This window comes from Quercus robur, chromosome 8, assembly GCF_932294415.1.
Source record: "Quercus robur chromosome 8, dhQueRobu3.1, whole genome shotgun sequence".
In the NCBI taxonomy this organism is placed as follows: Eukaryota; Viridiplantae; Streptophyta; class Magnoliopsida; order Fagales; family Fagaceae; genus Quercus; species Quercus robur.
The window spans coordinates 58,196,397-58,340,575 of record NC_065541.1 but is presented as its reverse complement, the minus strand read 5'-3'; the positions used below and the strand labels follow the sequence as shown (position 1 = coordinate 58,340,575).

The window sequence follows — 144,179 nt, the reverse complement described above, 5'->3', positions numbered from 1 at the left end:
AATTGTTACTGTTTTTTGTTTTTTTACATGTACTATGTTGTTGTTGTTGTTGTTGTTTTTTTTTTTTTTTTTTTTTTTTTTTTTTTTTTACGTAATAATATAATTTAAATAAAAAAAGGATTAGATGAAGAGTTTAAATTGTAATCAAATTAAAATATTTTATCAACTTATAAATTATTATAATAAAAGGATTAGATGAAGAGTTTGGAATGTAATCAAATTAAGATTTTTATTAATTTAGAAATTATAGGAGAAGAGGATAAGTACAAAAAAAATTATATTTATTTTCTTAAAATTCTAAAAAAATTTCTGCAAAAAGGATTAGATAAAGAGTTTGGATTGTAATTGTAAAGACACAATTTTGTATCCTAAGCGAAAAGGATGGATGAACTTAGGCCCAAAGAGCCCAATACAATGAATTTGTAGAGAGTGGGTTGGAAAACTAGGCTTTAATGAGTCAGACAGCAATTAAAGTGGATCCAGATGACAAGAAAATGAAGATATATTGGTTTAAACTAAAGGAAGTCGTCCTCGACACAATTCGAGGAGTTCAGTTTTCATATATTTCTTCTCAAGTCTGATTACAAGTTCAATTCTTGATTACTACAATGTTTCATTCTTAATTTCTCGATCCTTTTCTTCAGAATCTTCCTTCTGTTTTATACTATCTTCCTTCATTCATCTCTACCCTTCACGTGTAGGGCAGATTACCGGTGTGGATCCTTATCCCATCAGCACCTTCCTAAAGTCTCTGGTAGTAGCTGTAAGGTTGAAAATTATTGTCCAGGTATCACCTCCACATTAATGCGGCCAGTTGGTTAGGTGCAGAGCATTCAATGCGGTGGTAGTACCTTTCTCTTTAGATATTTTAGGACTCCCTTTATCCTGTGCTTCTGTGATGCTTATCTATATCAGTAGAATCTCCTAGAACGCTACCCTAGATGGTAGGCCACCCCTTTAGACCTCAGCTCCAATCACCGAGGAGTAATTTATCCTCGGACCACCCTCATGAACTCGTATGATCAAAACTAACCTATTCACTTACTAACACGAATTTCTCTGATAATGTTCACCCTCCTCGAACTATTTCATGTCCTTGGATTGGGCCTCCGGCCCAATATATTTTACTAGATCTAACATCCCTACAATAACCCCTCAAAATTCCCTTCTTTTGCTCCTCGAGCAAAAAGAAGGATTTCGATATCGCCACAACCACTCTACTTTTACCATACATCACCTCTGTCTACGTAGATGGCTTTTTAGTTGCCTAATGCACGCTCCTGATGCTTTGGCATTTGAGACGTGCCTTCATTAAATTTTTGTGGCTTCATGTTCCCTACGTTCAACGGTGCGATGCAGATCCAACGGCTGGAGATTTCATTGGAACTCAAACGGGAATTTTCTCGCTTGCAATTCTGTTTTTGATATAAATATTGCCTGAATCAATCATCCAACTCACTTTAGCATTCATACACTTAACCTTTGCAATTATAATCGATCCTTTGCACTCATAAACACCAAGAGATAGTCTAAGGAGAGTTTCTTTCTTCACGTAAGTCATTTCAACCTTTTCTGTTTACTTTTCCTTCTATTTTTCTTCTCACACAGTTCTTTCCTTCTCAGCCCTATCAATTTCCCCTTCTCTCCTTCCCATTTTTACCTATCTCCAATTAAATGGGTAGATTTGCCTACTTGGTAGACTCCGCGGAAAGTATTGAGAACTTTAAAGCTCAATACAAAATCCCGCCTGGAGTCTATTAGGTATTGTAAGGAAGGGAAATGACACGAGAAAAGGCAAGAGGGAGAAGTGATCATCCCAGTGATTGCCTTTATAGAGGGTGGGATGAGAATTCCCATGGGAACTGTCACTAGGGACTATCTTAAGGCCCATAAGTTAGCTCCCACCCAGTGTGCCCCCATCTAGTGTGCCCCAAACATGTTTAGGATTTTAGGGAGTATGGACGCCCTTAATGAAAAAATGGGCTTTGGGCTTATCCACCATGACATTAATTGGATTTACAACCTCCACCACATAAAGGGGCAGGAGTATTACTTAAAATCTAGGCACCCCGAGGTTAGGCTCATCCAATACCTCCCTGATTTCAACAAAGGCCTGAACAAGGACTTTTTGATCGTTTCAGGGGAGTGGCATGATGGCTTCCTCTGCCCGACGAGAAAGAGGACACCAGGTGGGGCTTTAGGTCTAGGTTAATTATTTCAAAGTCACCCTCTTCCCCTCTTCTTTTTTTTGTGTTTATATATGAGTTTTCCTTTGATTCGCATTGTTTTTTTTTCACGATGTTTCTTGTTTTTCCTACTGGTTTTGCAGACAAGAACGTTGTTGTTCCTTTGTTTAGTCTTGTCAACCAACCGAGCCTAGATAAGATATTGAAGGCCGAGGTGTTTGTTCACAGTGACGGTCAGCTAAGAGCCGCACACCTGATCCTCAACTATACCCCCATTTCTAAAAGCTTCCAAGCGTCGAAGTGCGTTATAAAAGCCAAGGACCCATGCCTACACCGGATAAGCATTACCGTTCAGGGTTTTCTCATCACCGATGCTATCCCAAAAGGCACGCTCACCACCAATCCTATACCAGAAGGCATACCAAAGGTAGCCCTGCCACCGCAGTACACAACCGAAGAAGTCATTTTTTCTCATCCTGCCATCACAAAGGAAGAAGAAGAAAAAGAAGAAGAGGTAGTTGAAGTGTCTGACTCTGAGATGAGTTCGAAGTCTTTAATTAGCTTTGTCCCCAGAAACCTCAACTGGTGACCTCGGCCATCCTTTCCCAACCCAATCTAGTCACCACTAAGGAGTTACTTTCATACCAGAAGATATGGGGATCCAACACAAGCCGAGGTTCACCCTGCAAGAACTACTGGAATCCCAACCAGGGGTAAACACGTCTGGGAAGGCAGCCCAGACTAGGCTTCCCACCCCTCCACCTGCCCAACCCCTTCAACTTGAACTTGCTGACCTCAAAAGGAAAATGGAGCAGAAGGGTAAGGAAGTGGTGGAAGGAGGAAAAACCCACCCCCCACCCCCCACCCCCCACCCCCCCACAAGATGGTGAGGCCCAAAAAGGGGCCAAACAAGCTAGGGTGGGGCAAATAGGAACTGACAAGAGGAGTGATTCCCAAGTCGGACCTCTGTCCTGGACCCTCACCCCGATGTTGGATGGAGCTCCTCTGCTCGCCAATGCCTCCATCATGGACTTCCAACAAGGGAAGGCCGGTCATATAGCCGATATGGCTGACACAATATAGCAAGCATTGCTACTTCCTGAAGATATGGCCGACCTAAGTTTCCTAAGGAGGTAGAAGGTCTTCCTTAGTCTGAAGAGGGACCTTGCGATGGTAAGTCTTTCATTTTTTTTTTTTTAAATGGTATGACCTCCCTCCTTTTTTTTTCCCTTTGTTGCTACTCTCTTTTACTTTATCCATGTTTCTTTCCTCGGTAGGTCGTTCAAGTCACATTCCGAGCAAAGGAGATAACAAACTTCTACCATCGGCAGATGAAAGAAGAAGATGGAAGGCGCAATGTGGCTGTGAAGGCCTTCAATCTGGCCGAGAAAGGAAGAAACGAGATGAAGAATAAACTGTTTGAGGTAGAGAGGGAAAAAAAGAGTTCAAAGGCCACCTTAAACAGCGCTGAGAGGCAGGCCAAAGGTTAGCGGGTGCTCCTTCGTCAGGCCAAGGATCAGCTGGCTGCCTCCAAAGGACAAATCACCACCCTAAAGAAGAAGTTGGAGGAAGCTGACAAGGCAAGGGACCAAGCCGACCAAGACAGCTATGATGTGGAGGTGGCAAAGATTGAGGAAGCCCTCAGGGCTGAGGTCACGGGGGTATGTAGAAACTATTGCCTCCAGGTGTAGAATGAGGCCCTGAACTAGGCTGGGGTTAAGGCCTTTTCTGCACTCAAGAGGGCAAAGAGTGTATACTACCCTCCTGCAATTCACGCACTAGGCTCAACCAGTTCCAAGGTTGACACCTCCTCCAAGGTGACAGAACTTGGGAAAGGCAGCCCAGTCGAGGCCCCTCCTTCTTCTAATAGACCTTCTGAGGAGGCCTAGCAGCAAAGGGTTGCCGAAAAAGAAGCTAATGCCAACAAGGGAGTGGCCCTTACTGCCACCAAGCCCCCAACTACTCCTCAAGATCCACCCAAAGAGAAAGAGGTGCCCTCCACAATGGAGATAGTTCTTGCAACTCTCCCATTGCCTGCTAAGGGTGACCCCAAAAGCAAAGACTCAGGATCTTCAGAGGCTGCACTCTCCCAATCTACCAAGGGTCTACCAAAAAAGAAAATTGTAATAAAAAAATAGTTTAGAGTAGTAGTTTTCAAATTTTTTTTTTTTAAATGTTGTTCTTATTTCCAGAACTTGTAATTCAGTTTGATCTTTTGTAAGCAATTTGCCTTTTTCAAAGGCTAAGATCAATGATAATTATGAGTTTTTCCTTCATATTTGTGATATTGATGTTGATCCTAACATAGTTTTTATTTTATTCAACACTTAACTGACATAGAAATTAGAAATAAGATATAGCTCTATTTAGTTATCTGCATAAGTAACAACACAGTTATTGCATCTCACATGAATAGTAACAGACCAAGTTAAACTAACTAATTCCATAATCCCAGTAAAGTGTAACCTTAATCTCAAAAACATACATAATTGCAAAGCATCTATTCATATCAAGCCCCACTTAGTTTTCCATTTATCAGTAAGTCCAAGGAACTGGGGATGATAATCAATTTTCAAACAGGATCATGGACATACTTTCAAATGCTTTAAGTGATGCTCATGAGTATTCATTTGATCATGTTATTATAACAAAGAGTTTTGCCGCTTAGCATGGCCTATTCTACTTGATACTTAGATAAATAAAAGAAAGTATGAATTTGCCCAGTGTATGTGGTCCGAGAAACCAAGCATAACTAGAGTTCTATTTAAACTTAGAGAAATAGCTTAAGGCATCAATTTGCCTAAGGTATGTGGTCCGGGGAGCCTGGCAGGACCAAGGTTCTGTTTGATACTTAGGAAAACAGTAGGAAGTATTAATTTACCCAAAGAATGTGGTCCGAGGAGCCAGGCATAGCTAAGGTTTTGTTTAACACTTAAATAGATGTCAGGAAATATTAATTTACCCAAAGCATGTAGTTCGAGGAGCCAGGCATAGCTAAGGTTCTATTTAATATTTCGAAAAATAGCTTAAAGCATCAATTTACCTAAGGTATGTGGTTTGGGGAGCCAGGTATGACCAAGGTTCTATTTGATACTTAGGAAAACAATAGGAAGTATTAATTTACTCAAAGCATGTGATCCGAAAAGTCAGACATAACTAAGGTTCTGTTTAACACTTAGAAAAATAGCTCAAAGTATCAATTTACCCAAGGTATGTGGTCCGAGAAGTCAAGCATGACTAAAATTCTGTTTGATACTTAGGAAAATAATAGGACGCATGACGCATAATGTAATAACCCAAAAATACGGTAAATAAAAGCTTTCATTAATAATAATACCTTCTCAGGTTGTTTATATTCCAGGGGCATAGTACAACATTTTCATCCAGATTTTCAAGATAATATGCACCTATTTTAGCGACTGATGTGATGCGTTATGGCCCTTCCCAGTTAAGCCCTAACTTTCCCTAGACTAGGTTTTTAGCAGTACCCAAAACCTTTCTTAGTACTAGGTCTCCAGGTGTTAGTGGCCTTAACCTTACATTTGAGTCGTACCCCTGCTTGAGTTTGTATTGATAGTACGCCAGTTGAACCATAGCGTTTTCTCTTCGCTCTTAAATTAAATCTAAACTCATCTCCAATAGCCCATCATTGCTGCTCAGAGTAAAAAAGCTTGTTCTCAGCGTTGGAAATCCCATCTCCAGAGGAATCACAGCCTCGGCCCCATAAGTCATTGAAAATGACGTTTCCTCAGTGGGCCTACGAGGTGTAGTCCAATATGTCCAAAGGACATGTGGCAACTCTTCCACCTATCTTCCCTTTGCGTCATCCAGCCTCTTTTTAAGCCCACTCACTATGACCTTATTGGTAGCTTCAGCCTGTCTATTTCCCTGTGGATATGCTAGAGTGGAATATCTATTTGTTATGCCCAGGTCACAACAATACCTCATAAAGGCCTTACTCTCAAACTGAAACCATTGTCCAAGATGAATGTACGAGGGATTCCAAACTGAATGACAATGTTTTTCTAGATAAATCTCTTGGCATCCATATCCCTGATGTTTGCTAGTGGTTTAGCTTCAACCCATTTGGTGAAATAATTTGTGCCGACCAACAACCATCTCCTATTCCCTGTTGCCTTAGGGAAGGGCCCTACAATATCCGAGCCCCATTGAGCAAAAGGCCAAGGGATGGACAGAGGATTAAAGACAACTCCTGGTTGGTGAATGTTTGGGGCAAATCTTAGGTATTGGTCGCATTTCTTCACATACTCTTGTGCCTCCCTCTGCATATTTGGTCACCAATATCCCTAAGTGAGGGCCCTGTGAGACAAAGATCTGCTTCCTGTGTGACTTTCACAAATCCCTTCATGTAATTCTTCTAGGAGTAGTTCAACTGCTTCAGGGTGCATGCATAGCAAATATGGTCCAGAAAAGAAGCGCTTGTATAACTTTTGGTCCTCGTACAACTAAAACCGAGAAGCCTTTCTCCGTACCTTGTCAGCCTCGGACTTACCCTCGGGCAAAATGTCTTCCTTAAGGTATAACACAATGGAGTCCATCCAAATAGGACCCATCTTAATTTGATGAATATGAACTATGTTTCTCCCTACTTTAGTAGGTTTACACAAGTCTTTCACAATGATCACCTGAGGCAAACTTTGCTCCGAAGAGGTTGCGAGCGTGGCAAGTGAGTCAACATGTGTATTTCTACTTCTAGGGATTTGCGATGAATTAAAAGATTCAAATCCTGACTTTAAGTGTCTAACCTAGTTCAAATATTCCTACATTCTAAGATCTTTGGCTTCCAACTCCCCCCCCCCCCCCACCCACCTGGCTGACAATCAATCTTGAATCTGAAAACATCTTCACTGCCTTTCCTCCCATTCTCTAAACCATAGTCATCCCTACCAATAGAGTTTCATACTCGGCCTCATTATTGGTGGCTGAGAAGTCCAACCTTAAGGATTTTTCAATAATGATCTTCTCAGGGGAAATTATAACTAGCCCCACTCCAGATCCCCTTTAATTCGCCGCACCATCAACGTGTACTCTCCAAGGTAAAGGCTCTTGTAGGGAGACCATGCCAACTGAATTTTCATCCATGTTTTGTTTCTCAACTTTCTCTTCAAATGGGGTTTCAACAAACTCGACCATTAGATCAGCGAGGACCTGACCCTTAACAGAGGTGCAAGGCAGGTACTTGATATTAAAAGCCCCTAGAATCGTACCTCGCTTGGCAATTCTCCTTGTGTAATCAGCATTTCGAAGTAAAGATTTAAGTGGAAGTTAGGTTACGACAATAACTGTGTGTGATTGGAAGTAGTGGGGGAGCTTGCGCATAGCATGCACTACTGCCAAAATGGCCTTCTCCAGTGGTAGGTAATGGACCTCGACTTCATGTAATGACTTGCTCACATAATAAACTGGCCTTTGTATACCACTATCAACCTGAACGAGCACCAGGCTCACCGCATGGGAAGCCACAGCAATGTAAGCAAACAAAACCTCATCCATCTCAGGTCTGGACATAATAGGTGGCCAAGATAGGTATTCCTTCAACTGTTGGAAGGCGAGGACACACTCCTCGGTCCATTCAAATCCCTTCCACTTGTTCAACAACTAGAAGAAAAGCCTACACCTATCTGCTGACCGAGAAATAAATCGGTTTAAAGCAACAATCATCCCTGTCAGCTTCTGGACCTCTTTGGGGTTCTGAGGTGGCTGTAAACTATTAATTGCTTTAATTTGGTTAGGGTTGACTTCAATTCCATGGTGAGTGACCTTGTATCCCAAGAACTTTCCTGAACCAACATCGAAGGAACACTTAAAAGCATTAAGGCGCAACTTGTGCCTCCTCAAGATCTCAAAGATATTCCTAAGATCATTAACATGCTCGGATTCCAACTTACTCTTAACCATCATGTCATCAATATAAATCTAAATTTTTTTTCCTAGCTGCGGTTCAAACATTCTCGTCATCATCCTCTGATAAGTAAACCATGCATTCTTTAGACCAAAGAGCATTACCAGTAAGGGTGACAAAATCCGTCTTCTCTTGATCATCCAAAGCTAAAGGTATCTGATGGTACCCTTAAAAGGCATCCAGGAAGCTCATCCGGGGATGGCCCACAGTGGCATCCATCAACTGGTCTATTCGAGGCATGGGAAAAGGGTCATTGGGGCAAGCTTTATTAAGATCTGTGAAGTCCACACATACCTACCACTTCCTATTCTTTTTCTTCATTACCACTATATTGGCCAACCACTTAGAGTAGAAAACTTCCTTAATGGCCCCAACTTGCTTAAACTTGTTCACCTCCACCTTGACAGCATCAAAATGCTCTTTAGATGAGTGCTGAGGTGGTTGCTTCTTAGAGAGGACAGATGGGTTGACATTCAAATGATGGAAAATGAAGTCGAGATCCACCCCAGGAGCTTCATAAGCATTCCATGTGAGCACATCTATATTCCTCCTTAGAAATGCTAAAAGTTCTCCCTTCTCCCGAGAAGGCAGCTGAGCTCCGACTTGAAAAAACTTCTCCGGATCACCATCTATAACAATTTCCTCCAATCTTTCACACTTTGCCTCTTCTGACACCACTTCCGTAGATAGGACCGGAATCTTTGATTGCTATAAGCCCCCCTCAGCAGAGGCCGAGGACTTAGCTCCAGACTGATGCATAATTGCAGCCACCAGGCACTGCCTAGCCATGGATTGACTCCTAACAAGTTCTTCAATTTGGTCTCCCAATGGATATTTCACCTTTAAATGCAGGGTTGAAAAAACTTCCTCTAAGGCATAAAGCCAGGATCTGGCCACAATGGCTGTGTAGGGAGGATAAGCATCCACCATAATGAAGTCCACCTTGACTACCTTTGAAACTGCTTGCACGGGTAGCCTAACCTGACCCATTGGGATGACAACTTTCCCATCAAAGCTTACCAAAGGTGATTCATAAGCTGTCAAATTCTTAGACTTCAAGTTTAGCCCTTGTACAAGTCAGGGTACATAATCTCTGCACCACTGCCCTGGTCTACCAACACCCTTTTCACATCATACCTTCCTATCCTAAGGGTGACCACTAAAGCATCATCGTGTGGCTTTATGGTTCCAATCTTGTCTTCATCTGAAAAACTCAGCACCGATCAAATCTCCACTCTAGTCCTCTTCGGCTCAGAATTAAAGTCCTCGGCGGGTAGCCAAGCTACAGACATCACCCTGAAAGGATAAGAACCAGTTCTCCTAGGTGCAGCAAAGATGACATTAATTGTGCCCAAAAAGGGCCTTGAAGAAGCATTCCCCTGAGTCCCTGACCTTACTTGGTCTCTTTGCCCATTGGGCCGGTACAAAAACTGTTGTAACCTTCCATTTTTGACCAGTTGCTCTAGATGATTCCACAGAGTTCTACAGTCCTTAGTGGTATGCCATCGTTCCTAATGGTGCTGGCAATGAAGACTTTGGTTGCGCCTCATAAGGTCTCCTCCCATCTTGTTTGGCCATTTGAAGTATGGCTCATTCTTGATCGTCTCTAGGACTTGATATACTGGCTCTCGAAACGCTGTGTTTACCACCTGAGGAGCCGTAGACTCAGATTGCCCAACAAAATCCTTTCGGGACCTATTATTATTATATCTGTCAGGCCTAAAATCCCTCTTGTCTTGAGGGATAACCTTCGCCTTTCCTTTGCTTTGCTGTTGGTCCTCCTCGACCCTCTTATATTCATCGATACGGTCCATAAGCCGACGTATACTCCTCACGAGCTTCTTGGTCAAAGACTTCTTTAAATCATGCTCGGCAGGTAGGCCAACCTTGAAAGTCCTTATGGCCACGTCATCGAAATCCCCATCGATCTCATTATACATCTTCTAGTATCTGTCTGAGTACGTTCTCAAGGTCTCCCTCTCTTTCATGGACATGGACAGCAAGGAATCTAAGGGCCAAGGAACCCTACTGCACGTAATAAAACGAGATCTGAATGCTTGTGTAAGCTCCTTAAAGGAATCAATAGAACCTACCCTTAGGCCATCGAACCACCTCATTGCCACAGGCCCCAAACTAGATGGGAATACCTTACACATCAAGGCCTTGTTCCTAGAGTGAACAACCATTCTCTGGTTGAAGTGGCTCACATGCTCCATAGGGTCTGTTTGACCATTGTACATGGTGAAAGCTAGCTGAGTGAACTGTCGAGAAAGCCTCCCTCCCTCAATTCTGCGTGTGAAGGGTGACTTGGAAATTTGGTTTAATGCCCCACTTATAGCGTCATTTCACAGGCCTTTGCAAGAAGAGTTCCTTTTCCTACATTCAAGATGGCTATCCTCATCATACGAGAAAGATTTACTAGGGGGAGTTCTTGATCTGCGTCTATAGCTACCATCTCTATCATCGCCATAAGAGGAATCAAAATTGGAAGGAGTCCTTCCCCGTCAATCACGGCGTAGTCTTCTTCGCAAATGATTGATCTCCCGCTGTATGGCCTTGGTATCTTTCTCTTGAGAAACATAACTCCCCCCTTAAGATTGACTCTTACTAGTATGGGTGGTGTGCATGCTCCCTTCACGTTCCCTTCTTTGTTCAAGGTAGAGGAAATGATCTTGACGTTGGGACCCCATAGATTCCACCTGGTTCGGCCTTGAACCTACCATAGTTGAACGTTAAACTCATTGAAACACCAAAATTCCCCACAAATGGCGCCAATCGTAAGGACAAAATTTTGTATCCTAAGCCCAAAGGATGGATAAACTTAGGCCCAAAAAGCCCAATACAATGAATTTGTAGAGAATGGGTTGGAAAACTAGGCTTTAATGAGTCAAACAGCAATTAAAGTGGATCCAGATGACAAGAAAATGAAGATAGACTGGTTTAAACTAAAGGAAATCGTCCTCGGCACAATCCGAGGAGGTTAGTTCTTATATATTTCTTCTCAAAGTCTAATTACAAGTTCAATTCTTGATTACTACAGTGTTTCATTCTTAATTTCTCAATCCTTTTCTTCAAGATCTTCCTTTTGTTTTATACTATCTTCATTCATCTCTACCCTCCACGTGTAGGGTAGATTGCCAGTGTGGATCCTTATCCCATCAGCACCTTTCTGAAATCTCTGGTAGTAGCTGTAAGGCTGAAAATTACTGTTCAAGTATCACCTCCACATTAATGCAGTCAGTTGGTTAGGTGCAGAGCATTCAATGTGGTGGTAGCAGCTTTCTCTTTAGATATTTTAGGATTTCCCTTTATCCTGTGCTTCTGTGATGCTTATCTATATTAATAGAATCTCTTAGAACGCTGCCCTAGATGGTAGGCCACCCCTTTAGACCTCGGCTCCAATCACCGATGAGTAATTCATCCTCGGACCAACCTCATGAACTCGTATAATCAAAACTATCCTATTCACTTACTAACGCGAACTCCTCTAATAATGTTCACCCTCCTTGGACTACTTCATGTCCTCGAATTGGGCCTCCAATCCAATATATTCTATTGGGCCTAACATTCTTACAGTAATCAAATTAAGATTTTTATCAATTTAGAAATTATAGGAGAAGAAGATAAGTACCAAAAAAAAAATTATAAAAAAAAATTTGCAATTTGGTGAAGCCACTTAGCACAACTACAGCTTCTAAACCCAACTTTTATTATATAGTATATGATATGATATGATATTAATTATTGGTTTAGTTTCATTGAAATTGTACAATATAGTAACTTTATTACTAGTAGGATAAGGATTTTTACACGTAGCCTTAATCTTTCTATATATATGAAACCAAAAACCCTTTAATTTAACCCCATATCTCTTTCTTCTTCATTCTTTTACTTCTTGCTTCTCGTCCTTCTTCTTTATCTTTGTTATTCTCTTTTTCTTGTTGTTCGCTATGGGTGAGGGATGGATCGATCCCAATGATGGTGATCCAAAAAAGATTTACCCTGGAGAAATCATTGTCTATGTGTTCGTAACTTGCATTGTCGTTGCCATGGGGGGGTTTGATTTTTGGTTACGATATTGGTATCTCGGTAAGCAAGCATTCAAGAACCACAATATAATACTATCTGTTTCTTCTTTTTTTTCCATAATTAATTCTTCTTTCACTTACGTTCTATGCATGTAAGTAGATGTGTTTAATTTGATTCTAACATATGATTTTGTATATGTATATATAGGTGGTTTGACATCCATGGCTCCCTTCTTGCAAAAGTTTTTCCCATCGGTTTATCATAAGGAGGCCTTGGATAAATCGACCAATCAGTACTGTAAATTTGACAGTGTGACACTGACCATGTTTACATCTTCTCTATACTTGGCTGCACTTGTGGCATTGTTTGGTGCATCATGGGTGACCAAGAAGTTGGGTAGGAAAATATCCATGCTCGTCGGTGGTTTGGTTTTCTTGGCTGGAGCTATCATCAATGCTGCTGCTCAAAATATTGCCATGCTTATCATTGGTCGAATTTTATTGGGTATTGGTGTAGGCTTTGCTAATAAGGTAAATATAAAATCCCTTAATTATTTGCTTTTCTTGATTTTTTTTTTTTTTTTTTTTCGTTCTCTTTTGCCTTTACTTCTAGTCTTTTGAATGCAATTTTCAATTTTTATCCTTCCAAGATCTTATTACGTAACTGGAACTAGCATTGGGTAATTTGTTTTTATTATTAAAAACTAATATAGTAGGCTTCAGTAATATATTGAAGCCACTAGCTTCGAAACATAATCCTAAGCCTAATTCATGGGTTGCCTTAGGGTTACATGAGTTTATCCTCTTTTTTATTGTTTTATGTTTTATTGAAACATGAGTTCATCCTAAATTTATAAGATAAGTACATAATAATAATAATAATTCATAATGATCTTTCTTGTAATAATAATAAAACAATGAAAGGTTTTTTTTTTTTTGTTCCCATATCATTTATTTCTTGTTATTGGTGTCTAATATCAGTTTTTTTCAATATATTTATATTTTAATTTTTTAATCATTTGGTTTTTATTATCAAAAAGTAATATAAATAAATTTTTGTTTAGTATAATATAATGAAGCCACTAGCTTCGAAAAATAATCCCAACCCTAATTCATATTGGGTTGTCTTAGGGTTACATGAGTTTATCCTAAATTTATAAGGGAACATAATTCTTAAAATCCTCAATTTATGACTTAAAAAAATTCTTTTCACATGAAACTTTATTACTAATCTATATATAAAATAATAGGTGAAGCAGAAAGAGTGTGAAATTGAATTCCAAATTAGAACTCTAATTCTGTGTCATGTGTCTAGAATCTGAAATTGAAGTTGAATTTTGCATCATGTGGCTAAATGTATGTGAGCTCATTCTCATTAAAACCACTTCTATGTATCGGGTCAAGTGAGTTACTGTGCTAATTAAGTTTTTTCTTGATTTTGTAGTCAAATGTGAAAACCAAAGAGATTAATATCGGTGATAAGAACTTGGTTTGGATACATTGCATAATTTCCAAAAAGATAGCAAAGCCAGAGTTTGCATCTTTGTTATAAATTGCTTACAAAGTTTGCATCTTTACATTTGCACTAAGTTTCGGATTAAAGTGCTTCCTTCTTGGTTCTGACATTGAGTTTTGTTTACTATTCACTTACAAAGTTTGCATCTTTACATTTGTTATAAATTGCTAATATGTGATTAGATGCACATTATGCCTAAAATTCACTATCCTTATATTTGGCTTTTTGTTCAGGTTGGGCACCTATAACAATGAAGAAAGCACTGCTGTGGACCGATGGATGATACTTTTTGTAGGCTGCAAAGGAACTTAGTGATCAATGGAATCTCACGCGAATTGGAGAGGACCTCGCTGTAAATGTCTAAATGGCAGATGTGAGTCACTATGTTTTTAAAATGTTCAGTGAAGGTAAAGATTATGAACAATGTAAATTTTCCGGAGAGAGATTTATTATTCTATATTTACGCAAGTTTGGTCGCCTTCTTGGAGTGGATCACTCCACCCTGTCTTTCTACTGGAATTTTTTATTCAGATTGTTACAATTTAATTCGAAATTTTATTTGAATTTTCCTATTATTGTTACTATCATATATTATCATTCCAATTTTACTATACACGTGTACAATCTAATTATTTTTAATTTTGCTATCATGTGCAGAAGCCAATGAGATGAAATTAATAACACATTAAACACTCATGCTTTGGGAATCGGTAGTACCAATCTAAATCCATTGGACCTACTTCGTGATAATACAACTATGAAGGATGTATAAAAACACGCACAAACCCATCTCTCTATAAAAAGAGATTGGAGAGAATTTCTTTTATCAGCCATGGAACTTCAGAGGTTTTTTCTTCACACAAATGCCCATCATGTTACAAAATGACCCATCGTAAAACTACAAAATGAGTACAACTCTGAGGGTTTTTTTTTTTTTTTTTTTAATTTTAAATTTTTTAAGCTGCGAAAATTTCAATCACCAATAGAGATTAAAGATTCAAAAGCGTGAATGGATTTTTTGGATAAACATTGTCACCAAGATTCATCTTTCTGTGTAAAATATATATACTGCTAAGTTTTGTTAATAAAATTTTCTGGTTAATAATATGAATTTAGACTTAATTGAGCCTTTTAAACATGAATAAACTTATGATTAATAATATATCCATTCCCATGCGGTAGCACGGGGCTACATACTAGTTCTATATAGTAACTGATAGAATTACTCACAAGCTTATTTTATTTCTTTACTTATATATAGGATATAATTTGTACATATATGTCACTAAATAATTTTGATTTATTCAATTGCGTGCGGTCTGTACCACTATATCTCTCAGAGATAGCTTCATACAAGCTTCGAGGTTCTCTCAATGTTATCTTCCAACTATGTATTACTATAGGCATTTTGATAGCCAATGTTGTTAACTACCTCACACCCAAGATCAAAGGTGGCTATGGATGGCGTGTTAGTCTTGGTGGTGCAGCTGTTCCTGCCCTTTTCATTGTGATCTCATCATTTTTCCTCTCTAACACTCCAAACTCAATGTTTGAGAAGAATGAACCCAAAAAGGCCCGAGTGAAGCCTCCAAAGCTGTGAAACACCCTTGGAGAAACATCCGGAATAGAAAGTATAGGCCTCAATTGATCATGTCCATGGCTATTCCATTTTTCCAAAAATTTACAGGCATCAATGTTATCATGTTTTATGCTCCTCAACTTTTCAAAACAATTGGGTTTGGGGATAATGCTTCACTCTTATCCGCACTCATCACTGGTGGAATCAATTGTTTTGCTACATTGGTCTCCATCTATGGTACTGATAGATGGGGTAGAAGATTTCTTTTCCTAGAGGGTGGAATTCAAATGCTCATATTTCAGGTAACACATATAAAGTCAAACTTCTTTTCTTTTTATGTGTTTTCATTTATTTATATTCCTATGTCAAAAGTTTCATGCATAAATTTTTATATAATATAAATTACATTGCTCATGTTGTAGGTTTTGGTGACAATCTTCATTGGATGGAAATTTGGAGTAACAGGTCAAGTTGTGGACTTGCCCAAGTGCTTCGCTGGCCTTGTTGTGTTCTTCATCTGTGCCTATGTAGCTGCTTTAGCGTGGTCATGGGGGCAATTGGGATGGTTAGTGCCAAGTGAGATTTTCCCACTAGAGATTCGATCGGCTGCACAGAGTATCACTGTCTCTGTGAACGCGCTCTTCACATTCATTGTGGCCCAACTATTCCTTACCATGCTCCGTCACTTGAAGTTTGGCTTGTTCATCTTCTTTGCCTTTTTCGTGGTACTCATGACCCTCTTTGTCTATTTCTTCTTGCCCCGAGACCAAGAACATTCCCATTGAAGAAATGACACTTGTGTGGAAGAAGCATTGGTTTTGGAGGAGATTCATGCCTGAAGATCGTCCCCAAGTCGAAACCTTGTGCTAGCATATATTCTTTATTGGTCTATTAATTACTTTGGTTTTTAATTTTGCTTTAGTATCACGCTGGAACCCTTCACTGTATTATAAATTGCTAGGGAAGTTCATCCTATATATTGGTTTTTTTTTTTTTTTTTTGGGTATATATATAAATATTTGTTTTAATTTTACTCTGGCTTTGTTTTTCCTTTTCATTATCTAGACTTAGATATTGTGCATGTGGTATTGTTAATGACTTATTCTAGTCTTCTATTGTATTAATAAGAGGTCCATAATTCTTCTTCCGTATGACATGAAGGAAAAGTTATGTCTTCTACTGCATTACAAAATTGAACTTCATAATGGTAAAGCATCCAAATCCACTCCCCATAAGATTCTTTCAAGAATTTTAGAAGATCATAGTTTTCTCCTAAGATCAAAATCTTCCCCGTTGAATCTGCCTTTTTGGTCTTGCCAGTAGGCTGATTTTACCATAAAGTTCCACTTCCATTGACAACCCAAATAAGCGTATTATCTTGGCATTGTGAGGCTGCAATTTGAACTTTAAGAATGATTGTCTGAGATTCTTCGTCAAACAACTTTTCCAATTTCTCCTTGTTCGGTTCACTTTTGTTGCTTCATCAGATTAGCTATTATAGTTGGCTGTGCTAGCTCCTTGCTTGTTCAGTTGTAAGGAAAAAAGAGTTTTTTTTTTTTTTTCCTAAGTGATAAAACTTAAAAGGGCTAACATATTAGGCTAAACAGAAATAGAAATAAGTCTATTACAAATGTTTGCTGCCTTATATACATGCAAGTTCTCTACCACTTCCGGTGGGTGATCAAAAATTACAAAAGCAAAATAAGCGTATTATCTTGGCATTGTGAGGCTGCAATTTGAACTTTAAGAATGATTGTCTGAGATTCTTCGTCAAACAACTTTTCCAATTTCTCCTTGTTCGGTTCACTTTTGTTGCTTCATCAGATTAGCTATTATAGTTGGCTGTGCTAGCTCCTTGCTTGTTCAGTTGTAAGGAAAAAAGAGTTTTTTTTTTTTTTTTTTCCTAAGTGATAAAACTTAAAAGGGCTAACATATTAGGCTAAACAGAAATAGAAATAAGTCTATTACAAATGTTTGCTGCCTTATATACATGCAAGTTCTCTACCACTTCCGGTGGGTGATCAAAAATTACAAAAGCAAAATTTAGATTAGTGCCTAGTTTTGCTAGTGCATCAACACAAAATTGGCTTATTTGAAAAAGTGAAAAAAAAAAAAAAAAAGTTTTTAATCATCATGGGTCTCTTATACATGATAATTTAATTATTTAAAATCGTGATCCACATTTAGGTTTCTAGAAAGACAACTATGTGATAACTCAAGCTTAAAGTAGAAAAGTACATAAAACATTTGTATTGTAGTTTAGGTTTTTTCTTCTTTTCATCCACCTTGACTTATATTAAGTTCTGTGGGGCCCAATAGTTTAGGGGCCCGGCTCGCTCGCTTATGGGGAGTCCACAGGCCCTAAACTAAAGGAGGTCAGGGCCCAAGTCCAAAAATAGGAAGCCCAAAGTGACCCGAAGATACAGCCGAGGACAGCTTAGTCCTCGGCAGACCCAAAGTCTCCCGGATTAGAGTGGAATACAAGCTAACTTGGGAGATCAGAAAATATCTTGGGGCAGTTGTCCTTAATACCCTTCACTGATATGACACTGCACCCAACAGAGCCGGATTTTTAGGCTTTATTGATCATCTCCAACAATTTCGGGATTAGATTGATGGGACAGATATCTGCCCTGGAAAGATCGACCCTACACGTGGATGAGGGACAACAAACGTAGGCTAGTATAAAAGGAAAGGTAAACTAATAAGGAAGAGAGGCCCATCTGACTTCCTGAGAAAAAACTTCAGGAGGGAGAATGCCCGGAGAATATATGCGCATTTCCCCGAAAAACCCACCGTCGGGTAACCGGAGAAAACATTAGTGCTCCTCGGACATGATCCGAGGAGCCAAATCTCTCAAGTTACAAAGGTGTAAGGCCTGAATATCCAAACTAAAGTCTTTTCTTGTTTTGGTTCATCTAAAGCCCGGCCTGAACTAACGCCCCGTGACCCAACCCTAGCCTTTCAAGCCCACTCTCTACAAATTTTATTGTGAGGGATCCATCACGCGCGAGCCCAACGCCATCGTTGTTGGGCCGCTAGAGATTCGTGTCCCTACAAGTTCCAAACGTATCAAATTAGAGATTTTGAGAGAAATAATTTTTCGTTGGGCATAGTAAACTGGTCATTACTATGATTGCCAAATATTTTCTAACAAACATGGCAAGGCAAATCAATACAATCAACAAAGTTATAAGTTGTCTTAATAATAATAAATAAATAAATATGAATATATGAAATTTTATTCTATTCCTTAAATTATTATTATTATTAATTTATTAAAATAATAATACTATATTTTTTTAGTATCATGAAGTTACCGCAAGTGACATGATGGAGATAGTAATATCCAATTCTGTAATCAACTCATTTTGTTTATGGAGTCAAATTGGCTGAATTTCCAGTTGGCTCAAATGATTTTCAGAAAACACTACAAAAAAGAGTAACACGTAGTAGTAGCATTTAAATCAAATTAACCTTTGCGGATGAAATTTAAAAAAAATAAGGCTTTTTTGAGGTTTAATGTGGGCCAAATTATAGAAGCTTTTAAAAATTGGGCCAAACTCAGTATGTCCAATATTGGGTTTGAATTAATAGATCCACCACGTACTAGTAGCATTTAAATCAAATTAACTTTTGCTGATAAAAATCAAGAATACATCTTTTTCTGAAGTTTATGTGGCCCAAAATTATAGAAGGTTTTAAACATTGGGCCAAGGGCAGTGTGTACAATATTAGGTTTGAACTAATAGATCTGTTCTTGACCAAATAAGATATAGATCCATGGCTAGCTTGTTCCCAAAGGGCCCAAGGGATCAGTTCACACAGCCCTTCTAGTGTCACCTCAAATCTGCATGAGTTGGGTTCAAAGTTACCTGTGGTGTAAATCTACATGCCTACAAAATTTCAAAATGATTTGAGACTTAATATGTTTTTTTAGTAAAGCATCTAATTGACATGAGACTTAGTATTATTATTATTATTTTTTTTTTTTTTGGGTGAGAAAGTGGTATGTGTTAAAAACATAAAAAACATGCACTTAAATTTTGAAGGTTTTGAAATATTTTAATTTAATAAAAATTTATTAGATGATATAATATTACTTAAGTTCTATCAAGTATAATTTGAAGTCAACCCTCTCTCTATATATGTGTGCGTGTGTGTGTGTATTCAGCTACTCGATGTTGGCACCAGATTTAAAAAACTAGTTGATATGTAAAATCTTAAAAATGTATTTCATGAGACGGTCTCATAAGTCCTCCCTCCCAGATCCACATATGTTGTGAGAAAGATGTCTCATAAGATGAATTTTCCCTTCTTATATGGGTATGAATTAACTCTACCTAGTTTTCCCTTCCAAAGCTCTCCCCTCCCAAAAGTTGAATTTTCAAGCCTTCTCCATATTTAAATGAGTGAGAGAGATATCATTATATTACATAAAGAACCAATAATCTTAGGTTGTAAGCTTGCACTTCAATAATAGTACAATTTAGTTGGTTCCAATTAATTCAATCGGTACAATCTCTTTTTATCAAATAATGAATTTGAGATCGAATCTAGCAACATAAAAAAGAAACTAATTAACGTTTTGATATGATGGTAAAAAGTAATCAGAATGAAATGAACTGTCATAAGATCAAATCCTACTAATACATCATGTACTTCATTGGACCTCCCCTTAATTAGTCCCATTACCCATCTTCATCACCATTTATAATGATAATGCTATTTTATTATTATAATCATTCTTGTTGGGTTAAAAAAATATACATTTGCAACATTTGACATACTCTATAATGGTAGTGAATATCAAACATCTCCTCTGGTTCTTGTCCCAATAATTGTTGTTGTATTTCTGTGATGATAATATGAAGAAACTACGTCATTGAAAATGCATAGCACCTACCTTTCAGGGTTCACAAACCTTATAGGGAAACTCTGTTGGCGAGTACTATCTTATACATATCTACCAGCCTCCCGATTAGGTATATACCATCCAATCATATTATTAATATATGTTAGGTTTGAAACATTTGTTCATAACATATAAAGCCATTTTTTATATTTTATACGCAAAAAGTGTGACACTTTTCTTTTTCAAGTAGTTGTACCTTGTACCATCGCTTAAGCAATACTTTATACTACCTCGTGTTTTTGAAACTCGATCATATATAGTATTGCCAAATAATTAAGTATTTCTAAAGGATGAAATTTAGTATTTCTTTATAAAGTTTTGATCAAGTCGTAATTACTGCAACTATACTCTATCTTCAAAATCAATGGATTTTCTTCGGTTGTACGTCTTAAGTATATCTCTTATTTATATGTATTTTAACCTTTTCAAATGTTGCAAAATGCTACTCTATTTTTGAAGCTTCATTTTTACTTTCTGACTTAAAAAAATAAATAAGCTTTCAACCAAAAAAAACTTATCCGACGCATATTTAATTGGACGGATAATTGCTAATGGTCTCTAGGGCAAATGATATTTCTTAAATTTTCCACCTAATTTAAATCTTCTTTCAGAACATGATATATAAATAAATAAAGACTTTTTTAAAAAAAAAAAAAAGAGAAAATAGGGAAAAAGGACTCATAGTTCTTTCATAATCAAGGAAACTCAAAGTTGGGTTTGAAAAAAGGAAAAAAGGAATCTCAAAGTTTCATTTTCTCTCCCGAAAGCAAAAAGAGCTAGTTCTGTGATTCTGTCTCTGTCTTTCATTTACAAATTTACCTAGCTCGTTTTTGTCCAAACTTCCCTTTGTACCAAGCAAACCCAAAGGTTTGCAACACCAACACGTAATAGTTTATTAGGAAAAGCTCACATGATTTTCGTTTTCTTTAGTTGTCATCTTCAATAAACATCCAAATAAACTAGTAACCACCCAATGATTATGTATAATATTAGCTTATTAGGTCCATATATATATATATATATATATATATGTATAAAGTGAACTGATTTGAAATCCCAATTAATAAGAAATTTAATGCTTACTAAATTTGGATGTCATCTTCAATAAACATTCAAATAAACAAGAAACCACCCGATGAGTATGTATAATATCAGCTTATTCGGTCCACATATGTATAAAGTGAACTGATTTGAAATCCCAGTTAATGATAAATTTAATACTTAGGGGTATACCTAAAAGAAAAGGCTTAATAGCACGAGTCCTAATCATGATCATCACCATCATCTTGGCCCCAAATACAAATTATTTTTTAAGTAAATTAAATCATGTTGATTAGACCCTCCAAAAATCCGAATTCATAAAGATTAAAGACAATGACGTGTGTGAATAGAGAATAAAAGACTCTAAAGGATAGGTCTTTTGTAATGATAAGAAGCATCCCACCCAAAAACAAATAAAAAGTATGATAAGAAACGCAAGTAGATTCCTTCATAAAGCTCATCCATTGTACACTAAACAAAAATTGCATTATTCATGAGAGAAGGGAAAGAGAGAGAAAAGGAAAGGAGGGGTTTTGGTACACTAAATTACAAAGACAAAGAGCAATATGTTTGATGGGAAACCATATATGTATAACATTATTTTAGAAAAAGATACATAACATCATGTAGGATAGGTGACCAAACGATTCAGCTTATTAAAAGAAAAGAATTCTAAAGTATGTAAAATAAGAGGACAAAAAGGAGCATACCTCCATTATGATCTTTAATGAGGACTTAGAACCAGAAAAAAAAATGTTTTGCTTTGTTTTTTTTAAAGACTGATGGTCCGACTCATCAACTAAAACAGATGGTTCATAACTTCATATTGCTTCCCTTGGAGCAAGGAAAAAAAAATACATTTTAGTTATCTCATTCGTTTTGAATATTTTTAACAAGTACGTTTTGTTATTATCTCTAACACCGTTGAGAAGGCCTAACCACTATCTCACTTGTTGAGGGTGCACCGTATCATAGATAGATAGGGTAAAATTGTATATTTGACTTTGATTATGTACCAATAAAAAATAACCTCCACAATTTATTTTTTTAGAGAGTTATCATCAGACCAAAACATTAATAAGATTTTGGTGTAAGAATGGATTGAATCCAAATCTCTTATACAACTATCAGAAACTTTACCAGTTGAGCTAATTGAAACCCACCTTCACAAGATATGATTCAACATATACCATCAAATCTCTATAAATAAATAAATAAAAACCTTGTTTGATTTTAAATTCTTAACCTAAAGCCACGTATCCATAGATTCTTTTAATTATTTTTATTTTTATTAGTGTGTATGTCATTTTATATATCTAACAAATTCTTTATAAACTCTCAATTCAAGACTTGTCTCAAGACACAAAAGTACTTCATTCCTTACCAATCAGAATCTACCTGCTAAATATTTTAAAACAACTATGAGAATAGATTCCGAAAAGAAAAATAAGAGAGAATAAAAGCTTGTTCTGATATAGACTTAAAGTTGTAGTATCTTCTTTTTATATACGGTAAAACTGTAAAAGCCCCTAGCTAGTAGCCATTTAGTCTTTGATATTGATTAAGGCATGCAAGAATTTTCAGACCAAAATTAGACATTATGAACATCTTTATGACCCTTTAATTTGTTATTAAAAAGGGTTATGGAAAAGGGATTAAAGTGAAAGAAACTTTTTCTTGACATAGGACTGAAAGGATTGCAACAATAGGGCATGATTACCGAAAATGCAAAACGATGTGACACTAAGGTAATTGCCACAGAAAATTGTTCATTGATTCATGTGAAACTTTGGTAGGGTTATGACTTATGATTCAATTTGAAAAATAAAAAGCCCATTTACACGGAGATAAATTTGTGTAATTGAGCTTTGTGCCTTTAATTTGTGTACATCTCGATAATCATGAGGAACTGGATGTTTTTCCTTGGACATAAATTCCTGAGCATCACCATGATTGGGATAATTCTTATGGGCGTTATGGAGAACACATTTATTTGCTCATGCTATGTTACTTGCTTTCTTTGGGGGCCATAGAGCTATATGATCAGTGAAGGCACTCCACGAGAACAAACGTGAATGGGAAACCTGTTTTAAGAGCTTAAAAAAAAAATCCATGTTTGGAGTTTAGATCCCTACTTAATTACTCAGTGGAATTGTTATACCTAATCTAAAACAATAAATATGTATAAAATAGTAAAAGAGTAAACAAAGTTTTGGTAACGAAATGAAAACCCAATAATATTGAAGCATTTTAATATTATCTTTTATTGAAAAGATATGAAAGTTCCTTTCAAAAAAAGAAATGAAAGTTTAATATGGTATTTGAGGAGTTAGTATGTTATCAAATTTAAAATCTCGCATCAATAAGGAGAGAGAGAGTCCTTATTAATTTATATATGTATGATGACTTATTGGGCTTAAATGTAATGTATGAGAAAATGGATCAGGAGTGCACATAGGAAGGAAGTGATCAATATTTCTTTAATAATATATATATATATATATATAGTGGCGGCTCTAGGATTTTTTTCTAAGGGATTCAATAAGAAGATAAATCTTAGATAGAAAATGAATCTTGTAGTCTACAATGTTTCTTTATTACAAATTTGTTCATAATTCTAGCAAGAAAATAAAATATAAACTATTAGTTCATTTGGCATATAGTTTCATAATACAATGAACATAGTAATTATTATTGCTAAGATGAAATCTTGAAAATCATCCATAGTTTTCAAATACAATAAAATTATTAATTATTATTGCTAAGTGAACTTTAATTATCATTGCTCAGAATACTTCTATCTATTAGTTTGTTTTAACTCTTTACAATTCTTGTATTTAACAATTCAACTCAACTTTGACAACTATTGTTCTTTGTAACTGTATTAAGTGTGTTTTAGTCATAAACCAACTTATTACTTCATCTTTTTTCCTACTATTTGCGGGTCTTGTATGATTTCCTAGTTATTTTATACTTTAAGCAAAAAGTTAAATAAACTATTCCCAAATAGATGTTAAGAAAATTTTTGTTGTGTTAACATTTGCTTATTTTCATTCAATCACTCTTGGCCTGTCCCACACCCCTAATCCCTACTCAACAAATAACAAATTAAAAGCACTTTAGATTCAGTTACTAATTTTTATTTTCAAGGTTTTAGATTAAATTAGCTTGTTGTTGGACCCCTTTTTTTTTTTTTTTTTTTTGTTTAAAAATGCCAAAATATTGGTAAAAGGATTATATTTAAGGTTATTTTAGTTGTGATTAAAATAAATTAGGGCTAAAGTGTTCAAAATTTTATTTTAGAGGGTCAAAATAAAATAAATATATTATATATTATATATTATATATATTCTTTCTTGCCAAGTCAGGGGGTTCATTTGAACCCCCTGGACCATGGCTAGCGTCGCCCATGTCTATGTATATATATATATATATATATATATATTACACTATTTAAATAATATAGTAAATTATAATATATAAATATAAAAATTTATGTTTAGACTCTAGAAATTTCATTTCAATCTCCCTAAAAAATTGAGTTTAGCTTAAAAGGGTCTGAAAATATAAATAATCAATCGGTTTACACTTATGACGTCTCCTAAAACAAAAAGCAAAAATATTTTTTAGTTAATAAATACTTAAACTCAAGTAGAGCTACGATATGAAAGGTATAACCTACCTTAAAAATTGTTTCAACTAGTCTGTGGACCATCAGTTCCTCGAGATCTAAAATAGTACCGGTAATATTGGCTAGGGTAAGGGCTCTTAAGTCTCACCTTATTCCTCTAGAACTTTTTTTTTTTTTTTTTAAGGAGTTTCTCAAAAAAAAAAATTTTTAAGGATATTTTTTGATTAATGATTTTATTTTATTCACTACAAAATACTTAATGTAGGGCTCTTGGGCCCAAGAGTTCATTATCTACCTGTATATTGGGCCTGTGGCCCAAGCCGAGGACAAGGATCTGCCCGAGGAGGAGAAGTCTTCATCAAAAGAGACTGTGTTGATGAATAAAAATGTTAGTTTTGGTCATAATTGCTCAAGAGAGTGGGCCAAGGATGAATGCGTCCTCTACTAGACAAAGTCGAGGTCCTAAGAGATAGTTTGTCAACAAGGGTAACGATCTCGGAAATTCAGTTGGAGTGAATAAGCATTGCAGAGACATCAGATAGGGAGGAGTCCTAAAATATCTTAAAAGAAAGCTGTTGTCTCCGCATTAAATGCACTACAGCTAACTCTCTAACCGCGTTAATGTAAAGGTGATACCTGAACAGTGGATTTCAGCCTTACAGCTACTACATAAGGACTCATGGGGAGTGTTGATGAGACAAGTATCCACATCGACCGTCTGGCATGCACGTAGAAGGTGGAGATGAAAAGGAAAGACAATATAAAAGAAGAAAGAGTGAGTGAGAGAGGGGATCGGAAAAAAGAGGGAAAATTACTGTAACATTTAGAACTGACTTTGTAATCAAATTTGAAAGAAATACATAAGAACAAACCTTCTCGGATTTTGTCGAGGACGGTTTTCTTTATTATAAAGCTGCTCAGTTGCTCCCTCTTAACCACCAAAAAAAAAAAAAAAAAAAACTACTAGTCACATCTTCTTCTCCTTTAAACCTATTTTCTAGTTAGTCTAATTCATTAGAGTCCAATTTTCCAACCCCTTTCTCTACAAATTCATTCTTTTGGCTTTTTTGGACCTAAGTCCATTCATAGCTTGGGGTAGGATCACAAATCAGGTCCATACACTTAAACTTTAGGATTGAAAAATATATTATTTCTTTTCTCTTTCTTTATTATTTTTTCTCGATATCTAAAATTGAGTTATAAGAACTTTTTTTTTTTTATTCAAAGACAATAAAAAAAATGTATGTTAACTCTCTGTATATGTTTGTGTGTTAATATAACACAGAAAATGGAGAACAAATTATGTTTTGAAAATAACATAATTTGTTATTTTTAGTTTTTCCAATGGAATCAAATTGAATGCACTATATTCATGTACTAAGTCAAATTGGATTATATAAATAATTATGAGAAATTCTAATTATAATTTGAAGAGCATTTCTAGCGGACTCTTTACATGTCTTTTCTCCAAATTATGGAGAATGAAACCGTAAATTCCATTTCCAATGGACTCTTCACTCCGTTGCTTTTTTATTATTATTTCTTTTCTTTTTTTTTAATATCTATAGTGACTCTTCAATTTAGACCTAATATACATCTTAAACCAAATAAAAATAAATAATATTTTAAATGGAATCAAGAAATAATAGATAGTTAGTCTAAATAGATTTATAAAAGTAGATAGATAAAACATTAAAATGACTTTTTTTCTTCAAATTTGGATGAGAAAATAGAGACGTTGGAGATGTTTTAACCCTATATTTGGAATAGTGTAAATGTTGTTAAGTAACATAGTAATGTCATGTAACTCAAATATATATATATCCATGACACATCTATGATTTTCTTTGGTGTGAGTTTGGATTAAATTTTTTCTTTTTAACTTTTTAGTTTATTTGCTAAGTATAATTCTTCGAAACTTCATAAGTACAATTGTATTCTTGCCGTGTTTCCATAAAATAAATAAATTTTAAGCAAAAGCTAATCCATACGCATATCAATATCTCATACCTACCAATTGAAAGATTTTTATACTATACTAGAAGATTCGGTGAGACGTCATATATCTAGCAAGACTAGCATACTACATAATCACTAGTACACTACACAAAATTGATAGGAAATTGATAATACCTTTTAGTATCATGCAAGTACTTCCTAACACATAGCTGGCTATTCACCAAAAAAATAAATGAAATTCATATAGCTGACCTTTCAACTGCGATTATATCATTCTCAAAAAATAAAAATTGCGATGATATTTGCTATCGTTTAGCTAAAACATTAAAGCTTTTTCCTTCTTTAATTTAATCGTTTTCCAAGTCACCACTTCAGTTATTAATTTTAAAGGCTGTGCCCATAGTATCTTAATTTATTTGGAGCGTTTCAATGGAATTGGGAAAAAACTTTTTCCATATTATCAATTTGTATATATAAGAAAGAATGATACTTTTTTTTTCTCTCAATAAACTTGTTTGATTTTTATGCAGCAAACTGGTAGACCCTACTGCATGAAGATATAATAAGCAAGCGAGCTCTTCCAAAAGCAGGCAGGCAGGAGCATAATCCATGAGTTGGTGTCAACGCCCCCACCAATACATCCACATTTGTCTTGTACACACACTAATCTTTGCTAAATAAGCCTAAATAGTCAATGAGAGGCAACGAAAAGCCAAACCATGAGAAAGCAAACACAACAATCACAAACAAAGAATTGAGCCAAACTTCAACTACCTCCACCACTTCTTAACATACAGAAATTTACAGCTTATAACAATAATGTAATATCAAATGAACATTTCAAGATAGAAAATTCAACTAGACCCACAAAACCTATAACAATAAAGGTTGAATAAGTTTAAAAAAAAAAAAATTAAAATGTAAAAGTTTTGGAAAGGGTCCAACAACAACTAGTCGCCATATTGGTCAATCCATCAATCCCAATCCCAAGAGAAATGGTCGGCTGCTTAAAAAAGATACCCAATCTCGAATCTCTTTCTCCACCACTACAATCTATAATGAAGAAAAAAAAAATTGACAAAAATAGAAAAAGACCAAAGTAGGACTAAGAACTTTGGCCATGTTTCTGGGTTTTCATCATAGCCACCACCCAAACTCAAGTTTCTTGAGACTAGGATGAAAAAAAAAAAAAAAAAGTAATGGTAGGGTATGGGAAGAAATATGGAAACAATTTTCCCACCCTGACATTTTCAATTTGAAATCAAAAGATTCACACCTAAGACTAGTTTGACCTTGAAAAGCTTGAAGTAAATTTTGCTTTTTCCTTGGTTGCCTGCCATTGTAGAAAGTTGGAGTGGACACCACAATGCCTGTCCTATAGTAGGCAAAGTATCCACTAAGATCTTCTACCCTTTTAACAGTTTTTGTTCTTTTCACTCAATTCCCCGACCTCTTCTTGGCTTTGCTATATTCACTTCCAAAAGTAAAAGCTGCTATTGTATTACTTTTCTTCTTCCTTTCATCATTTTTTTTTTTTTTAATTTCAATTAAATTTTTCACCTGCATTTCAGAAACAGATTATTGTTATTGAAAATTTGGAAAATGGAAAAGTCTATATGAATTGCGTAAAAGTTAGGAAGAAAGACATGAAAATTACAACGACTAAGAAAAGCATGAGTATTTGAAGAGTTCAAACTTGAAAATTTAACATAAAAGGCACAATGTGAGGTTGAATCTTGTAACACAAGTAAAGAACTACTCAAGGCAAAACTTTCTCTTGTTTTCAAACAAAACAGTTCAACATTTCTTAACAGCTTAAGTTTTTAGAACATGTAATTTATTAGACACATTGGAGATGTAAGAACAATTTAGAGACTTTATATGGTAAAAATATTGTGAGTGCCAATTGCCCTTACCTGTACAGACATATGTGATTCTATAGGCCAAAGCCCGAAGAGCATAGGAGTAAATTGTGTTCAAATAGTCAAACCATGCTACCATATGGGAAAAACTCTTTTTCAGGACTACGGAGACCTTTATTAGACACCCTGATGATTTGAGTATCAACCAAATGACCAAAATATCCTTTTTCTCAACTATTTTTTAGATATTCCATTTCAAATGAAATGCCACTCATCTTATTTCAAGAGTAGTGTCGGTAGACTGACAACAGGGGGGTCATAGACCCCCACATCATTTATATTTATATTTGATGTTCCTTAACTTTTTATTAAACAAACAAAACAACAAAAAATGATGGTCATGAAGTTTGGTCTAATGAAAAGCAAGGGAAAAAATGACAAAATGAACACACCAGGATACAGAAAATTGATGATATCAAAACCTGCTGGTGATTAGAATAGTCTATTATTACAAACCTTACACATTTGAACAGTATTGCAAAGAAGATAAGGCATCATGAAAAAATTGAAGTTCTAAATTCGTACAATATATTAATGTGTTCATTTGCAGTTAGGTGACATTAGTTGGAAAGGTAGATTTTGCAGGTAATGGTAAAGCAGTACACTGCCATTGAATTATGTCATTATAACCAGAGTCTTTTGGCATATATGCATTGAAGCCAAAGTACAAAAATTTTTATGAGTTATGAGGTAGTTAAGTGGCATTTCCACTATTTTTTTTTTTTTAAAGTGGCATTTCTCTACTGTATTAATTATTTTAAGATAAACTCTGTGCAGAATGATCATTTTAATTCTATTATGGTCCACTATAATGCTTCCTTTGAAATTGATGTAAAAGAATGAAACTTATTAAAATGTAGCATTAGGGGAATGCTTACCTTTTCTTTTGGTTGGTTGTAATATTGCTAATAGTAAACTAGATGGGTTTTGGTGTAGCTTGTTTGAAAGCTACAGTGGGAGCTATTCTGCAACTCCTCCTCTCATGCTCCAACACTAGTTCTCCAGCAAACCAGTCAAGCTTCTCGAAATTACTTTGCTCTCCAAGCCTCTTGCCTCCAAAGAGCACTGATTCAACATTCTTCTGCTTTAGCATCTCCTCTGCTAGTCCTATGAGCATCTTTACATTGCTGGGACTTGGGTCTGTATCCACATTAAGCCCACATCGTCCCTCGCTTAGCCCATTTGCCTGTCAAACCACATTTATTAGAAAGATGTGCTTCAATTAGACGATATACCATCCAATTAATAGCTATATTAAAACAAAAATTCTCAATGGATGATTGAGTTATAACTACTTTGAATGCAAGAAAGTGAAATCAGAACTTAGTAGACCCACCCAATAGAACATACGCTCTAGAATTTAGGGGCCGTTTAGTAACGTTGTTCTAATAACGTTGTTTGTATTTTTTGAAAATACGTGTGGGTGAAAAAGTATGTAGAAATACGTGTAATATTATTTAAAAACTGAAAACCACATTACTCCACCTACACCTCTAGCATAGACTATTTGGGCTATAACCAATTTGGGAGGGTGCATTGTTATTGAACTAAATAAGTGATAGTTGACACCTCTATATGGGGGGAGGGACCTAATGGAGCTCCAATTTCTTCTCGAAGCAACACTGTAATACTATATTGCATGTGCCAGAAGCTTGTTATCTACTAATAACAAGTCTGCTTGATTCATTGAATGCCTTCGTGGAAAAAGATCAATTAGAGGAAACCCTCCTCTCATTTCTGCAGAATCTAGTGGCTTGGCATTTAGGTAGGATAAAATAGCAAAACAAGAACCCAAGTGACAAAGTCCTTGCACATTGACAGCACATGGTTGGCCCATATCATAATAAGTAAGTGATGTATGGAAATTTGTCTGATGTTTCCCTTCAATGAGCCTATGAGTATCTAATAATCTGAATGGTAAATTATGACCACTCAGATGTCTCTCACTCCCTAGTAAATCCAAACCCCAGCTCTCCAGCCATTCCCATCCACTTTCAGGCAAGATAATCCATACAAAAGACCACTTGTTATGTTTCATTCGGTTAAATTTGGTACCAAAAAATTAACACTACTTTTTTTTTATAGTGGTAGTAACAAAATTTTATGGTTACCAACATAAAATGAAATTCATAGTGAATAGAATAGAGTTTGATATTAAGGAATAAAGTTGGGAACTCCAATAGCTTAAATAACTATTGTACTATACAATTATGCTTTTAAAGAACTCAAAGAAATCTTGTTAAATACAATTAAAAGTTCAAAGAATGTTATCATCTTGACCAAAAACTGCAAACAAGACGTAATTAAATCCCTTAAATCAAAAGCCAAAACAAACCGAATTTCTCGGACAAACAATCCAGCAACTTTAGGGTCAATGCTTAAAAGTAACTGACACTTAGACCAGAAGACAGTGAATTTAAAGTAAAGGACTCTGGCTAAAACTGCAGGGTTTTAACCCAAAACCCCAAAAAAACCAGTACCAATTCCAAACCCACCATCACGTGCAACCCAACACCTAAAAAACAAACCCACACAGGTCCCCGCTATTGCTCCCTCCTATTGGCCACTGAAATCTGAGCCCCAGTGTACCGCATGGGTTGCAATGGCCTCATTATCCGAGGCCAAACGACCAACATTAATTGCATGAACCCAAACTCCGGCGCACGTTAGCCTATATTCTGTATATGTATATACATACATTTATGTGTATATCACCATCACTATGTAAAAACAAAATTCTACTACTCCTTACCAGCCTGGCCAACACTGTCACACGCTCCAAAAATCCAAACCAATTAATCATCTCTAAGCTCATAATAATGTAATGTAATAATCTAATGTCGTGTAAGGTAAACGTTTGCTATGTTTTTTGTTAAAAAAAAATAATTACATGACAGACAGTGTACACAATTTCATAAACTGGTTGACTTGTGCAATTGTTTGTTGTGTGCGGAGAGTTTTTTTTTTTATTTTAAGTTTTTACCTGAATGCGCACGTAACTAGTACTTCGACACTGACCAAAGGCCATGGCTACGGACTGGTCCACCAAGTCGGCCGAGCCGTCCCCACAGATCCGAGCCATGGGTCGAGCCCACTCCTTGGCCCTCCAATTCTTGATCTGATCATAATCATAGTTAGTCTCCACCAACTGACCCGTTCCAATAGAGAGAACCAAAAGGTCCTCCACGCCTCGCACGAATGGGAACTCTTGTTTGTTATGTAGCACGTGCGTAATCGCCGCACCGGCCGGGTTGCTCATAGCTAAGGCGCCATCGACCGCCACGCACTTGGTTTGACCGTCGACGGACCGCATTTGGACCGGTTCGAACACCCCCAGTTCTGCTGACGTGGCACGACACACCTCCCAGAGCCTGAAGTCGAAGCTGTCTGTCTCGAGCGCGTCGGCTCTGGAAAACAGAAACGGCGCCGTACTGGACAAGTCGTAGCAAGGGATTAAAACCGGTTTCAACGTGTCTTTCAGCGTTAAACTCCGGTTCTGGTCTGCGAAAGCTTCCTTCACCGCCTTTTCTAAACCGGCTGTAGCTGAACCGGTAGAACTAGCCGAGCCGCCTCTAATTAGCCGACGGAAAAAACCGCCGCCGGTACTAGAACTAGAGCCAGAGGAAGGGCGGTAAAATCGCTTGCCTTGTTCAGCGAGGAAGCGCCACGTGTCCTCCGCCTTGAAAATCGGACGGTTCTGGTCTTTTGTAGCGAAGAGCATCGCGGTGAATATGCCACCGACGCCGGAGCCGGCGGCGACGTCGAAGTAATCGGCGATTCTGGCGTCTGGATTGCCGGATTTCAACTTGAGCGCGTGTTCCAAATAGGCCAAGGCTTTACCTGAGAGAATACCTCGCATACCTCCTCCGTCGATGCTCAGAATGCAGATTTTGCCTCTCTGGTTCTTGATCGCCGAAACGCCATTATCGACCATCGTCGGTTGCGGTTGAGCTTGAGGCTGAGTTTCCGGCTTGGACTCGGCTGCGGGAGCGATCTGCTTGGGGATCCAAAGCTTCTGGTCGTCGTAGCCGAACAGAAACTTCGTCTCTAGAATAGAGAAGATTTCGTAGCTCAGCTTGTCGGTGTCGATGCTCGGTTCTTGCATTTCCGATTGATTCGAATCCATTGAAGAAACAAATAAAAAGCTCTCTGCTCTTGTTTGGATGAACCTAATAAACCCTCAGTTTAATTTGTTTTTTTTTTTTTTTTTTGGCTTTGCATGCCCACCTGGATACCTTAAAAAGAAATTCAGAGTTTAAAAATCAAAAACCTTCTCCAAACATGCCTGAACGAAACGAGCTTTTATCGCAGCTCAATTCGGCAACAACAATATAGCCCTTGAAAGTCACGCCAATGACCATCAGTATATTTTTTTGTTGGACCAGCCAAAAAATAAAAAATAAAAATAAACTCTCAGAGACTCCAAAATTTCTCAGCTTTAAAAACGTAAACCGCTTCCTCAATTAGAACTTTCTATAATATACCACATCAATTTTATACTGACAAGCAACGCTCAACCTCCAAACGACAGCGTTTGAAATAAAAAATAAATAAATAACAAAGAAAGAGAAAAACGAAGAAAGAGCCAGAAGACGAGGCAAAGAACTGAGTTAGCTGCAGAGCATGTCTGTTTTTTATGTAAAAAGGCGCTTCTCTCTATATATGTGGCCACCTTAACTACACAACAATACTCAGTTCGGTCCAAACTAACGGGGCACCGACGGTTGTACGTACCCGGGTCAAATCCGTTTTAACCCCAGATTTATCAGACGGTTAATATTTCATTTCACCCCCCCCCCCCTCTGTTATGTCCGTGATCAACGGTCAATTACCGCAATTTTCCTTTTTTTTTTTTATCTTTCATCTCTCCCGCGTCTTTGTCGTTACCTGTGGGACCTACTTAGTAGCGCCACTGCTCAGTCGGCGAAGGAGTGGAGACCCACTAAATTTGTGTTTTAAAAAAAAAAAAAAAAAAAAATTATTTTTTTGAGACGAATTTGCCCTTGAGGGTGGGGTCCAGTGTGGTATACGTGCTGACGGGTACAGTGGGTCTATGTTAGGTCATTACCTGATACAGTGGGCTTTGTTTTTATTTTGTTTAGGCCGGTTAGGACTCTTTCAAATGACGGTGATTTTTAACTGTAAATCCGTAAACGTGAATAGTACGGGATGAGATTTTTTTTTTTTTTTTTGGGTTTCTAAATTTTATATTAGACCAAAATATTAGGAAAATGAAAGAAAGGAAACTAATATGGATAGGATGATTGGTGACACCTAAGTCTACAGTCTGACTTCTCCAATCACTCGTACCAATCATGGTAATCTAATAATCTTTGACCCTATTGTTTGGCAATTTTAACTTGTTGTGTAGTTTTTTCCCTTCTTTTTTTTGTTTTTGTTTTTTTTGCTGAATTGTAATTTAAGATTCTTAATTGTTCTTGCATTGACATTTGAAAAAAGAAAACTAAAAAACAAATTACACCTTTTAAATTTAGGAGAACTGTCATTTTAGTTGTAATTTGAGATTCTTAATTGTTCTTGCATTGAAATTTGAAAAAGAAAACTAAAAAACAAATAACACCTTTTAAATTTAGGTCCATCATAATTTTAGTTGTAATTTAAGATTCTTAATTGTTCTTGCATTGAAATTTGAAAAAAAAAAAAAAAAACTAGAAAACAAATTACACCTTTTAAATTTAGGTCAATCATAATTTTAGTTGTAATTTAAGATTCTTAATTGTTCTTGCATTGAAATTTGAAAAAAAAAAAAACTAAAAAAAATTACACCTTTTATCATTGGATTTTACTAATGTGTACCCTTAGGGCACACATTAATTTCTATTTTTGGAAAAAAATTTCTTGAGAATTGAAAAAGTAATGACAACTTTTTCAATTCCCGAGAAAATATTTCCATAAATAGAAGTCTTAATGTGTGCCCTAAGGGCACACATTAACCAGATCCTCTGTCATTTTAGTTGTAATTTAAGATTCTTAATTGTTCTTGCATTGAAATTTGAAAAAAATAAATAAACTAAAAAAAAATGGATTTTAGGGCACACATTAAGCTTTCTGTTTTTAGAAACATTTTACTTTTTCAATTCTCGAGAAAATGTTTCCAAAAACAGAAAGTTTAATGTGTGCCCTAAGGGCACACATTAACCGGACCCAAAAAAAATTACACCTTTTATCATTTTAGTTGTAATTTAAGATTCTTAATTGTTCTTGCATTGAAATTTGAAAAAAAAAAAACTAAAAAAAAATTACACCTTTTATCAGAGAATTGAAAAAGTAATGACAGCTTTTTCAATTCTCGAGAAAATTTTTCCAAAAACAGAAAGTTTAATATGTGCCCTAAGGGCACACATTAACCGGACCCAAAAAAAATTACACATTTTATCATTTTAGTTGTAATTTAAGATTCTTAATTGTTCTTGCATTGAAATTTGAAAAAAAAAAATTACACTTTTTATCATTTTAGTTGTAATTTAAGATTCTTAATTGTTCTTGCATTGAAATTTGAAAAAAAAAAAAAAAAACTAAAAAACAAATTACACCTTTTAAATTTAGGTCAATCATCATTTTGTTCTATGAAATTTTTTTTTGTCATTTTTAATCCTTAAAATTTAAACTTTCTATCAAATTGGTTACTATGTTCATCATCCTTAAGTTTAGTACCACATATGAAAATAGTACATATGAAACTAGTGTCCAATATATAAAGTACAGTTGACGGGATAAACAATTTAATAAGTTAAAGATTAAGAACTAAAATGACAAAAGTGTTTTATAATTTTTCTTATAAACATGATAGTATTCAACTATTAGCATCCGCTCTATAATGATTATTTTTAATTTAAAATTTTAAAAGTTTAAAATATACTGTTTCAATCAATTCTAAAAAGAGATTTTTCGTTTATTAAATTTTTTTTGTTGATACCCTTTTTAAGTAATTTTTTATTGTTCAATTTTGATGTCGTTAATGAAAATTTTTATTTTTGAGGAACTTGACCAATGAAAATGAAAAATTTTAAATGATTTTAATATTTTGTTTCTGCGTGCTAGTATAATTATGTTTTTAGTAAAAGATGAATTTTATAACATTAAACAAAAACTTAATTACAGAGTTGAAGAAAAAAGCTGGGAAACTTGTAGAAATGTTAAAGGTTGCTTTCTTTAATGCATCACACATTATCACTAATTAAATGAAATTCTTCTTTTTTTTTTTTTTTTGAAAGAAAATGAAATTCTTCTTATTTTAACTTATGGAGTACTACGTAATCAATAAAACTTTAATTGAGCTAAGAACGTAGACTTATAGAGTACACTGTACGAACTCCATAATCAATTTACTTTGACCTTCACATAGTACTAAGTTTTATTTCTTTTTGTACATGTGGCCGTCAATGTTTTTGGTTACCTGCTTCTTTTAAGAACTTTCCGTAAAGGACTTGTGTAAAGACTCTAAAATACAAAACTGTACCTGAACGGGAAAAAGAATATTATTACACTATTAACTTTATAATTTATTTTTCACCTACCGATAGTACAAGTTTATTCAAGATATTAAAGACTCAGATAAACGTAAATTGGTGATATGTAAATTATCAATGGTAAAATACAAAAAATCATGATTAATTTTGAGGTTTGGGTTAATAACATGAGTTATCAAGAATTTTTAAATATACCTAATTTACTTTCTTAGTATAAATGGCAATTAGCACCATTTGAAAGTTTCATGGTTCTCACATCATATACTTCATTTCGATTTTCGACAACTTATCTTTGATTGTAAAGGTCTCGCAATTACTATGTTGTAGCAATTATATGTGTATGGGTAGTCATTAATAAATAAATAATAGTAAGAGATGAAGAAAAAAGCAAGATGAACATAGAGATTTTCAAATGGTATTAAATGACATTTGTGCCAAATGAGCAAATTGAATACTTTTGAATTGTTTTGATAGTTCAGTACTTGACATGAGCCCAAATCCTAAGGATAGTCTTTGTATTTTACTCAATTATCAATTAAATTATACATAAAGCTTTTTATGTTACTGGATGATATAATGTGCTCTACTAAATAACACCGCTATTTTTTTTTTTAAAGACTAGAAATGATTGGAAAAAATCTAATACAATAAACCTAAATAACTGTACCTGATTTTTGTCCTTACAGGCTTACAGCTATTAACTTTTTTTTTTTTTTTTTTTCGTGTAATATTCATTTATACATGTCAGATTATGAAATTGTATATTAATGTAATTTATCTTATTCATTATAAGACTAGAAAGAAAATATGAGAGGGAAAGGGCATCATTCGTACAATCGTACTAGAGAGGAAAAAAAAAAAAAAAACTAATATCAGAATATGTGAGAATCAACTCTTGCAAACGCCAAAAAAATGCACGTTTACTTCATATCTCATCTTCTGTGATTGGAAAGGTCAAGTGAACTGTTTCATTCAACATTTTTAGTAGCTATTAACAAGAATTAGTGTTGTATGAAGCATGCTCATAAAAGTGTTTTAAAAAAGAGAGATTATATTTAGTTATTTACAATCAATTTTTCAGAAGAAGTTTCTGGTAGATATTATTGCTAAGGGCTTTATAGCTGAATTACCATTTTTCCATACACAAAATATTTAAAAATCTATGAGAAAATAGTTCGAGTTGAAGGATTAATGGTATAATGTAACTATCTCAAAAAAAAAAAAAAAAAAAAAAAAAAATCCTTGTAGATGCCTACAGAGTGAAAAAATATACTCTACATCATAGATATGTTTCCTCTCTTACAATTGGTGGGTCTCACCAATTGTGAGAGAGAGAGGAGAGGCATATACATATCTTCTCTTACAAAGTGTTTTAATACTAGTGTTTGTAGTGGGATCCACCAACTGAGAGAGAGAGAGAGAGAGAGAGAGAGAGAGAGAGAGGAAGGAGAGGCATATATCATACCTTCTCTAACCAAGTGTTTAATTCTAGTATTTGTATTACCCTATTAAAAGTCATGTCGTGTTTCACGTTTTGAGTTTTAAGGACATGATAATGATGTAATTTAATTCGTTGATGAGGTCCAAAGCAAAAGTCATTACGTGATGAGAGGCTGAGTGGACATCTCTTTGGCGACTTGTTTGTTGGAAGGAACTTTTAGTAGATACCGCGCGAAGGAATAATTTTTCATCCTATAGGTTTCTACCATGTAACATTAATTCCTCGTATTATGCCTTATGTTTTGGATTAAGGAAATTCTATTGGTGTAGATTATTTTATTATAGGTTTCATAACCATCTATTTTGGGGAAAAATAGAAAGACGACTAGTCTTACTTTGCTCAACAATTAGCATGATAAGGTTGAATACTTTTTTGGGTATTTTGGCTAGGTAGTTTTTGTTCTTATCGGCTTATTATGGTAAAATTAATCTAATACCTATCCTAACTTCACCCACCCTTCACCACTTAAACTAAAAGCCAAAGATTTTTTCTACTTTATATTCATAACATTTTCACAACAAATTCTAAATGAAGCAATTCCAGTGATGGGTTCAAGTTAGAACGTAACAACTTACCATTTAGAATTTGTTGTCCTACTTTGCTCAATAATTAGCATGATAAGGTTGAATACATTTTTGGGTCTTTTGGATGAGATCAAATGTAGTTTTTATTCCTATCAGTTTATTATGCTAAAATTAATCTATTATTTATCCTAACCTCACCTACCTTCACTAGTTAAAGCTAAAATCCCAATTTTTTTTTTATACTATAAATGCTATGTCCACAATATTTTCACAACAAATTCTAAATAGTAGGTAGTTACTCACTATTATGATGGACAAAAAGTAATTCTAATAGTGGATTCAAGTTAGAACATAACAACTTATCATTTAAAATTTATAATGAAAGTGTTGTCTACGTAACACTTTTTCTGCTTTTATGTTTGAAGGGTCAATAAATTAAAGCTGTACAGAGTTCCGTATTTTAAAAGTTAAGAGTTCGTTTGTTTATGACTTTTTTTTTGTCCAATTTAGAAAATGAGTCAAAGTTATATTAGGGGGCATTTGATTTCACTCGTTCTTTGTTGAAAGGAATTGTTGTAATTGATATGTGTGAAGAAAGTAGAAAGTCCTGATGGATGCCAACTGACAAGTAACTGTCAATGCTATCAGCCTGTAATTACCACCGAATAAAAGAAGGGTCAAGCAGATTAGCTAAAGACTCTAATCAAAAGGCATCTGTTAGACCAAAACAAAGAAATTTAGATGAGGTTGGGACTCAAAATACTTGGATTTTGTGTGGAGTGATAGAGAAGTGACTATCACTAAAATACACATAATTACGTCATTTGTCACAAACTTGAGCCCACTCTTTGTTAAGTAATGGGATGGAATCGATAGATAGATAAAGGCATGTTGGCAAACTATCGTTTGATGTTTACAAGCTCAATTATTTAGAATTTTTTTCGTCATCATTCATTATAGCCCTACTTTTTGTTCATCCAATTACTCAATTTTGTAGTTTTAAAAGAAAGGAAGAAAACGAATATAAAGAGGAGAAAACAAAAAAGGAAGTCTAAAAAGCAACAATGCACTAAAGCCTAAATGTGCTTATCATGGAATTACTCAATTTGTTCAGGAAAATTTGATGCCCCAAGTTGAGATTGAAATTGACTGAAAGACCCGTGAGTGGCGCTCATCATTTTAGGCTCACACGCTCTTCTTTATGGAAATTTAGATCGTTGGAGAATGGAGATAGTCACATAATCCAATTCCAAGATGCAAGAAATTTGTCTATCTCTTCCGTGAACCGAATCAATATGCTCATAATTTTTTAGGCTAAAGATGGACGTACTTTGATAGTTATTCTTCTTAGTTATGATTATCCCACTAGTACTAGGTAATTGTTTTACTTAATCCATGTCTTTACACTTATCTTTTACCTCTCTCTCTCTCCAAAACAAAATTCCTATTATTGCCATTAACAAATGCTAGCAATAGATAGGAATGGTTTTGTTGTCTAATGCACTTCTTCCTTTGTTTTAGGAGAAAGTTGGAATTTCTTCATGTACAAAGTGCTTAGAAATTTAGGGGAGAAAATATTCAAAGTTTAAACGGCAAGATTAGTAGTATTTTATAACAATTTAAAAATAAAAAATAAAAAGTTTAAGGAGAAAGTTTATTTAGTTAGTACAACACGATACAATTTATAGGGTAAAAAATCTTCTACTTATCTTTTAATAAAAACATATTCTATTACTTGAAAAAAAAGAGAAGGAAAGATATTAATAGCAGATGAAATGGCATCTTCATCATTGAGATATACTATTGTAGTATTGTTCTCTCTGTCTTTGGCAATTATTTTTCATTGATTTGCTCAAATTATATTGGAGAGATTTTATATCAAAGAAGGTGACAATGGTATTACAGTACTGAGAATCTGAGATACTATTCTAATCAATTCCTAGACCCCCACAAAACAAAAACAAGTAAATCTAGTCTGTTACTGTACCACAGAAACAATGTTTGAAAAAAATAAATAAAGAAAGAAACACAAGCACACATTGAATTTGAAAGAGAAGTAGCACGTGTGGGTGTGTTAATGTGTTTTGGCTTGTTGTGAGCAGAGAATGGAAAACCACTCTGCTATGAGGGTGTATTTATTCATTGAAGGAGACACAGAAAAACAAGCCCATTGAGGATTTTAGATAGACTCAGATCTCTCTGGGTTTCTCTTCAATAACTCTGCAATCATCTGCTTCTTTCAATCACATATGTTGCAATATTGCATGTGTCAGTCTGGGTTTTTTTTTTTTTTTTTTCCTTTCTTTCACAACCCTTCAAATGGTTTTCCTATCCTCTATCATTGATTGGTCCTTTTCACATTTATCTCTATCCCATTCCCCTATTCACCGACCTACCTTATTTTGTTGAGACCTATTGGCTATTGACCATAAGACATTTTGAATACCCGACACATTTGTTTCCTTGGTTGTGATTCTCTTTTTATCATTTCTGGGTCTCACAAATATTTTATTGAAACAAGCACTGAAAAAAATGCATGGTTGATTCGACAAATACCAAAAATGGCAACTTTATCTAATTCGAAATTTGATTCAATTGGGTGCAATTGTAAAGATGGAAAATTCAGCTCCCCACAAAAAGTTAAAAGATGATACATCAACCAAAGATGAACCAGTCTAGCTAGGGTTTGTTACTTGTCATAGTCGAGGTATATTTTCTTTGATATAATGGGTGTCAGTCAAATCAATCGTAAAAGAATCCATACCTTATTTATGTCAAGGTTTAATTCGTTTGCATAAGGAAATGTTGTTTGTACATATCTAATCTGTTCATATTTTTTTTTTTTTTGAGTGTGTAAAATAATTAGTAGGATAAAAGAATTTAAACGCAAATTCTCTTCTATGAAAGTATCAAACAATATCATTAAATCACAAAGCTCTTAAGTCTTAACATCACATCCATTCAACTAATAGATGTGATAAGTGAATATGATATAAACTATACAAATGGATATAACTATAGAGAAAGTGGACAAATAATACATCTTATAGGTGAACTAGGTGAACAAACATGCATATAACTTCCCAAACCCTAGTTGTTTTATCTAAAAAGACTTGAACAAATTAAGCTTGTTAGGAGAACCAAGTAAAGTTAAGGTGAATTTTTTTTTTTTTTTTAATAATTTTAAAGGCAAAATGTGGTTCAATAAAGGATGAACCACCTCTACTAATATGCCTATCAAAATCGAAGGACTAATTTACAAACAGTAAACCACACAACTACATGGGCATTCCTTATTCCAAATCTATCCCTTTCCAAGCTTGTTGAACCTACTACGATCCTATCAACACTCAAGAGTAAGAGATTCTGCTCATCTACCATGTTCGTTGGAGCCACTAATTTGGAAGTGGTACTTTTTTATCTTTTTCTTTTTAAATTTTATTATAAGTATTTGAAAATAGTTCTTAATTACTATTGAGACAACATTTTCTACAGCTACAATTCCACAACTCTGTCTGTATGAATATAAATACAAGAAGCCTCTTGACATATTATCAAGGAAGCAAACTAAAACACAAACTCTTATTATTTTCTTTTTTTTAATTACCATAGATTTGTAGGAATTCACTAATAATGGGCCCATCATGAACTCAAGTCCTTTGTATAATATGACCCAATGTCTTTATTGAACTAGGCCCAATGGGGATTGTGATCTCTGATTTTTGAGATCAGTAGCAATTGTTGTGGCCCAGATCATGTTCGAGCATTTTTTTTTTTCAATGTCCTTAAGCTCAAGTCTATTTCCCTTTCAGACGAAGTCTATAATGGTAACGAGGGCCAAAAACTATGGTTTTCTAACATGACCCAATTTTTGTCGAGCTAGGCCCAATGGGAGATTGTGATCTCTATTTTTGAGATCAGCTTGGAATTGTTGTGGCCCAGCTTAAGTTGTCTTTCAACTTTCTTTTCGGCCTTTTTGGTTGTGAAGGTCCCAACACACCTCCAGGCAACTAGGCGGTTGACATTTTGACAATGGTATACTTATACATGTGATGTTTAATTTTTATTTGACAATAATTGACATGGTCATAGATCAAATTGTGGATTTAAAAAAAAAAAAAATTTATGTATCGTATTATATTGTGTCTTGTAAGATATACAAATATTTAATAAAATTTATAGAAAAAAAAACTATATAAAAGGTGTATATTCAATATAAATTTGAGATTCTTCTAAAAAAAATTGAAATATATTTAATTAATGACTAATTTTATCATCATTTTTGTTGCTCCTAGTTATTTAGCTCAAATACATATTATGACATTTTAGTTGCCACAAAATTATGTATCGTATCGTAGGGACTCGATTTTTAAAGACCCATAGACGACGTTGGGCTCGCATGTAAAAGACCCCAACAATATGATTTGTAGAGAGTGGGCCTGAAAGGCATGACCTTGGGCACAGGTGAGCGGTTTAGTCGTGTAAGGTTGAAATTATTCAACCATCTAATTGGCTTTATTCCGTGCCAAATTTGCTTGTAATTCAGCATTTAGTAACCCTGTATTTAGGTGGGATTGTTGTAAGGGTAGTGAGTGAGATAGTGTGAAGATTGCTCAAAAGTGTGCAAGAAAACAGAGTGTCGCGGCTGGGACTCGAGGCTGGACTCGCGGCTTCAACCCGCCAGAAGATGCACACGTGCCAAGCATGCTGGAAGATGAACAATCATGCTAGCTGGAGCACTACAGGACAAAACAGGACAACTGGCCATACGGTTAACTCGCGACTGGATCTCGCGACTTAGTCAAGCCGCGAGGTCAAGCCGCGAGCCACCCCTGTTTTGGAAAAACCTGACGTTTCGCATTCCACTCCTCTTCAGTATAAATACCCTTTTAACCCACGATTGAAAGAGAGCTTCCAGAGAGAATTTTGAGAGAAAAACCCTAAAGAAAAACCAGATTGTTTCACCCACAATCTCTACCTTAGAGTCTCATCAAATTCCCTCACTCTCTTCCTCTCCATTGTCAAATCCTTGAGAGGCCTTTATACCAAACCTGGTTCTCACCATTATCATCTTTGTGAGACAGACGTTTGGAGTTCTGGGAAGGAGCCAATATTCATTGGTTGATGCTACGGTGTAGTAGCGGAATCCGGAAAGCTAGAAAAGAAAAAGGTTCGGCGCAACCTCGTTGGAGCAAGAAGCTTGGAGGGCTTAGGTGCATTGGGTAGATTAGGCTTGGAGGGTCTATTGCTGTCCTTGTATCCCAACTGTATTTTCTAGTGGATTGATTACCGCTTGGAGGGCGGCGGAGAGGTTTTTCGCCGAGGTCTTCGGTTTCCTCTTCGATAACATATCTGGTGTTATCGCTGTGTTTGCATCTTCCTTCCTCTCTATCTCTGCCTTTACATTATCTGCTGTGATTTATTTTGTTATGGCTTAGATAGTTGTTTAACCAATTTCATATTATAGCATATGTTAAGTTTCCGCACACTAGTTGTTTAACATATTGCTTGTGTTGGTTAAGTTGGTTTTTGGGGGTCTAAACGTTCAAAAGTGTTTTTGTACACGTTTTTGAACTTTCAAGTCGTAGTTCCTACGGGAATTTATGTATGGACGGGCTTGGCTTGACTAGCTAAACCCTTCATTAGCAAGGGTTGTAAGACTTAGGCTTCACCGCACCCCCCCCCCCCCTTTAGCTTTGTTTTCTTCTCCTTTTATACTAGTGTTTCATTCCCCTTTTTGTGTCCACGTGTTAGTTTTACTTTTTGGGTGCAGGTCTGTCCAGTCAACCCATACCTAGAGTGGTTGGGGGTTGCTGGAAAAGCACAAGGGCATGAGTTTGAGTATAGGCTTGTCAGATGCAGGATTCTGTATTACTGTGTTGGCGGCTTTTTCCCTTGCCCTGCCCCTGTACCGAGTTTGCTTCTTTTATCCAGGTGTTTTGGGAGGTGCTGAGCATAAGATCGTCCTCGTGCCCTTCTTGGGCTTTCATTAGGCGTCCTCGGAGACAGCTCTCCTCGACTTAAGCCTTGGGCCCAAACGAGGAGTGGGCTTGGGCCACAAATTATCAGGCCTCACAGTATCATATCATATCTTGTAAGATATACAAAAATTCAATAAAATTTATATATATAAAATATTATTTTCATATATTTTCCTCCAAACCATTGTTACCTTCCCTTCTTAGTCATGTTATATATATACATATATAAAAGGTGTATATTCAACATAAATTTGAAATATATTTAAGGTTAAAATGCAAAACTCACCCTATAAGTTTCACTATTTTTCATTTCAATACTATAAGTTTGGATTTTGTCAATTCAGTCCTCTAAGTTTCATTTTTTTCCAATTAAATCCTCCATTAACTTGCTGTTAATTTCAGCCGTTAACTTACCATGTTATTCAAGATCCGACCCAATTAAGTCCTTCGTCTTCATCTAAGTTATTCAAGATTCTTATCTGACCCATTACAGTCCTCACATTCTTGATGGTTTTCGCTACATTTCTAGACCCAGATAAATCCCCTTGAATCCTTATCATAGTCGCACCTTCTCTTACTTTGCTCAATGCTTCTCCATGGTTTTCACACCCACAAACAAATGGGCAAAGAAAGTTGTGCTTGTTAATGAAATTGTCCTCATTTGCAAGAGCAATAGCTTTGCTCTCGTCAATGTAATCGACCCCAATGGCTTCAAGAATCTAGGCCTCGACGAAATGACCGACACGGGCACTGACCATTATGGGGATCGAAACAATGCGCTTCATTTCCTTGATGAGAGATGGGTCTGGCATGCAAAAAATGCCTCGTTGAGATGGGTCTAACACAATGAGACAAGATGCACCAACTTGTTCAACGATCTCAGCTTGTTCTGCATTGTGACTTTGACAATGGCTCTGCCACGTAGCATTTGGGTTAGCCTAGCCTTGAGGGAAAATGGGTTTGTCTTGGCATCTGTGATGGTGATGCTATTGAAGACCATGACAGCACCATCTTCAGCCATTGCACCAAGTGTTTGTGAAATTGCCTAAACCAAAAAATTATTAGAAAAGAAAAGGAAATGAGAAACAAGGAATGGTTGGCTTTTGGTAACAGAAAAAAATAAATAAATAAATATTAACTAAGGTCTAAAACGACACCACTTTGGTAAGATAACGGCTGAAATTAACAGCAAGTTAACGGAGGATTTAATTGGGAAAAAATGAAACTTAAAGGACTAAAATGAAAAATGGTAAAACTTAGAGAGTTAGTTTTGCATTTTGGCCTATATTTAATTAGTGACTAACTAGTTGAGTTTCTGCACGATATGTAGTGTAACTTGTTATTAATTTTCTCCAATACTTCGATAAATTTTGCCAAAAATCTTGTAACTCAACTAATTGACACCTCAATTTTCAATAGAAATATTCAGGATTCAGATCTCTACCCCCAATTATCAATGTATAAAAAAGATATTTCAATAAATTTCATTGTAAAAATTGTAATCTTTAGTTATTTTATATATAGACAAAATAGAAATACACTAAGAGTAGTATAGTGATTTGATCATTCTATATATATGTGTGTATGTGTGTGTGTGTGTGTGTGTGTGTGTGTTTATAAATTGAAAATTGCATGATATAGTAGCTAATATAGATAAGCATTATGGGGGTGACAAACCAGGGAGCCCATACCAATGTATATGTTGGGCCAAGAGCCCAGCCCAAAGAAAAACTCCTCCTCGGCCAGGCAAGGCCGAGGACAAAGGGGACAGTCTGTCATTGAGGGTGACACTCCGAACCATTCCATGGAAGGGGATAAGTATTAAGAAGGAAAAGGACAAAGGGAGGCCTGAATATATCTAAAAGAAAGCTGCTACTAATACATTAAGTGCTCTGCAATTAACTGAACCCTGCATTTCAGCCTTTACAACCACTCCCAACGACTTTGGGAAGGGGCTGATGGGACAAGTACCATCACTATCAACCTAATGGCCTGTTTGGAAGTTTAACAAATGAGGGGGAATAGAGTAGAGAGAGGAAGAGTAATTCAATTACCTTATTTGGAAGTTTTTTAAGGGAGGAGTGGGAGGAGTTTGGAGGGGTTTCAACCACCTCTAACCCCTCATTTTTAATTCCTCCAAATTGGAGAGATTTGGAAGGAGAGTAGAGTAGATAAATTATTGACTAGATAAATTTCTCAATTTACTCTTTCTAAATTAATAATAGATTAATGTTGCAAGTCCATTTTCAAATAGGGGTAAATTTGTCTATTTTAATCATTTTCTTTCCTCTCCATTCTAATTTTTAAAACATCCAAATAAGGAGAATGGTTAATTACTATCTTCCCCCTTACTAATTTTAAAAACATCCAAACAAAGTGGAGAGGAACCGTTCCCTTCTACTCTCCTCCCCACTACTCTCCTCCCCTCTACTCTTTTCTACTCTCCTCCCTCTCTAAACTTCCAAACAAGCTATAAATCTACACGTGGACGGTAGAAATGGGAGGAAGATAGTATAAAAGAAGGGGAAAAGGACTGGCAAAAGGGGGAGATAGATGAAGAACGAGTCTCCTCGGATAACATCCGAGGACGTTCCTTCCTAGTAAATCTATGTCATCTTTCTTTCTTTACCACTCAGACCTGTTGGTCATTCATCTGATCCGCTAAGGTCCAAGTTTCCAACCCATTCTCTACAAATTCATTGTATTGAGCTCATTAAACTAAGACTCCATACAATTTGGGGCTTGGGCTCAAAAAGAGAGACCCTACAGGCATGTTTCATGCCAACTAAAATATGCATATACCTTTCAATTTTATTTTTTTTTAACATTCTTGATTGTGTTACTAAATTTTTTTTCCCTTTTTGTTGGACATGGTTTCAATTGTTGTAAAAACAACTAAATTTGTGTAAAAATGCCATATTTCAAATCAATTGTTTCTCACATTAAAAAAAAAAAAATTGTTTCTCATATATATCTTAAAATATGATATTAAAATTTCATTATGCTTAAAATAATTAAAATAACAAAATAAACATAATTATTATATTAGTAATCTTTCTAATTACATAGAATTCATACTACAGTGTTAGTTTCACACAAACACATACACGCACATGTGTGCGCGCACACACAAAGATGTTAGGAAATTTAAAGGATTAAGATTAATTTTAGTGGATTTACAAATATTTAAATTTTTTTTTATGGCTTTTGTGACAATTGTTGTCAAAAAAACTAAACATGAATAAAAATGTCATATTCTAAATCTATTATTATTATTCCAACTAAAAATTATTTTCTATATAGAGTTTATAAAAATAATCATATAAATTCATTTAATATAAATAATTAATGCACAACAATAAATAATTAATATATGCATTTACTCTATTGGCTAATTCAATGAACTAATACTTTAATATAAATGCAAACTTTATTGAAGTAGAAAACTAAATAAAAAGAATTTCAAAGAATGCGCCACATGGCACAACCTCATACTCTCCAACATGATGTCTCTACTTTTATATATATATATATATATGTATATTGATTTAATCATCATTTTTATTGCTCCTAGTTATTCAACTCAAATACATATTATGACGTTTTAGTTGCCACAAAATTTATAATGCCATCCTCTTAAAGAAGATTTAACCAGCTAAATATTTTTTATTTATAATGCCATCCTCCTAAAGAAGGTTTAACCAGCTAAATATTTCAAAAAATATTTAGCTGGTTAAATCTTCTTTAGGAGGATGGCATTATAAATTTTTTGAAATATTTAGCTGGTTAAATCTTCTTTAGGAGGATGGCATTATAAATTTTGTGGCAACTAAAACGTCATAATATGTTCGCATGGAGTGCCTGTTTCTCATCAAAACTAAGTTACTAACATGGACATTAAAAAAAAAGTACATCATGTGTGTCAAACAAAACAATACCCATATTCTAAACCCAATCCTTTCCAATGTACAAACTTAAAACCAAAAGCGCAAACAAATATATCCTTCTTAATAAACACACACACACACAAGAAGAGAGACAAAAAAAGAGAGAAATATCTTGTGTGGCCCCATAGCTCCTTTGCCTTTGCTTGCTTTACTTGACAGCCTCTTGTGGACTAAACTAAACATAGAAATCACTTCCAAGATATTTGGGTGCCTGAAAGGCTGAAACTTAAGCTACATTCATTTCTTCCTCTCTCTCTCTCTCTCTCTCCATCATGGATTCACAGTGCATGCCTTCATCTCCCTCTCTACATCCCAAAATCCACAGAAATGCAAAATTAAATCCATCATGGGAAGCAATTCATCTAAGGAAAAGAACAATTTGCTTCAAATCCAGGATGTATGATACATGTAAAACTCCCTCATCTTACTTTCTTTACATTGGTTCCATCACTTTCAATTTCATTGTTATATTCGGACTAATGACTTCTATTTCTTCCTGGCAGCAGTTACTACACTTGCTTCTGCCTCCATAAGCAAGAGCAAAATTCATCCTTTACTAGGAAACCTAATGCTAGAAAGGCAAAGAAATATTTCTCACAATTGAGGGAAGAGCCTAGCAAGGTAGCTAAGAAGAAGGGAACTATTGCTGGCGCTGTTGCTCTCATTATAGGAACTAGTATTGGTTCAGGGATACTTGCACTCCCAAAGAAAGCTTCCCCTGCAGTACTCTCTATATCTTTCTACTACTTTGAGTCTCTGGATTTTTAGTAATATAAGGAAAATAAGTACTCACTATTTGGCTCTTAGCAAGTATTGAGGGTCAGGAAAAAAAAAATACTTAAAAATATCATTTGATGAGTGATATGAAAGAGAAACATTTTAAAGAGTGGTTCTCTTTCTTTAATATCTTTGTGAAAACTACTTAGAACCAGTAGTACAAAAGAACATGTCAATTAGGAAAGTAACAGAAAGGTTGGCTTTAGATAGAATAGAATGAAAGAAAAGAATACTTGTGGCTGACAATGCCTAGCGTGTTGAGAATTCATAGCAAAAAATTGAGATTAAGAATTGGTTGTTGTTGTTGTGGTGGTGTTTCTTAGATCCAAATGAAAGGTTATGTTTGAGGATGCTAATTAGCACTCTTTTATCTTGCAGGGACTGGTTCCAAGTTCAATAACAATGATAATATGTTGGGCATTTCTTCTAATTGAAGCACTTTTACTTGTTGAAGTCAATGTGGCTCTACGGAAGAAGAAAAGAAAAAATGAGGAAGAGGATGAACTGGAGGTCATTTCTATTAGGACCATGGCCCAAGAAACCCTAGGAGAGTGGGGTGGAACTCTAGCCACTGTGACCTATGTATTCTTGGGCTACACTTCCATGATTGCCTATAGTTCCAAGTCCGGCGATATCATTTTCCATTTGATCAATCTTCCGGCCTCAATTTCAGGCATTTTCTTCACTTCGGTCTTCACCATGCTCATCTCCATTGGTGGGACTCGTGCCACTGATCAAGCCAACCAGTGGCTCACTACTTCCATGATAGGTACTTATTACAATGTACTACATATAATTTGTGCTATTTTTTTTTTTTTTTGGTAGGGGAGTTTCAACCTATGACGTTTGCTCTTTATCATCAGACCAAAACACCAATCAGTTTTTGGTGTAGGTATGGATTGAACCCCAAATCTCTTATATAATCATCAGAGATTTTACCAGTTGAGCTAACTGAAACCCACATAATTTGTGCTATATTTCAGATGATGTAAATTGGATTTAGTAAGTGCGTTGTGCGGGCATGTACTGAGTCTCACATCAGGTTATTAGGTCAAATTGAGTCATATAAGAGAAACCTCAATTGTAACTTTTTTTTTTTTTTTTGAGTACTCTTTTTATGATATAGAGTAGATGTGCCTAGTGGTTCCTTAGATTGTGACCTACAATTGTGTATGTTTGTATGTGTGACCTGAATTCTTGAGTTTGATACAATTGAGTCAGATATGTAGTAAAATCTTGATCCACATGAGTACTAACAATGTACTGAAACTGATCCTCAGGTCTACTTTTAGCAATTGAGGTGTTAGCAGTTGTCTCTGGAGGGTGGGCTGGATTGGGGGGAAGTGGTGACTGGGGAAAAGTTCCAGCTACAATTCCTGTCATTATTTTTTCCTTGGTATATCATGATCTTGCACCTGGTAAAAAAGATAATATTCTTAGAGTTTTACTTGGTTTAATTTACCAATGAAAGTGATTGTTCCCTTGTTCATTAGAATTGTTTTTACGGCAGTTCTTTGTGCTTATTTGGGTGGTGATCTTACACGCATAAGGACTTCAGTCTTGCTTGGTAGTCTTGTTCCATTGCTGGCATTGCTTGTTTGGGATGCAGTAGCACTTGGCCTCTCAGCACAGTCCGACCAAGTTGTTGACCCTGTTGAATTGCTCATGAGGTCTCTCTGAAGACTCTATTACCTTCAAGTTAACCCTTTCAATAGAACAGAATTCCGTGCTAAAAGTATCTGAAAGATTTCATGTTCCAAATGTGATTACTAGTTACTTGGCAAATGACTAATTCTATTTCTAACTAAGCAATGGATGGAGTTCAAGCTAACACTCCCTTTTGAGGAACATTGTTAACTTTCTTTCTTGGAAAATATCTCTTAAAAACATCACCTATATTTCCAAAAAGCTTTTGAACTATCAATAGAGAAGGAAAATTGGACATATAGGTGATGTTTTTTAAGTTTGCAAATTATCTATATCGATCTTGACATGCATAGCACTATTGAAGATTTTGACATTATGTCTTTTCAACTCCAGCGATGTCTCATGATCTTCTCTGTATTAATCTCTGAGTTTAGATTTATCAATAACATCAAATAACCCAAGCTCACTTGTTCCCTCTTTGTTCAGGGTGAAATGGAGTGGTGTTTCAATTATGGTTGAGGCCTTCTCTCTCTTGGCGGTTGGGACATCACTAATTGGCACACTCTTGAGCTTCTTCGAGTTTTTTAAGGAGCAACTTAATAACTTCACATGGCAATTTCCCTCAACACAACTACCACAAGTAGCCTTCATACCCTTAGTTAGGGAAAAACTATGTACAATTCTTTAAATGCATAACTTGAGTTTCATAATTAAATTCAAACACCCGGATGCATTGAATTTATTTGTCTTGGAAAAGATAACATTGCTTATACCGCATTGGTCAATGTAGCCACATGTTTGAATTTAATCAGAGAAACTAAGGTACAACACTCAAGGAATCGTAAGTTAACTCTTGAGTGATAAGTTACTATGTTCCCTATTTCACATATTAACAACACAAACCACTAAAACTGAGATGCTGTGCATAAATATAGCAGGGAAACAAGCTTTTTGGACTGAGAAAATGGTGGGGAAGGAATAAAAGCTTCACAGCAATGACAATGGCTGTCACTCCAGCTCTTTTTGTGTCATCTACTGTTCCAGATGCATTCTCATCTGCTACTGACATTGCTGTAAGTATAGGAAGGAGGAAATCAGATAGAAAATCTTAGTCACAAATACCGTTGTTTAGAATCATGCTTAGATTTTTACTATTTATGATTTAATGTGGAATAGGGGGGCTACTGTATGACAATTCTTTTTGGAGTTCTTCCACCGGCAATGGCGTGGGCAATGCTTAACAGAGAAGCTGAGGATCCTAAACAAAAGGCATTTTCAAAAGCTAGACCTTTACTCCTAGGAGTAGGACTATTTGCATGTTGCATAGTGATAGAGCAAATCTTGCAGGATATCCTATTATTTGGCTCCTAGTGAGATCAACTTCTGGAAACATGATGCAAACAAATTCTTCTAAAGCACCTGCAATTCTGCTTCTTCAAGAATAAAATATCAAATTCCTTGCATTGCGATCCATTCTTCAACACTGAATTTCATAAATTTGATAAATGATAGTCTCTTCTCCATTAACTATTTCACCAAACATTACTTTTATTAGTGGCCAAAGCCATCAAAAAATGTTACAATAATCACATCTAAGCCAATATGCAAACTATTAGAAGTACATTCCAAGAGTGCAAATAGCACTGCTACTCAGAGACATATAGCATTGAGCACTGATAAAATAAGAGCACAAAGTGAATTGCTTATTTTAAATGGTACATAATCAACTAACAAACGTCATAAATATATCTGCCATAGGAAATAAACACAATGTTACTGCCACCAAACGAATTCCAAATGGTAAAGTCTGGAAAAAGCGAGAACGTCCAAGCACCCACCAAGCATTTCCAGGAGTTTAGTTCTTCACAGTGGTCACCTGCTTCAGAAGCATCTGTACGACATCATAGGATATCCTTGCAGCCTCTGTCTTCAGGTGATGGATCTTTGTCTCTGTTTCTTGTTCAAGCCGCTTCACATTAGCACCTGAATCCCCACTACTCTGTTTGACAATACATGAAAAAAAATTCCAATTACCACATCAATAACACTTAAATAGAACCACAGATGCGCATTAGAATTCTAGAGTTCACCCACATCATACAAACAATCCGGAGAAATCTAGATTTAAGTTATCACTTGTGTATGACGACAAAACTTGGGAAGACTTTGGCTAAAAGTAAGGAAAAGAAAATTAAAGGACAATTTGGATGGAGACAAAAGGGGGAATTTATATTAGTCAAAGGCATATCCATTTATAGAAATAGAAGTTATGGAGATTTGCCCACAGACTGAAGCTTTTCATGATATTCAATGATCACAAAATACCCACTGTAAGCAACAAAAGTGTCTGGCATACAACCACATCAATTTTTTGAAAATATCAGAGGTTTAAGTTGGACTCACTGATGAATCAAATTTGGCAGCTGAGATTTGAAACCAGTTGTTGAAGTTAATCCGATATTACTCTCATGTGAATGGATTTTAACAATCAATTTCCCTTACTTTGTTGTTACACTTACCTCTGCAACCTTTCTCTGAAACTCATGTTCTATCTGTGCACGAAATTCAGCAATATCCTTATCACCCTCTTCTTTGGCCTGTTTCAATCTGGCCAATTTAGCTGGAAAAAGAAAAAGAAAGAGAAAAAGAAAGGGGGTATAATAAGTACCAGTGTTTCAGCACTAAAATAGAGCATACATAAATAGACACGTGCACATCATCTTCCATGTCCAGTCCAAAACTTAGGTTTCTGTGCAAATTTTTTTTTTAGATTAACATGTAATAAACATTTAACAATGTCAACTGTTGGTCTAATGCCATCTAAAGAGAATTAGAGGAGCATTTGAATTCAATTCAAAGCATGGGAAAGATGAGCAACAGTGAACAAGATGTGGAATTGGATCATGGCAGTAAAATGTAAATAAGAAACATTATTCCCTATGACTAGACAGAAACATGCGACCAAATGGTACTAATTGGTGGAAAAGGATTTATATGGCTAATCTCAGCTAGTCGGGTGAATGCTAAATTGTTTTGTTTAAATTTGTGTGAGCACCCACATGATCATGTTATCAAATCTTACTGTAATGCCAAAACATGGTTTCATGGTCATGACAATCCAACTCATGACACTATATTTTGATATAACTCTAAAAAAATCTTACGTGTGCAAGAAAATAATAATAGGACTTGTAGTCTCAACACATTGGGAAGATATTGCTCCAAGACACAATTCCCAGATACTTTGGTATATACTGTCCACTCAAACACACTAATTTGAACTCAGCCAGAGCCAGGCAAACATCATTAGCTCACTATTCTGCCAGCAGTTCCATTTACCCACTTTCTCCCATTAACCAAATATCTAGAATGTGTCACTAAGCATGTGCATGTAAACCCTAAATATCAGAAACCATACAAGTACAAGCATACCATTATTTAGTATAGAGAAGGAGAGATTATTTACCATTTTTGGAGGCATTGACAATTTGCTGAGCTTCTTGTTCAGCAGCCAGCAGTTGTTGAATTCCATTTTGTCCTCTGTTGGCTTCCATGATAGACTTGCTAAATGCAGCCAAACTGATATATAGATATACGATTGATGAACTTAAATTTCATAGCATGAGAATACAATAATAAGCTGATAAGCTTCTTTCAAGGAAATACACATAGGGTTGTTTACATTCAAAATCAGAGGCCAATTATTGGTATATCATATTCTGTTAAAAATAGGTTATGATTATTGTTGCCTTAAAATTGTAACCATTCCAGAATTATCCTCATAATGCAAAAAATTACATGATTTAAACTGGTTTCATGAGCAAGCATGATCCCATGACTGTAACCAGATTCTCGAAGCAGCTCCAGAAACATAACCCACCTCTAATTTTATGCATAACCACAATATAGGACATCCCCCTCTTTATGTGCATCTGCTAATTGAGGCGTGAAAAAGATGGATCACCTTGACTCTAGCATTCTAAAGGGTGAACCATTGGTAAGCTGGACCAAGTATAAAGCAATAACATGGCATAACAAACTATCCAAAGGTTATAAAATAGTTTAGGCCCAATGAGTCAATGAAAACTAGCAGAAGTCTAAACCCACATAACTATCAAGTGAATCACCACCTCCAAATATTCAAAAGCTACTGTTTTTAATCAAGACCAAAAAAAAAAAAAAAAAATGCAGTGGGGAATTATTAAATGCTCGCAAGCTATTGAACCTGATGGTGTTCATGCAGTACATAGAGAGAAAAACTACAACAGTTAAAATATGGAATAACCAGAAAGAAACAAACTGAGTCCAATTAACATGACGTGATTTTTCAGTAAAACTAGATCAACTCTAATAAATTACTGTCTGTCTCGAAAGTAATGTTGTTAGAAATGGTGAATTTAATCATTGAACCATTAGTCTAACAAACTCAATCTCAAAAAATTGAAAATTACCCACAAAGAAAACATGACAAATTGGTACATTACTTGATAAATACTAGATGAGCTTTCATGTCTACAACTAAAAACTTGTATTTTTGCCAACATTTCTAACTTAATATTATTTCAATCATAAAAAATTTTTAAAAAAAAACAGCTAAATCTATTGGGGTATAACAGCATCCTCAGCCTCATATAGTTCCGGCAAGGAATTCAAAATTTAACTATACAGGAAGCTAAAGAGATCCACAAGCATTTCATAAGCCTAACCCATTTTGCAAATTCTGATAACTACAAGTCTACAACTAATGAAATTTGTATCTAATCAAAAACTCATTTTGCATTTTCACCGATCTAACTAACAATCTTAAACATCACCTCATATGATCATCCACAAATAACCCACTTTCAATATAACACATTTTACAAAAGAGAGATAATCTATCAATCAAATCTGGGTCCAAACTGCCCATTAAGTTTTTTTTGTCACTAAAGAATGTTAAAGGTTGAATTTTTCTCCAAACCCCATTTTCTAAAGTGTCTAGTAAACATGAATATAGCCCTTAATTCATCTTTAGATTCAATAACTAAATATTCATATCATGGGATCAGAAAAAAAGTTTAAACCTTTAATCAAAGATCTAAGATTAGTAAATGATAATATTAAGAAGTGATCAGTAGCAAAGGCAGATGTGAGAATTAAGAGACAAATTCAGGCAAAGTGTTAGAGAGAGAGAGAGAGAGACATACCTTGAGAAACAGTGTTTGGTGGTGAAGAATGGAAAGCAGAATTGCGATATGTGTTTGAAAGCTTATTTGAACCTTTTCTCGACCAACCGGAGACGGTAAACGTAATTACCCAGGGAACTTGTAATGACAAACTTTATAAGGAAGCTAATAAGGCGAAAAGGTTCGTCTTAGTAACCAATTTTTAGGAACGAAGTCATCATTAAGAGTTACAAAAAGTACTTATTACGGCGAAAGCTTTATTTACGAAAAATTTGACTTGTGTAAATTTCTGGGATCTACACGTAGGAAAATAGATCATAGTAATTCACATGATGATAGAAAGGGGGAAAATTTAAGTGAATATAAAAAATAAAAATAAAAAATTGTAATTTTGCAGGATATATATTTGAGAGATGATTTGCAACAACCTTGTATCTGCGGTTGCAGCATATAGGGTAAGGTGGCAGCCAAAGAAAAGTGACATCAAATTATGAATTAAGTTGTATCTGCAGTTGTAGCATATAGGGTAAGGTGGCAGTCGAAGAGAAGTGACATCAAATTATGAATTAAGCCAATCATGTGCAGCAATTTCTACCTACAATGTTGCAGCAAATCCTCCTCCAATATACTTGGCAGGTACGTTATAGTTGGCAGTTGAGTTTTGTTGCTAAATCCTAAATGTGGGAATAGAGAGGCTGCTTTATTTGGCATCTCAATTCTCAAAGTATTTTCTGACACTGCAAAATATTTTGAATTCAATTGGCATATCCTAGTGTTATGAAAATATTGTGACATGTTGTATTATTAAAGGATTTGTCCACTTTTTTTTTTTTTTTTTTTTTTTTTGCTATTTTGACTGATGATGTATACACTACACAATTTATAAGTTAATAATGACTAAAATTCTTACTTTGTATAATTAAAAAAAGGGTTAAGATTATTTCCTTTTTCATATAAATTTAATCAGATAAAGAATTAAAGATAATAGATGTACAAGTACATCCTGCCATTTACAAGAGAAGGAGAGGCCCAAATGAATTACAACGAAAAGCCCAAGCCAACCACAAAATTACTAATAGTTGCACCAAATTTTATTTTGATCCAACCTTAAGGAGGATTTTAATTTTCCCAACAAGGTTGAAGCTTTACCCTGGTTTTGAGTCAGAACTCAGAAGACACCTATTTTATGCCTTGAAATTTGAATTAGATCAGGAAATGTTAGTTTTGTGATCAATCAAAAACCAAGTTTGATTCTTATGTTTAATCTCATTTTAGGTTGAAACCTCAGCGCACTGCTTGGCAAACAAATTGGTATCAGAATCAAAGCAAATTAAAACAGCCAAACATTGCTTCAAACAGCTCCAAAAATTGAAAACAAATAAGAATCCCTCGCAACCTCAAAGAATCGCTCTCCTAGCTGCATGGATAGATCATGGAACCATGATTTTATCCGGAGAAAAAATTCATCATTCAAGAATAAGAAATATAGTAGCATTCAAAGCTAAATTAATACATGAAAATTAAAATGAATATCTATTGAATATTAGTAAGAAAATAAACAAAATTATTGTCCCTTAATTAATACATTTTAACTTAAACATCTATTAAGCTGGCACTTAAACGTTTTTTTTTTTTAAGAATAATACTAGAGATACAAACTATTTTACAAAAAAATTTATAAACTGCTGATGTGGTAAGTAATTATTGGTAAATGAAAAAGTGATATTAATTATAAGCCTAATGAAAACCAATAAAAGGTTGACCACATCAACATTTTTTTAAAATAGTATAAAATAGTTTGTGACTATAGTATCACTCTTTTTTTAAATCTTGAAATTATCTATGATTGATTATGTATTAAATTTTGCAATAATTTTTCGTTTAATGTATAACATTAAAGAATTCATTAGAAAATCACCTTCCATATTATTGTAAAGAGAAATGCTATGTCCACAACATTTTTATAACAAATTTTAAGTGATAGGTTGTTATAGGTGAACAAAAAAGTAATTAAGCTGTGGATTCAAATTAAAACCAATAACAACTTACCACTTATAATATGTTGTGAAAATGTTGTGGACGTAGTTTTGGTGTCTTAATATTTGAATTTTTTCTTTTTGAAATTGAAAAGGCTAAATATTTTAATTGATTTTTCTATAATCTACAAATAAAATAAGGGTAAAATTTAGGTACAATACAATAGGTTTTTCAATTGAATTCAAACATTTAGTTGTATTGACTAATAAGATAAGAACGGTGATCTTTTCAAGAATAATTAATTAAAAAAAGATCAAGTATTTAAATTCAATTAGAGAATCTAATTTTTACTCAAACAAAAAAAAAAAATAGAGAATCAAATATATTGGACCTGAGGTTTACTCATCAAATAAATAGCGTACTTATTATTCTATTATATATTTACTATTCTTCTAACTAAATAATCAATTATATATATTCAGAGCTGAGCCAGCTATGGAAGGCTCTAAACGAAGTGTAGAAGTCGGGGAAGAGAAGCAGTAGTAGAACAAAAATATATGCACTAATGCAGCATAGTTTTAAAATGCCCAAAACCCGGGCCGCTGCTTTTCTTGAAACACCATTTTAAGACACAACTCACGTTTTCGCAACAGCCTATCCAAACGCGCTCTAAATATACCTTGATACTGTCATGTATTAGCATTTCATCCAAAAGTTTAAACCATTTAAGCTCAAATGATTTTATCGTTTAACTCAACAATGAAGTCAATCATTATTGTAACAGTAATTACTTTAAAGGTTTAAACAACCGAAGAAGGTGAAAAGTGAAAACAAAAGAAATTATAAGAATCCCCTGCAACCTCAAAGAACTGGTCTCCTGGCTGCAACTCCAAACTTGGCTCTTCTTATATTAGAACGCCGTTTCTTGTACACAAGCCCTCCCAAAAACAAAGCTCCTGCTGCAGACATCACTCCAATCGCTATTCCTGCCTTCTGTCCACCATTCAGTCCTCTAGAAGAAGAAGAAGAGCCTTGTGTTGTAGGAGGTGGAACATTAATATTTGTAGGCGGAGGAGGAGACTGAGGTGGAACAATTGTTGGCGGTGAAGAGGGTGTTGGAGTTGGCACTGGAGCATATACGGGCTGTAAAGAGGGTGGCGATGCAGCGTTCAAACAGTGTTGAAGTCAGGGAAGAGAAGCAGTAGAAGAATAGAAATGAATCACAGTTTACACAGTCCTGCCATGACAGTTAAAAAAAAAATTTAAATGTACATATGATAATGAGTTTAATTTGGAGAGTATACATATAGCTATGTATATATGTGTGTTTGTGTGTGATGGTACAAGAAATCAGCGGAGGTACCTATGAGTTTAAACGTCCCAATAGAGTGACAGATATAAAGGTCTTTGGATTTTCTCTCTTGGGTTATTCTTGGAGGATATATAGTGTATTACGCCGGTAAATATGAAATGGAAGACTCTGTATGGTTTGCCAGCTAGCTTATCATATCATTATCGTACACTCAGTTTCAGGACTTCCAAACAGAAAAGGCTTGCAGGCCTGTGTGAATTTAACTGGCCAACCCTCCCCTTTTTTCTAGCTGTGAAAAAAATTGATGTCTCCTTGTTATTCTTTTTGACTTCTGGGAAATGAGAAAAGTGATTGATAAGTAGCTTTACCCCCTTTTTTTTTTTTTTTTGGAAAGACTGATGTGATTCATGATATACAATGTGCGCAAAAAATATCTTTTGTAACAATTATACCAAGTCATCAATGAAATAATAAAATAAGTAAACGTCACATGATTCTATTTTATACTCTTTTGTTAGAATTGATCCTATCAACCTTTCACATGATACTATTGGATTGTTATATTATGGATGATTTGTATAGATGCACGTCATTGGTATAGTTTTGCTATGTTTTTGCAGACATGTTCTGTTGTGCAAAGGAACAATTTGATATAAAAAATATAGCTACGTTTTTTTTTTTTTAATCGATAAAAATTTCCTCTTTTATATATATGATGGCAAGTATCATGGAATTGTTTTAGAGAGTAGAGATGGACAATTCTAATCTTACTAATTGGATATATGAACAGCTCTTCCAGTTAGTTCCTTCTTAATCAAATTCAAAATGTCAGAGACCTGCGGGAAGAGAACAGAACAATTACCAATAAAAAATTAGAACCATTATGCACCCAATGATTACCTCATAAAAACAAAAGTTAGATGTCAAGAGCCTTGTAACTCAACCAACACCTCTTGGTATTTCCAATAGAGAGGTCTAGAATTCAAATCACCCCATCCAAGCACAAAGATGATTAAATGAAATATATACAAATAATGCGACATTATCTTTTTTTTGGAATGAAAAATAATGTTCCATTGAAAGACAAAACATTACTATACGGTGAAATAAGACCTAATAAGAATGTTACCTCAAAGTACTGCTGCAAAGCTGGTGAATAGTGCTGCAGTGTTGTGTATATCTTCTCAAGTAGGCCTAGAAGGACATCCACTTGATCACCTAGCAAATCTACCTATACCCCAAAACAAAGAAGTAAGATTTTTAGGCAAACGTGCATAACAACAGATTCAAGGAAGATCTTCCGGACATCTATATAGAAAATCAACTTTACATGTTGAATTCTCAATAAAATAGAAGACAAACTGGCTGACTCAGCATGATTGTTTCTACCAACATGTTAAGGATGAACAAATAATGTGAGGAACATGATTGTATTTCAGAACCTCAACTTCAGCCTTCTGCAGATTCTGGCATTTCCTAAAAAAGGCCTTCCGGTAAAGCAATTCCTTATTTCTCAAAGAGGCCACTAGCGCAATAAGCGGATCTAAATTGTACTTCACTTCTTCCAACCTATAAATAAGTATTACAGCAGCCTAATTAGTCAAAAAAAAAGTACATCTGATTTTGAAAGATAATATAATGTGATTGCATACAATAAAAAGGATTAGATGCATGTCATAGTTATGTGCTAAGAAGTTTTATTCTCCTCAAGCTAGTAGGAAAACAGAAAACCTAAAAAAAAAAACATATATGTTTTACTGTGATTAGTGATATAGGAGAAGGAAGTAATCTGTTTAAATTTATAATCTCATGACTTTCATATGCTAAACTTACGCCAGAAAGTATAAACTAGAAAGCAATTTTAAAAACTACTATGATTTCCAAGTTGCAGTCAGAAACAATTCATAAAATTCTCAACACCAAAAGGCCACTATCAATATTATGGTTTACAATGATATAAGTTCATGAATAAGTGAAGTACCTCAGAATGTTCATCCTTAAATTTTTGTGTACCATGTGCTCAAAATCCACTAGTGCTTGCATAAATCCCAGGAGAGGTGATAAGATAGAAACTGGTGTATCTAACTGCTCCTCTTCATTATCTTTTAAAGAGTGAAAGGAGGGCTGTCCAACATGTTGAACACCAACTCTAGGAGTCATCTGATCATGACCCTCTTCTAAATCACCAATGCCAACACCTAAACAAGATCCCAATTCACCTAATAGTGACTTACTCGAGACCAATTGTTGCAAGGCCTTCTCTAGCTTACCGCTTACTGAACTGAAAGTGTGTTCCTCATCAATTGGAAACCCTTCAAATATCTGATGCCCATCTATCTCTTCACTTTTCAAGCCCAAAAGGTCAAGCTGTGTAGTGTATTCCTTTAATTCAGAACTTGCACTTAGCATCAGATTTTCCTCCAACTGAAAAGATTGTGATAGAGAATCTAGTTGTTGCATTAAATTCCCCTCTCCAGTATCCTGTAGATCATTATATATCCCATTAGGAGAGAGCATGTCTCCATTGAGATTGTCTTGAATTCGGGACTCATCTTCTCTATGCAAGACAAAGGCATCTTTCACTGCCTCTACAGTGACAAACTTAAATATGTCTTCCCATATTAGACTCTCCATATTATATGCATCTATGCCCATCTTCAATTCCTTCACCATCTCCCTAGATAAAAGCATACAGACATCCTCCTTTACAAGACTTTCTGCACTTAGGAAAAACTCCCTGGTATTGGCAGTGCTAACAATACTTTTGATGGTTTCACTAAAGACTACCCTATATATCTCTTCTCTATTCAAGCTTTCAGTGATATAACCTTCTGCGCATTTGCTTTGTTCTTTAAAAATTTCCCCGAACAAGGCTGCCTGTAAATCCTCCCCTACAGCACCCTCTACACTAAATAACTTGTTAGTAGATGTTGAGTCTTCTACCAAATTACTAACAGCCCCGATATCTTGAAACTCCAATAATGCAAAGTCACGATTTGAGCCATAATTCTTCAATGCCTCGCTAAAGACGATGAAAAATATCTCTTTTCTAATCTGGGCATCAATTTTGTCACTTTCAAAGTTCTCATTCCACTGCCTTACCATTTCCCTGAACACGTCTTTATATATGTCCTCGCGTATCAAGTTCTCTAAATCATAGTAGTATGATTCAATGTTAACTTCTTTCATCAAACCTTTGAGAAGGGTAATATGGATCTCCTCCATTATCATGGTTTGCAAATATGCATCTTCTTTGTCTTGTCTTAGCCTCCATATCTCATTTCGTTGCTCTTCCCGTAATACATAAGAAACTGTAACTTTATCAATCTTCTCCCAGACATCTGCCAAATTATCAGTGTTCTCTCGAAATTGTAATTCCCTCTTCTCAAGAAAATTCTCATCCCCATGTGCAGCTTCATGGTAGCCTAAAGTTTTTCCCAGCTTAGTATTCCAATCCATTAAATTGTCCAATCTCACAACAACTTCTTGGATTCTTCTTTTCAGGCTTTGAGTGTCCTTTTCTCTCCTGAATGAAAACTCTTTTTCTCGAAGAATTTCTCGCTTAAGCCAATTCAGCTCTTCACTTTTTTTCTGAATAAAAGACTCATGATTTTTTATCATCTTAGCCACATGGTGACTTTCATCCACTTCTTGTTCCTTCTCAGTAAGCTTTTCCTTATGATCTGCCTCTTCAACTTTCAAGGAGGATTTTCGTGTTCTATTGCATTCATTTTCAGGTGAAGACTTTTCTCCTTCTACATTAGAAATTTTATTGCCTCCTGCAAGTGATGGAGCGGCTGAAGCATTATGTGCCTTAACACTACTCCCCTGCATGTCATTTTGACTACAAAGTGGCTCTAGTTCACAACGCAAGCTTGCAACTTCATTCATCAAATCAGACCAATGCTCATTCAAGCCAATAAGAACTTGCTTCTTCACTTTTGCTTCAAAACTCTCTTGGAAATTCCTCATTAACCCTTTAATCAACACATAAATTGTATCTTTCTCTATAGACCACCTCCATTGCTGCTCTATTGGCCCCATCCGTGACAAAAAAATAGCACTTTGCATCTTTGCAAAAGCAAGGTCTAAAGTTTCCTTCAACATATCTATGTCTAAGCCCATTTGTTCAATCTTTTTGTTGTCAATACCTCTATTTCTTTCTTCACCTATTAATTTGTAATCAGGCCCAAGTTTTTGTTTGATATTCCGTACCTGTTGATCCACTGAATGCTTCAGTTCACAAAATTCACCATCTCTATCTTCATCCCCAAGAACAAACTCCTCAATCCCTTCACTCTTTGTTCTTTCAAGCTCAAGTTTAGCCCGCAACGAAACCAATTCTCTTTCTTTTAGTTCCAATGCTTGATTAAGCTTCAATTCATTTTCCATTCTCTCTGTTAACTCTCTGTCCTTTTCTGAAATAGCTAGCTCCGACTCCTTAAGACGGCCTTGAAGGCGGTCTCTAATTTTTGTTAAGTCCGCGAGCACCTCCTCCTGATCGCTGTCAAGTACGCAGTTGTCTGTCTCATCTTGCACAAACTTCAGACATCCTTCTAACTGCATTACCGCCAACTCGTAGAATTTTGATATCTCATTCAAGCGCTCCACAACACCTTCTTTGGATTTTACTTTCTCATGTGCTTTATCCATTGCTTGGTGCACAATGCACATCATTGTCGATTCTGTTAAAGAGACTCTAAACCTACCATCCATCCCACCAAAAAACTCATCCATTTCACCCAAAAAAAAAAAATAGAGAGAATGTCTCACTCAACAATTTTGTTGAATGAAAAAAAAAAATAGGAGAAACGAATTCTCCTGTTGGAACAAAAATCTTAATGGTCAATCAACAGAGCTTGGTAGAATTTTTCAATGACGCGACTTGTGGGAACTCTAGGATGTCAATGAAAATAGTTGTATGATCTCTCTTTTCTCATATGTCCCTGTAAAAGTGGATGATTTAATTGACCTATTCTTCAGAGCAAGAAAAAAAAAAGACTAATTCCTAGATTTCACATAGTAATTGATAATCCTATGAAAGCAGCTTTGGCTGCCAACCTTCTTTATTCTTTTTTTGGTTCGCTTTTTTGTGAGACATACCAAGTTCAATCCGATCCAAAATGTTGTAGGAATTCTTATGTTTTAATAAACTAAAAGTCTTATTAGTGATTTTGCTTGGTGGCATACGGGCACTATAATATTAATACCACTATTTTTTTATTATTAAAAATTCATTATAAAATTGATAAGTTCTTGCTATCAATTTATGAAAATCATTCTCGCTAACCAAACACATCAAAGCCCCTACCATATCATTTAAGCATGGGAGAGGCTTCTGTCCAAAAACACCAAATGGCATACCAAGCTAAAATGTGGTTATTTTAAGACACATGTCGTTTCCAGATACAACCAATTCACAAAAACATTGGAGGAAAACCAATCCTATCATATAGATGGGGAGTAGGTATTAACAATACTTGGTAATTATAGTAACAAGTACTAATATAATGGTAGCGCATAATCAGAGAATCTTATCTATAGTAACTATCATTAGGATGCAGCCTAGTAGTTGGAGACTTAGGATATGTGGGTGTAGGATCTCGTTTTTCAGCCCAATACCACACGGTGGGTGGGATCTTGGACCAACGGGCCCAATACAATGAATTTGTAAAGAGTGGGTTAAAAGGTTAGGCCTTGGTGAACGGACAATCGTTAGTCATGGTGTTCCTTATGATTGCACAAAGGTGAACAGAGCTTATCCAAGAAGACTTTCTCCTCGGCACGACCTAGGTGGCTCTGGTTCTTGGATCTGGTCTCCGTCCCCTTTCTGGACTGCTTCTTCCTCCTTTTATACTAGCTTTTTCCATCCCTCCAACGTCCACGTGTAGGTTCAGCTTTATAGGGCTGGTACTTGTCCCATCAACCCATACCCAAAGTGGTTGGGGGTGGTTGTAAAAACTGAAAAGTATGGCTCTGTCAGGTGTAGAGTACTTAATTGCAGTAAGAGCAGTCTTTCCCTTGTTCTTTGTCGTTTTAGTACTTTTCCTCGGCGAAATGACCCGGAATGTCATTACCAGGACCGAGTTGCTCCCTTTGCCCTCGGCTACATTTATGGCCGAGGAGGATCCTTCCCATGGCCAAGGGGTGGGCCTTCCTTGGATCGGGCCTTGGGCCCAGCACAGACATTAACATGGGTTTCCCGGTTTTATACCCCCCCACAGTAGGTAATACTAGGAGAATCTTATCTATAGTAACAAGTACTACTATATAAATGGTAGCGCATAATCGAAGAATCTTATATATATATATATATATATATAATCGAATCCTCTGAAACTTTCACAATTTTCCACATCATCATTTTAATTTATAAAAAAATTATAATTTTTTAAACTAAATAGTGAGAGAGACCTAACACGAGTCTCTCTCTCTCTCTCTTCCTTAATCCTAATTTTTTTTTTTTAAATGTAAGTCCTTCTTTCTTTTTCTTTTTTGAAACCTAATAGGAGTCTCTCTTTTTTCCTTAATCCTAAAGTTTTTTTTTGTTTTTTTTTTGTTTTTTATGTGAGTCTTTTCTTTTTTCTTTTTGAAACCTAAAGTGAGTCCTTTTAAAAATTTTATAAAAAATTATAACTTGAGGTCTAATTAAAAAAAATTATAATTATTTTTTTACTCCTAATTCTAACCTGAGTCTCTCAAAAAGTCAAAAATTTTGATTTTATATTATATATAGATAATAATATAAAACCATAGAAAGATCTAAGGATATGAGAATGCAAATTGTATATCTACTATCAAGATAATATAGATTAGATTAGTGATAAATAGTAGATTTAATTGCAGTTGAGCATTATGTGAAGTCATCATCATAAAATAACCTACACCGAAATGTGTTATGTGGAACCAATGATACAAAAGAAAAAGAATTTTTCTAAACTATTATATTGAAAAAAAATTACTTATTTTCATTTATTTTCAAGTTATATATTTTTTAAAGTTAAGTCATAAACCTTTAAGCAAAATAAGTACATTTAATTTTTATTTAACTATTCCGTGCATTACACGAGTTAACGATTAGTTTATGTTAGGGTGCAACCTAGTAGTCGAAGACTTAGGATAGATTGGTAATACTAGAAGACTTGGTGAAAGCAGTGTTATGTATTACCAATGTAATTATTATAGTAATAATTAAATTACATTACAATATTGACAATATTGTTTTATATACACACACAGTTACCTTCTTTAGGTAAGAAAACTTAAGGAAGAAAAAAAAGAAAAAAAAAACAATATAACTCATTATTTTAATTAACAACTAAATTCCAGCCACGCAGCATGCTGCCATAGGTTACTTTTTTTTTTTGATGGAAACCTGCCATAGGTTACTACATTATATTGTATAAACTTTTAACATTATTACTGTCATTTTCTTATTCCTGTAACTTACGCGCTGCCATCATTACCAGAGGCGCGTGCATTGGAGACGCGTTTAGCGCGGGTCCGAAGCCATTCCAACATGTCCCCGAAAACAAGTTCAACGCTCTCCTTAGGCTCACCAACCAACTGGTGCCACATACCTGGGTATATCTTGAGCGTTTTATCCTCACTCGCGGCGCGTTTGTACAACTCCTCCGCGCTCTCCGGGTCACAAACCACGTCCTCACCGCCGTGAACTATAAGCAAAGGCACCTTAACCTCCTCGAATCTCCCCTGAAGTTCGTTACAAATCCTAATCAGCTCACGCGCCGTGGCGGCGCGTGGCCTAGCAACTGTCCTTCTTGGGCTCGCAAGCGCCAGCTTCCGCTTCCACTCTTCTTTAAAAGAAACGTCCGGAATGGATCCCCGCGTGGGAATCACGCGCCAAGTGGGGACCAAGGCTGCGACTAGGGAGAGCAAGTGCTCCAAAGGCCATGGAGGCTTGAATTTGGCGCTGATTCCACACATCGCGCCGTTGAGGACGAGGCCGTCCCAGTCCAACCCCACGCGCCCCTCACGGAGCGTGATGAGAAGCGCGATGGCGCCGCCAAGGGACTCGGAGTAGAGAAAGGAAGGCAAAGACGGCGCGTGGCGTGCACGGAAGGAGGTGAAGAAGGAAATACAGTCGTCGACGACGGGATTGATATCCGGAATATGAGCGTTGAGGCCGTCGGAGAAGCCGTGGCCTTGGTGGTCGATGGCGCAGGTGGCGAAGCCGGCTTTGGTGAAATACACAGCGGTGAGTTGGAGGAACCAGCTGGACTCGCCGGTGAAGCCGTGGACAAGAGCTAGGGTTCCGATCGTTTTGGTTGGAGGGAGTGGGGTCCACCACTGAGTGAAGAGCTTGAGACCTCTAGGGTTGGTTATGTACTCGGAGCCGTGACTCACTGAGTGACGCGCGTAGAACTCGTCTGGTGTTAAGGAGCCAAATGGACTCTCTTCGTTCGCTTCTTCGATTGGATGAGGCTCTGCCATTTTTTTTGTCTCTCAAAATTCTCAATGGTTTTTGGATTCGTTAGATTGGTTTAAGATGTAAGTTGCAACCACCTTTATTGCTTTCATGGGCGTTGAAGGTTATCTTGACTGGATGATGAGCCATTTATTGTGTGTGATATTTTACTGGTTTGAGTAGCTTTGTTTTTTTTATGGAATATTTTTAATTAAAAATGCACATTAAAAAAATAAGTTAATTTATTTTCATTCAAACTATCATTTACTAATATATGCCAGTCTTTCTTTTTTTTTTGTTAGAAAATAATTTATATATATATTATTTGCTCTAGTGACACAATGGTTTGCATAATATGTTTTCATAATTGTAGTTGAGAAATTATTTGCTCTATTCAACAATTATTATTGATGCTCTTTGATATCTATTATTAATAAACTGTTGTTTTGATAATTTTGAAATATAGTATGTCCCTAGATTTTTTTTTTTTTTTTGGAGAATGAGTATGTCCCTAGATTTGATTGAAATGAAATGTGATATAAAAAAATTATATAAAAAAAAAAAGATCTAAGACTTTTTCTTCTTTTCTTATTTTAATAATTGGAGCATTAGCTTTTATTCATTGTTCAAATGTAGTACAACTAAAACTTAACTAAGGGGGGTGTTTCTTTTGTAAGCCACTTCTTAAAGTATTGAACAAATTAGACATGTCTAGTCATTTTACGTACTTCATTATTATCCTTCAGTTAGCATCTTTCCACATATATAGCGCTTGCAAATATAAAAAGGAAATAATTCGCACGGTGAAGTTAGCAACATTTGTATCTATCTCAAAAAAATCAAATTTATCTTAAATATTAGCATGCTATGTGTAAGGCAAGAACAAAGAATCTCAATATTTAGGACCAAAGCCTAGGTGTGGGTATATATATAAAAGTAGAAAAGCTAAGGTATAAATGAATCTACATGTCTCATAAAAAAATGAATCTACTTGTAGGGTTGAGGCCTATGTTTAATCTGCATTTAATTTTAGGGAACGACCATCAAAATTATCAGGAAAATTAAAAAGACTAAAAACAATTATAAAATGCATTGCATTAAAGAGGGACGTTGGAGTTGTTTAATGAGGTAGCAAGAAGTTGTTGGGACGCAAGGACGAACTAACCAATCCTTGCCTGCTCTTGTTTTTATCGTGATTGGCATTCATTGCTAAAAGGAATGATATTGTTGTCGGTGTTAAAGTTCAAATTGCAAACTCTTCGTGTAATGGTCACTCTATAAATATAAGTGCTTGTGGAATGTGGAGCGTAAGAACTGGAGTTCAAGTCTCCAGGAAAGAATTTTACACACATATACACTTAAATTAGACTAAAATAGAATTCTATCTTATATCAAAAAATAAAAATAAAAAAACCGTCCAACTATTCGTTAGCAATTTGCTTGAACAGTATCTCCATCATTCTTTGCCATCCCAATCCAATCATCATGCTTTGTATCTTAATTCTTAACCCTTTTGGATAATAAAAATAAAATAAAATTATTGCCTTGAACCTTGCACTTTCTTTTTTCGTTTCATGCTCTTTCTTGTTTTGATCAGGATGTAAATCTTCCCTCTTAAGTTTTAAGGAAGTTTTATGCCTATACTAACTGACCCTTTTCTAAAGCTACAATTGATAGTCCTGAGTAAACATCCGTCCACCGTGGAAGGACGATGACAAAGGACGACACTAAGAACTGGCTGACAGAGGCTTCACCATCGTCCCGCAGTTATGATGAAGCGTTACACAAACACAAAAATGGTCTTCAGTACCGTTGGATGATCGTTCTGTCTATTTAATATCCTGCATGGGCGTTACAAATCCGGCAATGATCCGACCATCAAAGCAAGGCCAACGGCTAGAAGAAAGAATCTTATATATACCCATTGGTGAAGCCAGAGGACAAGTACATAAAAAAACATAATCTCCAAGAATACTACTCTCTTACTATTCCTTTCATTACCAGCTATTCTGACTTAGCCATCGGAGGCGTGTAAGCTGATGCCACATCGGTGTCCTTGTCTCTTTTTCCATTGTTTTATAGCCAAGATAACTCGTGGACGGTTCTACTCTGGACGAATTCCTTGACTGACGATCCAGGCATCATCAACAATGTTGGCATAGAAAACCAACTCCTTTCTAATCTTTACAATGTTTATGAAAGATGGCGAAGGTTTGGAACATCTAAAATTCCAAAACATGATGAATTAGAAGAGTTGCACCCTCAAAATACTAAAGATTTTAAATACTTTGAAACCTTATTTACATTTAGATTTATGAAATACTAAATATCTACCTTAAAAAAAGACTCTTTTAAAATCAAATGGAGATTATCATTTTCTGGCCGGTGAATTTTTCAGAATTTTGACACTATTTGGTGAAAACTAAGAAAACATAAATTATGTAGCAGGTACTTTCAAGTAAAGAGAATGACAAAAGTAAATAAAAGCATCTACCTTGGTGGTGATAAATAGCTATATTGCTATTTTTAACACCATAAAATATCAAAATGTATCTTACAATGGTAGAGACAAACCTATATTTTAGCTATGCGGTTAAAAAAATAATAATAATAAATTTATTTGTGTGTTTACACTGTTTTGATTATTTTACTCATTTGTGTGTTCACACTGCTTTTTTTATTTATGCGTTCACACTATTTTTTATTTGGATATATTAATTTATTGTAATAGATATATTATTTTATTGAGTTGAAAGCTAAAATTGATCCACTAAGGCTGTGTTTGTTTTGGGTGAAAATCACTTCCGGAAATGCTTTTCCCTATTTACGGGGGTTTGGTTGCGCATAGAAAATGTATTTTTCGGAAATGGTTTTCAGTTGACTGTGTGTTGGGTGTAAATTGTTTTCCGTTTTTATTTTACCTTCAAATACAATTTTCCGGAAAACATAGAGAGAGAGAGAGAGCTCTGAGTGAGAGTGAGATAGAGGAAGAAGAGAGAGAGAGAGCACACCCCTCCGGCCAGCCAAGCTCCGGCCAGAGAGATCGCACCCAGAAAGAGATCGAACCCAAAGCCCAGAGCCGTTCGACTTCGCCGTTCGACTTCAACTTCGCCGTTTGACTTCCAATCGCACCCTTCGACTTCGCCATTCGACTTCACCCTTCGACTTTGCCGTTCGACTTCGCCTTCACGCCGATCGCGATCGCAATCGCAGCACCGATTCGTCGTCCCCGATCGCGATCGTCGCACCCTAAAACCGATCGTCCTCCCTCTCTTCCTTCTTCTCTCAATTTGACCAGATTATGATTTTTTTTTCTGGGTTTTATTTGTGTTTCTGAATTGAGGGATGAAATCATATATTTGTTTGGCAGGTGAGAAAATGTGTTTTCTGTGTTATTTTGATTTTTGTTGTTGTTGTGGTGGTGTTTTGGTGGTTGTGGCTTTTGATTGCCGAAGTTTGCTGCCGTGGGTTGAATTGCCGTGTGAAAAATTTGTAGGAAAATAGCATTTTCACCCGTACAACCAAACACTAGAAAATATTTTTCACAACATTTTTTGAAATGCAACCAAACATTTAAAAATATTTTCCTTTCTGGAAAATCACTTACATGAAACAAACACAGCCTAATACTAGATGTTTTGTAAAGTAAATAGGTAAAATAGATAAAGTAACTTTTTGTGGTATCAAGTAACTAAAAAAAATAACTGTATCGAATGTGGATGCTGTGACAAATAGGGCTACAGTGCATTGGTAATAACAATATCCATCTACCCACTGGCCTATGATTCTCCAAGCACAAAAACAGCAGACTAGTAATTGAAGAGAACAGAAACAGCACAAAATCCCAAGTTTCTGCATCGAATGTGGATGCTGTGACAAATAGGGCTACAGTGCATTGGTAATAACGATATCCATAATCCATCTACCCACTGGCCTATGATTCTCCAAGCACAAAAACAGCAGACTAGTAATTGAAGAGAACAGAAACAGCACAAAATCCCAAGTTTCTGGCTCCAAAACTAAAAGATGATCGTAAAATAATACAGGAAATTATCCAAATGAGCAGTTTGACAAAATTACAAAATAATGAGAAATAACATAACTGTGCTCATTATGACTACTACCATTTGATGCAACAACCATCTGAGACAATGATAAAGTCATATTTAATCCAATGAAGATAAATCAGATTATCTTGTTAAGAATGATCTGATTATAGTTTCCACAACAGAACAATTCGGTTCCTAATTAACATGCCTGTAACAACACCTGTACAGAATCTGGTTCACTAATTTATTATTTACAAAATCTTGTTACTTCCAGGATAGTTTCAACTACCAACTGCTCCGCAAAAGCATCAGTACTCATCTCCATCAATATAATCTGAAAGAGGGGAAAAAAACTCAAATAAGCCACCATATTCTTATGAATAAATTAACTCGAAGGCTGTCAATAAGCCATGTTAAATTCATTAAATTCAGTTGCTTTAAGAAAAGTCATTAAATCTCATAGTGATGAAGAATCTACAAATCACACAACTTGAAGACACTCGATCTAAAATTTCAAAACATGCATAGAAGTACAAATTTATAATTGTAGGATCTGAAAGAAAGCAGGTAAGAAATAATAACAGAAGAACGGCTGGCACTACTGATTTGATTACATTGTAGGTATGAATTGAGATTGAAAATAAATAAAAAAAGGAAACAACTAAAGAACAAAATGTAAAAAAGAAACCCAAAAACTAAAAGAAAAGGCAACTGCACAAAACTAGATAATACTAAACCAATTCCAGGAAATCCGTGAATCTCCAATGAAGTAAATTATAGGCATAGAAGCAGCACAAGATACACAAACACACAATAAGAGATAGTAAGATACCCAATAATTTGACTGTAGTTTGCAGAGGCAATTAAAACAGGCAAAATTCAGCTTATTGAACCCGAAGCCAACTCAAATTAGTTTTGTTAAGACGCAAGGATTTACTCTACCAAACCGTTCAAGTTATTGGCATTTTCCTCAACATATATCATCAAATTATGATAAAATTTACACACACACACACAGGGAGAAAGAGATTTAGGAAAAAAAAACTGTGAAAATCTTTCAGATCCATTGGAAAGAACAAGCCACCATCAAAACCACAAATATTATCCCTACTTCTAACCAAAATAAAAAGTGGGAAAGAAAAAATTGGATTGGTTTTCTTTTCTTTTCTTCTAACCAAAATAAAAAGTGGGAAATAAAAAGGGAGGGAAGGGGGCATTTCTCACTAGGATAAGCAACAATATGTTTGTTCATAATGTCCACGTTAATCATACAATTTGCCAAAAAACATAACCTTGTTTGTTCCACAATTCCTCAAAGCTTAGAAGTTAATTAAATGACCATTCTGCACACATCTCATCACTTATACTAATGAAGTAATGATCACAGAACATTCCTATATGGAGCTTTCCCTCCATCATAATATGCATTCCAACTCCAAGGACGAAGCAAATTCTTCTGTCTGACCAGTGATTCTACTCTGAGATTCATTACATAGATTCCCCCACCACCCAACCCCCCCCCCCCCCCTCTCACAAAAAAGGAACCTTATTGGTGAGTTACATAATCCTTGGGCATAGGGGTGTGCAGAAAACCCACCAACCCGCCAAACCCAACCCGATCAGACCCGACCCATCCGCCGGGTTGGGTCGGTTTTTAGGGCTTGGTGGGTTGGGTTGGGTTACAAAAAAAAAAAAATTTATAGCGGGTCAAGTTGGGTTTGGGTCATAAAATTACAAACCCGACCTGACCCACCCATATTTTAATATATGTTTAAAATATATTATATATTTAATAAATTTAGAAAAAAAACCAGCTGTAGAGCACTTCCCCGATTCCAACTATCATATATAATAAAAAATCTTATTAGTTCTTTTAATATATATTTAAATATATTATATAATTAATAATAAAAAAATTTTAAAATTTTAGATATATTTTGTTTATAACTGAGTTAGGAACTCATGTATATTTTGTTTATAAATGAATTAGGATACTAGTTCATTTATATTTTGTTTATCAACTCAGTTGGATACTTAAACATATTTTGTTTACAACTAAGTTGAAATATTAGTTTATATATTAATGTATATTTTGTTTATCAACTCAGGTGGCAAATATGATATATTTTTTTCTACTCAATTTAATAATAATAATAGTAATAAAAAAAATTCTTCAACCCATGGATTCAACCCGACCCAACCCAACTCATGGGAGTTAGGTTAGACTTATGTGATGGGTTAGGTTAGGTTAGGTTGAATTTTTTTTGATCCACCATGGTAAGTTGGGTCAAAAAAATTTCCTCAACTCAATCCAACCTGACCCATGTACACCCCTACTTGGTCATGTGTTAGGCAACATAACCTCCCTTTGTGCACGGTTGTGGCCATGCCAAGGCCACACTGTGTGCATAGCACAGTTCATGCTAGGTGGTGGCCATGCCAAGTCCATACATTATCTGAACCACACTGCCTTGTGTCAACTACTTGGAAAGTTAACAGGTTCCACACAACAAATATTTAAGGTTCATTGTGCTATCAATTATGTTTTCAACCATGACAACCAATCTCTACAATTCATCTTCAAACACATCATGCTACAAAATTGGCTCATTATCAAGCTTGTTATTTCCTACCACAAAATTACAACATACAACAAACAATTAATAACCGTATCATACAAAGCTACCAAGCCAAAGAACAGAGGCTAGTAGAATCAAATCCCTCAACACACACAATCATTCAATCAATTCATAATACCCATCTCAAAAAAGAGACACAGTATACAAAAACAATCAAAAACCCACATGAAAAAACCTCAATCCAAATTAAGCTCCAAAACACAAGGAAAATCTAAAATAGAATTTACCAGTACAACAGAAAATACTATTGAGAGCGATCAATATCTGTTTGCAAACCATACGGGGCCCACAACAAATCTCCGAACTGGGTTTGGGTGTGAGAGTGACAGCTTCTTCTTCGTTATCCAACAGTTTCTGTTTCTGAGACTGTTTTTTCCTTTTCATTCTTTCAAGGTTCCATTCAAGCTTTACCAGGTAATCATGCTTGAACGAGTCCCTGATCATCTTCGACGGAATTAGATGCATCTCTCTCTCTCTCTCTCTCTCTGTGTTACTCAAATTGAAGTTCACTTTGTCTTTGTAACTCGGAAGTTGCGTAGCCGGAACGGGTCCAAAAGTTCTCTCTCTCTCTGTTATTCAAATTGAAGTTCACTTTGTCTTTGTCACTTGGAAGTTGCGTAGCCGGAACGGGCCAAAAGTACAGGAAGATCATTTCTAACTTTTTTGTGTCGATAAATATCGAAGTTAAAAATGTCAATGAGTGTCGCATTAGAGTCTAGAGATGTATGGCAACGATCCCTTACAAAATATTATAACACGACGATATCTTTTGTTTTAGAAACCAAGACACAACAGTCTATTTCAGTGACATGTCGTTTCCATAAACTCAACAGTGCGGCGTTTTGTTGCTGACTGTATTCCCATTTCCTTCGCATCATCGTTAAACATTATCTTAAATTGAGAGGTATTTGATTCTCAAAAAAAAATTTGAGAGGTATATGAGTTGTTCTAATACTACTTAAAGCTTTGATTATCAAAAAATAAAAATAAAAAACTTCTTAAAGCTTTAAAAACATCCATAAAGTCCTTTACTCAAAAATATATATATATATATATATATATATATGAAGTCCTAGGTTCAAAACGGAGAGTAGTCTCTCCTTCCATCCAAACTAGCTATTAATGAACGATCACATATAAATTCACAAGTGTAGCATAACAATTGAGAGAATAGTGATCTTTTAGATATTCGCCATAGCTAATGGGAGACTCTACATCTCTTCCAAATCTTGTTTGTAGGAGCTACTAGTGGCAATTGACGAAAGCTTGTTGGTCACTCTAGAGATCTCCATAAATTTCTAAGTTAAATGGGTAAAGTGAGTTTAGATTTCCATGCTGAAAACCCAATCAGTTTCTCCAAAGCCAAAATAGTAATTGAAGAGATCAACACAAAATTTCATGCTTCAGGCTTCACAACATTTTTTTTAAGGGAGATGCTAACGGATACCCTTAGGGTAATGGTTGTAGGGGCCTTTTTTGTATGATATGGTATGTTAGGCTGCCTCCTGCGGTAATGAGCTGGGCTGCCTCCTGCGATGATGGGTTGGGCTGCCTCCTGCGGTGATGGGCCCCGGTGTTTTTGAATAAGGGAGCTGGGGCCGGTTTGTGCACAAACTTATGCCTTGTCTGTCAGGAGCAAATTTACGGCAAGCAGAACTGTTGCAGACGAGTTACGGCAGGTAGATATAATAATAATTGAAACAGAGTATTTTGACTTATTTAAATAAACGACCATGTATTCCCTGCTAATAAAGCACAATTACAGCCATAAGGATATCAATCACAGAGAAGAATGAAGAAAATAATACTGGCTAATTTAAATGGAAATAAATTAAGTTTTAAGCTTAGTCTGCCGCAGCAAGGCCAAAGAGGAGAGAACGCCTCTTCTCAATGCAAATAACCACCCAAGAAAAGGATCCTGCCGTGGGGATTAATGGCTCTGAGGGAGTCAGACCTGAATGGCTATTGCCCAAAAGAAAAGAGTCTTTGTTTGCGTTTTGGGAAGAAGGTGAGATTCAGAGGGGGAGAGAGAGAAAACGATCTATGGGTGCATGCCCTATTTGAACCAACTCTCCTTTTTTTTCTTAGTTTTCCTTTCTTTTCTTTTCTGTTTTCTTTCTTATCCTTTCCCTTTCTTCTTGCTCTGTTTTCTCCTTTTTACTCAAGAAAATATACTCTGTTTTTCGATCCCCTTTACAGGGCACGGCAAGAGCCTTTTTATAGCGCCTGCTGCAACCAAGGTTTTACTATTTTGCCCCTTAACCGCCTCTGTCTGGTCTGGGCGTACTTGCTGACCACCAAAGGTGTGTGCCACTTACTCTTGCCAGACAGAGGCAGGTTTTTCAGTTCTCCCCCCTACCGTAGCACTTCTTTCCTGCCACAGTATAAATGCTCTCTCTCTCCACCCTCAAGGCATGCACCCAACGATTCCCCCTCAAACTTGCCTCTTTTGGGTGGTCTGTCATCCCAGCAGGATGTACCTCCCAAAAGGGCTTGAGCAGGAGCCGCAAATAGATCTTTTCCCCTCTCCCCACCACCAAACCATACCCCTTTTACCTCTTGCCTCTGGCCCATGGCCCCACCATGTCCTATATTGGCTGGGTATAGGCTGGTGGTGCCTGGGCCTTGCGCGTGCTTCCCTTTCAGATATGTCCAAGAGTTTGCCTGCTGCTCATGCGTCTGCCGTGATCTGGAGACTCTCCGTCTGCGTTTCCTGGCCTTTCATGTGGGCCTTTCTTTGGTTTTTCGCTCCATTCAGGAGCTAGGCCTCGTATGATAGTGGGCTTTACATTTCTTTGGCCTAGTTTTGATTTTCTTTACTGCCTGCCACGTTGAATTGTTATTCCTGCTGTAATAACTTAATCCTGCTAGACCTCCTTTTGGGCCAGCCATTTATCCCTTTTCTCAGTGGCCTATTATAGGCACTGTTTTGCTTTTACTTATGGACTCCTATGTCCCTTTGGGCTTTTCCTTTGGACATCCGTGGTCTGATTGCTTTCTTTGAGCTTCCTCGGCCCGTTTGCTAATTCCACACTCCCATGGGCTTTTTACTAACTTCATTGGGCTTCCCCGGCCCAATAACCTTATCCTTATTTTTGGAGTTCATGGGCCTACCATAAATTCCTTACTCTCTTAGTTTACAATTGCCTTGGGCCTGCGGCGGCTCTTTCTCACTTTTCTACCTCATATTCTGCCCATGGGATGCTACTTCTTTCTTTCCTGGCTTCCTTGAGCCTGCTTGCCTCTTTAAGACCCATTTATTTATTTATTGGGCCTGTGATCCATTATTCCTGCCGCTTGGACCTAATGGGTTTTTTGCTTTTTATCTTGTCAATTCTTTGTGGCCCTTATTATTAGGCTTTTCTGTCTGCTGGACTTCCACAAATGGCCCTCAACAATGGTTAACAATTCATTTAAAAAAAGTTTTTATGGGAAAAAAAAAATTAATGTTTTGATAACTTTTTTCATTTCTCATAAAAATTGTATCAAAACTTTCCTAAAGTAGATCATTAACCATTACCTTAAGAGCACCCATTAACAAATAAAAATAGTTAGCAGTTTACAGAGCCAAAGTTGATGTTAGGGAAGCTACATGCTACCCCATTAGTTGATGTTCAACATTCATTTATAATTACATCTGGCACATTCAAAATTACCATTCTATTACTATTACTTTGACTCATAGATATCATATGCTCTGTTATGTTTGCAATCCATCATGACTAGTGAGTTTTTTCCTTCCAAAAAAGTTGAATTTCTTTGCTGGCAGTCAAGATGATCATCCTGTTGTAGCTCCAAAACTTAATGATGATTGAAATAGTGGAAATTCTCCAAATAAAAAATTTGACAAAATTACAAAATATTGAGAACTAACATGTCATACTCACAATGACTGCCAAATGATGCAACAACCATTGGGACACATGATAAAGTTATAATTAATTCCATGAAAATAAATCAACCATTGAGACACATGAGAAAGTTATGATTAATCCCATGAAAATAAATCAGCACTATTTTCTTAAGCATTAATAACTATAGTCTAAACAACAGAACATTTTGGTTTAAAATTAACATGCCTTAATGAAAACTTTACTGAATATGGTTCACTAATTTATCATTTACAAAGTCTTGTTACTTCCAGAATAGATTCAACTACAAACTGCTCTGCAAAAATCTGTACTCTTCTTCATCAACCCAATCTGAAAGAGGGGAAAAAACTCAAATAAGTCACGATATTCTTCTGAATAAAATAACCCAAAGGCTGTCAATAACTCAATATGCCATTCTTCTACTTTTTTTTTAAGTGTGAGTTAAATATGCCATTCAAATCATCAAATTCAATATTCTTTGGCTTTAAGAAAAATCTCAAATTTCATCATGAATAAGAATCAACAAATCACACAACTTGAAGATACTTGATCTAATATTTTAAAACACGCATTGAAGTACAAATTTATAATTGTATGATCTGAAAGAAAACTGGTAAGAAATAATATTAGAAGAAAGGTTGGCATTATTTATTTGAAAATAAAAAAGAAAAAACAAACCCAAAAACTAAAAGCAAAAGCAACTGCACAGAACTAGATAATACTAAAGCAGTTCCAGGAAATCCATGAATCTCATATGAAGCAAATTCAAAATTCAACCCAAAGCCAAAAATTACTTAAATTAAGAGTTAAGAGGTAAGGATCCACTATACCAAATCTGTGCAAGTTATTGGGGGTATTTCTCAACCTGTAATATCAACAAATTATGATTAAATTAAATTTGCAGAGAGAGAGAAAGAGATTTAGGAAAACTGTGAAAAAATTTCAGATCCATTGTAAAAGCCAATTCATTAACAAAACCAGCAAAACCCAAAATATTCTCCTTAAAAAAAAGGATCTTTTTTTGGGAGGGGGGATTTGCTCACTGTCATAAGCAATAATATGTTTGTTCATGATATGGTTCGCCATAAAAAAACCTTGTTTGTCCCACAAGCCACAACTCCCAGAAGCTTCAAAATTAATTAAATGCAGAGAAACTGCTCCTCATAATTCGCATCTTATCCACATCAATGTAAAACTGATCCACCTAGCCGCCAAAAGATGAATCATTTTTCTCTTCTCTCACTCTCTCTGCTTAGCAAAATTGGAAGCTCGATTGATGAATTGAATTCACAGAGGAATTAGGATTTGTATTGGATCAGAATGTTCGGGACGATAAGCTCTAACTTATGGGCGTCGTGCTAGAGAGATATGGTAATGGTAACAGCCCATTACTTAGATGAATTTAATACGGCGGAAATTGTTGATTTATTAAATGAAACTCGCCTCAATAACTACAACTCGCCTCAATAACTTTAATCTTAGTGAAAGTCCATAAACACGCAAAAAAAAAAAAATTAATAATAAATTTCACACCCAACTAACGTGGCAAATTATCAATAATAGATTTAGATAAGAACTAGTAAAAACTTATCAACTCAACTGTTATAGTATGTATTGTGAATTTTTTGTGTATTAAGCGTTGCTATTAATCTTTAAGAGGCTGGAAATGACTGCTTGCCAATCAGGGGTAATTTTGGGTAGGAGAATGGAGCAAACCTATTCCAATTGCCCTATATATGCAGTGAAACTAATGAGTCACGCATTGATCTCTTTCTTGAGTTCCCCTTAGCTAGGCCATTTGGTTTGGATGCAAGGGTGGTCTAAGAGTTGTCTTCCTCTCCATATATAGCAATGCAAACATAGACAGATGTGAGGCAATCTGGTATTTGAGGAACTAAATGGCTCATGACTGCTCCAAGGTAGTAAACCTTAGTGCAAATTATCAGAAATGTAGAATGGAGAACCAATCAATACCTTAGTTCTGTAGATATAGACATAAAAACAACTCAAAGCAAAAAGAATCACTTGTATAGTTTTATTGGCATTGCCCCACTACAGGTATGATTAAACTCAATGTATGTGTTTTTGTCATGAACTCTGACCTTACCTGTTGTGGCCAGGAATGATAAAGGGGAAACTGATTAAAAGCTTGGGATGAAGGTAACAATAACATCTCCTATTCTCCTGTGATCCTTTGAGGCAGAAGCAGAAGCAGAAGCTATTCTATGGGCTTTGCAGCTAGACATTTTAGAAGAATTCAGAGACATTATCATAGAATGAGACTCTCAACTTTGCTTTGAAGCCATCAATGACCTAAAAGGGTGGTTCACTGGTCTATTGTAAACATTCTGCAGAACATTTTAGAACTTAATTAAGGAATTTCTTTTCAAATTGTTATTGTTTGGGTCAAAAGGAATCTAAATTCCGTGGTCCATCATCCATGCTCGTGCTAAATGCTATTGTGACATTAAAAGTTTTGCCAACTGTAATAATTATTCCCTCTCTCAGGTTCTGTAACGACATTCACAAGGATTCAAATGATGGACTCATCGATCTGAAGCATGACATAAACCCAAAAGTTCATGCCTTAACCCACCATATTATCGACCCTCGGAACTTTCAGAACTTAGTAGCTTAATTGATTAGCACTTCTTAAGGTAAGTTGTTAAATTTAATTTATATATCATTATTATTTTGAATTTTGTTTGAAATTAATTTCAGTTAAATTTTAATAATATAAATTATTTTTTTTTAAGTAGACATAAAAAAAGAGACAAAAAAAAGGTAGTATTCTAATCATATAGAAGTTCTTCGTTTTATTAAAAGATATTATACAGAGATAGCTGAATCAAACTATCTTCAAACACTCCCACAGTAATATACATACACTAATATATAGGAGTATTTTACAACTTCGGAGCAAATAATAAAATAAGTACAAGTAAAATGACATGTGGAGAGGCCAGGACTCGTGCATCCGAAGGTAGTATGATCAGTAAAGCCAGTCTCCATGTCTGTTCCATAGTCACGCGCAGCCTTGTAAAAACTTGCTTCAAGTATATGAACGACCTTATTTTACACACAAATTAATCACGTACTCTAACATTAGGCAAGCTCAAGCAGAGTAAAATTTTACAAAAAGGTAGCGATATCTGGGATGACAAAACCAAAACCCAATGGCAAAAAAGCCACTGGATTGTCAGCAGCAAAGCCAGAGATAAATGTTAAGGGTTGAGAAGGGTTTGAGAAGAATCGAAGTGAGCAGATGAGATAGAAGAAGAGTGTAGTGATAGGTACCATTCTTGCTTTCTTTCTTTCTCTCCCTTCAGTTGTTTTGCACCTGAAGTTGAAACTTGAAACTTCTTTGAAACTTCTTTTGCTTTGGATTTTAGTCTAGCTAGGCATTGAGAACTGTTAACTTTGAGAGATATATATAGTGCTGGGTAAAGCTGTGGACAAAATTATGAAAGCGTGCACTAGATCCTTATCCAAAAGGCTAAAGTAACTGTGTTTAATGAGCTTGTAGAGATCATTATGACTGATATCCTTGATGGGTTTGGTTAAAGAAAATTAAATAGTGGGACAAGACCATGTGAACAGAAGTTGACAGGGGTATCAATTTTTACGTACCGAGGCATGGAAGTTTCTGAAAATTATCTAGGGCAGGTTAATGTATGACCTTGGAGAAAGCGAACAGGATAAAAGTTAAGGTAGATGACTCGTTCAAATTAGCCTAGCATAGGCGATGGGACTGAGATAATGGGTGATCAAAACACAAGAGCAGAACAACGAATTGAAGTACCAAATGGACTCCAAGGAATCTTAAATTAAAATATTTTGCACCCTATGATTAATCTTAGTCAATGAAATCCCTGTATGGGAAGAATCCCACAAAATACGTACATTTATAAGGATCTTCCCCATAAGAAAATATCTTCTTACTCAAGAAATAAAGGTTGGTTCTACACCATTATAAAAACCCAAAGCGTTCATAAAATAAGGTATATATAATTTACCCCAGCTGTGGCACTCTAGAGTTGTGAATATTCTCTAACTTAACCTTTGGATATTTAGTTAGTATCACACCAGTACTCTCTGTAAGATTTTCTCCTTCTTTGTTGCGTAGGTTTTATCTAGAATACGTGAGGACTATGTAGCTTAATGACGATTTTCAGCATCATCAAAAAGCTTCTAAAAATTAACCATTGTTGATACCCATTTTCGCGACACATTTTGTACAAGCCCGATTCAACCAAGCTCGACTTCCTTATGGACTCGATTCATATATTATATTTTATTTATTCTTTTAAGCATGGCCCAAGCCCATGTGACAATATGGGGGAAATTGAGAAAGTGTGGTTTGGAAGATATGAGTCGATTCCTTTCAGACATTTTGCATGAGCCTAGCCCATGCATGCTACCAAGTGGGCAAGGGACACTGATAGCACCTCAGGCTCATGGAGGAGGTCTTGTATCCAAAATTTCCACCCCAAAATAGTTTTTATACTCTGGGTGACTGTGGCCTAAAGTTCCTGCCCTAACCCACTTTTACCTTTAAAACATAGTTGGCTCCCATTGGCCAACTCCATCTGCTAGGACTCACTTAGGTGAGCTTTTCAATGGTCTAACATGTCTAACCAAAGGCAACCAATTAGAGCAAACCTTCTTTATTTCCAAAATTAAGTAAAAAACTTACCAAACTCTTCCCTAAACAAAAGCAACCCAAGCCAAAACACCAAATTGGTATCATAGGGGATAAAAGCCTCTTCCACTACTTAAAAACCAGTCAAGAGCAACACCCCAAACTCTATATAAAATTCTCTTTTCAGCTCATAAAAGGGGCAGCCACGTTCTACCTAAAGACCTGAAACTTGAGAGCAAATACTCATTCAATCAGTCAACAATCTCACAATTCCGAAGCTTGGGGGTGGAAATATGGGTACAGGGAAACCTTCCCTCTCTTCCTCACAACCTCCCTCAATTTCCTCTTCTGTGTGACTGTGGGTCGAAATTTCAGACTTGTTAAACCACGTTTTCCCTATAGAGCTGAAACTTGAGAGCAAAAACTCATTTAGACAAGAGACATTCTCACAATTCTAAACCTTAGGGGTGGAAATATAAGTACAGGGGAACCTTCCCTCTCTTCCTCACGACCTTCCTCAATTTCTTCTTCTATGTGATTGTGAGTCGAAGTTTCATACCTGTCATGTTTTTATGCTTTTTTTGCACTTTCATTATTAGCATTTTGATTTTCTCTTGTCAAAACACCATTAGTCTTTTGTTCATTATACATTTGGAATTTTGTACTTGATTCTCCATAAATAAACACTTCTAAAGAACCCAATGAGAGATTTGGGTCATTCTCGCATTTTCGGCCATTGTCGCAAAAACGTTCCCGACAACCATCAATTTTGGAAAAATTTTTATGAGAAATTGAAAAAACTGTCAAAATTGTTTAATTACTTTTTCGTTTTTCTATAAAAAAATTTCTAAAATAGTTTACTAATGTAGTTCATAAGGGAGTAAATCCCAATTATCTAACCCATTTTTAGGATAAAATTGATTGACAACCTACTAAATGGACTGGAGTATGTAGGGTAAAGTTGGTTTATTAATTAAAACGCATTAAGATTCCTTGGATAAGTAAGATACTTTAAACTTATCCACACAAAAAAAAAAAAAAAAAAAAAAAAGTAGGATACTTAAATATTTTCCCGTAAATTTAATACATAATTTTTTTTAATACCGCAAACAAATATACACATTTTATCTATTCTTTGTCAAGTTTAACGTTTTGTTAGCACCAAATCATTTTATACCAAAAAAAAAGAAAACTAAAGTACTAAATTGGCAGGAAAAAAAATTAAGATGATCTTAATGCAACCAAAAAAAAAAAAAAAGTTTATGAGGCTTTAGTGCATTTTATCTTGGAGTGGAAAATTTGACACAACTCACAAATAGAACATGACATGACACGAAATTAATAGATTATGGATTGAGACCTAACAGATTCATGTCATATTCAAGTTAATACTATTAACTCATTTAATAAATGTATTGTGTTCGTGTCCAACCCATAAAACTTGTTTAATCCGTTTAATTAAATATCATTTTACTAATATAACAGTCAAAATCCTAAAAAACCCTAAGTATATAAACTTATTTGTTGTTGACATGTTGTGGTTTATTTTGTTTGACATATTGTGATTGGTTATTTGTGATATTAAGATATGTTTTAATTTTGAATGATTATTTGTAATGCAGTTATTTATTAGTTTTGAATTTTATATTAAAAAAAATTTATTTGTTTTAGATCAATTGGGTTAATATTAAAATTTGTTTTTGTTTTTCACTTTGATAAAAGTTAATAAACAGATCGATACAACTAACTTGTTTAATAAACAGGTCATGTTAGAGTTAAGAAATCTTGACCTGTTTAATAAACATGTGGAGTTAGTATTAATTCATATAATCAAATACCCATGAGTTAACACAATACGAATTAGACACACAAACACAAATTGCCACCCTTAATTTTATCCTAACTAAAACCACCAAATTCCCCCTTTTTTTTTTCTTTTTTCTTTTTTTTTTTTTAATGAAGAAACTATATTATTCAAGGATCAAGAATAACATAGTACATACTTACCAATAAAGAAAATAACATAGTACATCTAATTAAAAATAAATAACCAACCAACTTGTAGGCCTTTTGCTAAAGTAACACCTCATTTATTACTAGGCCTCTTGTTATGCTCAAAACATATCAGCTTTATACAAGAGGCAACTCGAAACCTAACACCAGCCACATAAAATAATCTCGAAAATAGCTTCTTCTTCATTTCTTTTCTTTATATACATTTGATGTAGATGAGTCATTAAAGCCAGTTTAAGAACCTAGACATCACATTCAGCCAAAAAAAAAAAAAAAAAAAAGAACCTAGACATCAAAGATTCCCATCCTAGTTAGCAACTTCCCATTTGATGATCTCAAAGTCCCAATCACTTAACTCTTTCAATAATGAAATTGTAGAGGAGAAGTCTTTCCCACTTTCCCAAAACCTTTTTTTTTTTTTTTTTTTTTTTTTTTTGAGAAAGAGAATAGGCCACGTTCAAAGAATAGAACAGGTGTTTCCCTAGTTTCCATAGACTTCCCGAAGGGAAAATGTTAACCGGCCCCTAAAAGTATTAAATTAGAAATTATTTTTAATAACATTTTATGAAAAATTATAATTTAAATAATTTTATTGATAATTTTTTTTTTTTTTTTTATGAAAGTGGTGTTGAATCTTTTCCAACATAGTTAAATAACAAGGATTTTTTTTTTTTTTTTACTAAATAACAAGGGTTTTTACTAAGGCATTTAGTATGTCATTTTAAAAAATTTTATATGAAAAAATGAAAAAGTAATTGATTTTTTTTATAATTTTTTAATTTTTTTAAAAAAATTAATGTATATCTTAAACATTTTTTTTTTGGGAGTTAATGTATATCTTAAACATACACATTAATGGAATCTTATTGATAATTCTGTTAACATGACCCGTTGCAGTAATCTTGCCATAAACATTCGTTGGGATTGGCTCTTAGGTTGTCTGGATCTGAACTCATTCCCAAAATATCATCCACTATCAATATCAAACAATATCCTTTAACTAGCTACCACTACATTCGATTCTCCAAAAAGAAAAAAAAGCTACCACTGCTTCCACTTAACACGCGCACAACACACTTTTCTTTTTTGCTTTTTTGGATGGAGGGCCGGCCCGACTTAATTTGGAACCTAAAGTAAAGATTTACGTGAGATTTTTTATACGTATATATTAAATAAATAAAATTATTTAATGTTAATTAAATTGAGGTTAATTTGATGTATTAAATACATAATTTAATGAATAATACTAACTAAAATTAAGGTTAACTTCATATAGAAAATTGAATATTATATATATATTTTTTAGAGAGTTTTAACCTATGGCTTCTACTCTTGATAATAGTTCTCTTATCATCAAAATAAGACACTAATCAGTTCTTAGTGTAGGTAAGGATTGAACTTTAGATTTCTTATACAATCATCAAAGATTTTACTAATTGAGCTAATTGAAACCCACTAATTGAATATCATAGTTGAAACATAAATTTAACAAAAAGAAAAAAATATATATTATTTTTTTTAAAAAAATTAATTTATCTTAGATATATGACGATACATAGTTAATTACATTTATAACCTAATGTATAATCTATGATATTAATTGATGTGTGGTTTTGTAGTAGATTAGTTTACAAATATAAAAGTTTCAAACTATTAAGGGAGATTAATCATTATTGATGATCTAACACATTTGTAATTTTTTTTTTTTAAAGCCTTGTTAGAAATAAAAAAGGAAAATGCTAAAGGTACTACAAAATGTTCATAATATAATATAACAACAGTGGTTGATGAGTTTCAATAATGTAATTGATGAATATTTTAAATACTTTTTTATGATTGGTAACATGTCAATTTATAAATCTATAGTAAAATTAATGATATCCATAACATCACTAATAATTAAAAGTGCACAACCTTTTGAAAAAATTCATATCTTTTCTAAAATTTTAGGTCTTTTACAATGGGATGAAGGCCTTTTTGTAAAAGGTAAATATTTTTTTATAGTGCGGGCCTTAGGCCTAACCCTTAGTTGCCTAGGCCTTGGGCCAGCCCTGTGGATGGGTATATAAATATAAAAATTGAGTAAGGCGTATGACCGGATAGAGTGGTATTATTTAGAGGGGGTAATGAGGAAGATGGGATTTAGGGAGAGGTGGATAAATCTTGTTATGGGTTGTGTGAAAACTGTATCGTATTCTGTTTTGGTAAATGGAGAACCACATGGGATGATTTTTCCTACAAGGGGGATTAGGCAGGGAGACCCACTCTCCCCCTTCCTTTTCCTTCTTTGTACGGAAGGGCTGAATGGTCTAATTAAAAAGGCGGAGTTACAAGGTGATATCCATGGCTATTCTCTTTGTAGGAGGGGTCCAAAACTAACGCATCTGCTTTTTGCAGATGATAGTCTTATTTTTTGCAGGGCCACAATGGAGGAGTGTGATAATGTTTTGGAGATACTGAAACAATATGAAGAAGCCTCAGGTCAAAAAATGAATAGGAGCAAAACTTCCTTGTTCTTTAGTAAGACTACTCCAGAGGAGGTGAAGCATGGAATCAAGGTAGCCTTAGGTGTTCCAGAAATCTTGCACTATGAAAAATACCTTGGGCTGCCCTCCTTAGTTGGGAAGGGGAAAAAGGAAAGTTTTAACTATATCAAGGAGAAGGTTTGGTGGAAACTTCAAGGGTGGGAAGCAAAATTACTCTCACAAGCCGGGAGGGAAGTGCTCTTAAAGGCGGTCATACAAGCCATCCCCACTTATACTATGGGATGCTTCAAATTGCCGGTGAGTTTGTGCAATGAAATTGAGGCTCTAATCAAAAGATTTTGGTGGGGACAAAGGGGTGATCGTAGGAAAATCCATTGGGTTAAATGGGAAGAGATGACTAAATCTAAGACTATGGGAGGTATGGGCTTTCGAGACCTTACTATGTTCAATGATTCCCTTCTAGCGAAGCAAGCATGGCGACTCTTGAATAATAAAACCTCACTATTTTATAAAGTGTTTAAAGCTCGTTTCTTCCCCAATTCATCACTTTTGGAGGCTGCCGACTCAAGGATGGGGTCTTATGCGTGGAAGAGTATACTTAGAGGAAGAGATATCATTCAAAGGGGTGCTTTGTGGAGGGTAGGAAATGGAGAAAAAATAAATATTTGGCAGCATCGTTGGCTGCCAAGAAAACATCCAACGGTCAAGCCTATTTGCCCATTGGAGAGCTTTGAAAATCATAGTGTCGACTCACTTATTGACCCAAGCACAAGAAGTTGGAATGAGCAGATGGTGGATGGATTATTTGTGGAAGAGGATGCCAAGTTGATAAAGAAAATTCCCCTTAGCCAACACATGACAGAGGACTCCTTGTATTGGCCGTATACCACTTCAGGAAACTACACTTGTAAATCTGGTTATAGGTTCCTTAAAGAAGAGGAGGAGCTACAATTGAATGCTCAAACCCCTCCAATCTGTCATAAGCGTGTTTGGAAGGAAGTATGGCAGATGCAAGCCCCTCCAAAAATTAAAAACTTCCTTTGGAGAGCTTGCCGAAATGTACTTCCAACCAAATATGCTCTGATGCGAAGGAAAATTTTGGAGGAGCCAATATGTGAAAGGTGTAAAAGGGTATTAGAGGATTCAGTGCATGCTTTATGGTCTTGTCCAGAGCTTGATGTTGTGTGGGCTGATCAGGAAGAGTGGGGATTTAGAGGTGAAATTGATTTTACGTGTGTCAAAGAGCTGGTGTTATGGATGGTAGAGAAAGGAAAATCATTGGAGCTGTTTGCATATACAGCCTATACTATTTGGAATCAGAGAAATAAGGTTAGGCTCAATCTTCAAGCTAGTCCGCTGCACCAAGTTGCTGCACAGTCAGCTGCTATGTTGGCGCACTTCAGATCAAGCACAGAAGCTTCAGGTATGCAGATCAGAAGCAGCAGTCTAGGAGGTAACAGATGGCAAGTTCCACAAGGGGGTTTTGTGAAAGTGAACTTTGATGGTGCGGTCTTTGGTGAGTCAAATAAGTCAGGGGTTGGAGTTGTGATAAGGGACAACAATGGGGCTGTTCTAGCTTCATGTTCAGAGAAGTTATCACAGGCATATAAGGCAGAGGAGGCAGAAACATTGGCTGCCCGGAAAGCCTTGATGTTCGCTCATGAGTTAGGGTTCCAAAGGATAATACTAGAAGGGGATGCTCTTGGTTTAATTCAAGCTTTGAAGTCACAAGAGCAGAATCTAAGTCCATTGGGTTTGCTGGTGGGAGATGTGAAACTTTATTCGAATCATTTTCAAAAAGTGTTGTATTCTCATGTAAAGAGAAATGGCAATAGTGTAACTCATAATCTGGCGAAACATGCTATATGCATACCAGATTTCCAAGTTTGGATGGAAGACGTTCCACCTCATATTGCTTCGTTTCTGTATTCAGATGTAACTCATTTACATTAATAAAAGTACTTGATTTCTTTCTCAAAAAAAAAACTCTAGAGAAATACTCTAAATTTATCAAATTCTAGTAAAATTAATACATTAGTAGGTGTCTAGACTTTGAGAACAACCTTTTTTAGCTAAAGTACTTGTTGGTTTCTCAACAATAAATTGAGCTTAACTTCACAGCTTTGAAAAGTTTAGATAGAACTCTTACAGCCAAGTTTAATGTTTTGGATCAATGAATAAGAAATATGTTCATTATTGAGGATTAGAACAAGCCCCTTGGACATCCATTTCCATAACAAGGTTCCTAGTCCCTAATTTTCCCTAAGCAAAGTAGTAGAAAGATTAGTTCCTCTAAAACCTGAAACTTCTATGATTACATAGCTCAGGAAAATAGTTGAACATTTGGCATCATGGGAGCTTTCCATATCCAAGAATGATGCCAAGGATCTAGGTTCAATGGATTTAATCCCTTAGAAACAAGATAGGCTCGTTTCAAAGAAAAGTAACCATTTTTAGAAAATGACCTTGCAATATAGAATCCTCCTTATAAAAAAAAAAGATTGGTATGAGAATGACTTTAATAATCTGTGTGAGCCAGCCAGAAAGGACAAATGAAAGAGTAAGAAATTACATTGCCTATTAGCAACCATAAATTGGCAAACCTTTAGAGCATCATCATGATGTTGTATCGACTCTTGAAATCAATACAGAGACACAGCTTCTTCTTTTTTACAATAATTGACCATGTTATACAGTATTTAATTAGTGTATAATGAATAATTGTGGTAGATTTAAGTGAAAGTGATTTTATTTTAATCAAATCATATCAACAATTGTGAGAAATATTGTGTTCTTAGCATTACTTAAAAATGGCATTGTTTCTTTAATTAAAAAAAATGGTATTGTTTCATACTTCTGTAAATAACATCAAAAAAATGAATGAGTCCAATTTATGAATTTTTTTATAATTTTATTTTTTAAATTAAATTTCTTAAATAGATAATTTTCCATTTGAATACTAGTATGAGGGGGACAGATCATAGATGCTTCATTAATTTGTACCCAGGAGAAGCCCATGGGCTCAATAGTTTTGTTGGGTTGTTTTGCACCGGTGTTAGATATGTTCCAGATATCAACGTTTTGTTTAGTAAAAGACTTAGGGCCTCGTTGTGGGTCAACTGTAATATGGATCTATTTGCTCGTGGGGCCTTGGTTTTGTGGAGTTGTGTGCAAACCCGAAACACCTTGGGCTGAATTGGACAGACTCTCTTGACACTTTGGGCCTTAACTCAGGGGGGCCGTTAATTTTCAGCCTGTACCTTCTGCATCATACATTCATACTCATATTTTTTATAATTGGCGCACTTCCCACTTCTCAATTTTCAATTCTCACCTCACAGGGCAGCAATAGATTTAAGTGATCATTTTTTATATTTAGATATTAATTAAATAATATTTATTTAACTTGAATATTATAATTTTTTATTTAAAACATGTTATATATTCATGCTTTTAAAAACTCAAAGTTACACATTAAGTTTTTATATTTAAATTTTACGGACATCTCATTTTCAATTAATGATAATATAACTAACCTTACTCAATTTTCTCGTAATATAATCCCTTAAGCAAAATTTTATCAATTTAAATTTTGCAATACATTCACTCTTTTTTTTTTTTTTTCTCTTTTTCTTTTTTTGATGAATGTCCGAACTCCTAAGAAATGGCCAAGTGACCAAGGCCTAGAGTGTGCCCTATCATCTCATAAAACCTAATTCAATGGGGGGTTTCTAAGGTAGCAGTGTAATCAATGACAAAACTCTGACTTGGGTTTGGGTGTCAATGCCACACCCACATCTTCTTCTTCTTCTCCTCCTCCATAGGCAACAGCACGTTAAGGTTTTCAGACCCAGACCGTTCATTAAACCATTAAAGGGAAAGGTTCAAGGTTTTTGAGGTCGAACCTGGGTCAAACTGTAATGACGTCATAATTAATTAAATAATTAATTAAAGCCTAAATATAAATATTAAATTTATAAAACTAGCAAAATTGACAATATATCTATATATGTGAGGGAAATTTAATGATTTTCAAGCATATATTTAATAATTAAATAAGAAAGTTAATAAAATAAAATAATAACCATGAAAACATTAAAATTTATGATTAATTTTTGAAGTAAAGTTGAATATCTTTGAAGGATTTTAATTATAATTTTTTTATTCTTTATAAGAGATGGATAATTTAATTAAGTAGAATAAAATTGTTTAAAAAAAAAAAAATTGCTAAGGGGTTGGACCGCACGGTTCTCACCGGTTCGTACGGTCTAACCCCGGTTTTAGCGGTTCACAGAATTAACAAAAAATCCGGTTCTTTATGCTTAAAAAACCGGTTTTCATCCCGGTTCCCAGTTTTCACGGTCCGACCTCCCGGTCCGATCCGGTTCTGAAAACTACTGGCTTCTTCCTCTTCGCCATATATTCCTGAAACTACGCGTCTAGTTTCATTTTTTTGATTTTCCATTGAAGCTTTATTGGGTATTCATGACTATGCTTGTACTTGTCATTGATCCACCTAGCCGCCAAAAGATGAATCATTTTTCTCTTCTCTCACTCTCTCTGCTTAGCAAAATTGGAAGCTCAATTGATGAATTGAATTCACAGAGGAATTAGGATTTGCATTGGATCGGAAAGTTGGGAAGATAAGCTCTAACTTATGGGCGTCGTGCTAGAGAGATATGGTAATGGTAATGGTAACAGTAACAGCCCGTTACTTAGATAAATTTAATACGGCGGAAATTGTTGATTTATTAACTGAAACTTGCCTCAATAACTACAATTCGATGACATGTCGTTTCCTTAATCTCAAGGGTATGTCATTTTGTAACTACTTCTATATTATCCCATTTCTCTTGTCTTGCATCATTATTCATTGATCAACCTTTTCTTAAATTGAGGGGGTCTCTCTAAGTTTAATATTAGAGAAAGTCCATAAACACGCAAAAAAAAAAAAAAAAAGTTAATAATAAATTTCACACCTAACTAACGTGGCAAATTATCAATGATAGATTTAGATAAGAACTAATAAAAACTTGTCAACTCAACTATTATAATATGTATTATGAATTTTTTGTGTATTAAGCGTTGCTCTTAATCTTTAAGAGGCTGGAAATGACTGCTTGCCAAGCAGGGGTAATTTTGGCTAGGAGAATGGAGCAAACTTATTCCAATTGCCCTATATATGCAGTGAAACTAATGAGTCATGCATTGATCTCTTTCTTGAGTTCCCCTTAGCTAGGCCATTTGGTTTGGATGCAAGGGTGGTCTAAGAGTTGTCTTCCTCTCCATATATAGCAATGCAAACATAGACAGATGTGAGGCAATCTGGTATTTGAGGAACTAAATGGCTCATGACTGCTCCAAGGTAGTAAACCTCCGTGCAAATTATCAGAAATGTAGAATGGAGAACCAATCAAAACCTTAGTTCTGTAGATATAGACATAAAAACAACTCAAAGCAAAAAGAATCACTTGTATAGTTGTATTGGCATCGCCCTACTTCAGGTATGATTAAACTCAATGTAGGTGTTTTTGTCATGAACTCTTTCTCTACCTTGCCTATTGTGGCCAAGAATGATAAAGGGGAAACTGATTAAAAGCTTGGGATGAAGGTAACAATAATATCTCCTATTCTCCTGTGATCCTTTGAGGCAGAAGCAGAAGCAGAAGCTATTCTATGGGCTTTGCAGCTAGACATTTTAGAAGAATTCAGAGACATTATCATAGAATGAGACTCTCAACTTTGCTTTGAAGCCATCAATGACCTGAAACGGTGGTTCACTGGTCTATTGAAAACATTCTGCAGAACATTTTAGAACTTAATTAAGGAATTTCTTTTCAAATTGTTATTGTTTGGGTCAAAAGGAATCTAAATTCCGTGGTCCATCATCCATGCTCGTGCTAAATGCTATTGTGACATTAAAAGTTTTACCAACTGTAATAATTATTCCCTCTCCCAGGTTCTGTAACAAGATTCACAAGGGATTCAAATGGAGGACTCATTGATCTGAAGCATGACATAAACCCAAAAATTCATGTCTTGACCCACCATATTAACAATCCACGGAACTTTCAGAACTTAGTAGCTTAATTGATTAGCACTTCTTAAGGTAAGTTGTTAAATTTAATTTATATATCATTATTATTTTGAATTTTGTTTGAAATTAATTTCAGTTAAACTTTAATAAAATAAAATTTTTTTTTTAAAGTAGACATAAAAAAAGAGACAAAAAAAAGGTAGTATTCTAATCATATAGAAGTTCTTCGTTTTTTTAAAAGATATTATACAGAGATAGCTGAATCAAACTATCTTCAAACACTCCCACATATACATACACTAATATATAGGAGTATTTTACAACTTCGGAGCAAATAATAAAATAAGTACAAGTAAAATGACATGTGGAGAGGCCAGGACTCGTGCATCCGAAGGTAGTATGATCAGTAAAGCCAGTCTCCATGTCTTTGCCATAGTGACGCGCACACCAAGAGCCTTGTAAAAACTTGCTTCAAGTATATGAACGACCTTATTTTACACAAATTAATCACGTACTCTAACATTAAGCAAGCTCAAGCAGAGTAAAATTTTACAAAAAGGTAGCGATATCTGGGGTGACAAAACCAAGACCCACACTACAAAAAAACAGGGCTATAGCCGCATTTGCAAACGCAGCTATAGCCTACAAAAAACGCAGCTATAGGCTATGGCTGCGTTTTTTAGCTGCGTTTGCAAAACACAGCCTATGCAGCGAGGCTATAGCCCCTTGCGGGGACCTAGAGCTGCGTTTTTAAAACGCAGCCCAAAATGGGGTCTATAGCTGCGTTTTAGACACCCTAGAGCCGCGTTTTTACACAACCCAGATGCGGGACCTATAGCTGCGTTTTCTATGAAAACGCGGCTATTGGTGCAACTTAGAACTGCGTTTGAAACGCAGCCCAAACAGCGTCTATAGCCGCGTTTTCTAAAAAAAGCAGTTATAGGTACCGCATCTGTGGGTGTGTAAAAACGCGGCTACAAGGTGTCTAAAACGCAGCTATAAACCGTTTTGGGCTGTGTTTTTGAAAACGCAGCTCTAGATACCACATTGGGTTTTCTTGTAGCCGCGTTTTCAGAAACGCGGCTATAGGTCCTTACTTTTTCCTATTTTCTTCTTCCTAAACACAATCCTACTTAAAACAAGACCTGTAATTCCTGCCAATACTTAGATGCAACCAATTGGAACCAACAAAACAAATTGCCTACACTCAACAATTCCCAACCAATTACCAGCAAAACAAAACAATGAAAATAAAATAAAACATAAAATCCTCAAAGAAATGAAGATATTTTTTACTAGATCCAGAAAATTTATACTTTATAATAAATTAGGACAACCATTACAGTCATTTGCCCCAATACATACTGCTCTCATTTACCAATTTGTGGTCAACTTGTCAGCCATGAGCCATCCACTGGAAAGTCCACAATAGCCAAAAATCAATAGGATGTGCCAGCAGTGCTGGTAGCCTTATCTCTAAAAGCTCACCAGCTCTATATGAGGATCGGACCTGTAAAATGATTACAAGTAGGAAACTCTGGTGAGGATCTATTTTTTAAAATCCAAAGTCTGAAAAGCTTGGGCAAATTAGTAACTCTTGTCATTCCTAAGAAATTAGTTTGGACTCATCGGAGAGAATTTTCTTTTTATATTTTATTCTTTCCCTAACGCATCTAGTCCATGCTCATATGTACTAGTCAGATAATTATTTAAACCAAGATACATTTGGAAAGGGAAAGTAATCCTGCCAGTCCATTTTGTTGGCTGATTTGTATTTTTTTTTTTTTTTTAAAAAACATTTATATGAGAATAAAAGAGAAGGACTTTATCATCATATAGTTCAAACTGCAACAGCTAACTTACCAGTGGTCCCACTGGCTACATAACGAAATCCAATGGACTCCTCGTATTCCTTCCAGAAAGCAAACTTTTCAGGGGTGACATATTCTTTGACAGTCAGGTGTAGTGGAGTTGGCTGCAAGAATTGTAACCACTTTAAAGTTAATAAGCCTATCAAGAATGAGAAAAATAGAGCTACTAGCCACTAGGTTTAATATAACCTCAGGCAACCTATAGACAATTCCTACTTGAACAATTTCTGAAACATCAGAATTACCAAAAGCTAAGTAGTGCCAGATCACAGCCATCTTTTTTTTTTTTTTTTTTTTTTTTGTTAATTAGATCACAGCCATCTTTAAGCATTAAATAAGATTACGCTCTGAAAATATTACAGGCCCAAACTTGGGCAGGAGTCAAGTTATTAAGATTCCCATTTTTATGGACCCTAAGTTTCAAATTTCAGTGTCATGACTAATGCATTAATCTCCCAAGCAAGAAAGAATGAACTATTGTATATCAACTAACCTGTAAATACTGTCCAAGAGTCAAAATATCAACATCAATAGCCCTTAAATCAGCCATAGCTTCTTTCAACTCATCATCAGATTCTCCAAGGCCCAACATTATAGAAGATTTTGTTATCATGCCCTCCTTGTTGATTTTTGCATGTCTTAAAACTGACAAGCTTTGTGCATACCTGCATTTAAAAAGGGGAAAGAAAAAAAATGCAAGAGTTAAAAATAGAATCAGCAATCGTATACTCTGAATAGGTAAAGACAATCTATGAAAAAAAAAGCTATATGTGGGTTAACTATAAATTCTGGAATCAACAGACTAGGTCTGCCTGACAATGCACATCCAAATTATTATAATTATCATATTCTAGCATTCTACTTGTGCTTTTGTGGTTCACAATTCGCATAAGCTGCCATGCAGTTACAATGTTGTAACTAACTGATTTTCATCCAAACTCTTATATATATGTATGAATTCTTTTGCAAAAGAGAGGAGGCCAAAAACTTACAACCAAAAGCTCCAGAGTCCCCTCCCCTGTACACAAAATCTGAGCTTGTTTACTACCAAAACTAGAAACTGAGATATAAACTTATCTCACCTCTAATTAGGTATTGTCTTCTAAATGAACTACTGAATCTGAGCATCATGTGTTGGTTGATATTTGCATTTCTTTGCAGAATATCAAAAAGCATTCTTTTAAAATTTAATGTTTGCAGCTATAAACCTAAAAGATCAGGACAGAAAGAATCCAAACATAGCAAGAGGTGGATTACTTGAAGAACGCATTATCTGGAGTCAATACTTGGACATCCACTTGAAAGTTGATACCAATTGAGGACAAAATTTTGACAAATCTTGATCCCATGTTATATCTAACTCCTACTACATCTATTCATGGCTAATAATAATAGTGAAGTATGCTTTTATAATAAATTCTATCTACAAATGAGTAACAGATAATGAATAACCATACAGCAAACTTAAGCAGAAAGATGACAAAACCAATAATTGGAGAGCACATTGAGATCATCACCTTCATAGTTTTGACTGTTTGAGCAAAATGCCCACTTCCACCGTCAGGTAGATCATTACGATCTACACTCGTTAGAACAATATAGTCCACACTGTCAATATTAAACACAAAATTTCAAATTATGAAAGTAGCATTTTTAAACTTCTATGATAGATAAGCATATATCGAAAAGATGCACATGATATGTATACAGCCTAAGTACGCATCATAATTAACCAGTGCACCTGCAAAGACTAACTCAACAAAGTCTCATAAGCGTTCAAGGTTATCGTAAGTTCCAATATTTTGTAAATATTAAGCTACCAATTTCAAAGTCTTATAAAACAAAATAAAAAATGGCAGGCATCATCATTATTAAATCCTTGTTTTGGATATGTATAATGGGCTGCAAAAATTAAGATAAATTAGCTCTCCAAACATATCAAATGTTGAATGCTAACAGAATTCTTAATTTTACACTTCCTCAAAATGAATAAGAGGACAATCATAGCCCTTGATTAAGGAGCTATAAATGTACAAGAACGAAGTCACAATAGTCTAGCAAATATGAATGCCAAATCCTCATTGTTCCAAGCTCTAAAATATCACATACAATATATTCAAGGTCATACCCCAGTACACAGGCTTGACTCAAGTACAATTTTCTTTTCACTACTTATTTAACATAAAATCTTCCTAGAAGATAGTGTGAATCTGCACCCAAAATCTACTTCAAGATGTGATAGTAATATGTTTCTGATTTCCATGGGTTGGTAAGTAGTCATTGTATCAAAATTATAATTGCAAGGTTCGATGCATCATATATATATATATATATATACACACACATGCATACAAACAATTTTTAAAAGCCTCTTTTGTCTTTTAATATGTACTACTACCTCAAATCCTAAGGGATTATAAACTAAAACAATAACAACCTACAGAGAAGATGAGAATGTACAAGACATTAGATCGAGTTCTAATATTTAATATATGGGAAAGAAGATAGTTCAAATTAAAATAAAATGATACTCTTTTTTTGAATGAAAATATAGAAAATAAAATGATAGTCCTACCAAGCTTTTCCCATCCAACAATACAGGTTGTGCTGGAGAACAGTAACTTATAAATGCTTTTCTTTCGCTTATTTTAGTGGTTCTCTCTTTGATTGGTCTAGGGCTTGGGGACTCACCTCTTGTGATTCTCTCCCTTTGTTCCTTTGTTCTTTCCTTTGTAATTAGTTCTTTGTTGTTTTCCGTTTGTTTTTCTTGTTCTCTTTTCTCTCTTCTGTTTGTTTCTTTCTTTGTATTTTCTGTTCTGCCTCTGTTTTCTTGAGGTAGCCTATTGAATATACTTCTTTCTTACTTATCAAAAAAAAGAATTAACCTTCAATTTACTCTTCCCACTTATTGAGTATAAGGAATGTGATGTGAATATCTAGATAATAATTCCTTCAGCTAAACTTTTTTTTTTTTGGAAAGAATCAGTCATCTCAATAACAAAGAATAGGATACAAACACCGATACAACACTTAACAGCTAATTGCACTAAACAAAGTACAACACCTGCAAAAATGTAGAGTTGTAGTACATCAAAGCCTAAAACACCAAATGCTAAATGTAGCTAAACAAAACCCATCCTTAACCTAAAGTCAGACTATCCATCTAATTTACAAAACACAACTCTAAATCCCCACCTTGCAACACACTATCAAACAAGATCAAACACCCTTACAAACTAGGGAAACATTCATCCTCCATTTACAGTACAACACAGCACACGATTCAAAATTTAAATATTGAAAATCCTTAACATCTTTCATTATGACTAATAATAAACTGGTCTTCAGTATATAGTTTCTTAAGCTAATTTACAAAGTACAGCTCTTAAGCTCTTCCCTTTTAGGTGAATTACACTCCAATCAACTAAATCCAGCCAGTTGAATTTGGGGTCAGAGATTGTCCATTTCCTTTAATTAAGTAAAAGAGCACAGAAAAAAGAGATGATTTCTGTCCTCAATACAGGACCTTCCACAAATCCAACTTCAGCTTAACATTGATTACAGACGCTACAAAGTTATTGAGTCACTCTTGAACATTATAGTGAAACAAAACAGGAGAACGTAATATAATATCATCCTTTAATAAATAAATCATGTGAATAGGACTTTAACTAGCAGGTCTCCCTTCAAATATCATTTGTATATAAAGTTCTTACTCTTCTTTCTATTGGCCCCTGCTACTTCACCAAGCCCTCAATCTCTTGTCATATAGTTCACACCCAGTGTTATGTTTACACACTTTGAGCAAAGCTCCACCATTATTAAGACATCTACCCTAAGACTAAGCAAGACCCAATACGCCATTTTCATGAATTAACCAACCAGCATCCCAAACAGAATTGTAAACCCTGGCCTTATCATTAATAAGCTACTACCCACCCTCAAATTATTGACTCACCCTACCATTCAAGATTGAGCAAGATCCACTGCCAATTGTATGACCCAACCTAAAAAAAACTTCACACCACGCTGATTGCTGAACCTAAAATAGATGAAGTTCAACATTAATCTCCTATGTATATACCCCCATCAATAACAACCTTAATTTTTCCTACCCAACTTTAATTCACACACAACCAAAACCTACCCACATCATTCATAAATTATTGAAGCCAGATTCTAAACCCAGATTTTTTCACCCCAAATTAACTAGAACATTCATTAAGACAGAGATGGGCTCAGGCCCTCAGCTTGATGTACCTTTCTTTTTGGTGGAAGAACTTCAGAATTATTCAGCAAAAACAGATGTATAGGACAGCAAGTACAAAGGTGAGTTTGTTTCACAACAAATTTTTTGACCTCAATTCCCAAGAGATGGACAGACTAATTAAACACCTCAAATAATATCAGATTCTATACAGCTTCCTTTCATATATGCTAGCTCTATTGACAGCAAGCAACAATAAAAATGGAGTCTTCAATGAACATCAAATATCCCTTCCCAACAAAAATTAAAATACATAAAAATAACTTTTTGATAAAGAATCTTCTATGAACTACAGACATCAGTAGAATATAAAATCAGTGAAAACTTGTTACCAGCAACAGTAAAAACTTGTTAGCAGCAAAGTTTATTACAATATTCTTACAGTCTACAGGCTATGAATTACCTGCATCGGTTGTGAACATCAAAACACATTAAAGAAAACAAAAAAAAAAGCACCCACTTATAAGATGTCATTTAGGAAAAACCATATTCGGTCTTGTGAATATAAACTATAAAGATTAGATTAAATCTTACTGGGCTTTCCATCGGCCCACTTGGAGGCGAGTGAGTGCTTCGGTCTTGTGTGGCTCTCCAAAACGGAAAAGCTGTGGTTGACGCCAGTTGTGCTCTTCTTCTTCTTCTCTCTGAACTAACCTTTGCCCTTTTGGTTGTTTGTTTTTTGAGTTTTTAACGACCAAATAAGTCAATCGGCGATGAAGGGGCTGATATAGCTGCCGCTGAGGCGAACGATGAGGTAGCCGCCGACATCGAAGATAACTCAACAAAGAGAGGCGCAGCAAGAAAGAGAGAAATATGACAGCTGAGGTTAACATCAAGCAGCCACCATACTAATCACTATGTCTTCCTCCGCCGCTGTTGTTGTCGCTGGAGTTGCCATTTCCGTTGTGGGTTTTAGGTTTCATGGCCATGTGAAGAGCTTGGGTCTCTTCAGTCAGCAAATTTTTCGGGTTTTGATGAGGGAGGAGGCGTGAGGTTTGTGGGTAGTGGGTTGAGAGCACGGCGGCGAGAATGGATTGGGAGGTTGAGCTGAGATAGTGAGAGCTGAGATTAGGGATTGGGAAATTTCAATAGTGTTGAAATTTAATTAGTACCACATGTGGTGCTGCGTTTTATTGAACGCAGCTCAAATACATTTGGAGCTGCGTTTAAAAAAACGCAGCTCCATATCAGATCGAGCTGCGTTTATTAAACGCAACTCCAAACGTTTTTGAGCTGCGTTCAATAAAACGCAGCTCCATATCAGATGGAGCTGCGTTTTTTAAACGCAGCTCAGGAAAAAATTAAAAAAAAAAAAAAAAATTCCCCGCAGAGCCGCGTTTTAGACCGAACAAAACGCGGCTCCACCCTTGGTCTATAGCCGCGTTTAGAAAACGCGACTATAGACCAAGGGTGGAGCCGCGTTTTTGTAAAACGCAGTTCAAATTACTATCCTGGAGCTGCGTTTTGCAGAAACGCAGCTCAAAAACGCAGCTTAAACTGGCGTTTTTAGTAGTGCCAATGGCAAAAAAGCCAGTGGATTGTCAGCAGCAAAGCCAGAGATAAATGTTAAGGGTCGAGAAGGGTTTGAGAAGAATCGAAGTGAGCAGATGAGATAGAAGAAGAGTGTAGTGATAGGTACCATTCTCGCTTTCTTTCTTTCTCTCCCTTCGGTTGTTTTGCACGTGAAGTTGAAACTTGAAACTTCTTTGGCTTTGGATTTTAGTCTAGCTAGGCATTGAGAACTGGTAACTTTGAGATATATATATAGTGCTGGGCAAAGCTGAGGACAAAATTATGAAAGCGTGCACTAGATCCTTATCCAAAAAGCTAAAGTAACCGTGTTTAATGAGCTTGTAGAGATCATTATGACTGATGTCCTTGGTGGGTTTAGTTCAAGAAAATTAAATAGTGGGACAAGACCATGTGAACAGAAGTTGACAGAGGTATCAATTTTTACATATCGAGGCATGGAAGTTTCTGAAAATTATCTAGGTCAGGTTATCGTGTGACCTTAGGGAATGCGAAGAGGATAAAAGTAGAGGTAGATAAACTCGTTCAAACAAGCCTACTATAGGCGACGACACTAAGATAACGGGTGATCAAAATACAGGAACAGGATGACGAATTGAGCCACTAGATGGAGAGTTTACATGACCGATGATCCTCTATAGTGGATGGATTCTAGCTAGGGGTGTGCGCGGTTCAGTCAGCTCGGTTTTTTCTTAAATTTATTACCGAACCGATAGGGATTAGTTTTCTCATAATTGGAATCGATGCATACTGATGATGAATTGATCGTCAGTTGATTATGATCGTCCAGATGGAAGCCGTTCCTCACCAAATCAATCCTCTGCAATCCGTGGACGAACGAAAGTGAGTGATTCGCCGACGTTGTGCCTGCAAAAAGGTCTCTGATGCCAAAGTCAGAAAGATTGACAAAGGAGAGCAATGAGAGTATTATGCTAGCGTGTTTTCTTACCCCACCCCTTTTGGGGTTCAGTCTTTATATATGTGCGCTTGCAAGTCATTCCTTCTAGCCGTTGGTGGAGTCTTGATGGAGGCTTTAATCTAGCCTTGTAACGTCCTTGCTGGGTGTTAATGATGAGCTGCCATTCCCAACGGTCTGAAGGTTGATTAATGTCTTCGTAACCGTTCCGCAAAGAGTGGCATCGAGTGTTCAGGTCTTTGAGCGACGACCTTCTCTCTCTGGACGATTTTAGTAAGGTCGTCCCTATCTTGCATTGTATGGACGATTGCCATTTTGGTCGGGCGTATCACATACCACATAGTGTCAGTTTTTCGGCCTTTAACAGTGCGGTTATTTGCAGTCGGTATAATCGGTTTGGTTGGTTTGAAACATTAAAAAAAAAACTGTTTTTTTTTTTAATATAAAAAAATTGGACTTTCAAGCAGTGTAACACAATAAACTTTATACTAGGCAAAACAATGGATGCTATTAAAACTTTAGTTATTTAAAGAAAAAGTCCAAGTGTAACACAAAAAAAAATAAATAAATAACACTATAAACTTTATACTATCCAGAACTATGGATGCTATTAAAACTTTAGTTATTTAAAGAAAGAAGTCCAACAATGTAACACGAAAAAAAAAAATTCCATAAATGTTATTTAAATTTTAATTGGCAGACAACTAGACATGAATACATGATGGATGTGAGAGTGGGACTTGAACTTGAAGTAATAGTGTAACACTATAAGCTAGCTTAGTTTGGAATCAGACATATAGAGAAAGAGATTCTTAAGAACTTAAGCCTTAAGGGCGCAAGGTGAGAGAGGAGAGGGGATTACAAATGGCTTGCTACAAATTGGGTTTAAGTGGCTGGCGGCAACTGCTTGATTGGTGAGGCGTCTAATGATGAGACTTGAGAGGGCAAAGGCCAGCCAAGCTGAGAGGTGAGAGCAAGAGAAAGTGAAGGCCAGCGGCCAGAGAATAGAATGAATTTATAGCAAGCAAAACTCAGAAAACCTAGCATAAAACAACGCTGTTTTGCTCCTTTTTTTTTTCTTTTTTCTTTTTTTTTTTAAATAACAAGTGAAACAAAGACGTTGTTTTAAAAAAAATTAAGAAATCTAGTGAAACAACGCCATATTACTTCAATTGAAATTTATATCTCTGTATCGGTTCAGTTCGGCTCATCCTCGGTTTTGGACATTCTACTCCGACGTTTGCACTGCACTGGCATCGGAAATCGCTTCGCCCTTCGCTTGCTAACATTGGTACTGTCGGTCGGTTGCAGCTGCGGTTCGGAATGATCGGTGTCGGTCGGTTTCCTCGATGACAGTAAGCTTTTGCACACCCCTAATTCTAGCTACACAAACACAAGGTGGACGGATATCAAGGCCACGTAGCACCCACATGGCTTAAGTGGATTCCAAGGAATCCTAAATGGAAATATCTTGCACCCTACGATTGACCCTGGTCAATGGAATCCCTATATGGAAAGAATCCCGCAAAATACGTACATTTATAAGGATCTTCCCCATAAGAAAACATCTTCTTACTCAAGAAATAAAGGTTGGTTCTACACCATTATAAAAACCCAAAGACCTCAGAAAACAAGGTACGCATAATTTACCCTAGCTCTGACACTCTAGAATTGTGAATATTCTCTAACTTAACCTTCGGAGGGTATTTGGCTAGTACCACACCAGTACTCTTTGTAAAGTTTTCTCCTTCTTTGTTGCGTAGATTTTTTCTAGAGTACGTGAGGACTACGTAGCTTACTGACGATTTTCGGCATCATCAGAAAGTTTCTAAAAATTAACCATCCATTTTGAGAAAATTTTTATGGGAAATTAGGGGTGTCAATTCGGGTTAGTGTGTCGGGTTCGTGTCGTGTCAAGGTAGGGGTATTCGACTAAATGGCTCAACCCTAACCCGACCCATTTAATAATCGTGTCATAATCCTTCAACCCTAACCCAACCTGTTAATAAGGCGGGTTGACCTGACCCAACCTATTTAACATGCTTAATAAACGAGTCGTGTTGGGTTGACACGAATGTAACACAACCCATTTCAACCTGCATAATATTAAATATAGCATCCATCTAGAAATAATTTTTTTTACATCCCAAAAAGCAGTGCATACACTTCAAGTCTTCAACTCACATTCAAAATAATATAGTTCAACAAAAATATAACATTCATTTAGAAAATAAGTTCTTTACACTCCAAAAGAAGTGCATACACTTTAACCCAAATTCAAAATAACTAAGTTTAACAAAAATAAAATATCATAGTTCAAAAAAAATATAATATCTTTAAAACTCGTCAAATGCTAAGTATCAATATTAAAAGAATTTGAGTAAACAGTAGACTAATCCTGACTATTATCACGATTATCATCCATAGATTTTTTGTTGATGTCCAAATTCATAATTCATAACATCTCCACAAGCTCATCCAATTTTATTTGTGCAAGTTCTATGCCAAAAAAAAAAAAAAAAAAAAGTCTTAGTAGTTCTAGGGTCTGTAAAGTTTCAATTTCTAATTATATCCCTTGTAAATTTTTGTAATTACTCACTTTTATTTTTAAATTTAAAATATATGTTGGATATAAAAGGTATTTGACAAATCTAAAATAAAATAAATATTTATTTGTTAAATGAGTTAAACAGGTTGTGTTAAGTGGGTTATTTCGGGTCGACATAAATAAATTGGCGTGTCAAACGTGTCTATTGTGAGTTATGCGAGTTGACCCACTTATGACACATTTCTTATCGTGTCGCTTTCGAGTCGACCCGTTTATGACCCAAACCCATTAAGGTCCAACCCTAACCCGAAAAAACTCGTGTCGGGTTCGTGTCGTGTTCGCGGGTTGGGTCGAACATTGACACCCCTATGGGAAATTGAAAAAGCTGTTAAAACAATTTAATTACTTTTTCATTTTTCCGTTAAAAAATTTCCTTAAATAGTTTACTAATGTACTCCATAAGGGAGTAAATCCCAATTATCTAAACCATTTTTAAGGATAAAATTGATTGACAACCTACTAAATGGACAGGAGTATGTAAGGTAAAGTTGGTTTATTAATTAAAACGCATTAAGATTCCTTGAACAAGTAAGATACTTTAAACTTATCCCAAAAAAAAAAAAAAAAAAAAAAAAAAGTTAGGATACTTAAATATTTTCCCGTAAATTTAATACATAATTTTTTTTAATACCGCAAACAAATATACACATTTTATCTATTCTTTCTCAATTTTAACGTTTTGTTAGCACCAAATCATTTTATATAACAAAAAAAAAAAAAAAAAAACTAAAGTACTAAATTGGCAGGAAAAAAATTAAGATGATCTTAATGCAACCAAAAAAAAAAAAAAAAGTTTATGAGGCTTTAGTGCATTTTATCATGGAGTGGAAAATTTGACACAACTCGCAAATAGAACACGACATAACACGAAATTAATAGATTATAGATTGAGACTTAACGGATTCGTGTCATATTCGAGTTAATACTCTTAACTCATTTAATAAACGTGTCGTGTTCGTGTCCAACCCATAAAACTTGTTTAACCCGTTGTAGAGGGCCTTTTTGTGGTTAAAGTGGGCTAGGCTGCCTCCTGCAGTATTGGACCCGAGTATTCTGAGTAAGGGAGTTGAGACCGGTTCAACTGCAACTCAATTTGGTCCGACTTGTGCGCAAACTATGTCTCGTCTGTCAGGAGCACGCTTACGGCGGGTAGAACGTGGTGCTTATCCTTTATTTCTACCACAAAAGTAACTTTTCTCCAATTTCTGCCGCAAAAGGAACTTTTCTCCAGTTTCTGCCGCAGGACTGACTTTTTTGCTATGTAGCAAAACTTTCTGCTGTGCAATAAAGCTTCCTGTTGTGCATTAAAGTTGTCTGCTATGTTTTAAAGCTGTCTGTTGTGCTTTAAAGCCTTTTTCCATGCAACAAAACCTTTTGCAATGTGAATGACTACTCTTCATTTTTACTGCAGAAATACTTTTCTACATCTTGCACATAAACAAATCTAAAGCCCAAAGAAAATACCCATTAAACAAATGTTAGTTTAAATGGGTTAGCATATTCTCAAATATATACATACATATATGAGTATATATACTTATACGTATTCACATGTACATATATAAAATATATTTTGCAGAACATGAGAAATAATATATGTATATATATATATATACTTATGGCAGGATAATGATTAGTTTGTGTCAAAAGTAAAACACGTAATAACAAATAAAGAAGAAAGCTTCCGCAGAAAAGGTTTAACTAGTATAATAGCTAACACGGTACATATAATGAAAAGGTGCTACAGCAGAATAACTAGTACAAAAAGTAAAGATACCACAGCAGGATAACTGATGCAGCATACGTGATAATAAACGCGCTACAGCAGAATAACTAAATACAGCAGATATAATTTATAACGAGAGAAATCAAATATATTTGCAATCAAAATCAAGTATTGAATCTTCCCATAGGATAAGTAAACAAAGAAAGAATCCAAACCCCAATTTGAACAAACTTGTCATAGGCTTTGCCATCAAAGTTGTGCATTTTGGAGAATAGGCCTAAATGGCTACTAGCTATTACTTTTGGGGACATCAAAGAGTGGGTTTGCTAAGAGGGAGGGAAAAGATGGTCTATTGATACATGCCCTTATTCCTGCCGTATTTTCTCTCTTTGTTTTACCACTTTCTTTCTTTCTCTCCGTTCTTTCTTTACTCTTAGTTTCTTATTACTCTCCTACCGTGGGTTGTTCCCCTTTTTTAATCTTTCCTTTTCTTGGGTACCTCTCTCTGGGTGCTTACTACTCTCTTACCATGGGTTTTCCTTCTTAAGTGCTTCCCTCCATTGGGTCTCCCTCTTTTAGTGTTTTTCTCTCTTCCCCTGTTTTTTCCTCCTCCTCCCAGTCCCCCTTTTCTGCCATGGTTACCTTCCTTTTATAGCAAACTGATTCAATGGGATTTCTCCCTTTTACCCCTAGGGCTTCACCAACTGTTTTTTAGTTTGTTGTGGGTATCCTTTCAAGATTACCCACTCGCCCATTGGTTGCCTAGACCACTGTCATTGTTCAGTTCATGTCTGCTACACCACTACTCATTTCACGACAAAATTCCCTTTTGTTTGTTCCTGCTGTATACCTCTACCTCACTACCTAGCTTTATGGCATGCATCAGATGGTCTCAACCATTTATTACTTCTTTTGAGTAAGATACCATCCCAGTAAGATATATTCCCAAAAGAAGTCACGGCAGGAAACCAAATATAGACCCCATTTTCCCCCCACCACCAAACCAAACCAAACCCTCTGAATCCCCTTGACCGTGGGCCCACCTCCTTTGTATTGGCTGGGTACAGGTTAGTAGTACCGTGGCCCTTCTGTGTTTGTCTCCCACGCCGTTTCTGCCGTAGCAGATTAGCTTTGTTTTGTTCTGCTGCGTGGCTGTATTATTTCTTTACGCGTTTCCTGCTACATTTGTCATTTTCCTTTAGTTTGGTTTTTCTTTCCTTCACGTGATTCCTGCTGCTGACACTTCCTGCCATTCCTTGTTTCTTTTCAACGTGCTTCTTCATATCAGTTCCCACGCCTATCCTTTTACACAAAAGAATTTAGGCCTTTGTGGGCCAGATAATGTTGACTAGATCAAAAGAGTCTTGGGCCCAATTTGTCTTTGTCTGCCGAAGCCATTCTGCCAGGAAACTGTATTATGCGGCAGATCTGTATTCTACGGCAAATTTGCGTTTTGCTATAGATTGCTTTCCCTTGCATTTCTTTCTTTGGACCTCTCTTGCTCTTTGATCTTCTTGGTGGGCCTTTGGGCCTTGCTTTTTCATTGGGCTTTATTCTTCATGGGCTTTTGGATATGGATTTGCAAAAAATGGGCATCAACACCCGTTTAATTAAATATCATTTTACTAATATAACAGTCAAAATTCTAAAAAACCCTAAATATATAAACTTATTTGTTGTTGTGATTTATTTTGTTTGACATATTGTGATTGGTTATTTGTGATATTAAGATATATTTTAATTTTGAATGATTATTTGTGATGCAATTACTTGTTAGTTTTGAATTTTATATTAAAAAAAATTTATTTGTTTTAGATCAATTGGGTTAATATTAAAATTTGTTTTTGCTTTTCACTTTGATAAAAGTTAATAAACAGATCGATACAACTGACCTGTTTAATAAACAAGTTGTGTTAGAGTTAAGAAATCTTGGACTGTTTAATAAACATGTGGGATTAGTATTGATCTATATAATCAAATACTCATGGGTTAACACAACACAAATTAGACACGCAAACACGAATTGGGACTCTTAATTTTATCCTAACTAAAACCACCAAATCCCCTCTCCTTTTTTTTTTTTTAATAATGAAGAGACTATATTATTCAAGGATCAAGAATAACGTAGTACATACTTACCAAAAAAGAAAATAACATGGTACATCTAATTAAAAATAAATAACCAACTTTTTCTCAAAAAAAATAAATAAATAACAAACCAATTTGTAGGCCTTTTGCTAAAGTAACACCTCATTTATTACTAGGCCTTTTGTTACGCTCAAAACATATCAGCTTTATACAAGAGGCAACTCGAAACCTAAGACCAGCCACATAAAATAATCTCGAAAATAGCTTCTTCTTCATTTCTTTTCTTTATATACATTTGATGTAGATGAGTCATTAAAGCCAGTTTAAGAACCTAGACATCATATTCAGCAAAAAAAAAAAAAAAAAAAAACCTAGACATCAAAGATTCCCATCCAAGTTAGCAACTTCCCATTTGATGATCTCAAAGTCCCAATCACTTAACCCTTTCAATAATGAAATTGTAGAAGAGAAGTCTTTCCCACTTTCCCAAAACCTTTTTTTTTTCTTTTTGAGAAAGAGAATTAATAGGCCACGTTCAAAGAATAGAACAGGTATTTCCCTAGTTTCCATAGACTTTTTGAAAGGAAAATGATAACTGACGTCGTAAAAGTATTAGATTAGGGATTATTTTTAATAATATTTTATGAAAAATTATAATTTAACTAATATTATAGACAATTTTTTATTTTTTTCATAAAAGTAGTATCGAATCTTTTCCAACATAGTTTAATAACAAGGTTTTTTTTTTTTTTTTTTTTGGACTGAATAACAAGGGTTTTTACTAAGGCATATATTAATAAGTTATTTTAGAAAATTTTATATGAAAAAATAGTTGATTTTTTTACAACTTTTTAATTTTTCTTTAAAAAACTTAATGTATATCTTAAACATACACATTAATCAAACCTTATTGATAAGATTAGGAATTATTTTTAATAATATTTTATGAAAAATTATAATTTAACTAATATTATAGGCAATTTTTTATTTTTTTTCATAAAAGTAGTATCGAATCTTTTCCAACATAGTTTAATAACAAGGTTTTTTTTTTTTTTTTTTGGACTGAATAACAAGGGTTTTTACTAAGGCATATATTAATAAGTCATTTTAGAAAATTTTATATGAAAAAATGAAAAAATAGTTGATTTTTTTACAACTTTTTAATTTTTCATAAAAAAACTTAATGTACATCTTAAACATACACATTAATCGAACCTTATTGATAATTCCGTTAATATGACCCGTTGCAGTAATCTTGCCATAAACATTCGTTGGGATTGACTCTTAGGTTGTCTGGATCTGAACTCATTCCCAAAATATCATCTACTATCAATATCAAACGGTCTCTCCTTTAACTAGCTTCCACTACTTTCGATTCTCCCAAAAAGGAAAAAAAGGCTACCACTGCTTCCACTTAACACGCGCACAACACACTACTTCAACTTTCTATGAAGTTTTGCAGGTCATCCACTTTTCTTTTTTGGATGGAGGGCCTGCCCAACTTAATTTGGGACTGAGGTGAGAGGTTTATGTTGGGCTTTTTATATGTATATATTAATTAAATAAATTATTTAGTGTTAATTAAATTAAGGTTAGTTTGATGTATTAAATACTTAATTTAATGAATAGTACTAATTAAAACTAATGTTAATTTTATATAAAAAATTGAATATTATAGTTTTTTTTAGAGAGAGTTTCAACTTATGGCGTTCGTTCCTGATGATAGCCCTTTTATCATCGAACCAAAACACCAATCAATTTTTAGTGTAGGCAGGGATTGAACTCTAGATCTATTATACAATCATCAGAGATTTTACCAGTTGAGCTAACTGGAATCCACTAATTGAATATCATAGTTGAAAAAATTTAACAAAAGAAAAATAAAATTTTAAAAAGAAAATTAATTTATCTTAGATATATGACGATACATAATTAATTACATTTATAACCTAATGTATAATCTATGATATTAATTGATGTGTGGCTTTGTAGTAGATTAGTTTACAAATATAAAAGTTTCAAACTATTAAGGGAGATTAATCATTATTGATGATCTAACACATTTGTAAATTTCTTTTTAAAGCCTTGTTAGAAATAAAAAAGGAAAATACTAAAGGTACTATAAAATGTTCACAATATAATATAACAATAACAGTGGTTGATGAGCTTCAATAATGTAATTGATGAATATTTAAAATACTTTTTTGTAATTGGTAACATGTCAATTTATAAATCTATAGTAAAATTTATGATATCCATAACATCACTAATAATTAAAAGTGCACAACCTTTTGAAAAAATTCATATCTTTTATAAAATTTTAAGCCTTTTACAATGGAATGGAGGCCTTTTTGTAAAAGGTAAATATTTTTTGTAGCAGGGGCCTTAGGCCTAGGCCTTGGGCTAGCCCTGTGGATGGGTATATAAATATAAAAAATTGAAGTTTTTACAATCAACTCTAGAGAAATACTCAAAATTTATCAAATTCTAGTAAAATTAATACATTAGGAGGTGTCTAGACTTTGAGAACAACCTTTTTTAGCTAAAGTATCAGCGCACTTGTTGGTTTCTCAACAATAAATTGAGCTTAACTTCACAGCTTTGAAAAGTTTAGATGGAACTCTTACAGCCAAGTTTAATGTTTTGGATCCATGAATAAGAAATATGTTCATTATTGAGGAACTCTTACAACCAAGTTTAATGTTTTGGATCAATGAATAAGAAATATGTTCATTATTGAGGATTAGAACAAGCCCCTTGGACATCCATTTCCATAATAAGGTTCCTAGTCCCTAATTTCCCTAAGCAAGTAGTAGAAAGATTAGTTCCTCTAAAACCTAAAACTTCTATGATTACATAGCTCAGGAAAATAGTTGAACATTTGGCATCATTGGAGCTTTCCATATCCAAGAATGATGCCAAGGATCTAGATTGAATGGATTTAATCCCTTAGAAACAAGATAGGCTCATTTCAAAGAAAAGTAACCATTTTTAGAAAATGACCTTGCAATAGAATCCTCCTTATAAAAAAAAAAAAGATTGGTATGAGAATGACTTTAATAATCTGTGTGAGCCAGCCAGAAAGGACAAATGAAAGAGTAAGAAATTACATTGCCTATTAGCATCCATAAATTGGCAAACCTTTAGAGCATCATCATGATGTTGTATCGACTCTTGAAATCAATACAGAGACACAGCTTCTTCTTTTTTACAATAATTGACCATGTTATACAGTATTTAATCTATATCTATATATATAATAATAGGTGAAACAAAGAGAAACTCAAATTGCAATTCCAAATTAAAACCCTAATTTTATGTCATATGTCTACATCTATGTGGCAACCAGTTCATAATTATCCTTCCAATTATTCAATTAAAATCTGTAATTGAAGTTAAATTTTGCTCTATGCAACTAAATGTACGTAGACCCATTCCCATTATTCATTAAAACCACTTTTATTTATAAGATCAAGTGAATTACTTTGTTAATTAAGTTTTTTCTTGATTTTGCAGCCATATGTGAAAATCAAAGAAGCTATTTTTATAGCCAATGAATTCGCTGATTTCACAAGAGTCATAAGGCACTATGAAAGGAGAGATTAAGGACCACCACCATGCTAGACCATCTCCCACCTTCAACCCAGCCTCTTGCCAACATGTTAGACGAAGCAGAACCCAGCGGCTCTGCCAAGCCGTCGAATTCCTTCTTGGTACTGAGCAGCGACGGCGACGATGACAAAGCGGCGAACGAAGATTTGAGCCTAAAGATCGTCGAGAAGGCGCTGTTGATGCGCGCAGCCAAGTTGGTTCCCGACGCCGTCGTCCATTGGTTCTTTTTACTCGTGAAAAAAAGGAAGAGACTCCATTGTTAAATAACGGCCAAACCAGCCACTAGAAAATAGAATGCAACAATCACCTAACTTTATATCTGAGGCAAAACTAACGCATACATTAAGTGTAAGAGTGTGTGAGAATCTCAAGTCAACTATCAACCATGGCTGCAGCTGTAGCTATAAGCAGCACAGTGAAGTACGGGATCATAGGTGTGGGAATGATGGGCAGAGAACACCTCATCAATCTCCATCATCTTCGCACCGAAGGCGTAGCTGTTTTTGCTATAGCTGACCCCCATGTCCCTTCCCAAGACCTTGCCCTGCAATTAGCTCAATCCTTTAATTGGCCACTGAAGGTACTGTTGCATTGCATTCGATTTCATATAAAATTAGATGGGAATTTTTTTTTTTTTGGGTATATTCAATTTTGAATTTTTATTCACAGTATTGTTGTTTAATTAATTGGATCAATGCTTTCTCAAAAAAAAAATTAATTGGATCAATGATGGGCATATGAACTTTGGGATTTTAAATGTGGTAGTTCTACTCATATAATTACAAAACATTCAAGTCCTAATGAGTATATTTTATTCTTTAGGGGTCTTATCTTGCACACTAATTTAAGAATTAACGCCTTAATAGAGGTTTTAATGACCTTTAAAAGTTATGAAGGTTTTTTCGGGGCACCGGGAGCTATTGGACAGTGGTCTCTGTGATGTACTGGTTGTGTCAACACCAAACATGACCCATTATGAGATTCTTATGGATATCATCAACCACCCGAAACCCCATCAGGTATTGGTGGAGAAGCCATTATGCACCACAGTTGCTCACTGCAAAGAGGTTAGTAATCTGGTTGTGTGATCATCTCTATATAGAGCTTATCTATTATTATGGCTTGTCATTATATAGATTGTATAGTATAACAAATCACACTGTATACGTAAGATGGGGAAGCTGTTTTGGAACATTATGCCCATTTGTTTAGATGCGCTGTATTAAATACTTGAACTTTGTTCAATTGACGATTATGGAATTGTCACAAATTGTCTCACTTTTTGGTGGCTAACCTGTGGTGGTAGGGAGTCTGGAATTTGATTTGGGTCAATGACTTATGACTTCAGGAATTAATGGGAAGATGAATATGCGATTTAATGGTCACAAAACCAATATGACACATGAAGCAAATAATTTACTAAACAAAACCAATTTGTTCCATGAATCCATGATGAAAGTAGCATATGTCACCATTTTTTGAATGATATACAATTGGTGGGAACTTACATGATCAATGTATGAGAATAGAGAACCAAACACTTAGGCCTGATTGAGTTGAGTTTAATGTGAACTTAGGCATTATAGTCATTTGAGGCAGCATTCATTAGATTGTAGCATTTCCATGTCATGAAGGTGATTCCTTAATGAGGCAGTTAGCCTAATTTTGGAAATTTGCATCACGTAGATAAAAATGTAAGTCATTTTCCTCATTTTAAAGAAGTGCAACATGATTGACAATAAGGTACCTTTGTTTCTGTGCTACAGCTATAATGCTAATGGATATAGTCAATATTGCTTCTAAGGTTTGAATTTCCTTGACAACCAGATGAGCCATGGTGAAAAAGTTGTGAACTTTCACAATTTATTTGTTTAGCAGAAAAAGGAAAATCGCTAGATTTATTTGGTCCAATACTATTTTATCAAAATTCTTTTTTGCAATGTGTCGAGAAGAAGGAAAAAAATATAGAATAAAATGACTGAAGTTTATCACAAACAGAATTATAACTTATTGACCAGCACTCTACATTAGTTAGTTGATTGCCTTCAGCTATAATTTGTAACTGAATTACATTTGAATACAATTGTGTAGCTAATAACTTTAGTAAGACTTGCATGCTCTTCCATTTTGTTTTAGATTCTAGATTTACACAGTAGTTTAGTTGTTTCTTTCTCTGTTTATAGGTTCACAACATTATGTTCCCAATTAAATTCAAACACATAGCTGTATTGAATTTAGAAAAATGCTAAAACCATGGACTATTTTACAATTTTTTTTACACACTGCTGATGCGGTGAATGGTGATTATTGGTAAGCAAAAAAGTGATGATAATGGTGGGCAGATGTGAACCAGTAAGAATTTGCCACATCCATAGTTTGTAAAAATATAGTAAAATAGTTTGTGACTGTAGCATTACTCTTGAATTTAATTGTCTTTGGAAAATACAGCAATATTTGTACTTCATTAGATTTGAATATAATCAAGAACTTAATGTATAGCATTTAAGGAATTGTACCCAAGTTTTGTCTTTTTTATTTGTGTATATATATATATATATATATATATTTTTTTTTTTTTTTAATTTTGATATTTCTATATTGGATATGCGGATATAAGTTTCCCCATTTTGACAATTGAGTAAAAATGGACTTTTGGCTTACTTGGTGGGTCATGAGAATTTTTGTATATGACTGTTTTGGAAACTAATATTGCCTTAGGTTGTTGTTGTGAACGATAAAGAGGAGGAGGAGACAGTGGAAGCCTCAAATATGGTTGAGCCTATTGATCTAAATTCTGTTGAAATAACCGACAACATTGTGTTTCGGAAGCTTCTTGTGAGTTCAAATATTTGCTCTCAAATGCCAATTTTGAAAATACAATTCCTATTGAAAGGCTTAGTTTGGTATCTCTATGATTTCCATTCTCTCAGCGGGGGCCAAGGTATTTTGATCCCCCAGATAGCGGTTGGGGAGCATGCTTTAATTGTGGTGAAGAAGGTCATACAGTGGCAAACTGTACAGCAGCTAAGCGGAAGAAACCTTGCTTTGTTTGTGGGAGTTTGGAGCACAATGCAAAGCAATGCTCAAAGGTTCGTTGAATGAATATTGGATTTTTATTATTATTTATTGTAGGACTTATTTCTTGCGCAACTAATTGTTGTTATATTTACCCTAAGTTGTATATATGTTTTGCACATACATACATACATGTAATGTGCACACTAGCTCATGCATATGTGTTTGTGGGTGCTCATGTGCATCTGTGCATTTATCTATTTATGATGGGCCTTTGATTCTGATCATCATCCATATCTGGGTGTTTGATTTACTGCTTAGTTCTTTTTCAGGGACAAGATTGCTTTATCTGCAAACTGTCTTGAAAAGTACAAGGGTGGCTCTTTAAGTTTGAAAATTTGTTTAAAATGCGGAGATTCAAGACATGATATGTTTTCATGCTAGAATGATTATTCACCTGATGAACTCAAGGTTTTTTTCCCCTTCCCTTCTTTCATACCCAAAGAAAAAAAAAAAAAAAACCAGTCATTCTGCCATTTTTTTCTACCATTTGGAGAGGAATGAAAAACAAAAACATCTCATGTTAGGGAAGATAGAAAGACATCTCAGGCTAGCACCACCAACAAACTGACTTTCGAGTCTAATTTTCCTCCATCTGTCTAAATTTAAGTGGGATCAGTTGTAATTACGCTCACTTTCATTTAAAAAAACGTTGTGCTCCTTTTTTTTTTTTTTTGGCTGAATAAAACATTCTACTCTTCCACAATAATCACACCCGCATATTTTTAGGTTCACCTCCCCTTCTACAATAATCAAAACCCAAAATCATTTCTCTCCTTCAATATACAGCTCCCCTCTTCTTCAATGAATGCTATGGAATTTCAAAAGAATCTCTCGGTATCAATGGTTACTTTTATTTGAGTTTTCCTATTGGATAGGTTTAGGTTTGATTTGTTTTTGTTTTAGGTTTTAAAACACAAAATGATTGAGATTAGAGCAGGTTAAAGAGATAGTGTTCGTGAATGTCGCTGCCACCATCATATTATCAGAACTGGCGCCGGTACATTCTTTCCCCCTTTTTAGATTTAGTTATGAAATTTTTTTTTTTTTTTTTTATAACATTTAGGTATGAAATTTGATATTTTTTAAAAAAATGAAAATGTTTGGTTTCTCAATTTTTCGATATTTTTTTTCCTATTTTCGATTACAGAAATCACTAAGCCTTTCCCTGTTTTCTAATATCTACGTTCATAGTTTTTTTTTTTTTTCCCTTTCTGGGGTCTCTGATTCTAGGAATTGAAGTTGCCCTCGAATTATGAAGTTCTTCTTCGGAAAGTATTTGATGATTGTACTAAGGTATTGCTCTCTCTATCTCTGTGTGTGTGTTTGTCTTCTGTTTGGGTGCTGAGAAAGTGTGTGAAAATTAAAAGTTTCGAGTTTTTAGATATGGTTTTTGATTGGTTGTGATGGGGTTTTCGTTTATTAGGAAATAAATACGACCCTATGATGGGGTTTTAGTTTATTAGGTTTTGAGAAAATGAGGGGTAGAAAATAAATTTTAATTTAGGAATCTTAGACTTTATTTTAATTAATTGAGAGGGGAATAAAATTATTTGGTTTTGTTGTGATAAAGTTTTGGTACCTCCCTGATATGGCTCTCTGGCTTATTTCCTGTTTGGATTATTCATATTATATGATTTTCTTGATATGGATATGTTTCTGATGGATTTGTTGAAAAATTGGCTTTATGCAGAGAGTTTGGCTGCATAAAAAAACGGGTGGTGTTTGTTTGTCCATTGCTTCAAAAGGGTTAGCAATCACCGGGATAGGTGATTGAAGATATTGGAATCATATCCCAACTGAAGAATCTAGGTGAGATTCGTTCAATTTTTTAACCCTCTTTTTTTAGTTTTTATGTATATATTTTTCAATGGAAATGGGAGAAAAATTGTATTTTTCTTCCGATGTATGTTTTAGATGGACGATCAAAACTCCAGCCAACTGTGGAATTTCCTTGCTGGAATTTGTCTGAGTAGGCTTTTTTTTTTTTTTTTTTTTTGGGTGATCTTTTCTATCAATTATGATTGAAATTTTAAAATTTATTGTGTGATGCTATCATAATTGCAAGTGGTTTCATAAATCATAATAACTTTATTAGCAAGTTTTCTTAAATAATAAATACGGTTCATTTTGAAGGATGTCCAATACCATTGAGTTTGTTTGGAAGTTCTTAATGTTTAAGGCAGTTCTTATTGGTAATAAAATGACCATCATATTATTGAACTTGAAGTTATGCTGTCTTTGAGTTGGAGTAACACATTTGATCCTTTAAAAACTAATTGCTATGAGAAGAATCATGACAAGCCTGAAAATCCTCCCTTCAAACTTTCCATTTTCCCTTTTCTTACATTGTTGCTGTGCTGATCCAAAAGTAGGCATTTGTAGTCTCTTAATTGCTATTAAAAGTGTGAGGAAAATTATTAAAATATAACAAGATGCTAACTTTTGATTTTTGCTTGACTTTGTGATTCATTAGATTGATTAGAAAAGCTTTGAGAAATTAAAAAGCTTTTGTTGGTTTTTGAAGTGTTGCTTCAGTTTCTCAACAGTGGAGAACTGCAAAGCTTTTCATTTGTTCTGGTGCTCTTTTTGCAATTGTATTTGCTAGAATATGCTGCCTTATTTCTTGGACAACTTTTCTGCCAAATTTGTTTGAAGGAATCTCTGCCAATCAATTACATTACATAGCGATTTAGATGACCACCTACATCTATTAAATAGTACTATTCGGTAAATCATCTACACAAGGCACATGATTACTAAATATGTCATGATTAAATACATGTGAATACCTGTTTTTTATCATTTCTTTTCCTGCTTAGTGTAATGGAGAGAATCTTTTGGTTGAAGTCCAGTTTGTCTTCTTTTCTTGGTTTGCATGGGATTGGACATTTATTAATATACCATAAACTGGCTGCATCTATCCTCTCTCTCTCTCTTTTCTGGGGAATTTCAAATTTTAGATAAAGGCATTTGATTTTCATGGGAATTGAAACTTTATGGAATATGTATGTATTGGGTCAAATATTTTCAAATCTTAGTATCTATCTAGAGATGATTTCTTTGAATAGAAGGGTACCCCATGCATAGCGCAGGTAATAGGAGGAGGTGCTGCCAAGTTAGGAGAAAATCACGCTTAAAATTCTAGCACATATACATATTAAAAGAGAAAAGTCAGTTTTTTTTTTTTATAATTTTTTTTTTTTTTAATTCCTAACCTACGTGTCACATTTTATTGTCATTTTGGAAGTTGTATTGCGTTTTGTGGTGTAGAGTTTAGGAAATCCTTATTCATATTTGTGTTTGGCCTCTTTGTACTTTGTAGTTTAACAAATTTAAAGTAATTATACTTTAATTGTATAAATAAGATCTATTCAAGGAAAGGGTATTTCTAAATTTAAGTTAAGCATATGGATATGGTTTCTGTGGGGGCCGGTTAGTCACTAAAATTATTAAAGTCAAGTTAATTGGGCCTGCAGTCCATCCGAGGACGTAAAATTGTCCGAGGAGGCCCATATCAGGTCGTAGGGGTAACCGAACAAAAGGAAGAGTAGATGTCACGCAAGGTGAGTTCAGTATTCGTCCGAGAACAAAATTCTTCTCGGCAATATGAGTCCGAGGATGACCAGGACGCCACCTTGTTACAAACGTATTTCGGAGCTACGTCACCACTAAAAGTGGGATAAGGGACCAAGGGTAAGAAAGAGAAGGCGAACAAATATCTATAACAACAGCTGCCTCCGCATTAATTGCCTCCCAACCAACTCTCTGGCTGCATTAATGTGGAGGTGATGCCTGAACAGTGATGAAGTAGTCTTACAGCTGCTAGTATGAGGTTCCAGAAGGTGTTAGATGGGACAGAAAGAGATCCCCTGAACCCAACTTACACGTGTGTGGTGAAGATGATATGAAGAAGACAGTATATAACATGAAAGAAAGCATTGAGAAAAGGGATCGGAACATCAGAAAACAAAGAGTACTAAGAAGAAAGCCTTAAGAGCAAAAGAACTGAACTTGTTTCGAAAGAAAAGATTAATCGTTATAACTTTGTTAACCCATCTATAAGCGTGTGGTTTAATCGTTTTTTCTTTTAGAGTTAACCTAGTTCTTGAACACCCACGCTCTACAAATTTTATTGTTTGGACCTTTAACGTACGAACCCAACACCAGTTTGGGATCGTTACAAATTGAGTCCTTACAGTATCTAATGTAGAAAATATTTGCGTGTTAATTAATCCTTTGAATAATTTACAAACTCATTTATTAAGGCTTAGTAGTCATAATTGGATGAAAATTGAAGAAGATTTTCATTATTTTATATTGTGTTAGTTATGAGAGGATGAAAAATGAAAGACCATGTTACTTAATGCAGAAAAGACCATGTGGACACAGAAGCTCTTACTGTTTTGTATGTGTTAGCATATGGGACAGTGACAATGGTTTTGGATACCACAATATTGATTGTAAATTTGTGACTATCAAGACTTGATTTTACACAAATCTGTGAGATTTTCCTGTTGGGTGATTTCACAAATGTTAGAGTTGATTTATCATGTTCATTGTGTGTGCATTATATTTTGATTGCTTTAATATATTGTGTTAAGTTATCGTACAATCTAGGATATGTTAGCACTTAGCACAATTAGGCAAAATAAGGAGTTCCTGTATAATATTCCATTTTTTAAATCATCATTTATGAAATTATGTTTAGTTTATGAGAATGTTGTGGGCTAAAATTTTCCAATACTTTTTGTAATACCCAAAAGAGAAAAGGGAAGGAATGGGGTTAAAAAGTAGTGATAATTTGGGTTTAATCTACAGAAACAATAAGAGATATTTCTTTTATTTTAACTTTTTATATGCTTCTTCATACCCTCACACAAATTATGATACATACCTCAAAGCGGCTCTAACTAATATTGTCATATAAGTTTTAGTTTGGTGTGATTCATTGTGGTTCCTTAGAATAGCAGATATGGTGTTTGAAATTGTCATGTAAGTTTTAGATTTGTGTGTTTTAAGCTTTTATGTGGTTTGTAATTTTTTTTTTTACTTAGGTTTGTTTCTGTGTATCATTTTTTGTAGGTTCTTGCTTGGAACAAATTAGTAAATGCTTTAAAAATAAAATGACCTTAGCAAATTGTTAGTGAGATTAGTAAAGGGCAGACTATTGAAAGCCAAAACCGTAAAGCACTCCATTGCAGAGTGTACTATGCAAGCCATAGTCTAGGTATAAATTTTATAAATGTGGTTTTTTTTTTTTTTATTAATTTTATTGGGTTTCTTTATGTGAGGAATAATGGTTAATGGGTGTTTGATTAATTATATATTGAACTAAATTTACAATGATGGGCATGGATATCTAATGTTATCTACACTTTTTTGTGTAAATTGTATTGGATTCAATTGCCAAGGTTAGATCTTTTTGGGTCCTGTTTATTGTGGTTGTTTTAGTGAAGAATAATGGTTAATTATGCATTGAACTTAATTCACAACAATCTATACTACTAGACATTAAGTACATTTCTGTTGTGAATTGATGTAGACTTGCTGACCAGTTATGCATGGCATCATAATTCAGCTTCCAAATTGGTTTGTAACAAAATTGCAATAGAACTTATAATACCTAGAGCAATTTTCATGTGAATTGGAATTACAGGAGAGGATACATTATATGAGTTTGTAGTAATACTATTAATACTGAATAGAGATGAGTCGAAAGGGACTGTTATTTATAAAGGTTGCCTTTTAATATATTTTCTTGATGGTTTATATATTATCTAAATTACAGACCTATTATCTTGCCATTATGTAATCATTGTGTTCATTTTTTGTGTTAGGTTTCATCAAACTCCTGACAAATTCGGTGCTATAACTATTTTTTACGGTGATATTTTGGATTTGCTTAATTTTCAGGTGGCTTATTAGAAATAGGCTCTCAAAGATTAAGAACAAATGTCCGATCATAATATTATTTACAACAAACCCTTGATGAATATCCTCCTCAATGTATTGACTCGACTTTGAAGATTAGTCCCAAATGTTTAGACAATGATGTTATACCAACTCATTTGGATATATTTGCACTATTTTCTAAATGATTTCCATTGTAATAAATTGTTATTATTTGTTTCCCCTTATTTCTAAGTAAGTTAGGATATCAAAGTAAGCCAAGTTTTAATTGCTTTGAAGATATTGCATTTTTGCATGCAAATAGAGAAGCATTCTAGAGAATTTCCTTCATTCAAACTCATTTGAATGCAATGGAAGTAATAAAAGTGGTGGTTGCTCATTTCATATGTTCCTCCAAATGGTCTATTGGAGAATGGAAGTACATACGTGATGTGAAAACTGAATTAAGGTACAAGCCATATCATATAAGGTTTGCTTGCCTGCTCAACTGAAATTATGCTTAATTATCATCTCCTCTTCCCCTCCTCCTTTCATCTGCTCTGTCTTACCCCACCACTCATTCTCATCAACAACTTCCATTTGCGCATAAATATCGTTTTCAAACCACAAAAATGGAACAAATAATATATATATACTGCTAAGTTTTGTTAATGAAATTTTCTGATTAATAATATGAATTTAGACTTAACTGAGCCTTTTAAACATGAATAAACTCATGATTAATAATATATCCATTTCTGTGCGGTAGCACGGATTACATACTAGTTAGTGTATAATGAATAATTGTGATAGATTTAAGTAAAAGTGATTTTATTTTAATCAAATCATATCAACAATTATGAGAAATATTGTGTTCTTAGCATTACTTAAACATGACATTGTTTCTTTAATTAAAAAATTGGTATTGTTTCATACTTTCTGTTAATAACATCAAAAAAATGAATTGAGTCCAATTTATGAATTTTTTTTATAATTTTAATTTTTAAATTAAATTTCTTAAATAGATAATTTTCCATTTCAATACTAGTATGAGGGGGACAGAACAGATCATAGATAGATCATAGATGCTTCATTAATTTGTACCCAGGAGAAGCCCATGGGCTCATTAGTTTTGTTGGGTTGTTTTTCACCGGTGTTAGATATATTCCAGATATCAGCGTTTTGTTTAGTAAAGACTTAGGGCCTCGTTGTGGGTCAACTGTAATTGGATCTATTTGCTCTCGGGGCCTTGGTTTTCTGGAGTTGTGTGCAAACCCGAAACACCTTGGGCTGAATTGGACAGACTCTCTTGACACTTAATTTGGGCCTTAGCTCAGGGGGGCCGTTAATTTTCAGCCTGTACATTCATACTCATATTTTTTATAATTGGCGCACTTCACACTTCTCAATTTTCAATTCTCACCTCACAGGGCAGCAATAGATTTAAGTGATCATTTTTTATATTTAGATATTAATTAAATAATATTTATTTAACTTGAATATTATAATTTTTTATTTAAAACATGTTATATATTCATGCTTTTAAAAACTCAAAGTTACACATTAAGTTTTTATATTTAATTTTACAGACATCTCATTTTTAATTAATGATAATGTGACTAACCTTACTCAATTTTCTCGTGATATAATCCCTTAAGCAAAATTTTATCAATTTAAATTTTGCAATACATTCACTCTTTTTTTTTCTTTTTCTTTTTTTGATGAATGTCCGAACTCCTAAGAAATGGCTAAGCTACCATGACCTAGAGTGTGCCCTATCATCTCATAAAACCTAATTCAGTGTGGGGTTTCTAAAAGGTAGCAGTGTAATCAATGGCTATTCAATATTTGCATACGCCATTCAATAACAATTAAGCTTCAATTAATTAGTACCAAAAGTTTTTGGGTTTTCACTGTTGCGTATAGCCCACAGAGTTACTTGCCAAATGATTTTTTTAGTTTTTTGAAAGAAAAAGAACTCATACAATGAATATGAACCAACAAGAAACCAATCTTCCAATTATCCAATAATTTAACAAAAAAGGACATCACCCTGACTTCAGCTTTAACTATTCATTTTCTGCTTTCTCTGCAGGAGCAGAATAAACAGTTACCTTGCTTTCAGATAATAAAAGCTAGAGGGAGAGAGAGAGAGAGAATTAATTAATTAGTAGTGGCCACAAAGCAAAGAGACTGATAGATGCACATGGATGCTAATGGCGCGTGCATGGGCATAGTAATTAAATTAATTACTTCCTAATTCTGCTTAGAACAAATGCTATCTGACAAGTCGAGTAATGCTCTCACACGGAAAGTTTGTGTGCTGATTTACCAAATCGTGAAATTCCATTTTTAAATTAAGCCAAAAAATCTTATATTAATTGATTACGACAATACGACCAGATTACCAGGGAAAAGAATTTAAATTTATTACTTATTGACCGAATTAGCATGTGATTAAACGGCAACATTAGATTAAGCCCACTGAATCTCTAATGTTAAAGCAAATTTAACTGGTAATGTATGACCTAGCTGGGTGTGACCCACCGCACCGAATCCATTGTATTTGACAAGATACTTATGTAAAGTTTAAACCGCTCTTATGTCTTTTTCCTTTTGTTATCATAGTAAATCTCCCTCCATGTTGCACTTTAATTAGCCATATAGGCAAGAGTTTTTTTGTTATCATAGTAAATCTCCCTCCATGTTGCACTTTAATTAGCCATATAGGCAAGAGTTTTTTTGTTATCATAGTAAATCTCCCTCCATGTTGCACTTTAATTAGCCATATAGGCAAGAGTTTTCTTCTTTTGGATTCGACTTTTTAAGTCACCTGATTTTGCTTCTTTTTCATGATGACATAGTTAGACTTTGTGAACAATTAGGATTCCGAAGATTGCCTTTCATTATACCACTAGGCACTACTATTGAGTATTGAGCAATTTCAGTCTTTCAGACAATAGAAAGTGAACACTGACCAACATCCACATAGCTCAAACTTCACTTAAAAGCATAAACGAGTACAATGTGCCAAAGACATAAGTTGAAAAGGACAACATATAAGTAAATTCTAGAAGAACAAGAGGGATAAAAAAAAATCGGCCCCTTTTCTCAAAGAGACTTTAACCTACACTTTTATGCTCCTTAACCCTCTTAAGGAAATCAAGAGAGCCAAAGAAACATTCATACACAAGCATAAGCACAACCCTACTATTCTTTTCTAAACACATCAAATCCTTCTTCCAATGTCATTTCTCAGTAGAACCACGAAGAAGGAATCAAATAATTAACCCTCTTTGTTAATCAAACATGGGAGGAGTTGCTCCTGAATGACCCAAGAGCTTTCGCAGCACCAGCTCTCAAGATGAATTGGTGGTAGAAAGCTGCTAAAGCTGCACCAATGAATGGCCCAACCCAAAAGAGCCACTGGAAAAGAAAATAACAAAGTATAATTAAGTGATATACAACAACGAAATCTGCTGAGAATTTATAGTCAACTTCAAAATTTTACTAGGACTTAAACTTCGATCGTTAGTGTTATATATACTAGGAATATAATTAAATGACGCAACAACTAAACAACTTTAATAACAATGCAAATAATCAAAATAGTCTCATATACTAACATGGTCTTTCCAGGCCGTGTCATTGTTGTAGATAACAGCTGCACCAAGACTCCTAGCGGGGTTGATGCCAGTGCCAGTGACTGGGATCGTGGCCAAGTGAACAATGAACACCGCAAATCCAATGGGGAGTGGTGCCAAAACCTTCAATTTCAGGACAGAAGACAATGTGTCAATAAAATATCAATTTGATAATATAATCCATAGTCATTTGTGGCTAAGAAATAGTCCAAGTCTGAGGACACAAACAATCTACAATTGTAATTTTCTAATAGTGCCCAATAGTCTACCCGTGAAGCAAAATAAAAAACAAAAACAACTTCTTGCAATATTGGAATCACACAATAAAGGTCACATTGAAAATTGGGATTAGATATTCATTATACCAGAAAGCCTACAAAAAATAATAAATTAAGTTTGGAATTTTCTTTATACAAAATAAAATCGTAGCTGATTTGATTCGTTGATTGAGATGAAGGTGGAAAGAATCATACAGTGTTTACAAGGGGAAAACGACATCGACATCATTAATATACCATAGGACCCACGGGGCTTATGACAAGACTTAATGACACCAAGACCTCGTATAGAAAACACCAAAACGAAACACGCATACGCATTCAACAATATGGAGAATCACTCTCTGAAAAGGAAGCAAACTATGTGACCCTTTTGCATATGCGCTATAGCAGAAACCACAAATCCATGGACCCCCAAACCTTAGCCTGAATCTGAATGGCGCATGCTACGTTACCATCATGTGTCAATTGGTTAAAAGATGAATTATTAAGCTCAAAATATACTAGACCCCGAAGAGTCTCAATTAAGTTCAAAAGCTAAAGCGACTACTGTTGGTGTTTGGGAAAAATTCCACGAAAACACTTGACCAGAAGGAAAAAGAAGTATTTTTAGCTCCAAATATCTATCCATCCATTTTCTGATATTTGTTCCAAGAAATTAAAAGCTTAAATCAAAAAAATCAGAAGCTTAGGGGTGTTTGGTTTGTGTTTTTAAACAACCATTTTCAGTTTTTAAGTAACATTTCACGCATTTCAACGTACTTTTTCACCCACACATATTTCTATAAATATTTTCAAACAATAATTTTCAATTTTTAAACACATGTACCAAACGGGTCCTAAGGTCTGTTTGGAGATCCACTTATATTTTACTAAAACTTAAAACTTTTAGCTAAAAGTAACGTAAATAAAAGATAAAAGTGAATTAAAATAATACAATGAAACCTATAAATAATATCAAAAAATGCCATAAAACTCATTAATAATAACAAAAATTAAAAGTTAAACTAATTTTTAATTTTTACTAAACACACCCTTAGACAACATTACACATATTTCTACACACTTTTTCACCCTACACATATTTCCAAAAAATCTGAAAACGGTGGTTTAAATACAGTCTTAAAAATTTTATTTTATTTTTAAAAAAAAAAACTAAGCTTGGTCGAGTTTTACATTCTTGGTTCTAATATTTTTCAATTAAGGGTTGTGCTTTGGGAAAGGATAAAAGTTTTAGTTCCAAACCATCAGTTTGTGTGTACAAGTAATACTCTTTCTGGAGCCGGTAAATGGTACCCAGAGATTGAAGCTAAATTTTTTCCTTTAAAACAAATAGGACATAACAGATCTTTTTATTTAAATAGATTAGATAAAATATGATTATTATGTCAAATTGCCCTTTACCTTAAGAGTTTTTTTTTGAGAAACAACCTTAAGAGTTTAACACAAGATATCAACCAAATTTTTTGTTACTATACATAAAAAGATTTATAGCTAACTGAATCTCAAGAAAAACACAAAGGACCCAAAACGCTTTTTAAATAAGAAGCAAGCATTAAAAAATAAAACCAAAAACAAAAAAGCTTAAAATATAGACATTTTGATACACACAATTCCCAAAATAAAATTGCATGTATAAACTAGAGAAATGATAAGGTACATACAGGAACGTGTGAATCTCTAGCTTTCCTCTTGGGATCAGTGGCAGAGAAGACGGTGTACACAAGCACAAAGGTCCCTACGATCTCGGCGCCCAATCCAACGCCAGTGCTGTACCCATCTGAGAGAGAGTTGGCGCCACCACCATACTTTACATAATAGGCACTCTGAAAGGCCTTGACGAGCGCAACACCACATATGGCTCCCAAGCACTGAGCCACCATGTACAACACGGCCCGAATCAGCGACACCTTACGAGCCAAGAAGAGCCCGAAGGTCACTGCTGGGTTAATGTGACCCCCTACGCTCAAAAATAAGTTAACAAGTTAGCTAGTAAATAGCCAAGGTAATAGGCTTAAAATTTTATATCTTACCAATATGAAAGGCTTAAGAGACTCATAATAATAATTTTCTTCAAGAAAAAGTTCATAGATTATGATTCAATTCTTGAGAGATATGAGAAAGAACACAGTAGTTTAGCATTTTATTTTTATAGAAGATGATAATTGCTCTTTACGTGACTAGCTGAAAATTTTTTCTACAAAAGCAAAAACAGACACAGAGAAGGAAATAGAAAGAAAAATCCACCTGAAATCTTTAACCAAAAACAACCTTACCTGAAACTTAAAGCATCCTAAATTGTTATGTTTGAAAGCAAAGATGTACATTTTCATACAAGAAAACAAAGCATAACTAAAGAAGGAAATTGAGAAAGAAAGAAAGAGAGTGAGAAATGGAAACACACGCACCTGAAATCCCAGCAGTGCAGTAAACAAGAACGAAAATCATGCCACCAAAGGCCCAAGCAATCCCAAGAATACCAACACCACCACAGGCATCACCTTTCAAGGCAGGGTCAATCTGGCTCTTGTAGCCAATCACGGTCAGAACCGTGACATATAGAAAGAGCAAAGTAGCTACAAACTCAGCTATCAAAGCCCTGTAAAAGGACCATTTGGTTAGCTCCACAGGATCGAACAACGGTGCTGGAGGTGGGTCGTGGTAGTCTTTGGCTGGAAATGAGCCATGCTCTGCAACATCCTTAGTCATGGTTAATAGAAAAAAGCAAAGGATGAAGCTTTGGTGAGAGAGAGAGTTTATGGTTTTGGTGTTTGGTGTTTGGGTGTGGAAATGTGAGAGAGTGTAGGGGTTATATATAATGGGAGAGGAATAGAGGAGAGCATTGAAAGGACAAGGAGTTTTGGTTTCAAGTTTAAACAGAAAGGATTAGGATTTAATTACAGCAATTTGGGTACTGAAATATGCTACTAAATGCTTTGGTTTCTTTCGCTTTCACAGACCCCACTTGACTTTACTACGCTACCTCCCACTTAAACTTAACCATTTTCCTCGTTTCTTAAGAGAAACTTTTCTCTGCCTCTGTCTTGTATTTTCTGGCAAAGTCTTGTGCATAGCACTTACTATATGGTATGTGCCTTTGATTTTTATTTAATTGTTTATATATGTGGAGAAAAAAAGAATCTTCCACTGCTTTTGGAATTATGCTATTTAAGAATAAAATGAGATTTTCTTTTATATAAAAAGTTTTAATTCTGATCACTTAAAAAAAAATAAAAATCATGTTATAAAAGAAACAAATTGCACATGAACAGTTTGAAATTAAGTAAAAAATAAATTGTTTATTTATGTTTGTTTATTTAGCAAATGACTTAAGTTCCAGCATATAACTTTAGGCAAAATTACAAAATGAGTCGAGCTCAAATGTTATGTGATCATGAACAAACTCATGAGTATAAGACTTCATTTAGTTAATTATATGTATGCAAGTGTATATATGTGTATGTCTACGCGCGCATGTGCGCATCATGTTTGAATAAAAATATATTTAAGATTGAATTGAATAAGTTTGTAAATAAATTCATAAGGTATTGAAATGTCATTTGAAATTTAAAGAGAACATAAATAATCCATAGAAAATTATTGAATACTCCGAAAGTATTATAAATGCGTACTCCCCCCTCTCACAAGAATCGTGGGTCCCACCATAAAATTTATTAGTGGGATCCACAGTTATGTGAGAGAGTAAAGTACGTATTTATAGTACCCTATGAGAATCCAATAATTACTCATAATCCATTTTGTAAACAATACAAAGTTGGTGAATATGTTTATGTTTTTATAAGTTCATAAACAAAAATTGTTATATTTGATTAGCTTGGGCTAAATTCGAGTTGGTTCAATAAGAAAATAAGCTAAGATTGAACATGTATAAAAGTTTGATAATGAGATCAAACTTAACTTTTATTCAAAATAAAATTAAATGAACAATCCTGAATTTTTAATACTTAGCTTGGTTGTTCTAGTTAACAACAATATTAAGAAAGATTGAAACACAAATCCATCAATAGTAAAAGTAACATTTATTGGCAATGTTATTTAGTGACACTTACACTACTAATTATTCAGTACTTTGGGGCACAATAATATTACACTTTCACCACTTATGTAATAGGATATCCAACTAATAAAATTTTAAGTGTTACTTACTGTTCATGTGAAATGAGTGAGTATAACATTATTGTATTAATTCATAAAGTATTGCAAACATTTTTTTTACTTACATTTCCATTTGTTTCAATAAAATATGTTATATGAAGATAGATTTTTGCATTTTCCTATGTTTGGTAGTACCATAAAAATAAAATAAATGGTCAAAGGAAAACTATCTCTTAACTTCCCTTCTTTAGCATGGTATGAAATAGAGTTATTTTTTACTAAAATTTTATGAAAAACAACTAATCTCATGCAAAGCTAAATAAGGGAAATCAAGAGATAGTTTCCAACTCATTTTAATGTCGCTAACAAACAAAGGAAAATAATATAATTTTCTATAAAATGATTAATTTTTCAAAAAATGTTGATGTTGAAACAAATAGAGTTTGTTATTAAAAAGGGAAGAGTAAAGGAAAGGAAAATGATATTTGCAATGAAGAGGGAAAATTTTAAATGATTTGAGTATGTCCGAATGAAATGAAGAATATAATTGAGGAGAGACAATACAAAAAAAAAAAATTTATATTCCCTAATTTGGCTTGCAAGGAAAAGAGAAAGAAAAGTTAACCATAAATATAATTCAACAGGTATGTTCCCCAACGACAAAATTTGGCACCATTTTAATTAGTCAAAAGGGAGGTAAAGTGTAAATTAATTAAGTAAATTGTTTATATATTTTTTTTATTTCTGTCCAAATTTGGTGATATCTAAAATGTGAAAAAACACGATTTTATGAATCAAATAATAAATAACGTCAAACTAATATGAAAATTATACAACCTTATTTGATTTGCGTGGAAAAGAGAAAAAAAGAAAAAGGAAAAAAAAAGCTAACCATAAATATTAATTTGACAGCTATATCTCCAATAACAAAATTGAGTACCATTTTATTAGTCACACGAGAGGGTAAAAATGAAAATTAACCAAATAAATTGTTTCACTTTGTTTCATTTAGGTATATAGATTAGGTAGGATCCAATAGGTGAAAAAAAAAAGTATAAATTTATAAATCAAATAATAAATAACATTCAATTAATATAAAAATTATATTCCCAAAAAAAAAAAAAAAAAAAAACGCTAATCATAAATATTAATTTAATAGCTATATCCCTAATAACAAAATTTGGTACCATTTAGGGTCCGTTTGGATACAGCTGAAAACTGAAAACTGAAACTGAAAACTGAAAAACAATGTAGCGAAATAATTTTTAAATGTGTGAATAGTATCGTGGGACCCATTTTTAATGAAAAAGTTGCTGAAAAGTGAAATTTGTGTGTCCGTGAACAGTACACGATGTGCTGTGATTGGTCCAAAAAAATTTGAAAAGTCAAAGTTTGCGGCTACTGTTCATTGAACAGTGCATGAACAGTAGCCGCAACACCCAAAACGCTCCAAAACGCGTGAAAAAAAAAAAAAAAAAAAAAAAAAGAAAAACAGACAAAACGCAAACGCAGTTTTTTTCAACCGAATCCAAACGCGCTCTTAATTAGTCACAATGGGGTGAAAACATAAACTAACCAAGTAAATTGTTTCTCTTCACTTCATTTCTATCTAGATTCGGTGGGAATCAAAATGTGCATAAACAAAATTTCATGGATCAAATATCAAATAATATTCAATTAACACGAAATTTGGCTTACATATTAAAAATGAATAGATATGTATACTAATGGTGAGAATTTTAAAATGGTAGTCTATTGACAAGTTTTAGTATGGCGTAACATTGTAAAGAGTAAAAACATGGTTATAATCAAGTTACATTTGGTATAACTTTTGACAATATTACATAATTGAATAATTTTTTTAGATGCATATTTTAGCAATTCCATTCTTTGATTGCATAATCTTTTTACATCCTCTATACTAACAAAAATTTAAAATGATTAAAGAGTAATAACTATGTCATTTATAAATTATTTAAATTTCAAGATTTAGTGTTTTAAAATCACACAAAATTATAAGATTATGAATTAAATACTAAAAAACATTCAATTAATACAAAATTTGGTGTACATAATAATAATATTATTATTATTATTATTTTGGCGTACATATTAAAAAGAACAAGAGTGTATAAATTAAAAGTGGAAATATTTACTTTCCTAATACTAACCAAAAGTTACACGTCTTAATGCTAACCAAGAGTTACACGTTTATTTGGGGAAAAAGTTTTAGTTTTTTTCCTTTTTGTTTTAGTTTTTAATCTATTTTTATAACAAAACTAGCTTTTTGAAAAAAGAAAGGCTACCAAAAACTTTCTAATTAACTCATATGCAGCCAATAAGCTATTGAAAATTATAGGTTACCAAACATTTAAGATGGAACTTAAGAGTCTATTTGGCTAGAGGGATAGAAAAGTGGGAGGATAGAAAATTATAGGAGGATAGAAAAGTGAGAGGATAGAAAATATTTTAATTTTTCTCATTTTTATTTGGCTGGGAGTGAAAATGTTGAGGGATGAAAAAAAAGTGAATTTGCATAAAATTACTCATACACCCTTATTAAAAAATGATGGCCAATTAAAACAAAAAAGTGACAAACAACCAAAAAAAAAAAAAAACACAATCACCCGATTTATTAAAAAATAAAAATCATGCCCAAAAAAAAAAAAAGAAAAAGTAAAAATAAAACAACTATCACACACCCCCCCCCCGCCCAAAAGTAACATCACAGCCTAAGAATTCAAAAAATGAAAAAAAAAAAAAAAAAATCCAGGAAAGAAGAGAAAAAAAGAAAGAGAAAGAGGCAATGTGCCTAGCAAAAAAAAAAAAAAAAAAAACAGATAGGAGCTGAACATAGGCATTTTTGTCCATTAAGCAGTCTCATTTTCTCCCTTCAGTTTTCTCTCCACTTTGAAAGGAAAACTTTTTAATAGGCTCGGAGAGAAAACATCCAAGCTCCGCCATTTATTTTCCTTTCTCTCCACATAACCAAACACACTCTAAATCAACCTATAAAAGTGTCAATAACCTTATGGCAATTAGGGGTGGCAAAGTAAGCCCAAACCCATTTGCCCGTCCAAACTCATTTGCCCACCTAAACCCACCCAATTATTAGTTGGGTTAAATGAGCATCAATCCAATTAGATCCAATGATTATTGGGTTTTAATTAAAAACCATTGAGTCCCATTTAACCCAAAAACAATATACCCAAATTCAACTCCCATAAAAAAATAAAAAAGAGAGAAAGAGAGGAAACTTGACCTTGGTGAGGAAAATGACGTCGGACTCGGACTTACAGATACAGCAACGGCGATCCTGGCAGATGAAGCGGAGGCGAGCGACATAGGTGGAGCAGACCTCTTTATGGCCACAAGCTCCGTACGCAACCCATTCAAGAGAAATAGCAAACACAACACAGCTATCGTCCATGTCTTCCCCCTTTTTCTTGCAAAACCCTAATCGGACGTTGAAGACGAAGATGGAGATCTAAATTTCTAGGGTTCAAAGAAAGGGACAACACCTACACCAACGCCACCTTTGTCGTGCATTTGAGAAGCAACGTCACCTGGGATCAGATCCAAAACCTCTCCGTTTGGGACAGCCCCACCGCCTCCAATTTTAGCCTTCGCCTCCGATCTATACGTGTCACTGTGAGCTACTAAACTTTTTTTTTTAATTATTATTATTATTATTGTTGTTGTTGTTTTTATTTTGATGATTCTCATAAGCTTTTTATCTCTGAGACGATTAATTAGTTGAGTTATTTGTTATTCTATTAATGCTTCTGATGTTAGTAATATTAGTTTTCGTTTTTGATTTCCTATTTGGTTGCCGAGAAAGCTGAGGTAAAATAGAATTTATAATTATTTTTATTTTTATAATATTGTTGTATTCTCTGAAAATTTAGTGAAAAAAGGAATCCAAAAAAGTGTTGGGGTTTTCACTTTAATGGCATTTTGGTAATTTTGATAATTGGGTAATTGGGTGAGTTGGGATTTATTTATAATAATTGGGTTGGGTTGGATTTTGGTTATAAGGAATTAATTAAATATGTTTTAATGGTTAAATGAGTTTTATATACCCAATCAAATTATGCCCGTTCCAAACTCACCAATTTGATACCCGTTGGCAATCAATGATTCAATAATAGTGCTCAACAAATATATCATCTTTATGCACATAAAAGAAAATCATTTCATACATTGAATCTGTACATCTTATCACATAACCATAAAATATAAGTATCTATACTACTATTTAAGGGGCTTCCCCTGTTTGGATTCCACATTTTTCATGCCTAAGATACCCTCATCATACCCACTTACAAGTTTTCAACTACCGGGGATATATATGTAAACTAAAACTTCTACACTTTAAAACCACAAACTCACGTACGCTTTGCAGTTTCTATCTCACTTTCTATCTCTCATTCTTTTTTATATTGAAGATATTTAATTTAGTTCTACATCCTCCTTTCTTTTTCTTTAGATTAAAGACATTTATTGTCAAAGGCTCCAACAAATTTTCAGATTCAATTTTTTGCAAGTTCTTTTTTGTTTTCTTTTCTTTTGTTTATGATTGACTTTCTTTGAGTTCTACTCTTTTTTTTTCTTTGTTATGTGTATCATGTTAATTCTTTTTTTTTTTCTTTTTTTTAAATGTAATTTTGAAATGAATGATTCCTTCACATACTCTACCACTGTACTTTTTAATGAATTGTAATTTTATGTTGTAGGTATTGTAATCTAAATACAGGACTGCTTTATGCTACAAAAGAAGCATTCAAAATCATTTGTGAACAGTTAAACAGTATGGCTTCCCTTAATTCCTTTAGTAGCCTTTATTTACATTTTATTTAAATATTTTGAATTGAAATAAAAATAGTTACCATAATCCCAGCAGTTGGTTTTCAACATTCAAACTTCAAAAGTACCCAACTTTGAAAACAAGGAAAAAGAAAATAAAAAGCAACCATATATTCTGGTACGTTCTGGGTTACTTTTTTTTTTTTTTTTTTTTTTTTTTAACTCTATCCTTTCTTTTTTATGTTTCACAAATTTCCATTCCTTCTTCGTATTTTGTTTCTTTTTAAGTATTTTTTTTTTTTTTTACCATCATTGTATATGTTTTTGGCATTAAATTTTTTTATTTAGGTATGTAGCAACCTTGAGTTCTACTTTTTTTTTCTTTTTTTATGTATCACGTTAACTCTTTTTTTTTTTTTTTTTTTTTTTTTTTTTAGATCTCCATTAGTTATTTATTTAAATAGTTGATGATGTGGTGATAAGATTTTAAAGAGTCCATGATAGAGTTAAATTCTAAAGAATCTTTATCTTTATTCTGAACAATTTTAATAGGATTTTCAGGAAAAATATTCTCATCAAAATTTAAATCAAACACAAACTCTAACAAACTTATGCTATTATCTTTAATAATACTAGCCTCATCACATGCGCTTTGCGTGTACAATGAGGCTTTTTTTTTAAAAAAAAAATTATAGATTTATTATCATAATTTTTCTTTCATCACAATTTGAAAAAATAGATAGGATTTTTTTTTTTTGAAGAGAATAGGATTCCTTTTTCAATTAGAAGCTTTTGCGTGTTTATCCAAATCCAATTGATAATATAATAGTTATAAATTAAAAAAAAAATGATAATGTAATAGTTTAAAAAAGAAACGTGGGATAGTGTCTGAAAAACTTTTTTTTTTTTTTTTTTTTTTTTTTTTTTTAACATGGGATAGTTTTTCCTTATTTTATGGGAGGGGTAATTATTTTCATTCAAACGTGGGTAGTTTGAAGGTTTTTTTTTTTTTTTTTTAATTTTTTTTATCAATGTTGACTATTTAGTGGGGAGTTAACTCCCTTTTTTTTTTTTTTCTTTTTATAAAGTTTTTTTAAAAAAAAAAAAATACTTTCTTTAACCCTAATTCTTTTATCTCTCTCAGGTTCACGTACACACACATTTTTTTGATTGCATTGAGGAGTCATTGGAATGGAATATTAGATAAGTTCGGATGAGAGACTTTACAAGGGTTATTATATGATTTAAACCTCACAGAAAGGGGTTGTTATCTAAGAAATTGTTGCAAAAAAATTTCATTTGTAACAGAAACTATATTTATCATTTGTATAATTCTAAGTCAAATTCAATTTAAATTTTTTTCCATAAGTATTAATTTACTACTCCATAAAAAAATGTTACGTATTCTTTTCTCAGTTTTAAAGGTCATTGATGTTGTTGATATATTTGAAATTTAAACTCTTTTTAACTTTTTTTTTTTAAAGATCAACAACACCAAAAATATTAGCCTCTAAGCACGCACGTAATTTTCTAATCACACCCTTAGATTTTTTTGTGATGAAAAATTATTGTGATTGGAAAATTATTTCTCCATACATGACACTCATCACACCGCTAAGTTTTTTTTGTGATTAGAAAATGTAGTAATCTCAAATTATAATAAATGCTTCAAATTAACCCTTACCCAAAAAATAGAAGAGCCTCACGCGCGTGCTCAAAGGCTAGTATACATAAAAGGTCTGGTTAATGTGTGCGAAATTCATACGTATCTAAATACGTGGGATTAGTTATTGTCATTCGGACATTCTCAAGGTTTGAGGTCTTAATACAAGTAGAATACAATGTTAATGTAATCCCGGCTCCATATAAGAAGAATCCAATCCGTTCATCAAAAAGAAAAAAAGTAGAATCCAATCCAAAGATCCTACTATATCCTACTGACAAGACTGTGTACACAAATTACATCAAACACCGCGTCATCTGAATCAGAGAACCCCCACTAGTTAATTTTCTGTATTAAAATAATCTTCCTTAAAAAAAAAATTGTAAAAATTTGCTAAATAAAAAATTACCAAAAACTGTCAAAAAGCTGCTAAAAAAAAAAACTGTTATTACTATTTGCACTAGTGGCTGTAGTCAAGTCGAGCACTAAGGCCAAGAACACGTGAAAACTAAGAACCAGTGAGCAATACCAAAAGGTTAACCCAGTGCGCTCTAAAATGGTGCAGAGAATTCAAACCCCACATGTAGCACATATTCATTAATGCAAGCAGTGAATAGTCAAACCCGTACTCACTACCAGGAATGCAGCAGTGTTCACCATAGTCATCTGTCACTAGTCGCTCAAAAAAGGCTACATGGTTCATAATCATGATAGCTCGTTTACGGCAAAAGTCCGACGATTATTTAATGTGAGTTTGAATTGGATTTCTGTTTTTTTTTTTTTAAAAAGAAGAATTGACTTTTAATAAAGAAAAATGTTAAAAAAATACTCTAATAACATTGATTAATGAATTATTTTTAAAAATATTTTATAAAAAATAATAAAATAATTAATTTTATTAATAATTTTTTATATTTCTCGTAGAGGGATTGTCAAAATTTTAAAATTATAGGTGTCTTGCAGTGCAAATTGCAAAGCAATAACAATGCAATTTATTAATTTGGTAATTTCTTTTAAAGAGATTTAATGTCCCTTTAAATTAAAAACAATTTTAAAGTTAAAGTTAGAAAACAATTTTTGATCTTAAGAAATTCTCTACAATTTATTGTTTTGAATTTTATAAATATTTAATATAGTTTATTAAACACTAAAATCTTTATATTGAAACTATATATATTATAAAAAAATCGTCGACTAAATTCTTTGTGGGGAGATTTTTCACCCGCTGTACAAGCTGCATGCCTTATAAGCACTTGGCGCAAGCATGAGTGTACCACCACTACACATGCTTGTGCCAAGCGCTTATAAAGTATGAGTGGGGTGCTTCTCTTGCCGATGTGGGACTGCACACAAAGTCTTCCCATACTCGGACAAACAACTTGTATGACGGGTGAAAAATCTCCCCACACATTCTTATAGTTAAAATTTTAGGTTAAAAGATACCTTTTAGCCTTAGAGCTTGCAATTGTTTTTATTTTGATAATTTACATTTCAAAATTTTAATTTTAATCAGTTATGTTTGATTTTGTTTTCATATCAATCATATATTCCATTTTAATGACGCCCTATTGGCGAAACAAGCTTGGAGGCTTTTACATAACAAGGAAACCCTCTTCTACAAAGTCTTTAAAGCGAAGTTCTTCCCGAATAACTCTATTTTAGATGCCAAAAAAACAAGCACGGGGTCCTACGCTTGGAAGAGTATTTTGCATGGTTGTGATGTTATCCTTGATGGTGCTTGTTGGAGGGTGGGGAATGGTAAATCGATCAAAATATGGCAGCACCATTGGCTGCCCTGAAAACATCCAACCAAGATACTCTCCCCAATGGTAGGTACAATGGAAGAAGCCATAGTTGATTGCTTAATTGATGAAGGAACTAGAACGTGGAATGCAATGATGGTGGATGGGATTTTTGCTCCTCAAGAAGCTGAAGAAATAAAAAATATTCCGTTGGCTAGGAATGAAACAGAAGACACCATGGGAGTTATAGTTGCAAAACGGGTTATCGTTTTTTGAAGGAGGATGAAGTTGGTTTTCAGGTGGCAGAGAATCAAGACCAAGAAAAAGGACTGTGGAAGAAGATTTGGGCTCTTGAATGCCCAAATAAAGTAAGAAATATTATTTGGAGGGCTTGTCGTAATTCACTCCCATCCAAGTGCAATTTAGAACGTCGCACTATTATCTCAGAATAGAGCTGCGACCGATGTAAGGAAGGAAATGAAGATGTTTTGCAGGCGATGTGGAGCTGCAAAGAGCTTGACGACGTATGGGGGAGCAAATAATTTATGGAGCTTTTGGAACCAACGGAGTTTCGCCAGTTTCAGCAAGCTCTTGGATTGGGTCTGTGAACACCAAAGGAATCCAGCCCTGTTTACATTCACCATTTGGTCCATTTGGCACCAAAGAAATCATGTGAGAACTCAACAACCCCATCGCCTTCTAAACCTTCTCTCTCAATGGGCTTACGACAGGTACATGGAGTTCAAAGCTCTAAAAGCTGCGCCAACTTCCAGTAGACCAAAAAGTCGAATCCGGTGGAGACCTCCTATTCAGGGAATGCTTAAAATCAACTTTGACGGAGCTATATTTGCAGAAGAAAAATGTTCCGGCCTTGGAGCTATCATTCGTGACAGTGAAGGTCTTGTTATCGCCTCCTTGGTTACCCAGGTTCCTTAACAGCTCCAGCCTATTGAGATTGAAGCTTTGGCTGCATATAAGGCTCTTGAGTTTGCTTGGGAGTTGGGTATATCAGAGGCGATTCTGGAGGGTGATTCTTCATTGGTGATGACAGCTTTGGCTTCAAAGAACCCAGGTCTTGCTCCATTTGGCTTACCGTTACAAGATTCTTTAATGGTCTTTGTTGGCTTTTCTAAATTGTCCTACTCTCACACTAAGAGAGAGGGCAACACAGTTGCACACAACTTGACTCAGTTAGCAATTAACCACCAAAATTGTGTAATATGGATGGAAGATGTTCCATCTGATGTACTTTCTTTTTACCATGCTGATTTAGCTGGTATTCCTTAATTGAATGTATCTCAGTCTTGTTTCTCAAAAAAAAAAAAAAAAAGTAATATTAATGTATGTTTAGCTTTTTGCCTATTTCATGATATACAAGTTCTAAAATTGTGTAAAGTGCAAGAATTTTTCATTAATGTAGACAAAAAAATAATAAAATTATTAATAGAAATAAATCACAAAACCAATATAAAAACGAAAACAAAAATGAAAGTAAACGTGAATAATCAAAATAAAAATAACCTACCAGGCTCTTATGACTATACTTCCTAGTCAAAACTAAGGGTGAATACTTTTAGTCAAAACTCTAGTTTCCAACAATACTAGTCTAGGATTTAGAGAGTGTTTGAGTAATTGTGGGCTGTTTGATTTGGGATTTGTGGGTTAGAGATTCACATGGTGTAATGGTAGAATTGGGGATCAACGAACTCTGGTTAGGTTGGATAGAATGGTAGCAAATGAGGCGTGGTTGAACATGTTTCCTGAAGCGAAAGTGGTTCACAGATCAATGGCGGCCTCTGATCATTGTTTACTGTCTTTGTCGGTTAGAATGAGAGAGAAGAGAAAGGTAGCTAGGAAAAGATTCATGTTCGAAGAGATGTGGACCAGGGAGGAGGGCTATAGAGAGGTGGTTGAAAGGGCTTGAGATCCTTTGGACTGTAACCCGAAGTTGTCGATTCAGAAACGTTTAAAAAGCTGCCAGTTTCAGCTTCAAAACTGGAACCATAGAGTGTTTGGAAATGTTAATCAAATACTGAAGCAGAAACAAAGCCGCCTACAGCAATTGGAAGACCTGGATTTACTTCATGAGTCGGCGGAGGAAGTTCAAAGTTTGAAAAAGGAAATAAATGAAGTTATGCTTAAGGAGGAGATAATGTGGAACTAGAGATCAAGGGCACTGTGGATTAAATACGGTGACCGGAATACAAATTTCTTTCATGCAACAGCTAACAATAGACAGAGAAATAATAGAATCGGGGGAATCAATGATTCAGAGGGTAGGTGGCGAGAGGGCTATGAGGAAGTTGAAGATGTTATCTTAAAGTACTTCACAGAGATCTATAGCACGACCTTCCCCACTGAGTTTGATGCGAGTCTTGGAGCAGTAGACAGGAGGGTGTCGGAAGCCATGAATGACGACCTCCTAAAAGAATTTAAGGAAGAAGAAGTGTGGCAAGCTCTCATGCAAATGCACCCAACAAAGTCTCCAGGACCGGACGGCATGTCTCCTATATTTTTCCAAAAGTACTGGGATGAGGTAGGTCCTTAGGTAGTTCAAAATGTCATCCATACTCTTAGAACTTGTATTATGCCAAATGGAGTTAATGATACATACATTTGCTTGATCCCAAAGTTAAATGCCTCTAAAAAATTACAGAATATCGCCCAATTAGCTTATGTAATGTGATATATAAACTTGTATCCAAAGTACTTGCCAACAGGTTGAAAAGAATCCTCCCGGATGTAGTTGACGATGCCCAAAGTGCATTTGTTCCAGGAAGGCAAATCACAGATAATGTCCTAGTAGCTTTTGAAGTCATGCATTGCATTAATCAAAGGAGGAAGGGGAAAGAAGGGCTAATGGCAATTAAACTCGATATGAGCAAGGCGTGTGATCGGGTGGAATGGGGGTATTTAAAGGCGATGATGCGAATAATGGGTTTTCAGGAAAGATGGATATCCTTAATGATGATGTGCGTGACCACAGTCTCTTACTCGGTGTTAATCAATGGGGAGCCTAAGGGAAAGATTGTCCCTACTAGAGGACTTAGGCAAGGAGACCCTATTTCTCCTTACCTATTTCTTTTATGTGCGGAAGGCCTCTCGGCCATGTTGCAAAGAAATGAGGGTGGGGAATTCTTGAGTGGAGTTCAAATCTGTAGAAGGGCGCCAAGGATTTCACATCTCCTTTTTGAGGATGATTGCATAGTTTTCCACAAGGCATCTACGGAAGAGGGGACTAAAGTCACCAAAATCCTAGAAGATTATGAAAGAGAGTCTGGGCAAAAGCTAAACAAGGAGAAGACATCCTTCGTTTTTAGTAAGAATACGTCAATGGAGGTTAAAGAAGCGGTGAAAGAAATGTCTGGGGCTGAGATAATTCACCAACACGAGAGGTATTTAGGGCTGCCCCCGTTGGTAGGGAAGGGTAAAAGAAAAGCTTTCAATCGCATAAAGGATCAAGTGGGGCGTAAAATAGCAAGCTAGAAGGGAAAGTTGCTGTCTACTGCAGGCCGAGAAATCCTGATAAAGGCAGTTGCCCAAGCTACTCCGACATATACAATGAACTGTTTCAAGCTTCCCGATTCACTTTGCAGTGAGCTGAATTCTTTGGTTAGTAATTTCTGGTGGGGACAACGTGACAAAGAAAAGAAGCTTGCTTGGATAGCTTGGGGGAAAATGTGCAAGCCAAAAGCTGATGGGGGGATGGGATTCAAAGATTTAAAGGCCTTTAATCTGGCCTTGCTTGCAAAACAAGGGTGGCGGCTCACCCAAAACCCGAGTTCTCTTGCTCACAGAGTTTTGAAAGCAAGGTACTTCCCGGAAAACAATTTCATGAAGGCACAGCTTGGCAAAAAGCCGTCATACATATGGAGGAGTTTGATGGCAGCAAGAAAAGTCCTGGATAGGGGGTTGCATTGGAGCATAGGAAATGGGCAAAAGGTGAGAATTTGGGCTGATAGATGGCTGCCAACCCCACACTCTTTCAAGGTGATAAGTCCTAAGCCACAAGTGTTTGAAGGTGAAATGGTGGATTCTCTTCTAAACCAATTTGAGGGTGGTTGGGACAACAATCTGGTGCGTAGTATTTTCCTCCCCCACGAAGTGGAAACTATTTTAAGCATTCTGATAAGCCACTCTTTCCCTGAGGACGCTCTAACTTGGGCTTGGACTCCAAATGGGAGGTTTACAGTAAGTAGTGCCTATATGGTTGCATGTAGCTGGTTGTGTGAAAGAAGAAGCAAGGAGGAAGCTTGCGAGGTGTCGAATCCAAGAAAGGGCAGAAAGTTCTGGAATTTTATTTGGCAACTAAATTGCCCAAGTAAGATTAAACAATTTATGTGGAGGGCGTGCATGAATATTCTCCCTACGAACTACTGCCTTAAGCTTAGGAAAATTCCCATAGAGGATGCTTGTGGTGTGTGTGGAAAGGTGGAGTCGTCTGGGCATGCTCTGTGGGATTGTGAGATGGTTGGGGCTGTTTGGAGGGAGTCAAAACGGCCTTTGCCTAGCTTCAAAAGTTCACCTCGTGACTTCATGGATGTTGTGTGGAAGATTTAGGAAGAGAAAAGGGAGATGAGTTGGGATTGTTTTGCTACTACGGCATGGTTTATATGGAAGAATAGGAACTCCTTGAAGTTTGAAGGGTGGGGCAAGGCAGTGAAGACTCTTGTCAAGGATGCCGAGTTGCTGGTGGAAGAATTTAGTTCAGAAAAAATAAAAAAACTACCTGTGCTGCTAAGAACTCAGGCCTGGAGTCTGCCTAGTGAAGGGTGGTACAAAGGTAATGTGGATGGGGCGGTGTTCAGGGAGTCTAACAGCTGTGGTATTGGAGTTGTAATTCGAAATGACCAAGGCCAAATTATGGGTGCTATGAGTAAAAAGCTGAATCTTCCTTTAGGGGCTGTGGAAGTGGAAGCGAAAGCGTTTGAGGAAGGCTTACAGCTAGCAGGGGACCTTGGGCTTAAGCAAGTAATCTTGGAAGGTGATGCTCAAATTGTCACCAATGCTCTGTTGGGTAAATGCTTGCCGCCAACTTCAATTCAAATGATTATCACTGGTGCTAGACGATGGAGGCATACGGTCCAAGAGTGGAAGGTTAGCTATGTCCGTAGAACAGGAAATTGAGCAGCTCATTTTATGGCTCATAATGCCAAGCCCATATCTGATTGTGTAGTATGGGTAGAAGATACCCCACCAATTATTCAATGCCAAGTGCATAAAGATGTACTCTTATTGAACCAATGTTCAAATTAATGAAATCTATTTGTGTTTGACTATCAAAAAAAAACACAATACTAGTCTAGACCGGCACTAAAACCGAATATATAAGATTTTAACACAACATTTCCAACATGGGAAAATGAAGGGTCATTTGGTTATAGTCGGAGGCTTTTTAGTATTGTTGTTTAAATGCTATTAAAATACATATAGATTAAAAAATGTTATAAAAATATGTGTAGAAGTGTTTAAATATCGAAACACCTCGAAATCTGTGTATTAAAAACAACCAAACAAAAACTTGGGGCCCATTTAATAATATTATTCTAATAACGTTATTTAAGTATTATGAAAATATATATAAATAAAAAAAATTATGAAAATATATATTGGGTTGTTTAAATAACATCCAAAAACCCTTTTGAAATTCAAAAAATTGTTGTTTGAAAAAATAGTACAAGTTAAAAAGAGAGCCCTTCCAACGGGCAAAATTAATGTGAGACTTTAGAGGCAGAGTAGACGTGGATAATTTTGAGCCACTCTGTTGGTGTGATTTTTGGATGCATATTTTACACGTGGTGGAAAATGGTGGCTTTAGATAGCTTGGCGGTGGGTTTGGCTGTGAACCGTTGGGAGCGTGGCCGTGGGGGTGGATGTGAAAAAGTCTGTGGGCCACAGTCACAGTCAATGAAATCTTATTGGATAAGGGAGAGAACTAGGTGATCTCACTTTCACGTCATCTTTGCTAGCATTCAAGTCATTAAAATAGAGTACTTAGTTTAAAAAAAAAAAAAAAAGAGTACTTGAAGTTGAGGCTTGGAGGGGTTCTTTAAGCAAATTTAATTTTTGGTCAGAGAGCTTAGAAGTCCTAGAAATCTAGGGACAAAGGGTTGCCTAGGTTGCTGGGTCGTAAAAAATTAGATTTTTATTAATTATTAATGAATCAAGTTAACAGGCGCTTCTATGATAATTATTAACTAATTATATTAATAAAATTTTGTTTAATTTTTTATAAAAAATATAAAAAACTATCAACGAAATGAATTGTTTTATCATTTTTTCATAAAATATTTTTAAAAATAATTTATAAAACAATGATTTTAGGACATTTGTTAACATTTTTTATTATTTATATATTTTTAAAATAAAATATTATAATTCATGTAATATACTTAAAATTTATTCCAAACTTCTAAATTTATCAAAAAAATTTCTCAAAACATCAAAATCAATATAGTTAAAAATTAAATTAATAAAATAAACTTATATATATGATTGGTTGAGTTGGATCAAATGAGTTAAAAACAATCAACTCAAATTTGACTTATTCAAATACTCAAAATAAAATTTCAATCCAACCATGTTCATCAAAAACCAACCCGAGGCATTGGGTTTGGTTTATTCCTGGAGTTAATTGGTTACAGGCACTCCTATTGGAAAATCATAATGAGGTTACTTGGTATAGATTCCAACAATTTTACGAACACTCCTAATTTCTTATAATTTGTTAAAGTAATCATATTTATTCTTAGTACTACTCTCTATTCTAAATTCTATTTACAATTTCTTGAAACCACAAAATTCTTGATACTTTTTAGATTTTCATTTAATTTATTAAGATAGTAGAAATAATAATAATAATAATAATTATTATTATTTAAAGCAAATTTTATTATTTGACATTTTCTCACGCATTACCTTAAAAAATTGGAATTAATGTTTTGCTAGCTAGGGAACAAGTATTTATTTATTTATTTTTTATATATACATCGATAGTTGGGGTTTAGGTTTAGGGAATTCGAATCCTGAATATTTTCATTAAATATAGTAGGATATATCAATCAATTAAGTTACAAAATTCTTAGTGAGTAGAAACAAGTTGGTTGACACATTTCTAATTTTATTTGAGTTCAATTAATTTATCAAATACGTTTCACA

General features: G+C 34.8%; 8 protein-coding genes, 2 long non-coding RNA genes and 2 pseudogenes across 18 annotated transcripts; 3 read left to right on the top strand and 9 right to left on the bottom strand.

Annotated features, from left to right (window-relative positions):
• The first annotated feature begins 12,059 nt into the window (after nucleotides 1-12,059).
• On the top strand, nucleotides 12,060-16,102 carry LOC126696537 (sugar carrier protein C-like; annotated as a pseudogene).
• Nucleotides 16,103-27,532: 11,430 nt separating this feature from the next.
• LOC126697272 (patatin-like protein 6) lies at nucleotides 27,533-33,338 on the bottom strand. The gene is made up of 3 exons (XM_050394189.1): nucleotides 31,684-33,338; nucleotides 29,579-29,886; nucleotides 27,533-28,338 (listed from the first exon to the last, which is right to left on the bottom strand). The coding sequence occupies exons 1-2, from the start codon at nucleotides 32,824-32,826 to the stop codon at nucleotides 29,617-29,619; spliced, it is 1,413 nt and encodes a 470-aa protein (XP_050250146.1). The 5' UTR covers nucleotides 32,827-33,338; the 3' UTR covers nucleotides 27,533-28,338; nucleotides 29,579-29,616.
• An 11,280-nt stretch (nucleotides 33,339-44,618) lies between these two features.
• Nucleotides 44,619-45,217, bottom strand: LOC126696536 (pyridoxal 5'-phosphate synthase-like subunit PDX1.2; annotated as a pseudogene).
• Nucleotides 45,218-48,300: 3,083 nt separating this feature from the next.
• Nucleotides 48,301-52,030, top strand: LOC126697270 (uncharacterized). Of its 5 annotated transcripts, none has more exons than XM_050394186.1 (8): nucleotides 48,301-48,540; nucleotides 48,647-48,764; nucleotides 49,299-49,689; nucleotides 50,201-50,338; nucleotides 50,431-50,590; nucleotides 51,054-51,207; nucleotides 51,503-51,640; nucleotides 51,744-52,030. In XM_050394186.1, the coding sequence occupies exons 1-8, from the start codon at nucleotides 48,416-48,418 to the stop codon at nucleotides 51,936-51,938; spliced, it is 1,419 nt and encodes a 472-aa protein (XP_050250143.1). In that variant the 5' UTR covers nucleotides 48,301-48,415; the 3' UTR covers nucleotides 51,939-52,030. The 5 variants fall into 5 exon arrangements, with proteins under 5 accessions (XP_050250143.1, XP_050250144.1, XP_050250140.1 ...); XM_050394187.1 differs by having other exon boundaries at nucleotides 48,305-48,540; nucleotides 48,650-48,764; XM_050394183.1 differs by having other exon boundaries at nucleotides 48,311-48,540; nucleotides 48,647-48,866.
• Nucleotides 52,031-52,097: 67 nt separating this feature from the next.
• On the bottom strand, nucleotides 52,098-55,920 carry LOC126697271 (V-type proton ATPase subunit G-like). Its single transcript, XM_050394188.1, has 4 exons — nucleotides 55,754-55,920; nucleotides 54,034-54,146; nucleotides 53,087-53,187; nucleotides 52,098-52,566 (listed from the first exon to the last, which is right to left on the bottom strand). Exons 2-4 carry the CDS (start codon nucleotides 54,119-54,121, stop codon nucleotides 52,423-52,425), a joined length of 333 nt encoding a protein of 110 aa, XP_050250145.1. The 5' UTR covers nucleotides 54,122-54,146; nucleotides 55,754-55,920; the 3' UTR covers nucleotides 52,098-52,422.
• Nucleotides 55,921-58,383: 2,463 nt separating this feature from the next.
• On the bottom strand, nucleotides 58,384-58,894 carry LOC126696535 (proline-rich receptor-like protein kinase PERK1; the record flags this gene model as incomplete). The annotated part of the gene is made up of 1 exon (XM_050393256.1): nucleotides 58,384-58,894. A coding segment is annotated over one exon (324 nt), but the record flags the coding sequence as incomplete, so codon positions are not given.
• LOC126697268 (WPP domain-associated protein) lies at nucleotides 58,853-66,170 on the bottom strand. Its single transcript, XM_050394181.1, has 5 exons — nucleotides 61,003-66,170; nucleotides 60,464-60,590; nucleotides 60,151-60,252; nucleotides 59,793-59,857; nucleotides 58,853-58,946 (listed from the first exon to the last, which is right to left on the bottom strand). Coding segments are annotated over exons 1-5 (3,051 nt in total). The 5' UTR covers nucleotides 63,759-66,170; the 3' UTR covers nucleotides 58,853-58,945.
• A 131-nt stretch (nucleotides 66,171-66,301) lies between these two features.
• Nucleotides 66,302-67,593, bottom strand: LOC126697269 (caffeoylshikimate esterase-like). Its single transcript, XM_050394182.1, has one exon. It carries the CDS (start codon nucleotides 67,473-67,475, stop codon nucleotides 66,468-66,470), a length of 1,008 nt encoding a protein of 335 aa, XP_050250139.1. The 5' UTR covers nucleotides 67,476-67,593; the 3' UTR covers nucleotides 66,302-66,467.
• Nucleotides 67,594-71,279: 3,686 nt separating this feature from the next.
• Nucleotides 71,280-74,860, bottom strand: LOC126697267 (uncharacterized). The gene is made up of 2 exons (XR_007646173.1): nucleotides 74,365-74,860; nucleotides 71,280-71,832 (listed from the first exon to the last, which is right to left on the bottom strand). It is a non-coding gene; the product is annotated as an uncharacterized LOC126697267 (long non-coding RNA).
• A 19,541-nt stretch (nucleotides 74,861-94,401) lies between these two features.
• On the bottom strand, nucleotides 94,402-100,534 carry LOC126697266 (uncharacterized). The gene is made up of 5 exons (XR_007646172.1): nucleotides 99,860-100,534; nucleotides 96,576-96,666; nucleotides 95,552-95,723; nucleotides 95,051-95,162; nucleotides 94,402-94,697 (listed from the first exon to the last, which is right to left on the bottom strand). It is a non-coding gene; the product is annotated as an uncharacterized LOC126697266 (long non-coding RNA).
• Nucleotides 100,535-111,772: 11,238 nt separating this feature from the next.
• Nucleotides 111,773-121,020, top strand: LOC126697265 (uncharacterized). 5 transcript variants are annotated; one of them, XM_050394177.1, is made up of 8 exons: nucleotides 111,773-112,385; nucleotides 112,702-112,872; nucleotides 114,524-114,640; nucleotides 114,736-114,894; nucleotides 115,821-115,880; nucleotides 116,114-116,176; nucleotides 116,574-116,692; nucleotides 120,797-121,020. In XM_050394177.1, the coding sequence occupies exons 1-7, from the start codon at nucleotides 112,191-112,193 to the stop codon at nucleotides 116,655-116,657; spliced, it is 849 nt and encodes a 282-aa protein (XP_050250134.1). In that variant the 5' UTR covers nucleotides 111,773-112,190; the 3' UTR covers nucleotides 116,658-116,692; nucleotides 120,797-121,020. The 5 variants fall into 5 exon arrangements, with proteins under 5 accessions (XP_050250134.1, XP_050250133.1, XP_050250135.1 ...); XM_050394176.1 differs by having other exon boundaries at nucleotides 120,721-121,020; XM_050394178.1 differs by lacking the exon at nucleotides 120,797-121,020 and adding an exon at nucleotides 119,966-120,251.
• A 2,719-nt stretch (nucleotides 121,021-123,739) lies between these two features.
• On the bottom strand, nucleotides 123,740-127,503 carry LOC126697264 (probable aquaporin PIP2-5). Its single transcript, XM_050394175.1, has 4 exons — nucleotides 127,103-127,503; nucleotides 126,359-126,654; nucleotides 124,399-124,539; nucleotides 123,740-124,198 (listed from the first exon to the last, which is right to left on the bottom strand). Exons 1-4 carry the CDS (start codon nucleotides 127,401-127,403, stop codon nucleotides 124,076-124,078), a joined length of 861 nt encoding a protein of 286 aa, XP_050250132.1. The 5' UTR covers nucleotides 127,404-127,503; the 3' UTR covers nucleotides 123,740-124,075.
• Nucleotides 127,504-144,179: the final 16,676 nt, after the last annotated feature.

Coding starts and splice junctions, on each gene's coding strand:
- LOC126697272 (XM_050394189.1), bottom strand. CDS start 32,826: ATGGATTCGAATCAATCGGAAATGCAAGAACCGAGCATCGACACCGAC. Junction 29,887..31,683: donor CTAGTTACGTGCGCATTCAG/GTAAAAACTTAA, acceptor GTGGTTTGACAG/GCAAATGGGCTAAGCGAGGG.
- LOC126697270 (XM_050394183.1), top strand. CDS start 48,416: ATGGATTCACAGTGCATGCCTTCATCTCCCTCTCTACATCCCAAAATC. Junction 48,541..48,646: donor ATTTGCTTCAAATCCAGGAT/GTATGATACATG, acceptor TCTTCCTGGCAG/CAGTTACTACACTTGCTTCT. Junction 50,591..51,053: donor CCTGTTGAATTGCTCATGAG/GTCTCTCTGAAG, acceptor CTCTTTGTTCAG/GGTGAAATGGAGTGGTGTTT.
- LOC126697271 (XM_050394188.1), bottom strand. CDS start 54,121: ATGGAAGCCAACAGAGGACAAAATGGAATTCAACAACTGCTGGCTGCT. Junction 53,188..54,033: donor TGTCAATGCCTCCAAAAATG/GTAAATAATCTC, acceptor TTCTTTTTCCAG/CTAAATTGGCCAGATTGAAA. Junction 52,567..53,086: donor TTCAGAGAAAGGTTGCAGAG/GTAAGTGTAACA, acceptor ATTGTCAAACAG/AGTAGTGGGGATTCAGGTGC.
- LOC126697268 (XM_050394181.1), bottom strand. CDS start 63,758: ATGGATGAGTTTTTTGGTGGGATGGATGGTAGGTTTAGAGTCTCTTTA. Junction 60,591..61,002: donor TTAAGGATGAACATTCTGAG/GTACTTCACTTA, acceptor ACTTATTTATAG/GTTGGAAGAAGTGAAGTACA. Junction 59,858..60,150: donor CTTTGCAGCAGTACTTTGAG/GTAACATTCTTA, acceptor CTCTTCCCGCAG/GTCTCTGACATTTTGAATTT.
- LOC126697269 (XM_050394182.1), bottom strand. CDS start 67,475: ATGGCAGAGCCTCATCCAATCGAAGAAGCGAACGAAGAGAGTCCATTT.
- LOC126697265 (XM_050394177.1), top strand. CDS start 112,191: ATGGCTGCAGCTGTAGCTATAAGCAGCACAGTGAAGTACGGGATCATA. Junction 114,641..114,735: donor TTGTGTTTCGGAAGCTTCTT/GTGAGTTCAAAT, acceptor CCATTCTCTCAG/CGGGGGCCAAGGTATTTTGA. Junction 116,177..116,573: donor TATTTGATGATTGTACTAAG/GTATTGCTCTCT, acceptor GGCTTTATGCAG/AGAGTTTGGCTGCATAAAAA.
- LOC126697264 (XM_050394175.1), bottom strand. CDS start 127,403: ATGACTAAGGATGTTGCAGAGCATGGCTCATTTCCAGCCAAAGACTAC. Junction 124,540..126,358: donor CTAGAGATTCACACGTTCCT/GTATGTACCTTA, acceptor CTGAAATTGAAG/GTTTTGGCACCACTCCCCAT. Junction 124,199..124,398: donor ACACGGCCTGGAAAGACCAT/GTTAGTATATGA, acceptor TTTCTTTTCCAG/TGGCTCTTTTGGGTTGGGCC.